This window comes from Crotalus tigris, unplaced genomic scaffold (genome assembly GCF_016545835.1).
Source record: "Crotalus tigris isolate CLP2741 ecotype Arizona unplaced genomic scaffold, ASM1654583v1 scf7180000017999.2816498, whole genome shotgun sequence".
NCBI lineage: Eukaryota > Metazoa > Chordata > Lepidosauria > Squamata > Viperidae > Crotalus > Crotalus tigris.
Window position 1 is genome coordinate 381,589 of NW_024096765.1, and position 144,179 is coordinate 525,767.

General features: G+C 41.4%; 2 protein-coding genes across 3 annotated transcripts; both read left to right on the forward strand.

Moving 5' to 3' along the window:
* The first annotated feature begins 20,421 nt into the window (after window positions 1–20,421).
* On the forward strand, window positions 20,422–78,819 carry CABLES2 (Cdk5 and Abl enzyme substrate 2). The gene is made up of 9 exons (XM_039346483.1): window positions 20,422–21,145; window positions 46,791–46,883; window positions 49,767–49,844; window positions 53,995–54,103; window positions 55,378–55,543; window positions 62,770–62,873; window positions 70,461–70,567; window positions 71,922–72,126; window positions 75,108–78,819. The coding sequence occupies exons 1-9, from the start codon at window positions 20,532–20,534 to the stop codon at window positions 75,246–75,248; spliced, it is 1,617 nt and encodes a 538-aa protein (XP_039202417.1). The 5' UTR covers window positions 20,422–20,531; the 3' UTR covers window positions 75,249–78,819.
* Window positions 78,820–83,469: 4,650 nt separating this feature from the next.
* Window positions 83,470–91,487, forward strand: RPS21 (ribosomal protein S21). 2 transcript variants are annotated; one of them, XM_039346484.1, is made up of 6 exons: window positions 83,470–83,600; window positions 85,184–85,277; window positions 88,096–88,159; window positions 88,925–88,996; window positions 90,662–90,717; window positions 91,428–91,487. In XM_039346484.1, exons 2-6 carry the CDS (start codon window positions 85,228–85,230, stop codon window positions 91,435–91,437), a joined length of 252 nt encoding a protein of 83 aa, XP_039202418.1. In that variant the 5' UTR covers window positions 83,470–83,600; window positions 85,184–85,227; the 3' UTR covers window positions 91,438–91,487. The 2 variants fall into 2 exon arrangements, with proteins under 2 accessions (XP_039202418.1, XP_039202419.1); XM_039346485.1 differs by lacking the exon at window positions 83,470–83,600 and adding an exon at window positions 84,105–84,201.
* The last annotated feature ends 52,692 nt before the right edge of the window (window positions 91,488–144,179 follow it).

Consider the following 144,179-nt stretch of genomic DNA (forward strand, 5'->3'; position numbering starts at 1 on the left):
TGTGTAACTTTCCAACCAGCAAAGTCAATGGGGAAGCCAGATTCATCTAACAACCACATGATTCACTTAACAACTGCAGTGATTCACTTAACAAGTGCGGCAGAAAGGTCATAAAATGGGGTGCAACTCACTTAACAACTGTCCTGCTTAGCAACAGAAATTTTGGGCTCAATATGATCCTAATTCGAGGACCACCTGTAGTCCTCGCTTAGAGACTATAATTGGGACCAGCAACTCCATCACTAAGTGCTGTGGTTTATAAAGCAGAAAAATACCTGACTGTGACAGGCTTAGGATCTCATTTCCCATTCAGTTGTTAAGTGAAACTTCACATAACTTCACTTCTCTCTTCTCTATTAACTTTGCTTGTTGTAAGCCAATTGGGAAGTGCCCAAATCACATGACTGCAGGACACTGTGACACTCACAAATGTTAGCATTGGTCATAAAGCTTTTTTTTTTTTACGCTGCTGTAACTTTGAATGGTTGCTAAATGAAACGGGGACTGCCGGGATACGGAAAAGCTTTGCATCAAAATACCTTTAGGTGCAACAGATCATGGCTGCCCCCATGTAGGGTTTTATCTTCACTTTATATAGGCAAATAATTTTGAAAACGAGTAACTGCTTTTCCTCAAAAATAGCCTGGGAATCTTGCAATAACAAAGATCTTTTGATCTTAGCAGACTTTCTTTTTTTTCAGAAACCTATTTTGTTCACGGCTATAACAGTGTGGGTTTTTTCATATTTTAGATCTTCATTGCCAAATATTTCTCAAATTCCCAGTGACAATATTCTCCTCCATGATCAGAGCTTAATTTCCTTGTTTTTTCAAGTTGAACCTGTTTTTACACAAGCACCCAACAGTTTGAATTCCTTAAATGTTTCAGAAGTATGTCCAAATATACTTTTGAGTGACAGCCTATGAATGGTACATAAATTTTCTCACCCTTAGTTTGACTGGCATGGGACTACAAATATTTGAAAGGGAAAAAAAAGTCCTGAATGACTGGGGAAGGTTTCCTTTTTCCTTTAAGCAACAAGTGTATTTTGATCCCTTTTGTTTCTAGCAGGGACAAAACTCAGTCATTTTAATGGCAGATTCATCTCTGTGACCAAATCTTCTGGCAATTTTGCAGGATTATTATTATCCATACTTCCTGTTACATGCATAAGGATTCATAAGTTCCTGCAAATTACAGTCATTCTGTTTTTCTAATGATGCCATTTTTAAGCCTAGTTTTACAGCTTGTTGCATGAGATAGCTGTCAGAGCATGCACAATCTTACTGCGCTGAGATAACCCAGGAGTAAAACACAGTAAACAGTGGTTTGTATTAAATGGTGGCTTATCTTACACTAACTACAATATCATACACCAGGAACAATATACATACACTTGCTAATACAGCAGGATCCAACAAACCACAGTTACAGCAGGAAACGGAAGAGAGAGAGAACACATCAGCAGAGCCTTCCCTTTATACAAAGGCTCTCAAAGAGATACAGACCCTGCTGAGTCATTCCCATCATTACTTTACATCTTACATTACATAAGCTGGTTAGCTGTTAAATCAATACTTTGACAATAGCAGAGACCTATATCATTAGGATCCAATTCAGCTACAAAATATTATTATTGTAATACAGGTAGTCCTCTACTTACATTCATTTAGTGACTGTTCGAAGTTACAACGGTACTGAAAAAAGTGACTTATGACCGTTTTTCACACTTATGACTTTTGCAACATCCCCATGGTCATGTGTTCAAAATTCAGACTGGCTCATATTTATGATGGTTGCTGTGTCCCAGGGTCATATGATCCCCTTTTGTAACCTTCTGACAAGCAAAGTGGATGGAGAGGCCAAATTCAATTAACAACAGGTTACTGACTTAACAACTGAAGTGATTCACATAACAACTGTAGCAAGAAAGGTCATAAAATGGGGCAAAACTCACTTAACAAATGTCTCATTTAACAACAGAAATTGTGGGCTCAATTTTGGCTGTAACTCGAGGACTACCTGTACTATATTTCTGCTTTCATAATGATTCACCAGGCATTTCAATTTAATACTGTTTTTCCACATAGATCTCTTTACATTTCATTTACTAAATCAATTTTTCCTTGATAAGATTCATCAAGGCATGTCCTTATTGCAGATACGTTAACCTGAAGCTATTTGTTTTTTTTCTTTCACAATCATGTCCAATTTCAAATAAGCAATTATTTAGTAACATAGATATTAGTCCTTGGTCTGCACCTTTGTTTTTGCAACTCCATCTCATTATCTTTCTTTGTTGTCTGTGATTTCAAGTCTGCTTTCTTTATGTAATAAAATGTGTCCTATTTTCTTTCCTCTATGTAATGAAATGTCCCATTTTATTGCAGATGTTACATTTCTTCTCTCATCTTCTGAAAAGTATTCCTTTCAGCTCCTCCATTCAAATCATGCTGATATGCATGATAGAGGTTTGGCAATTAAATTCCCAAGGGAAATACCATCACGAAGTTTAACTCTACTATATATTTATAGTTTTCTGCTTAACACATGTAATAACAGTTCCCTGATTAATCGTCAGAAAGGTTCGCACTGTTTTTGTTTCCTTATCTTCAATTAAACTTTTATTCCCTGATCATTTCAGATTTGCAAAAGTTTCTGAGCATTAAAATATTATCGCTCATTCCTGAGCATGCTTGCCTTATCACAGCTTGCTCTGATGTTCTTTCCTGAAGCACAGTTTGCGATCAAGTCACATTTCAAATTTATTTCAGGTAGTCCTTGATTTACAATTATTCGTTTAGCAACTGAAGTTATAACGGCACTGAAAAAAGTGACTTATAATCAGTCCTCGCATTTATGACTGTCACAGGATCTCCAAGGTCATCTGATCAAAATGTGGGTGAGTGCTTCACACACAACTTGTGTTTACGATGACTGCAGCATCCCAGGGTCATATGATCACCAACAAGCAGTTTTTCCAATTCTTCTGCCCTTCAAGATTGTTGGGGCATCCCTTCCCAGCATCCTTCGTCTAACATCCTAGTCCATGGGTCAACAACCCGCGGCTATGGAGCCGCATATGGCTCTTTGAGTCTTCTCCTGCGGCTCCCAGCCTCCTCTGCCATTTGAGAGAGAAAGGCAGAGGGAGAGGAGAGAGAGGGAGAAAGAGAGGGAGAGAAAGAGAGGGAGAGAGAGGAAAGAGAGAGAGAAAGAGAGAGGGAGAGGAAAGAGAAAAAGAGAAAGAGAGAGGAAAAAGAGAGAGAGAGGAAAGAGAAAGAAAGAGAGAGAGAGAACTCATGCACAGCAGCCTCTATTTCTTTTTAATTAAAATCTCCAACCAAGCTTCCCACCTCTCATGTGTACGGGCGCGTGTGCGCACAAGTTTTACAGCTCCCAGTGTTTTATTTTCTCTGGGAAAAGGGTCCAAGTGGCTCTTTGAGTGTTTAAGGTTGCAGACCCCTATCCTAGTCCAGCAGCAATAATTATATTTTACAAAAGAAAGGCACATGATTCTGCTTCCAAGGTCTCTTCTTCAGGCAAAATGGTAGGCATCTCAGAAAAAAGTCAGGTAGATAGTAGGGGAAATGTGGCTGAATCCTTCCAAAGCCTTCCAAGAGCTTTGGGGTCTTGTAGTAAAAAGGTTCTGACTACTTACCAGTTAATGGTGGTGTCTTTTGCCCCATGTCTCATTAGGTGGAGCAATCAGCTAGCCATGGCTAATCTCTAGAAAGCTAAGCAAAATCAAATCTGGTCAGTACTTGGATGGGAGACCACCAATAATAAATCCTATTATTCCATCCTAGAAGCAGACAGTGACAAACTGCTTCTGAACGGTTGCCAAGAAAACAGTATGACACATCCAAATTGTTACTGAACTCCAGGAATATATTACTGTTGTCCAGAATTCTTATTTTTGGACTCTTGTTTAATTCATCCGGTATAAAAGCCACCATAATCTCTGCTTGAGTTTGCCTTAAGGACATCTCCAGGGCAAAATCCATGGTGATTAATGCCATAAGAGAAAACCTAAGGCTCTGCTGATCCTCGACTGCCACCTACTGGACTTGGAGAAGATGTGCTTTCTCTATGTAGCTGTCCCGGGAAATTGATTAACAATCATTGCTTGGAAGAGGATCCTACTCAGTGTGGATTCATGGATGATCTCCAGAGGATCTGATTTTTCCCAAATCTCAAAACTCAGTTATGTGTTCTGGCTGATCCTTGGCATTTACCTGCTAACAAGAAATGGTCTGTTGGTTTTGATCTCCAATTCAGAAAGCAGAGTTTCCTCTTAGGCACCAGTGAGGACTATAAATTCCAGAGATTTGATGGTTATACCAAATGAAGAGAATATTTGTAACTCAGAGTTGAATGGCGGGGTCCTTGGTTCCATCTTTAGCTTGGTGGTTTTCTTGCAGACCTTTCATTACCCAACTAGGTTAATAATAATAATAATAATAATAATAATAATAATAATAATAATAATGGCATTGACAAATTCGCCATTAGTCGATTGCAAAAGGTGGCCTTACTAGGAATTGCTTCCATCCTGCAATGATATCTGTAATACCATCCACATCTGCCTATCCCAGATTCTTGGTAAGGACTTGATGGGTAGACAAAAATGCCAAATCCAGCCTGAACATCTGGCTGACTGTGCGATGATCAATAATAATAATAATAATAATAATAATAATAATAATGAGGAGGAGGAGGAGAAGAAGGAGAAGGAGGAGAAGGAGAAGAGGAAGGGGAGGAGGAGGAGGAGGAGGAGGAGGAGGAGGAGGAGGAGGAGGAAGAAGAAGAAGAAGAGGAGGAGGAGGAGGAGGAAGAGGGGGAGGGGGAGGGGGAGGGGGAGGGGGAGGGGGAGAGGGAGGAGAAGGAGAAGGAGAAGGAGAAGGAGAAGAGAGAAGAAGAAGAAGAAGAAGAAGAAGAAGAAGAAGAAGAAGAAGAAGAAGAAGAAGAAGAAGAAGAAGAAAGAAGAAGAAGAAGAAGAAGAAGAAGAAGAAGAAGAAGAAGAAGAAGAAGAAGAAGAAGAAGAAGAAGAAGAAGAAGAAGAAGAAGAAGAAGAAGAAGAAGAAGAAGAAGAAGAAGAAGAAGAAGAAGAAGAAGAAGCAGTCCTGCTCAGGCAGGAAACCCTATACCATTTCAGACAAATGGCTGTCCAGTCTCTTCTTAAAAACCTCCAGTGCTGGAGCATTCACCGCTTCTGGAAACAGGTTGTTCCACTGGTTAATTGTTCTAACTGTCAGGAGGTTTCTCCTTAGTTCTAGGTTGCTTCTCCCTTTAGTTAGTTTCCATCCATTGCTTCTTGTCCTGCCTTCAGATGCTTTGGAGAATAGCTTGACTCCCTCTTCTTTGTGGCAGCCCCTGAGATATTGGAACACTGCTATCATGTCACCCCTAGTCCTTCTCTTCATTAAACTAGATATACCCAATTCCTGCAACCATTCCTTATATGTTTTAGCCTCCAGTCCCCTAATCAGGTTGTAAGATGGGGCAAAACTCACTTAACAATTGTCTCACTTAACAACAGAAAGTTTGGGTTCAATTGTGGTCGTAAGTCGAGGACTACATGTAAATGCAAGTGTCCGTACCATTAAAGCAAATTAATGAACAGTGTTGATGCATGTAAGGACCCACCCCACTTTGCATCTTAAGAAGACAGAACTCTTGGAATAATTCTTCCAACAGGAATCCTTTATTAAGAGAAAATGGTCGCAGGCATGCTAGACAGGACTTGGGGTTCAAGCTCTCCCATTCAAGGTTTTAAGGGGTTCCCCAGTAGTCCCACCCAATCAACCCCCCTTCCAGTGATAGTTTCAAGTATCACAATTCCATCCCCTTTCTTCTTCCGTCTGGATGGAGACTTCAGATAACTACATGAAAGGCAATTACTCTTCTTTGATATGTTAACGCTTAGAGGCCACAATAAACATACATTCAGTCCTTTGAAGTGTGCTGAAGGAAGTGAGGGCCATAAAGCCCCTTTGCTCTCCCCCTTTTCTCCCTCTTATGGCAGAATCCAGAGAAGGCAGAATTGGGAGTTTCTATGTTTGATAATTAAAGATGAAATATAATTGGATTCTGACATCCGGCCCCTCTTAACAATAAGAGAGATCCACCTGAAAGAAAACACAAGTAAAAAATTTAGTTAGGCTTGTTAGGATACTCTGTGTGAAACTTCTTCAATAGCTTCGGGGCTCTGACGTGACGTTTATGGACCCACTCATTTTGTGAGGCAGGGAGGTGTTTCCAGGCAACTAGGTACTGAGTTGTTCCACGATATCTCCTAGAGTCAAGGATCTCTTTTATTTCGAAGTGTTGTTCCCCCTCCACCATGATTGGAGGTGGTGGGGGGGGGATTTTTGGCCGTAGAGGTGACTGATGCTCTCTTTTCAGCAAGCTGCAATGAAAAATTGGGTGTATTTGCCTGAGGTTTTTGGGTAATTCTAATTCTACTGTTACTGGATTTATGATCCTTTTAATTGGAAAAGGTCCTATATATTTTGGTCCAAGTTTTTTACAGGGCTGTAGGGACTTTAGGTATTTTGTAGATAAGTACACCATTTCTCCTATAATGAATGGTGTAGGCTCAACCCTTTTTTTATCGGCTTGTGCTTTGTATGCCCGCCTAGCTTCATCTAGTGATTTTCTGACTATTGGCCAGGTGTTTTGTAGGTTTTCCATCCATTCTTTCAGTGAAGGGATCGTTGGTTCTTTTGGGGTTAACTCTGGCATAGGGTTGAAACTTTGGCCGTTGGCTATTTGAAAAGGAGTGTAGCCTGTGCTGGAGTGGACTGCATTATTGTAGGCAACTTCTGCAAAAGGAAGTAAGTCCGTCCAATCACTCTGTTGGAAATTTAAAAAACATCTCAAATATTGCTCAAGTACCGACTGGCAGCGTTCCGCTTGTCCATCTCCTTGAGGGTGGTGGCTAGATGTCAATCCCTGAGTGGTCCCTAAGAGGGATAAAAATTCCTTCCAAAATGCAGACGTAAATTGCACTCCCCTATCAGAGATGATGCGTTGGGGTGCCCCGTGCAATCTGTAAATGTGCTGGATGAAAAGTTTTGCTAAGGCCTTTGCAGTGGGAATTTTTTGGCAAGGGATAAAGTGCACCTGTTTGGAAAATAGGTCCGTGACTGTCCAGATAACAGTATTCCCATTGCTTTCAGGCAATTCCACTATAAAATCCATGGCTATTTCCCTCCAGGGGGCTGAGGGACTTGCCACTGGTTGTAACAGCCCTGGCGATTTCCCTTGCAACCTCTTTGCTGATGCACAGGTTGGGCAGCTGGCAACATAACTTTCTATGTCCTTTTTTATTGATGGCCACCAAAATTGCCGTTTAATTAAGTGTAAAGTTTTTACAAATCCAAAATGCCCTGCTGATTTTGTGTCATGGCAAAGTTGCATGAAAGTTAGTCTTTGAGTTGTTGGTATATATAACTTTTCCCCTACCCAAGGCAATCCGTCTCTCATTGTGCACACATGTTTGTTTTTCTGGAACCAATCATCTGTTTCCAAACTTTTTCTGAATTCAATCCCAGTTTGGCTGTCCAGTTGTGGTTTTATTTTGGCTTGGGTTCTTGTGGTTACTGGCGCTGCCAGTTGTGATTCTGCCATTATTGGTCTAGAGTCTGTGGTTCGTGCGCTGTTATATTGGGGCATGCGAGATAGTGCATCTGCCAGGAAGTTCTTTCTTCCTGGTAAATGTTTGAGCTTAAATTGGAATTGATGAAAATGCTGGGACCAGCGGGCTTGTTTGGGATTGAGTTTCCTGGAAGTTTTCAGGGCTTCTAAATTTTTGTGATCAGTCCATACCTGGAAGGGGATTTTGTTGCCTTCCAGGAACTGTCGCCACGTGAGTAATGCCCAACGTATCCCATAAGCCTCCTTCTCCCATACGGGCCAGCGCTGTTCTGTTTCCGTGAGTTTCTTAGATGTATATGCACAGGGTTGCAATACTGCATCATCATTTTCTTGTAATAGCACAGCCCCCACTGCCACATCACTTGCATCTGCCTGTATTATGAAGGGTTTGTCCATGTCTGGGTGCCTTAGTACTGGTTCGGCAGAAAAAAGTCTCTTTAGTCTCTCAAACGCTGCTTGGCACTCCATTGTCCATGTTAGTGGCTGGCTAGGTTTTACTGAGGATGTTCCCTTCGTTTTTAGTAAGTTAGTGAGGGGCAAGGCTATCTGTGCAAATGAGGGGATGAATTGGCGGTAAAAATTTGCAAAGCCCAGGAAACTTTGTAGTTGCTTTCTTGTGCGGGGTGGTGCCCATTCTAATACTGCTCTGACCTTCTCTGGGTCCATTTCAATGCCCTGTGGGGATATGCGATAGCCTAGGTAGTCTATCCTTTCCTGGTGGAATTCGCATTTTGAGAGTTTGGCATATAGGTGAGCGGCTCGCAGCTTCTTTAAAACCGCTCTGACAAGTTTGACGTGTTCTTCTTTTGTTTCGGTAAAGATAAGAATGTCGTCCAAGTAAACAAGGACCCCCTTAAACAGGTGCTCCCTTAGAACGTCATTGATTAATTGCATAAAGACTGCAGGGCCCCCTTGTAATCCAAATGGCAAGACTTTGAATTGATAGCACCCCATGGGGCAGTTAAATGCAGTCTTCCATTCGTCCCCTTCCTTGATTCTTACTCGATAGTAAGCTTCCCTTAAGTCTAGTTTAGAAAAAATTTTCCCTTTCGATAGGTGTGACAGCATGTCTTTCATGAGGGGCAGCGGGTATAGGTTGCTTTCACTGATTGTATTCAGGGCCCTATAATCCACGCATAAACGTAAAGAGCCATCCTTCTTCTCTCTAAAAAGGACCGGGGCAGCCACTTTAGGCTTGGCTGGCTCAATGAAACCTCTCTCCAGGTTTTTTTTTATAAATCTTTCCATTTCCTCCTTCTCCTTTGGGCTCATGGAGTATAATCTGGGCTTCGGGAGTTTTGCCCCAGGCTTGAATTCAATGGTACAGTCTGTGGGTCGGTGGGGGGGAAGCTCATTCGCCCTCTCCTCACTGAAGACTTCAGCAAGGTCCCTATATTCCTCTGGTATTTCTGTTAATCTTTTTTCCTCTCCTATGGATGCTTTTTCTATTCTTGATTCTGGTAGCCTCCCTTGGGGTTTTAAGTCCATAGGGTCCCCCTTCGGGAATTTGATTTCTGTCGTCCTCCAATTTACCCAGGGGTTCCATTTTTTCAACCATTCCATCCCTAGAATCATTGGGCATTCCATACCTGGGGTCACCACAAACGTTAAGTCCTCTTCATGGTTGCCCAGGGAGAGGTGTATTGGCAGAGTGGCTAGGGTAGCTGGCACCCCCCCTGCTATGGATCCATCTAGCTGGCCAAATGAGATTGGTTGTTCCAGTCTCCTGGATGGGATGCCCAGATTCCCCACTAGTGTTGGGCTAATGAGGCAGCGGGTACAGCCAGAGTCTATTAAGGCTTTCACCTTCACAGCTTCGGGCATGGGGGGGATTAATATAGTCACTGTTTTGAAGATGGGTGTGATGCATCCACTTACCAGGGGTTCGCCCTCCGAGCTGTCATCTGAGGCATCCACCGGCCCTGTGGTGTAGGCTGGAGTCCTTTCCCCTTGGTGAGCAGAGGTGGGGGTTTCTGCAATTTCCATCATTCTCATGGCCGTTTCTTTTGGCTTAGCTGAATACTTTCCGGGTTTGTTGATTGGGGATCTGTCTGGGTTGTGCTGGGGGCCCTTTGAGCGGCATTCTACAGCTCGATGCCCTTCTCTTCCGCACTTGAAACATCTCATTTGCTTCTTGGCTGTATCCGATGATTTCACCGGTTGGTGTGTCAGCTCAGGCGGGGGGCGGCTCCATTGTTTTCCTCGGCGGTGCCTCTTCAATATGTCGATCTCTGCTTCCTCTGCCAAGACGTACCATTCCTCAAGTCGATGTGGGTCCCCTCGGGGCAGGCAAGCATCATATAGATCATAGTTTAGTCCGTCTTTGAAATGGCCAAGGAGGATGTCTTCTGGCCAATTCAGTTTGCTGGCAATGGCCCGGAATTCTTGTGTATACTCAGCCACTGGGCGTTTGCCCTGCCTCATCGTTGTTATTCTTTCACGGGCTTTGCGATCAGCCAGGGGGTCTTCAAATCGTCTTCTCAAAGAGGACATGAAACGGTTGAAGTTACTGAGTTCTGGGGCATTGGAGTCATGCAAGTTCACTACCCAATCCGCAGCTGGTCCATCCAGGGCAGATTGCACGATCCGGATGCGGGCTTTGTCGCTGGGAATATCCTGCCCATATTCCTCCATGTAGCTGAGGACTTGGGTTAGGAAAAACCCCAAGCGTGTTGGCTCCCCTTTGAATTTCACTTCCAACGGTGGACGTCTTGGAATGGATCGGTGCCTCTGTTGTGGGTGGTAGTGCCTTCCGTCCAGATTGCCATCTGTGGTCCGGTAGGGGGTGGGAGCTCCTGGATCAGTAGATGTCCCTGGGGTTGCAGGTTCCACGTCCCCCTCGGTGTCTCTCCCTTTGCGGCTCCAGGAACTGGGGCAGCCGTAGGGTTCAGTATTCTCCTCTCCTAGGGAGCTGAGAGTTCTCTTCATCAGGTCAATAGCTTTCTCTAGGATCCAGTCTGAGTACGGTGCCCAGCTTCCTCCCTCTTCACTTGCGTGCAGGGATTTCTCCATCTCCTGCTTCCATTCTGGTTGCTTGGTCCCCCGTCTCAGGGTCACCTTTCTTGATTCCTTTCCCCACTCACTTTTCTTTCCAACGCCCATTGACCAGCGAGGCTTGTGGTCCTGTGTCTCCACCACTTCTTCTCCTGAGGAATCTGGCCTCTCGGATCCCAACATCTGGCAAGGTTCCAACTGGGTCAGCGGCTCTCTTTCCAGGGAGTTTTCCCCCTCTCTTGCTCCATTGTCTGACATGGTAAATTTTTGCAAAATCCCCCGGCAAGGGTCTTCCTTCCAGGTGGATTAATTTTGCAAGTCCTGTCTAATGTAAGGACCCACCCCACTTTGCATCTTAAGAAGACAGAACTCTTGGAATAATTCTTCCAACAGGAATCCTTTATTAAGAGAAAATGGTTGCAGGCATGCTAGACAGGACTTGGGGTTCAAGCTCTCCCATTCAAGGTTTTAAGGGGTTCCCCAGTAGTCCCACCCAATCAACCCCCCTTCCAGTGATAGTTTCAAGTATCACAATTCCATCCCCTTTCTTCTTCCGTCTGGATGGAGACTTCAGATAACTACATGAAAGGCAATTACTCTTCTTTGATATGTTAAAGCTTAGAGGCCACAATAAACACACATTCAGTCCTTTGAAGTGTGCTGAAGGAAGTGAGGGCCATAAAGCCCCTTTGCTCTCCCCCTTTTCTCCCTCTTATGGCAGAATCCAGAGAAGGCAGAATTGGGAGTTTCTATGTTTGATAATTAAAGATGAAATATAATTGGATTCTGACAATGCAATTGTCTCCTGAGTATGTACAATAAGTATTTCCCACGCTTTCCTAATGAAAATGAGAGTTTAGCAACATTGGCTCAGCTAAACCTATCAGATGCACAAGATCACCATTATGTTATTTGGCAATGCTCTCCTCTTGGCATTCCTGAGAGGTTAGAAGCAAAAGACCTTGAATTTCTAAAGCTGGGTTTCCATACAGACTATGTATCCTCCCTTCTTCTTCTCCACTCCTGAAAGCTATAATAATTGGACCTTGTCCTTTTTTCTCCAAAACGTATCATCAGAGAATATTCTTCTTTCTGTCATTCGGTATGAATGTGTGCCCATTTTATTAGTTGAATGCATCATTGTTCCTGGTCTGCATGATTCAATCATTTGCAGATAGTCCTCGGCTTACGATATTCAACTAGTTAATATCAGAAGAAAACTGCAAGCCATTTTTGGAGGTAAGGATATTTGCAGTGTATGGTCATCCAAGTGAAATTGATGGCTGCAACCATGTGACTGAAAATCCACAGGTTTCAACACACATTAAATAACAGATGGACTTTCGATCACACCGCTGTGGGCACCACCTTGTTTTTACAACCTCCTGCACAAATCCTCATTGCCTGGCATCTTTATTTATTTATACTGTCATATAACCTCATTGGTGTGGGGCCTTACTCCCTAGACTCTAGGCAACTGACCGTGTAAGAAGTTAATTACAAAGCATCAATTAAAAAACATAAATTCAAAATCCCACACTGTTGTCAACCTAATTTAGATTTTCCACACCAAACCTTTAGAGGAGAGCTTTAACCTGGATGTTAACAGAGATGTCAGAAGAGTCGTGGTGGCGCAGTGGGGAGAATGCAATATTGCCGGCTAACTCTGCCCACAGCCAGGAGTTCGATCCTGACGGGCTCAGAGTTGACTCAGCCTTCCATCCTTCCGAAGTTGGTAAAATGAGGACCCCAATTGTTGGGGTCAATATGCTGATTCTGTAAACCATTTAGAGAGAACGGTAAAACACCAAGAAGCGGTATATAAGTCTAAGTGCTATTGCTAATCAGATGGGGGCCAATCTATTGCCAGCCGGCAAGCTGAAGGAGCTGCTTTCAAGAAGACTGGCTTCCAATTTCCAAATGCCATGGTTGTTAAGCGAATCCATTGTTCTCTAAGGACAGTTTTTACAGTCACAACTGCGGGGCCTTGTAAATGGCTGCAAAGGCAGCTCAGCACCTGATGTTTGGTCACATGACCACAGGGGGAGAAGCAGAACTCAGAACTTTGAAATTGGATCTTAAGTCCCATTTTTGCGGTCCGTTGTAACTTTGAATGGCTGCTAAGCAACTGGTCATAAGTTGAAGATTACCTATATAGATAACGATCTTGAATTGGGCCAAGAACCTGTCGGCTAACCAGTGCAGCTCCCACAACGTAGTTAGTCCAGTTAAGACCAGCTGGCAAAGAGGCAGTTATATTCTCTACCAGTTATATCTTCCAGGTCTTCTTTATGGACAGCCATGTGTAGGGTGAATTGCACAATCTAGTCTGGAGGTGACAAAGGTCTTGTGCATATTCTGACCCTGGAAGTCACAGCTGATCAAGCTTGCCAAAGGCTCTTCTCGTTGTGACCTTGTTACACACACTTCCATGTTTGGCTTATGGTCACTCACTAAAACACTCACGGCCTGTTTAGGCATGTGGATCTTGCTTTCTGTTTCTGTTTTTTTCAGATAGAGCTGACAAAACAAAGAATCATGGTTGGAAGGGGCTTTGGTGGTCTTCTACATCAATCCCCTGCTCCAGCAAGAGACCCTATAGCAGGGATCTTCAAACTTGGCAACTTTAAGACTTGTGGACTTCAACTCCCAGAATTCCACAATCAGCTGTCTCTCTCTCTCTCTCTCTCTCTCTCTCTCTCTCTCTCTCTCTCTCTCTCTCTCTCTCTCTCTCTCACACACACACACACACACACACACACACACACACACAGAGTCTCATCCATACATACCCACAATCTTTTCAATTAGGACCAGATGAAGGGACTAGCTGGAGGGGCCGAAGCTGTCATACTCAGTGGGATGACTGTACAATCAAAATCCAGTTTAACAACAAGATGTTAAAAGTGTCCCTTATTCCTAATCAGCAATTGAATTGGAGAGCATTTGTGGCAATTTTAGTTATAAGCAGGTGATACAAACAATGCCCTTTATGTGATGATGAAATTGCCAACGTCATCAAGTCTGCGTTGATGAAGTTTTATCGCATTGCCCCAAAATGTTGTGTTTTCATTTGGCATCAAATTTGCTTGACAGCAAAAAAGAAAGAAAGAAAAAAAGCAGCTGCACATTGGCTTAAGATTGCTACGGAGTTACGCACCATGACTCCAAATTCTGTGTTTTGATGAGTCACAGAGCTCATCTGCTAGATGAAAGGAGATCTGAACTTTTGATATTAGGATCAGCAATAGAACAAAAATCTCGTCAAAAGTTATCCTTGAGTCTGTGCCATTTTTTGGTAGGAGATGCAGAGATTGTGTTCACACAACAGGCCGGATTGGGCTAAAATGGAATTGGAGGGTTTGAATAGGTAGTCCTCGACTTCTAACGATTCGTTTATTGACTGTTTAAAGTTGCAATGGCGTTGAAAAAAATGGCTTGTGACCGTTTTTCACACAACCACTGCAGCATCCCTGTGGTCACATGATCAACATTCAGGTGCTTGGCAACTGGCACTAATAATAATGATGATGATAATAATAATGATAATAATAACAATAACAATAATGTTGGAAGGGACCTTGGAAGTCATCTAGTCCAACCCCCTGCTCAGGCAGGAAACCCTATACCATTTCAGACAAATGGCTGTCCAATCTCTCCTTAAAGACTTCAAGTGTTGGATCATTCACAGCTTCTGGAGGCAGGTTGTTCCACTGGTTAATTGTTAATTGTTCTCACTGTCAGGAAGTTTCTCCTTAGTTCTAGGTTGCTTCTCTCCTTGATCAGTTTCCATCCGTTGCTTCTTGTCCTGCCTTCAGGCGCCTTGGAGAATAGCTTGACTTTGTGGCAGCCCCTGAGATATTGGAACACTGCTATCATGTCCCCCCTCGTCCTTCTCTTATTTATGACGGTTGCAGTGTCCCGGGGGATCATGTGATCACCTTTTGCAACTTTCTGACAAGCAAAGTCAATTGGGGAAGCCAGATTCATTTACCAACCATGTTACTAACTTAACAACTGCAGTGATTCACTTAACAACTGTGGTAAGAAAGGCCGTAAAATGGGACAAAACTCACTTCACAAAACTCACTTCACATTAGCAATGAAAATGTTGGGCTCAGTTGTGGTCATAAGCTAAGGACTACCTATAATTTAACAGGTAGTGATAGAAAACTAGGCCAAGGTGCAAAGGCCTATAGCGAGACCAGGCCATTGTTTTAAACTTCACAACTTTAAGATGGGTGGACTTCAACTCCCAGAATTCTCTAGCCAGCCATCTTAAAGTTGCCAAGTTTGAAAAACACTGCTTTAAATCATAATGCAGTTCAGGCAGCACAACATGTCACATTTTATTTATTTATTACCCAAATTTAGAAACTGCTGCAGTCCCAAAGGTCTTTGGGCAATTCATAAAATAAAACACCTAGTAAAAATATACAAAAAAAAAAATACACAATAAAAGGCCTACAAAATAGATTTAAAAAAATAAAATGAAGTTAAATAAGAGAGCTGTTACCCTTTTTCCAGGGATTTTGGCATTATAATGGTTCTATACTTTAGACTGGCAATTTCCCCATTCTATTATTCTAAATTACTTAATTGCCTTATTCTAATTGCTTCACTATATTAATTTCCATGCTCCAAATTAAATTTACAATAGTACTTGTAATGTTACATGATTATATAGCTTGTTTTATTCTAGTCAATTTCTGTGCTGTATAGGCTGTATTGATATTCAACTAGTTCAATTAGACTCTTTTTCTTTCAAATATTTGTTTTGCCAGTCAAGGACAGACATAAAATGACTGGCTGACTGAATAAATAAGGAAACTAAGCTGTAATGCAAATCAGATGGAATCATGGTAGCACCCAGCTGACTTTGTAAGAACTTGAAAACCAAGCAGAGTTGGATCTCATTCATACATGGATGGGAGACCACCAAGAATAGATGCTAAACTAGGAATCTGCAATAAACTAAGAATCTATCTATCTCCTGGAAAAAGGCAGGGGCAAACATTGCTGTACTATTACCAAGAGGTTTATGGTATCTGTAAAGAAGTGTTTCTCAACTTCACAATGTGAAGAGTTGTGGACTTCAACTGCCAGAATTCCCCAGTCAGCATAGTTGCTTAAGGAATTCTGGGAGTTGAAGTCCACACATCTTAAAATAGTTGAGGTTGCAAAAAATTACTCTAACGTCACCAAGATTCAAGCTCAATTTAAAGAAAAATGTCCTTTTTAAACCTGAGTTTAAGGTTTAGTTTGTTGTGTGAACGAGTATGAAATAAAAAGAGAGTCCCTTTACAATAGCAAGGGCTACATGGAAATAGTCCCCCCCCCCCAGTGATTCTATGCTAATTTAACATCCAGGGTGAGATACCATAGGAAGCAAAATTCCTGTCTAGATTATCATGGCTAGTTACTAAAACCCTAAGAATGATAAGCAGCTGGGACTTGCAGATAGCATGTCCAGAAAAAACACCCTTTTTCACTAGCACATTTAATGCTCTCTGATTAGAAGGTCCAGCCATCAGCAAAGAAAAAAAAAAAACCATAATATTAAGTTTGCAATCCATGACTCCATCCAATTACACTCAAAGCAAAAGCAAAGACATTTCTTCAGATTTTGCAAATAACCTTCAATGCAGCTGCTCTTTTCTGCTGGGGCTGCTATCATTGTCTGCTGCAGCCTGGTTCAAATACCAGCACTAAATTTGCAGCAATGAAGCAGCATTCAGAAGAAGCATCAGAGCCTTCCTTAAATTCAGCCAAGGTTTGCACAATCTGATCTGCCAAATTTTGGGTCAGCTACTGGCTCCAATGTCAGCCTCGGCGTTGACTTGACCAGTATTGAGTCAAGTTAGAAAATAAGAAATTCAGTCCCCTTAAGGTTAAGTGTATTGTGTGAATGCCATCAAGGACTAACCCACGGCTGGAAATTCTACAAGCAAGATTTGAGATTTCCTGTTTTCAAGGAAAAACAAAGTCCAGCTATCTTTTGAATAAGCGCCTTTGGGACTAAGAATCTCCATAGACAAGTCAATGAACAATTTGCCTACTAGGGCTGTACCTCACAATTTTGGGGGGACAGAGATCCTGCAATGGCCTTAATAGTACTCTGCAAGAAAAAATCCAATAGATAGGCCTTTTTCCCAATGTGAAGGTGAAAAAAATAAGAAAGGAATTCCTATAGGCACATTGAAAAAACAAATGATGGTCTGCTATTTAGTAAATATTTGGTACTAGAGATTTTAATTTATTAGTCATTTAGTCTATGCTTTTTAAAATGTTTTCTATAATGTGGAACACAGGGTTCAGTCAGGAAACCTGCTTTAAATGCTTACTGTTTTGAAAATGAGGACTATATGTGTGCAAAATACTTCTTTTTTTATTCATTCATCCCTTTGTTTAATTGTTTAAACAATTGATATAGTTGCCTATTTCACCAAGGTGACCCGGAGTGGCACACAAAGATTAAAACCCAAAACCATTTCATAAATCGTAAAATCAATATTCAATTTTCTTTTCAAATCAGAAGCTTTAGAAGCCAGACATTCCCAATGGAGCAGGTGGGTTGAAGGATTTATTTGGAAATTAGCTTCTGGAAGCATCTAAAGAAAAATGAAACAGCAGGAAAAGCAAAGGCACCACAGCTTTTATTTTACTTTTTTATGTAGTTAAAAACCCCATTGTCTCAAAATATTCTTGAGCAGTGCAAAACATCAGATGAAATAAAATGACAGTAATAATAATTAAAAAGGGAATGCCATCATAATGAAACTACCCATGTCAAAGTATTGATAGCTTTGCATTGGTTAAAAAAAAAGATTTCTTAGATGACTATTTGGATGCTCAAGTTCTCATTTTAGCCTCTAGACTTGGTGGATCCAAATACTGTATGACATAATATTTAGGGTTAGGATTAAAAATTAACCAAGATAAATGTTCCAGTTCCAGCACCCATTGCAGGAATAAATATCAACAAAACTGTAACAATCTCTCAAGCATAGATCTTAACACCTAGTGACTTTATGGACATTACGTTGTCAGTTCGACAATAACACCAAAGTTATTTGCCATTTCTTATTTAGAATTCTGAAATGTCTCAAGTCACCCATCCAAGGATTTGCCAAAATCAGCTCTGTTAAGCTTTGAAAGACCCATCAGCTAAAGAAACTCAAGATGGAACCCCCATTATATCATAACAAGATGGTTGCAAACAGAATTTTCTATACCTCTCTGCTGCCATCCCGGAAACACTCTGACTTATATAGGTCTAATGATCTTCTGTCTTAAGCCAGTCATTCTCTTTCAGCCCTAAGAAGAAGGCAAGGGCAAAACAGGTTCAAAAATCTTGCAGGGACTAATCCAGGCAGTCTCCAGGAGACAACAAATTGCCACAAACTCACTCACTTGCTCTCTCTAAACCAGTATTTCTCAAATTTAGTAGCTTTAAGTGTTAATTTTAACTTGAAAATTCAGTTATTGGCATTAAACAAAAAGTTAGCACAACTTTGAACAGCTACGCAAGCAAATCCTGTGAGGTTTGCCATCAGATGTATCCTTTTTTAAAATATATTTTATTATTTTTTTTAACAAGCATAAGTCACTCAATAATTGGTAAACAGTGTGTTGTCTGAGTTACATTTGTGAAAACACTCCTTAACAATTGATTTCTATAATCTGTATTCCATCTATTAATTTTAATTGATTTCCTCTTTCCCCAGAACATCTTTTTTGGCAAACATTAATACCATTCTTATTGTTTTAATAAATAACAATTAATACCATTCTTATTGTTTTAATAAATGACAATATTCTTTTTCCAATATTCTTTAAAAATAATCATCATATTAGTATAATATTTCTTTTTTTTTCAGTCATTTGAGTTGCCTTATCATCAGTCCTGTTACTATCCTTATTTTAGTTTGTTTCTCCCACCAAATTCTAAATATTTTTACTAATAAAGGTTTTCTCAACAATTGGTTACATTTATATTGACAGATTTAATTCTGTTTTTCCCATATAAGCCATCTCACGTTTTTACATTTCTTAAGGAATAGATAAAAGAGTAAAAAGAGAGAAGAAAAAAAGAAAAACAAAGAAAAAATAAAAAGGAGAAAAAGCAAGAGCAACGAAACATAAGAAATAACATACTGCTTAGAATATATATCCCTCCTAGGTTAATAAGTATTTATTTCCTCAGATTTGTCCTATTATTAGAAACATCCTGGAAGCAAATTTTCTGAAAATCAGGTTATTCCTTCTTTCCTTCCAGGACTAGTATTACATATTTTATCTATTCTAGGGCTACTGAAGGTAACTTCAAAAAAAAAACAAAAAACCAGATAACAAGAGATGAATACTAGAGAATCTCCTTAAACCAGCTCTTTATTAGAAAATAAAAGTGTGGAACTCCAATCAATAAAGTTGGATTTCAAACCCTTTCATGTTTGCTAATTGACTCAATGGAAAGATAAGTCTGTTGAATTAACCTATAAGTCAGTCAATACTAGAAAAAAGAGGGCTAAATGTCAAACTACCCTGAACTTCCTTCACCTGGTCACGTATATGGTTTGAATAACATAATTCTATTAAAAAGTGAGATTTGCAAACCCTATATATAACCAGCTCCCCCAAGAAGACTATTGATATATTCACCAATGTTTTTCAAACTTGTCAACTTCAAGATGCATGGACCTCAACTCCCAGAATTCCCCATGCTGGCTGGGGGATTCTGGAAATTGAAGTCCACACAACTCAAAAATGCCAAGTTTGAAAAACACTGGGTGTGTTGTCCAAAGCTCTATTTGACTATAATCTGTTTCTTCTTTGCCTTTTCAAGTCAACGGCTGCTGGAATTGGGTATGTCTAGTTTAATGAAGAGAAGGACAAGGGGGGACATGATAGCAGTGTTCCAGTATCTCAGGGGCTGCCACAAAGAAGAGGGAGTCAAGTTATTCTCCAAGACGCCTGAAGGCAGGACAAGAAGCAACGGATGGAAACTAATCAAGGAGAGAAGCAACCTGGAACTAAGGAGAAACTTCCTGACAGTTAGAACAATTAACCAGTGGAACAACCTGCCTCCAGAAGTGGTGAATGCTCCAACACTGGAAGTTTTTAAGAAGAGACTGGACAGCCATTTGTCCGAAATGGTATAGGGTTTCCTGCCTGAGCAGTGGGTTGGACTAGATGACCTCCAAGGTCCCTTCCAACTTTATTATTATTATTATTATTATTATTATTATTATTATTATTATTATTATTGTTGTTGTTGTTGTTGTTATTATTATTTATTCAATTTGCATAGCTGCCCATCTCCATCTATGTAATGACTCTTAAGTAGACACACCAGCAACCCCCAAGTTTGAGAAATACTGCTCTAAAAGATGCTTTCCTTGCATTTCCGCCAAATGTCTTTAGAGATTCTCAGACATCCAGGTCGTGGTTGTTCCAAAGGTGGTTTTTCCAAAAGGCAACTGAACTTTTCTTGGGTTTTTTTCCCCCCCTCAGATAACGTTCCCGGCCTTTGAACCCGGCGGCCTTTAGGACCGCGTGAAGACGCGTAAAGAGAAAGGAAGAAGGAAAGAGCTCCAGGGTGGAGGGCTGGGGCGAGAAGGAGGAGGGGAAAATAGAGCGGCCAGTGACAATAGGACGGACGGCGCGCCAATGAGAGGCGGCGAAGGGCGACTGTATTTACATACCGCCGCGACGTGGCCAATAGCTGGCCAGGCGCACCTGAGCCACCTCCCCTAGCCGGGCCGAGCGGCCAAAGGGGGAAGCGCGAGTCCGCTCCACCCGCCCGACCTGGGGGCGGGCGGCCGGCGGGCCGACGGCTTCCCCGCCGCTGCGACTGGCGGTAGTGGCGGCTGGGGAGAATGGCTGCGACTGCGTGCGGCTCCCCGACTAGCCGGCCGCCCCAAGAGGAGCCTCCGGAGGCAGCGGCTGGGCTGGCGGCGGCGGCCGGGGCTCGCAAGCGGGGCGGCGACGCGCGGCGGAGGCAGGCCGCCCTCTTCTTCCTCAACAACATCTCCCTGGACGGGCGGCCGCCGTGCCCGGCGCCCGGCAAGCCGTCGCAGGGGCAGTCCGCCCTACTCGCCTCGACGGCCCCGGGGGAGCCTCAGCAGCCGCCCCCGCCGCCGCCCCCGCGGCCGGAGGAAGAGGCAGGGGGAGCGGCGTCGGCGGAGCCCGCGCCCCGCCTCCTGCTGCCGCCGCCCCCCCACGGGCCCCCGCCGGGGTTCCCGCTGCCCCTCAAGACTGAGCTGGACCCTTCCCGAGGGCTGGGCGCGGCCGCTGCCCTCCTCCCCCAGCTGCTGCTGGGCAGCCCGCTCTGCCCGGTGCCTGCCGCCGCCGTTAGCCCGGCCGCCCTGGCAGGGGTGTTGGTGGGGGCCCCCAGGACGGGCATCGCTCCCCCCGGACTGCTGAGCCCCAACCAGGGCGCCCCTGTTGGAGGAGGAGGAGGAGGACTACCTGTGGAGGTGCCGAGGCAAAGGTGAGGGTCTCTCTCTCTCTCTCCCCCTTGCTCCCGGGTCTCCTTTTTCCACGGGGGGGGGGGAAGAGCTTTGTGCCGTCTGTTTTTGATGGTCTGCAAGCTGATACCACTTTCTTATCCAGCCGATCTGCTGGTGGGCATTAGCCCCCTCCCTGCTGAGTCTTCTGGATTGGGGAAACGCCCCCCCCTTCTTTTCTCTCTCTGCCTCTCGTCTGAATGCCTTGTTTTCTGGCCAGCCGCGAGGAAGGGGTATTGGGGCACGTCCTTGTCTTTTGCAACTTTCCCCCCTGCCGAGTGCGTGGGGTTGCACCCCACTCACCGCTTTAGGATGGGCTGACTGTACTTGCCCAGTGGCCACCATCCCAGCGGAAGGAGGCTTGGGGCAAGGTAGCGTAATGTAAGGCAGGCGGGTGAGCCAAGATCACGTCTGTATGCGGTGCTCCGGGGACCTCTGGATTTAGGCTGAGCAAACTTTTGTGTCGGCTTGCAGCGCAAAAGGGTGCCCTCTCTCAAGGGAGCGTGCAAAGCTACGTCTGTATGCAATCAAAGGAAACCTACATAGCTTTATCCTGGATAGGAAGATCCAGGAAAGGAAAGTCAGCCCAAAGCCAGGGGTCTTCTCATTATTCCCTAAAGGAGAAGGAAAGTTGGGAAACGCCTCCCAAGATGTTTCCACCTGATGCCCTTGACCAGAAGTGCAAAAAAAAGGTAGCCCTGAGATTGCAGCTGGCTGGCCAATGTCCTTTTGTGACCCCCTCCCCAGACCCCATTCAGTGATTGGGCCCTACATTTTAAAGGGTATTCGTGTGTGTTGTTTGCATTTTCTGGATTTAGGACAGGGCTTTTCAACCTTTTCACCCATTGTACCACTTTTAGGATATGGCAATATCCGAGTACCACCAGTCGCCTAGCAAGGTGTCAAAAACTTGATGACCCAAAAAAAAAAAAAGAAAAGAAAAAAGTGATGAAGTACAGATAGTCCTCAACTTACAACAATTCGCTTAGTGACTGTTCGAAGTTACAATGGCACTGAAAAAAGTGCCCCCGAGCAGCCGAGCAAGACACCTGCCTGCCCACCTGGTGGCGCTCTTCCTCCTGTCTGAGGTTTCCATTGTTGTGAGCATTTCTGTTGAGGATTGGCAGCAGGGGTGGGGTGGGGGGATGTTTGGTTTTTATCCCCCCCCCCCTCCTGTCTGCTGGGTGGTTGCAGCAGGTTTTGGTCACTTCACATGACCCTGGGACACTGTGACCATCATAAATATGAATCAGTTGCCAAGCATCTGAATGTAAATCACAAGACCCTGGAGATGCTGCAACATTCCAGCTGATCGGCCGCTTCTTCTGGGCTCAGCAGATTTTTGCTGTTGTGAATAAGTGAATAGCGTTCTTAGGCTTAAGCTCAAAAAATAAGAACGCTTTCTTTGGAAAGTTTAAGAAAAAAATCCATCTCCATGCAAAATTCCTACCCCCACCATCATAGATTTGTGTGTGTGTGTGTGAGAGACCATCAAAGATTTTGTGTGTGTGTGTGTGTGTGTGTGTGTGACCTTTAGGGTGGGCACATTGATTAAGCCAACAGATAAGCTTTGACTGATCTTCAAAAGCTGAGCAGGCTGAGACCTATCTGGATGTGACATTGTTAAGAACGACTGCAAAGCAAACTGTAAATCAATCTGTAGACTAGATCAATATGTAGAATAGATTGAGAAATTGAAAAAAAATATATCTTGGAAGAAGTCAAAAGCAAACCGTTTCTGTAGTGTTGCCAAGAAAATATGTTCATATGTTCATTTCATGCTCTACTCTAAGGGAGACTTTTATGAGTTGTTCCATGTTTTTTACCGGGAATCTATGAATAAGCCTAAAATTGGCAGAGATGCTGTGAAGAAGGTAAACATAAAAGATTCACTGAGCACCTAGACTCTGGGCCAAGTGATTTTTCAGAAATGTGCTATTTTGGGCATTTGTTGCAATCTTCAAATCCGTAAAGCTAGTTGGCTGGTCTTGACCAAGTCATAGGACCCTGTTGCAGCATTCATATAACCTAGTTTTTGAATTAGACCATTTTCTAGGTTTGCATAATGCATGAGACCATAAGCAAGTTAAATATAATAAACTGAGCTACAAAATACCTAAGTTGATTATGTCACACAAGTACAGTTGTTGTCCCAAATGTGCTTTTTCCAAAAGGCAACTGGACTTTTTTGTGTTTTTTGTTTTTAACTTTGAAATATTTCACTTTTTCATCCAAGAGATTTCTTCAGTTCCGAACTGAAGTGAAGAAACTTCTTGGATGAGATGTGAAATATTTTCAAAGGAAAAAAAGACCAAAGGAAAAAAAGACCAAGGTTTCCTGCCTGAGTTGGGGATTGGACTAGATGACCTCCAAGGTCCCTTCTAACTTTATTATTATTATTATTATTATGGATCATCGCACAGTCAGCCAGATGTTCAGACTGGATTTGGCATTTTGTCTACCTATCGAGTCCTTACCCAGGACCTGGGATAGGCAGATGTGGCTGTTTGATGGTATTACAGATATCGTCGCAGGATGGAAGCAGTTCCTAATAAGGCCGCCTTTTGCAATTGACTAATAGCGAATTTGTCAATGCCAATTGTGTTCAAGTGGTGCTCCAGTTGTTTTGGGACTGCACCCAAGGAGCCTATGACTATTGGTACTACCCTTGCTTGCTTTTGCCACAGTCTGTCTATTTCTATTTGTAGGTCTTTGTATTTTGTTATCTTCTCCAGTTCTTTCTCTTCTATTCTGCTGTCTCCAGGCACTGCCACGTCCACTATCCAGACTTTTTTGTTTTTCTTATCGACAATTGTTAAGCTTGGGGTGTTATGTTGCAGGTGCTTGTCTGTTTGAATTCTGAAGTCCCAGCGCAGTTTAATTTTATCATTTTCTATGACTTTCTCTATTTTATGATCCCACTAGTTTTTGCTTACAGGCAAATGATATTTTTTGCAGATCTTCCAATGCACCATTGTTGCTATGATATTTTTTGCAGATCTTCACCATTGTTGCTTATTATTATTATTATTATTATTATTATTATTATTATTATTATGTCCAGTTGCCATTTGGAAAAAGCACCTTTGGGATAACCATGGCCTGGGTGATTGAGAATCTCCATAGACAAGTACAGTTGCTAGTTTTATTACTGATCTGGGACTGTGTTGTGTGGACACAAGCATTGTAGCTTGAAATAGTGTTTTAATTCCTCCTATTTGCAATTTGTACATACATTTCCTTCCAGGTCATAGTAAGAATATCTAGTATATTTTTCCACACATAGTTTATTTATTACATTTATATCCCTCCTTCAGTGCACCAATTCAACTAGATACTGCCTAAAGCTACCTTTTCTTAGACTGTGGAAATATTTCTGAGATAATTTAGAAAAGTGCTTCAAATGCATGAAAATATGAATATAGCTCCTTAAAAGAAGGGTATCTTTTCCTGATCCCACATGCTCAAAAGCAGTTTTAAATACATACATACATACATACATACATACATACATACATACATACATAATTTCTATACTACCCATCTGCCCTGAGTGATTTCTTTTTTAATTCTACTGTGTATTGCTCCAGTAAAATCCATCTTTTGACATAAGGAGCCACAAAGTGAAAAAAAATGGAATGAAAATGAAGTCAAAGAAATTATCTATAACTTGTGATCAAGTGACCTACAGCTTCATTTAATCTCAAAAAGGAGAAACCAAAATGAATTTCTCACTAAATAAATAACATGTATTTGGAAATAATACCCTCTCTCAGTTTCTGAAACTATAAAAACCTGAGGATGTTGCTAATTGTCTGTTGACATTTGCTATTACTGTGTCTGTGGCACGGGTGTGTCTATGGCTGAGGCACGGGTGTGTATTTAATTTTAAAGCAAATAATCCTAGTGGTTGACCCACTATTTATAAAGAATCTCCAGGTACTTGAGATTTAAGCTGATGGTAAAGTTGCAGCATGTTTAATCAGATTGAATGAAGATCTAAAACAGGTTTTCCCCACCTAGCCGACTTCTGTATGTGTGGACTTCAACTCCCAGAATTCCTCAGCTAATTCAATTCCAGAATTCTGGGATTGAAGCCGGCACTTCTGGAAGTTGACTACATTGGGAGACAGTGAGACAATTCATATGCATTTGCAAAATATGTTAAGCTTGGTTATTGTTAACTTTGGTTAAGGTGTTTTTTGAGGAGGTTGGTGTTGGTGTTTTGATAATATAACTTGTTATATGGACCCAACCCCATTTGGTTTATGATACAGTGCATTATATGAATACATTGAGTGAATTTAGTGATTAGGCAAATCATCTTGACAGGTACATTAAGTGTTGGAAGTCCACACATCTTCAAGTTGCCAAGATTTGAGTTTAAATCAAGAATGGATCTCTCTAAACTTGCTGGGCATTTTGGATTATTTCAAAAGTTGATGTTTTAAATCAATGTGATTCTTTCTTCATCTCTTGCTTTTTTAAAAAAAAACAGTGAGTATTTTAAATATTTGGGCAGTTTACCATACTTTTTTTCCCTTTTGGTTACTGTTCATAGTTCTCTATGTGGATGTTTATTCTTGTCAAATGCTAAGTCATGAATAGGGGTGTTTGCTTTCAAATTGGACTTAAGCATTCCTGGTAGATAAGTATCAAGGCCAAAACAGTTTACCGTAGATATTTTGCTTTTGTTCTAGTTGCTCTGTTCGGTTTGCCTTGGTCCGGCTAATAAATATTTTATGTGTGATGTAAAGGAGTTGTCCAGACAAAGAAAATCTTATTTTTCCCAGGGAAGAAAAATAATAATTCTTTTGCTGTATAGCAGTGATGGCGAACCTTTTAGAGATGAGTGCCCAAAAACTGGCCCCGCCCCCCCGCCCCACTCCCACTCTGGCCCCCATCCCCCGCCCCGCCTGCCCACAGGACCACTCACTGCCTCCAGGGCCCGCCACAGATCACTCAGACAGCCCAGCAGCACTATGGCGGCCACACCCTCTGCCCACGCCCTGCAGCATCAACTGCATGATGGGGCATGAGGGCAGAGTCTTGTCTACGCTGCCTGGCTGCCATGTCCTTGGCTGCGCTGCTCCGCGTGGGCCACACTCAAGGGCGAGTCTCCTTCAGGGGGGCTGCTGGAGAGGAGGGAGTCGCAGGGGGAGGCAAGGCTGGGGTAAAGGCATGTGTGCTCAGAGGGCTCCGAGTGCCGCTGATGGCACCCGTGCCATAGGTTCGCCACCACTGCTATATAGGATAACTCTGTGTGTGCATTAGAACAGGGGTCTCCAAATTTGGCAACTGTAAGACATGAGGACTTCAACTCCCAGAACTCCTCAGCCAGCTCTCTCTCTCTCTCTCTCTCTCTCTCTCTCTCTCTCTCTCTCTCTCTCTCTCTCTCCCTCCCTCCCTCCCTCCCTCTTTTTCCTTCCCCCTCTCCCTCTCTCTCTGGATTGTCCTCTGCCTGACCTCTTTAACATTCAGGCTTGTCTTTGTTGTTGAGACTTTTTTCTTATCTGTCAGGTACAATTTATTATTACCTGTGGAAGCTAGAAATTTATAAGACAGCTTTTGAAATCAGGTGCCTCTAACAGAGCATTGGACTTCCACTCCCATAATTAAGAGCCCTGCAGGGATTATGTGTTTTTCCTTGCTTTTTGCTGAACAAAGGTATCTGCTAGAGCTTTTCTTTCCCAAAGGATTTGAGAAAAAATAATAATACATTTCTGAAAGATTTTTCTTATCCTGTGTGATGTTTTGCTATCTCCGGCCAAGTGTGACAAACAGCCTTCCTGTTTTAATTCACACAAAGGAAGGCAAATATACGTGTGTGTCCCAGGATAATGTTGCAGGATCCAATAAGTGTCATTCACCGGGACCCAGAGGTTTAGTCTTCCAAGCTTTCAGATTAGTACTGGAGTACATCCTCAGGCACAATTTAATTTAATTAGAACCATTTAATTAAAAATTTAAAACAATTTAATTCGTTTTAATTCTCTCCAAATGGATTGGATCTTCTTTCAGAGTACTGAGAACCGGGGTGTCCAGCCTTGGTAACTTTTAAGACCTTGAATTATTTATAAAAAATAATAATAAATAAAGGTGGAATAAAAAAAAATTAAAAAGAAGTCGCATGGATGCATACAGAGAAGCACTTCCCTGTTGGAAAAGGGGCGTTCCCCCAAATCTTCAAATTTTAATTGTCCAAAAAATTTAGAAAGCTTTGCAGAGAGTTGATTTTAACCGTAGTTGGAATTTAGTGGAAAAATGGATCGTCTTTCTTCTGCCTTATTCTTCTAAGGATAAAGGATTCCACTTCACTTTCCTAAACAAGGCAGATTTGACAGTTGAGTGACTGTTTAGCCACCCTCTTTAGACTAAATCTTCTGTAACCTTGTCTAGCCCTAAAAGCTAAGTTTAATATAGCCTGCTTAATACTTGGATGGGACATCACCAGGGCTGTAGGGTAGACTGGGAATTAAAAAAAAAAAAAAAAAATCCAAACTAGGCGATGAACATCACTTCCCTATTGTTGCCAAAAAGCCTGCATGAACTTGTCAGCCAAATTCAAGTTGACTTTACTCTGTACCTGTGAGCTAAATTGGGCAAGTATCTGTTTTCTCCACCGTACCTTACAGAAGAAACTGGCTAACCTGTCAATCAAAGGAGCAGGAAAACAGAAGAATCAGAAACTGAACAGCCAAACTAAGCAGGATTTCCCCCTCTTAGGTAGTTTATTTTATTTAAGAAAATTTATATGGCCACCCAGCCCACTCTCAGTTACTCCGGTTGTCTTAAAAGGATAAAAGCCCAATACAAGAACAATAAAAAAAGCAATAACTCCCTACCTTCTTGGCGACAATAATCAAAGGCGCCACAATGGGCTCCGTATCTTTCTGAGGTTCCCCAGGCCCAATGGCAAAACTACATCTTCAGGGTTTGCAAAAGAGTGTCAAAGTGGGGACCAATCTTATCTTTGCAGGGATGATGTTCCACAGGGAGGGAGCCACCACAGAGAAGGCCCTTCTTCTTGGCCCTGCTGGATGGGGCTCCTTAGGAGAGGGGGTTTTAAAGAGGGAAGGGCTAGCTCTGTTTTGCTTTTGTCATCAGAGCAATTTTCATAGAAGTCAGGTGAAGAAAAGAAGCCTTTACCTATAGAAATCCAGGTTGGAGATCATGGAATTATACAGCAAGCTCAGCTTATGGATTTTATTTTAAGGGTGGTGAGCTATTCAATGGGACGTTGTTCTCTATGTCAGGGGGGTCTTCAAACTTGGCCCTTTTATGACTTGTGGACCTCAACTCCCAGATTCCTTAGCCAGGCATGCTGGCTGAGGAATTCTGGGAGTTGAAGTCCACAAGTCATAAAAGGGTCAAGTTTGAAGACCCCTACTCTATGTGTTACGAGAGATCCTTAGCCAAGGGAACAATTGGCTGAAATCAACCTCATCGGAAATAAATACTTCCTACTTCTTTGATCTTCTTTCTTCTTGAGCCTTTCAGCTCCCTTGGTTCCTTGACTTGATATACCTAACAAAACCTGAATTGTTAATGAATCAGGGAGGCTCATTCTCAAGAAAGGGCAATCTTAGAAAACGCATCCTTCCATTCATTGGCCTTCTCCTGAGTAGAGTAATAACAGACAGGACTTCCTCTGGAGTAAATTGTCCTTGGGCCAGCATTCTTGGGTCTGCTCTTTCCAGCAATCATGGGAAGAGTTGTAGTGGAGGGCTTATTGACACAAGGAGAGCCCAATCCACCACATCCTCACCACAAATGAGTCATAGTGGCGCAGTGGTTAGAATCAGGTATTGCATGCTAACTCTGCTCACCCTGTCAGGAATTCGATTCCTTCAGAGCTCACCAGCTCAAGATTGACTCAGCCTTCCATCCTTCTGAGGTCGGTAAAATGAGGACCCAGATTATTGGGGGCAAGGTGCTGACTGTAAACTGCTTAGAGAGGGCTGTAAAGCACTATGAAGTGCTATAACTGCTAACTGCTATTGCTGTCCTATGCAAGTTGTCTATTGTTGTTGTTGTTAATTGCGAAGTCGTGTCCGACCCGTCGCGACCCCATGGACAATGTTCCTCCAGGTCTTCCTGTCCTCTACCATCTCCTGGAGTCCATTTAAATTCACACCTACTGCTTCAAGTTGTCTATTACAAATTATGAATATTGTTTCTTCTTTTCCTTCAGCTAGTTGTCATTTATCTTCTTTGTCTTCTACTCCCTCTGCATTTGAATTTATTCCTGTTTCAGATAAGAGGTTCAACAATATGTAATTCCATCCTTCATATTATACCCTCTGCTCATCCTTCTTGCTCTTTTTTTACTTTCTGCTGTTTATTTCTGTTCTGTATCATCAGCTGATGAACTGTCCTTTAACCACTGTTGTCCTTCTAGATTCTCTTCTTCATCCTTCTTCATCCTTTGTTGAAGAAACCTTTCTTGGTTCCCAAGTGATTGGCTGATAGTTCCTCCATTCCTCAATGTTGTTTTGGTAGCCAAGTCCCATTGAAATCAGTTCTGGACTAGATGCCACTATTTGACTATCAGATATTGCCATCTAGGTTATGTTTCCTGGCATCATTGGCTGTGTACCTTATTAGGTCAAATCCTTCTTTTGCTTTGTTTTTGTTTTATTTTTTGCAAAATTACATGGCAGATTACTTCCTCAAGAATTTCTTCTTATAACAGGTGTCCACCAGGGACCAGTTCTGAGTTCTGTTTTATTACTTCTTTGAGTCATCATCTTGAGCCTCCCAATTTACAGACAAGGTTTCCAATATATAGGTAGCCCTCAGCTTACAACCACAATGGAGCCCAAAATTTATGTTGCTAAGTGAGTTGTTAAGTGAGGTTTGCCCCATTTTACTACCTTTCTTGCCACCGTTGTTAAGTGAATCACTGCAATTGTTAGTAACACTGTTGTTAAATAAATCTGGCTTCCCCATTGACTTTGCTTGTCAGAGAATTGCAAAAGGGGATCACATGGACTCCGGGACACTGCAGCCATCATAAATACGAGTCAGTTGCCAAGCATCTGAATTCTGATCACGTGACCCACGGGGATGCTGCAGCAGTCATAAGTGTTAAAAACGGTCATGTTGCTATTTTCAGTGCCATTGTAACTTTGAATGGTCACTAAATGAAATGTAAGTTGAGGATTACCTACAATTGCTATGCTGATGCGGTAATGTTCAAGGCTGTCGCCAAGTTGACTTTTGGGGCCTTGATAAGTCATTTTACAGTGACTTGTAGAATGTTTGACCATCTTTCCCTTTGGATATATTCACCTTAAATGCCTATGGAGAAGACCCAGATCCTTGTTTCAGCCCGATCGTTCTTCCCATCCTCCCCAGAGTCATCTTCCTATTCCTCTCCAGGGCTCTTGGATTACCTGTTGTCACCATCGCAGCCTCCGATGGCAGCCTTTATTGATCTATAGCTGACGTTGTGCTTTTTTTTCTGGAAGGAATCCAGGTTTGTTTTCATGATTGGCTACCTTCTGTGCAGCTTGAGGAAACCCTGCCTGGTTCTCTTCCCTCCCCCAAGATCATAGATCAGCTGAGAGGAGAAAAGAGACTACTGTTGAAATAGTGATACTGGCTAGTTGTAACAAATAGAATATATCTTTCCATCTCATCTGTGCCAGTGGCCAACATGTAGCTCACAAGTACTACTACTACTACTACTATTACTACTACTACTACTACTACTACTACTACTAATAATAATAATAATAATAATAAAGTTGGAAGGGACCTTGGAGGTCATCTAGTCCAACCCCCTGCTCAGGCAGGAAACCCTATACCATTTTGGACAAATGGCTGTCCAGTCTCTTCTTAAAAACTTCCAGTGTTGGAGCATTCACCGCTTCTGGAGGCAGGTTGTTCCACTGGTTAATTGTTCTAACTGTCAGGAAGTTTCTCTTTGGTTCTAGGTCAGTGATGGCAAACCTTTTAGAGACTGAGTGCCCAAACTGCAAGCCAAAACCCACTTATGCATCGTCGGGTGCCGGGTGGGTGTGGCCCATTGGCTGGGCGTGGCTATGGTGGTAACGGCAGACTGGGTGGGACTAAAAAGTTCAATCAATCAATTCCAAATTTGCAAGATCTTTTTTTTCCTACGAGAAGTTGAAATTGACTGATTGAACCTTTTTTTTTTTTGCACACGGCGGCGGAGGCCTAAAGCGAAAAGATTTTATAAAATCCAGCTGAAGGCCTAGGACTGGGGCGACGGCGCGAGTGCCCACAGAGAGGGCTCTGAGTGCCACCTCTGGCACCTGTGCCATAGGTTCGCCACCACTGTTCTACTGTAGGTTGCTTTTCTCCTTGATTAGTTTCCACCCATTGCTTCTTGTCCTGCCTTCAGGCGCTTTGGAAAATAGCTTGACTCCCTCTTCTTTGGGGCAGCCCCTGAGATATTGAAACACTGCTATCATGTCCCCCCTCGTCCTTCTCTTCATTAAACTAGACATACCCAATTCCAGCAACTGTTCCTTATATGCTTTAGCCTCCAGTCCCCTAATCATCTTTGTTACTCTTCTTTGTACTCTTTCTAGAGTCTCAACATCTTTTTTACATCACGGTGACCAAAACTGGATGCAGTATTCCAGTGTGGCCTTACCAAGGCATTGTAAAGTGATATTAACACTTCACTATCCCAGTCCTTGTTGGTAGAAAATTATACTGAGCTGTATGATTAAAAGAAAACGGCAGAGGTATAAGATAAGCATCCCAATCATCTTCTTAGGTTCTGGAGAACTGAATGGAAGGATAAATGTTGATGGTATTTTCCCAGCACGCTAGCTCTATTGTGGTTGTCTAAAACTGAGAAAATTAGTCATATGTAGTTAAGTAAGAACCGTTAACCATTGTCTGCAATGGTCCACTTTTGGTTAAGTAGCACTGACATCACACAGGCTTAGTAGCATGGATTCCTCTGGAAAGCTTTACTTAAGCAATCATTAGTCCTCCAGGAAAAAGTTACGGGAGGTAGGGATGACCACAAATCTCAGTTCGTTTCACTTTGTATGTTACTGCAGGCCATTTGTTCCGGCTTTTGTTGTGCGTAATAAATAGCTAAGCAGCAAATGCCAAGCTATTTCTTATTCTCCACGATCAGCAATGGAGTGCTGAGCTCCAGGGATGTGAATAGAAGATTTGTGCAGGTTAATTAGTATCTCATTAAGGAGGTGCTGATGGCAGGAGACTGGAAGTCAGTGCCTTCAAGCAAAGAGAGGTTACAGTTAAACTGAGATTTAACTTTCCTGTTAGAGACAAGGTGAAGCCAGCTAAATGTAGACTCTAAACATGTGATGTACAGTCAGTCTTCTCCATCTTGGTGCCTTGGAAGTCTACCTGTTTGGGGGGGGGCAGGGGGTGGAAAAGAGTGAAAACTTTGAGGAAAAAACCTAGAGCCAATTTAATCTAGTAGTTAAGGCATCAGGTTAGAAACTGGGAGACTGTGAGTTCTAGTCCCACCCTAGACATGAAAACCAGCTGGGTACTTTGGTCCAATCACCAGGAGACGGTGAGTTCTAGCCCTGCCTTAGGCATGAAAGCCAGCTGGCTGACTTTGGGCCAGTCACCAGGAGATGGTGAATTCTAGTCTTGCCTTACATATGAACGCCAACTTGGTTTTTTTGAACCAATCACTAGGAGATAGTGAGTTCTAGTCCTGCCTTAGGTATGAAAGCTGGCTGGGTGACTTTGGGCCAGTCACTTTCTTTCAGTCCACCTCACCTCGTGGTTATGGGGAAACGGGAAGGAATATTGGGCATATTCACCTCCTTAAGTTATTTATTAAAATAATAAAACCGGGAAATAAATAAATAATATAGCTTGTTCTAACTCAGTGGTTCTCAACCTGTGGGTCGGGACCCCATTTGGGGTCGAACGACCATTTCACGGGGGTCGCCAAACAAGGCTGTCCGCCATTTTTTCCCCCTTTTCTTTGGCCACGCCCCTGGCACCCGGTGATGTATAAGTGGTTGGGGGTCACCACAACATGGGGAACTGTATTATGGGGTCACGGCATTAGAAAGGTTGAGAACCACTGTTCTAACTAATAGTCTGCAGTGGATTTTTTTTTTTTTAATTATTTGTTGTGTGCTTTCAAGTCCACGTTGATTCCTGGTAACAGTCTGGATAAATCACCGCAGTTTTCTTGGCAGTGAAGAAGCAGGATGCAAAATAACTTAAAAGAGAGTATCATTTGTACATGAGTCCCTTTGGGAGAGAAGAGCATCAGCAAATATCTTCCTTCAACATCAGATGAGAAAAAGCACATTAAAGTCTCATCTCTGCAGAAGTAAGAATTAATCCCTGATAGGGCTCTTATGAAATTTGTTCAAGTTGTTTATTAAATAAGAGGCGAAGATAGATTTCTTTAATATGTGGAACGTAACACTTCAGCCTTTTGAGAATCTAAAAGACATGTTGACATTTTTAATAGAAGTACCCAATTATAAAAAGGTGCAATAAACTCATAATTTGGAGATAGGCTTCCTAAAGTGTTGGGAAAAAATCAGCCCTCCCAAAGAACAGCATATTAAAAGGGCTTGTTATCTTTGCTCTGAGAAATTGAAACAAGCCATCATATAACAGCATACTGAAAAAGATAATATTTCTGTTCCTTGAGATACAAGGCACTTTTATCTTCCTATAAAATTATTGTCTACTACATTTTCCCTGGAGGATAACAAGTAGGCAGATTGTAGCTAGGACTAGCATCTCTTGAAAATGCTAAAAGAGAGACACATATTTAACAAGTCTGGCTTGCAATATTGTGAGAGAACTGTGAAATGAGAATAACCTTTGACTGCTTTGCATATGAGCAGTTTGTACAGGCCTATGAACTATTTTATGTACATGTTTCGAAACGCAAAACTACGACAAGCTCATACACTCTGCCGGGTTTTTATGCCAAGGGGTATAAAGCAGCCTTTGGATTTCTATTGAGTAATCCCAGGATCCTCTCAGAAGAATAAATTATATTTGGGTTGCTGCAGAGAAGGAGTTTTCCACGTTCTGTAGTTGCTTAACCTCCAACTTTGGCACCTTTTAAGATTCCTTAATTTGGAAAATACTGAGCATGCCTATATTCTTGAATGTTATTTCTCTTGAGTTTATTTTTAATATTTGACAGGGGAAAGCTGTGTTTAGCTCTGCTTGGGGGCCTAATAGAATTAGGCATCAAATATATTCCATCTTGGAATTTTGGCACAAAATATAATAGGACATATGGACCCAACCATCAGCAGTTTAGACAATAATATATCAGCAGAAAATGCTTTTTTGCAGTTTTGGAGCATAGGGAATCTTAGTGAATTGGTGGCCCGTGTTTCTTCTTCTAAATAACGCATTGTCAATTCTGTCAACCCACATTTTTTTGTGCCTTATCCTGTGTGCTTTACAATTAGGTGGTATTTCTGAACAATATACAACAGTCGTGGGAAGCACATTTTGTACCTTCATGTGAGTAGGAGGGATTTTATAGACTCAAGGCATGAGTCTTGTCTCCTGATCAGCATGTAAAATATCAGCTCTGCTTATCTGGAACACTTAATGTGATTCCTTAAATGCAACTCTTTCTGTTAGGAAGAGGTTTTAGAAATAGCCTGGAGCCCTGAATTTTACACCATATTTTCAAGTTCTTCTGTGCGGAAATAAAGGAAGGATGCTTTCAAGGAAGTGATAATTTAAAGCAGTGCTTCTCAGCCTCAGCAATTTGAAGATGTGTAGAAATCAACTGCCAGAATTTTCTAGCCAACATGGGGGATTCTGGGAATTGATGTCCTCATATCTTCAAGTTGCTGAGATTGAGAAAAATGGATTTAAAATATACCTACCATACATTTATAAAATTGTAGATCCTAAAGTCTGCAGTGCCAAGGAGCAATTTTTCCCCCACACCCCTGCCAGATTTGATAAATATTTTTTTTCTCTAATAGTTCTTTGGTTATGAAATATCCTTTCCAAGCTGGTTCAGCTGCCAGTTCCTCAATTGCTGGCTTGCAAACTTTTATTATTATTTTTTGAGTGGTGATATAACATGCCTTGGAGCTGTTCTGAACAAGCAGGTGAGAGCAGGAGGAAAAACTGGGTGTAGCAGGACTTAAACCATATTTCACTCTGTTTCATTTAAGTGTAATTAACATTAAACACTCTTCAGTATAATCTATTTGATTACTCCCTATATATTAACATAAGGTTGTACACATTTTGAATATGATTTGGAAATAGTGGTTTGGACCCTGGGTGGGGACAGCACCTCTCTGACAATCATTAAACTCCCTGATGTATTTCAGGCTATTGTGGAAGCCTGAGTGAAAAAATAAATTTGATAAGCCAACTCACAGTGTGACTCTTAAAGCACATTCACCTTGGCTCACAGAAAAATCTGCAAAAAAGATTACTCTTTTTGCAAGCAACAGAGTGGTGTTTTGTTTTTTAAGCATTTTCTCCAAACCTCATTCATTCATTCATTCGCCACTCATCTCAGCCAAAGGATTCTTGATTGGTATTTAATGCATAGCCCTCATATTTAATCATGTCTCTCTTTTGCCATGTTAACCATTACAAACACTCTGATCTTTCAGGGGCTGCAGATCTTCTCTGGGGCATAGTTTACTTTATTCCTTTATTGTTTAGGAGATTTTTCTGTGGGTTTTGTTTTTTTAATAGCAGGTCCAATGCCTATTATTCTTAACTTTTTTAGATCAGGTTTCACTAACTTGGTGCATCAGTTTTGGGGTGCTGTAGATACTATAGAGCAGGGGTGTCAAACTGGCGGCCCATGGGCCAGATGTATCACGCGCAGGCCACGTCCACCATAGGTTCACCACCACTGGGATATCCTGTTGGGCAAAACTATTTTAGAAAGAGAGATGAATTACTTTGAATGTGAGACGAAGAATACTGTATATTCACAACTTTATTAAGACAAGTATCAGAATACAGAATTACAGAATTGGAAGGGACCTTGGAGATCTTCTAGAATCTAGTCCAACCCCCTGCTGAAGCAGGAGACCCACACCATTCCGAACAAATGGCTGTCCAGTCTCCTCTAAAAAACCTCTAGTGATGGAGCACCCACAACTTCTGGAGACAAGCCGTTCCACTGATTGATTGTTCCCATAGGTCTTCTGTTCCCCCCCCCCCATTTTTTAAATGGCTGTTCTAGGCTGCAGTAGGGTCCTAATTATCACCAGAATTACCTTGCCAATATATTCTGGGTGTAAAAAGGTGGTACTGGCAAAAGTAATAAAAAATAAGATTTGCATCTTGCCTTGAAAGAACCCCCAGGGTGTTCAAATTCAGCACTGCAGTTAGCTTACTCATACTGGTCTTTGAATTGTTTTCATAGTATCTAATAAGGCTGCACGTTGTGGGTGGTTTGAATGCTGGCAATATACTCAGGAGGGATAGATTTAAATAAAAGAGGAATGAAATCTGAGAGTCCTTGTTCGGCCAGGTATATAGTATATGATTATCAGAGGCTGCGTGTGTCTCCACCAACACAATTTTCTTCCTTAAATTCTTTTTAAAAACCTGATTTCAAGCACAGGGACTTGAAAATAAAATGCATGAGCTTGGTTTTCTGTGAACTCCTATGAACTGCTACTGCGCCTTGGTCTAAAAGGTTTTTTAAAAATTATTTTTAGTTTTTCCTCTATGTCCTCCCCAATTCACTGAAAAGAGTATCCTTAGGTGGTGCATCTTTTCATTCTTTTCTTTCTTGTCTCAAAAAGTAAGTCTAACAAAAGGTGTGAAGAAGTGAGGGCCGTATACTCTGCAGTGTAGCCAGTTTTAATTAATTTCTGCACCAAGGAAACGGGCAGGATTTACAAAATCAGTCCAGATGAAGGCTTAGAAAAAAGGGTTAGAAAACCTCCGAAATGTGAGAAAAGCATGGAAGTTTGCCCAAGTTTGTTTTGTTTGATCTTTGTGCCTGCAGCATCCAAGCTGCACCCTTGGGGAGGAAGAAGAGATACTAAGCCATGTTAATAAAACATCACACCACAGATCTGGTCTTCTGAGGTGAAATTTCCTCAGGCTGAGATGAAGGGACGCTGTTCCAAAGACATATAATTCCTATCTTGCTGGCACAATCAAACTTGCCCAGGCACGCTTCATTTTATTTATTCATATATTTATATTCCACTTTTATTATTTTTATAAACAACTCAAGGCAGTGAACATTATCTAATACTCTTTCCTCCTATTTTCCCCACAACAACAATCCTGTGAGGTAAGTTGGGCTGAGAGAGAGAGAGAGAGAGAGAGAGAGAGAGAGAGAGAGAGAGAGAGAGAGAGAGAGAGAGACTGGCCTTAAGGCACCCAACTGCTTTCATGCCTAAAGCGGGACTAGAATTCTCAGTCTCCTGGTGATAGGCCCAAAGTCACCCAGTTGGCTTTCATACGTAAGGCAGGTCTAGAATTCTCAGTCTCCTGGTGATTGGACCAAAGTCATCTGACCGGCTTTCATGCCTAAGGCAGAACACATAATCTCCCTATTTCTAGCCTGATGCCTTAACCACTAGACCAGGGGTAGGCAACCTTGGCTCTTTTATGACTCATGGACTTCAACTCCCAGAATTCCTGAGTCAGTGTAGCTGACTCAGGAATTCTGGGAGTTGAAGTCCATGAGTTATAAAAGCCGAGGTTGCCTACCCCTACACTAGACCAAACTGGCTCTCAGTTTTTCTCCCATAATCCACAGCCTAAAGAACTTTCCTCAGATGTATTTCAGAAGACTGGACTGGGCTAGGCTGGCAGGACTTTGAATCGTTGCCCAAATGTGTTCATCTCGAGCCACTCTAGGCTGTACAGCCTATGATGGAGAATACATGGAAAATCTGCCAGTGATTTCTTACGAGGCAAATCCTAGAGTAAAAATAACTTGTCTAATTAGGTGCTGACACAGTTTAAGTGACTCAGCTATCAAGGTAGTTTGGAGAAAAGAGATCTGCAGACTGTTTTCAGCTGTGCATGTTTACCCGCTCACAAGCATGGATTTAAAAAAATCTTTAGAGATGGGGAGGTTGACAGGACCCATCCAGTTCATATTACATTTGGGGAAAAATACTGGCTTTGCCTCTTTCTTCAAAGATGTATTGCAGTGAGACTTGAACCTGTGTATGGTAAACTTTGCCACGTGTTGCCTTCTTGGACCAAGCTTTTTACAGTAAGTGTAGGAAAAACTGATCACCCTAGTTAGCAGATCCCCTTGATTGATCCACCAAGTGACTTTCCGGTTGCTGGAATCTCTTTGAACAGTGCTTAACTGTGTGGGCCAAGAACTGCTTCACTATAGCCATTTTGTCAGGTACATCCTACTTGGCCTACCGGAATATCAGAATCATAGAGTCAGTAGAGGTCATCTAGTCCAACCACCTGCTTAGTGCAGGATCCATTAAATATCATTGATAGTGAACATCCAACCATCCAAATGTCCAGTAAAAAAAACTTGCTTGTTTATATGACAGCCAAGAAAATTTGGGGGATGTCTAACCTGAAGCTTATTCCTTGTAGTTTTAAACTACTATTTTACTCACTTTTCTGTCTGACACTCCTTCATATATTTGAAGATTATTGTCATGCTTCCCCTCAGTTGTTTTTTCTGTGGGCAAAACCAACCCAGATCCTTCAATGATTCCCCATAAGAGGTTGGGTTTCTAGATCCCTTGCCATCTTGATAGTTCTCCTCTGAACTTTGATTTGCTGTTGCCCTTTTTGAAATGTAGCCCTGTGCCTGACTTGGGCACAGGAATCCAACAACTGGGGTGTGATCAGGGCAGAATAGAGGAGAACAATTGCAGGTAGTCCTCAATTTACGACCTTCATTGAGCCCAGAACTATGGTCATAATTCATTGCAGTTGTTAAGTGGGTCACCATATCATTGTGCCCAATTTTACTACCTTATTTTGCAGGAGTCATTAAGTTAACCCTAACAGTCACAAAGTGAACAGTGCTATGTTTAAGTGAATCCATTTTATCCAATGGGCATTTTTTTGCCAAGAACTGCAAAACAGCTGTAAAAGTGAGCCAGTTGCCAAGCAGTTAAAGTGACTGTAGGGGTTGTGGTTATCAGAACTTTGAAACTGGCTTGTAAGGACTTCTGGGGGATGTTTTGACTTCAAATGGTTGCTAAATGATCAGTTATAAATCATCAGCTATTTGTAGTTGCTTTGGCTTGGATAGTTTTTGCCTTTGTTGCAGCTGCTGCATATATTGTATAAGTTGTGGCTCAATGTGTTTGGGGCAGCCAGGCTATTCTTTTACATGTTGCACAAATCAGACCTATGTAATGTGCTTTGTTTGAGCATACCTACTATATGAACAAACATCGTGGTTTGTTAACTTGTGCGAACAGGCCCACTCTGTATCAGTCAATAGGTCAATTTTTGCTGAAGCAAATGAGTGGACCACAAGTTGTGTGTTGACACCGGTCCCTTTGGGTTTACTGCTCTTTAGACCAGTGGTTCTCAACCTGTGGGTCGGGACCTCATTTGGGGTCGAACGACCATTTCACGGGGGTCGCCAAACAAGGCTGTCCGCCATTTTTTCCCCCTTTTCTTTAGCCACGCCCCTGGCACCTGGTGATGTATAAATGGTTGGGGGTCACCACAACATGGGGAACTGTATTATGGGGTTGCGGCATTAGAAAGGTTGAGAACCACTGCTTTAGACTAACACGGTCTTTCCTTGCCTGGTATTTCCTATGTATTTGTATGTATATACACACACATGTGCATGTTTATTTATTAAATGTATATGCTGCCTATCTCACTTATCAAGCAACTCTGGTCAGCTTACAATACCATCAATCAGCATAAACACTCCTGCCTCTCACAACATGAAAAGAGTATTGTTGTTTGTTTAAAAAAATGCTGTCGAGGGTTCTCTGCTATTGGTGACTGCTGGAACTGAATAAAAAAATTCCAGGGGTAAACTGAATTTTTAAATGCAAGAGAACATAATTATGTCTTCTTCTCTTTCAATTAAAAGGATAGAAAATTAAAACATTAGGCATTGAAAGTTAAAATATTAATTGAATAAAAAGAACCAATATGCATTGGAAGTATTTTCCAGTCATGTTCCTTGTAGATTCTGGGAGTTGTAATCTCAAGGCATCTGAAAGGCAATATTTTGGGCAGGGGTGTCCAACCTTGGCAATTTCAAGACTTGTGGTCTTCAACTCCCAGAATTCTGGGAGTTGAAGTCCACAGGTCTTCTGCTAAAGTTGTCAAGGCTGGATCCCCCTGATTTGGGAAAGAAGGGTAGACTTATTACAACAGAAGCTAGATTGCTCACTCAAAACCAAAACCAGTTGTGAGTTGTTGACATCTGATTTTGCTCCTATCAGAGAGATTAAGTGATTGCCTCCAAAATAAGCTGCAGAAGAATGACAGTGCAGGGATGGTGTCCTTGAGAAAGTACAGCTTGTTCCAGCTTTTGAAGTTAAAATCTCCTCTAGTTTTCTGTGGTTGTGTTGTCCCCGTGACCTCCAGCAATTTAGCCAGAAGGTTCCCACGACCTTGGCTGCTTCAGCTTCTACCATTTTTAATCCTCTGGGTAAAACGTTGGAAAGATAGAATGACTAAGCTGTCCAGAGCAAAGTCCTAGCTATTTTTTTCCTCCAAGTCTCTCTGACTAGCCATCAGATCGAGCCATCAGCAAAGGAATAGAGTTTGCCTTTTAAATCAGAAGCTGTTATCTAGAGCAAGAGTCCCCAACCCCCCCCCCCCCCCGGTCCAGGCCATGGCACGCCTGCAACCGGTCCGCACAAACAAGCAAAGCCCCATCCGCGAGATGCAGGCAGCACACAAACCCATGTACTCTCTGGTCTGCGGAAAACCTTTTCTCCACGGAACCAGTCCCTGGTACCCAAAAGGTTGGGGACCTCTGATCTAGGGTGCAATCAGCTAGCTACACGGACGTATTTAGGGGCATGCAAGGAAACACAGCAGAAAATTGGTGCTCTTGATGAGATTGTAACTGAGGACCTTGCAGTGTTTTTCAGACTGGAAGACAGTTTGAAAAACAGCACTGTTCCAATATTTGAGGGACTATCACAAAGATGAGGGGAGGGGTTCAACTTATTTTCCAAAGCACCAGAAGGCAAGACAAGAAGCAATGGATGGAAACTAATCAAGGAGAGAAGCAGCCTAGAACTAAAGAGAAATTCCCTAAGGGTGAGAACAATCAACCAGTGGAACAGTTTGCCTCCAGAGGTTGTGGGTGCTCCAACACTGGAGGGTTTCAAGAAGAGACTGGACAGCCATTTGTCTGAAATGGTATAGGGTCTCCCGCAGGGATTGGACTAGAAGACATGGAAGGTCCCTTCCAACTAACTCTGTTATTCTATGTTCTAATTTTAAGATGTGTGGACTTCAGCTTCCCCCAGCTGGGGAATTCTGAGAGTTGAAGTCCATCTTAAAATTGTCCAAGTTGAAAAATGCAGCTGTGCTGCATTCAAAACTGCGCAGTCCGTGGGCTGCCTGTGGGTTTCATGCAGCTTTCAGACCAATTCTCCAGAAATGGCACTGTGCGTTGCAATGTTTTACCATTTGGTAAAATATACAAATATTTTAAGTGGCAAAATACAAGTAGCCCTCAATGTATGATCACAATTTTCCTAAAAAGGTGAGCCAGCAAATCTTTTCTATTTCTGAGACTTATAGCCACCACAATAAAAAAAAAAAAGGAAGACTGTTTAGCTTTGAGTCTTGTATTTTCTCTGTGAACTTTAACACTTTAGCTACATACCTCATAGGATTTTTGCCCTCACTCTTTTCTGCTGGCCGTAATGAAGTGAAGGCTAACAAAGATCATTCATCTGTTACCATTCCTCTTAATAATCCCAGCTTAGGTTATAAATCTTATTTTAAAAAATATCTGAAGCTCTTATTTGATTATAGGAGCTGTTGGCCAGCTAACTCCTGCAGATATTCATCTTCTGCTGCTAAAGAATTATTTTTCATGAAGGCTGACATTTATACGGAATGCACAATATGCCATTAAATTTGATGAATGAAATCTTCCTTTACTGATACGGTTTTCCATGCCTTGACATATAATCCCAGTTTTTTTTTAAATGTTTCAGTTGCCAGAAGTGTTCAACCATGACCATGATTTATTGGTAACATTACCTGGGATTTAATTAATCTATATCTCTTCTTGCCAGTTCTTTTTTCTTTCTACCCCTGCCTTCTAAAGAGTATTCTTATAAAGACTGGATGGAACCTGTCATTGCTTCAACGATATATCAATGTGTGTGTATGTGTGTGTGTGTGTGTGTGTGTTCATGCACACACACACCAACTAGCAAACCTGCTTCTCGGACCTGGTATTTCTTAAGTTTACTACACAGAGAATCATAGTACAGGTAGTCCTTGACTTAACGACCAAAATTAAGCCCAAAATTTCTGTTGCTAAGCGAGACAGTTGTTAAGTGAGTCTTGCCCCATTTTAAGAACTTTCTTGCCACAGTTGTTAAGTGAATCACTGCAGTTGATTTTGATCACATAACCATGGGGATGCTGCAATGGCTATAAGTGTGAAAAACTGTCATGTTGCTTTTTTTTCAGTGTCACTGTAACTTTGAATAGTCACTAAACAAATGGGTGTAAGTAGGGCGGGGGTCTTCAAACTTGGCAACTTTAAGACTTGTGGACTTCAACTCCCAGAATTCCTCAGCCAGCCAAAGCTGAAGAAGCTTCTTGGATGAGAAGCAAAACGTCTTCAAAGAAAAACAAGACAGTCCAGTTGCCTCTTGAAAAAGCACCTTTGAGATTAAATGGGTTTGTCCTCTTGGTTGTGCATGATATTCTAGGAGTCTTTAACACCAGAGTTGAAAGACACCAATACTGTCCCTATCCTGCTTCTTCAAAGTAATATGTGTTTCTGGTTGAAGTCAGTCATGGTGATAATTTTGGGAAGGGTTTTGACAGATGCAATCAAGGATTTGGGGGATTGTTAATACTATCTGAGATAGATCATAATTCTATGATTTTGATTATATTTTAGTATTAAAATTGACAGTGCTTTTCTATCAGCCAAGCTTTTCCATGCACAGAAAATAGATAGTGCTTAGAAGCTAGTTCAAACTTTCATCTAGGTCAGGGGTAGGCAACCTTGACTCTTTTATGACTCATGGACTTCAACTCCCAGAATTCCTGAGCCAGCATGGCTCAGCTTGGAAACCTCTCCTTTTCCCCTCAGCATGGCTGGCTCAGGGATTCTGGGAGTTGAAGTCCACGAGTCATAAAAGAGCCAAGGTTGCCTACCCCTGGTCTAGGTAGCTGGTTTTGGTGGCTGTTGTTGTTTGTGGGAATTGTAGAGGGAGGGTGTTTTGAGTTTGGGGTACACCTTCTCTCCTCCATCTCCTCCAAATCTAGAATTGAGCAGGGTTATTTTAAATGTTGCCATTCTCAGGGGCATTCTTAATACTAGCTCTCCTGGGACAATCATTACTTTTTATTGAATATTATACCAAATACAAATAATAATAACAAATATAAATAAAACTTAATGCCATTCCAGATGACCCAGTAAAAAAAACAATAACTAAAAGAAATAAAGAAAAACAATACTTTAAAATGAAATAATATAGTATTAGCATACAATGTTGCTTTATTGATTGATTGCCTTTGAAGCAGTCCATCTCCCTTACATTCTAACAATTTTCTACTTTTCTATTATAGCAAAAAATAATACTGTACTACCTTTCTTATATAAATTGCCTACAGTAATTAGAATCGAGCATACAATTTTTCATGAGAACTGAATTTTAATTTCTTATTCAATACTGCCCAAAGGTGTCTAACATGTTATCTTGTTAGCAAACGGAATAATGCATAATGGTGTATCATTTCTACATATTTAAGTAAAAGATCTTTGATTAAGATCTTTAAAAGGCTATGATATAATCAGTATAAATTATCTCCAAATAATCTATTATTGTAGGAATTAAATGACTATGCTTCAAGTATTTCAAAATTTTGCCTAGTATTTCTTGTTCCCAACATCATCTGTATTTAACTGCAACTTTTATTCAGTTTCTACTCCCCACCTGCCTTGTGTATCATCCACTTGTCTTATTAAACATACCAAAATTAAATATTAGAGAAGAGAGGGACATTCTTGACATGTCCCACGTTTTGAGCGCCGAGGATATAATCCCATTAGACCAGTGTTTCTCAACCTTGACAATTTTAAGGCATGTGGACTTCAACTCCCAGAATTCCACAGCCAGCAATGCTGGCTGTGGAATTCTGGGAGTTGAAGTCCACATGTCTTAAAATTGTCAAGGTTGAGAAACACTGCATTAGACATTACCTGAGGAGACAGAATAGAATAATAATTTTATCTGACAAATTCTACTGCAAAATCACTTTTCTTCATAGTTTGCTCTATATCAAATCCCTTGAATGGGCATCTATCACTTATAGAAGATTGATTGATTGATTGATTTCCTGATTTTATTATTTTTAGAAATAACTTAAGGCGGCAAATGCTCTTCCTATTTTTTGCACAACAACAACCCTGTGAGGTGAGCTGGGCTGGGAGAAACTGACTGGACCAAGTCACCTAGCTGACTTTCATGGCTAAGACAGAACTTGAACACACGGTCCCTTTCTTTCTAGCCTGATGCCTTACCCACTAGACCAGGGGTAGGCAACCTTGGCTCTTTTATGACTTGTGGATTTCAACTCCCAGAATTCCTGAGCCAACCATGCTGAGGGGAAAGGGAGAGGTTTCCAAGCTGAGCCATACTGGCTCAGGAATTCTGGGAGTTGAAGTCCACGAGTCATAAAAGAGCCGAGGTGGCCTACCCCTGAAAACTGGGTTTAAAAAAAAATTCCATTTGCTCAATAAGTATACAAATACAGTAAGACTGTGTAATCTAATGAATTGTAATTAACTTATCCAGTCTGTTGGCCCCACTGCCATATTCTATTAGCAAAACAAAAGCAATCATCACTGTTAACCAGAAATCGAGATGATTATTGTCAATGTGCTCTGATATATTCTTAAACCAATTTTAAAACAAACTGTCAGGTCAATGGTTCTTTTTTTAAAAAGATCAATATATTTTTTGAGAAAATCAGTGTTGGGCCAGGAAGGATAACAGTTTTGTTTGCCAGCAGTATTGATAAGGCAAGAACATAGTCTTATTTACATTTTAGAACAATTGTACTTCCAACTACTTTCTAATACCCATTTATGATGAACTGATTGGAAATCCTTTGTCTTTGACTTACGCCTGGACTCCTAGCAACAACTTTTTTTAAAAAAATCAATAGTCTATAAATAATTTCCTTTCTTCTCTTCTGGCAAGTACTACTAACCATTGAAGCATGACCTTAAACACTGTTATTTCCACATGAAAAGCTAGGGCAAAGAAATGCTGTGGCTAATAGTGATTAAAAATATACAAACTTGATATCTGCATAAAGTCCCAGGAGGAGAAAAAAAAACAGAGAGATTTCCTAAACAGTTAAAGGCCACTCATAAATGGAAATGGAATAATAAGCTTTGTTCTTAACAGACTGTTCTCAATCAGTAGTTTTCATGCTGTGAGTCCTATTATGCTATTTAAAGAAAATTTGTGGGAAAATTCCTCAAAAGATTATTCTGTTTTTTATGAGGTATGTTGTTGAGTATATTGGATTCACTGTCTGTTCCCAAGAGGAGAACTCCGTGATCAATCTGCTCCCCAAAATATCTCCCACGATATAGTACTTTGTGGCTGCATCTGATTTTTAGAGTTTGTTGCAAGGGACTCCACAGGCTGTGGTACATAGGCTTCTCTGAAAGTCCAAAATTCTAGATTTCTTGTGGGAAAATTACCATACAGGTGGTCCTTGATTTACGGCCAAAATTGAACCCAAAATTTCCATTGCTAAGCAAGACAGATGGTAAACAAGTGTCAGTCCCTAAGCAAGTGGATTTTGCCCCATTTTACAACCTACTTTGCCACAGTTGTTAAGTGAATCACTGCAGTTGTTAAGTTAGTAACAAGGTTGAATCCGACTTCCCCATTGACTTGGCTTGCCGGAAGGTTGCAAAAAGGTGATCACGTGACCCCAGGACATAAATACGAGTCAGTGGCCAGATTTTGATCATGTGACCACAGGGCTGCTACAACGGCCGTTCATTGTGAAAAACGGCCCTAAGTCGCTTTTTTCAGTGCCATTGTAACTTCGAACGGTCCCTAAACGAGTGGTTGTAAGTCGAGGACTACCTGTATAGGGATGCTCTTAGCTTGAGCATTTGCAGTCCTTGGAGGCCATGAACTAATACGATTCGCTCTTCGTGCTGTTGTGCATATTTTTGCAGAAGGCGTTTTATCTCCCAGCGCTGCTCTCTAGAGTTTTTAGAAGACATAGTGGAATGTGCCAGTGCGCGCAGGTACTTGTCAAAAGCAGCATTAACCTTCCATTGCATGCTTTGCAAGTCCTTCTTCCCACCACCCTCATATCAAGCCAAAAAAATAAAAAAAACCCAACCTAAGCATGCATGCTCGATCCAGCTATGACATCTGCAGTTCTTTTGTTATCCCTGAGGGGTTTTTATTTATCACAGATATTTGCGCATTTTTTTCTCTCGAAATGTAGAACGAAGCACATATCCGGGTCTCCGCGACACAAAGGCTTGAAGAAAGTACATTTCATCAAGAATATGAGGCAATACGACACGCGGAACAGCAGGTGACCTTTTAACTTTCATCAAAACAAATCTCTGCGCAAAGCCGTGCAAATTTTGATTCACAGATTATTGGGGGAACAAAATGGCTGAAAGAGTGGGAGGGTAGTCCTTCTGGGTGCATCCTACTAGCTTTCTCTGACCATGGCTTTTATTTTATTAATTTAATTTAATTTAATTTTCTGCCTTTATTATTTAGAGAAATAACTCAAGGTGGTGAATGTATATCCACCTTCTTCCTCCTATTTTCTCCACAACAACAATCTTGTGAAGTGGGTTGGGCTGAGAGTACAAATGGCGAAAAGTTGCTCAGCCAGATTTCATGCCTTAGGTGGGACTAGAACTCACAGTCTCCTGATAATTGGCCCAAAATCATCTATCTGGCTTTCTTGCCTAAGGCAGGACTTGAACTTACAGTTCTCCTGATGATTGACTCAAAATCACCTCCAGGCTTTCATGCCTAAGGCGGGAGTAGAACTCACAGTCTCCTGTTTCTAGCCTGGTGCCTTAACCATTAGACCAGTGATGGCGAACCTTTTAGAGACTGAGTGTCCAAACACTGGCCCCGCACCACCCATCTCCCCGCCCGCCCCCATCCCGCCCGTCCCCTGCCCTGCCACTGACCGCCTCCATGGCCCACTGCAGCATATTACCCAGACGGCCCAGCAGCGCCATGGCGGCCATGCCCTCCACCCGTGCCCGCAGCATCAACTGCACATGATGGGGTGCAAGGGCGGAGTCTTGTCCCCACTGCCCGGCTGCCATGTCCTTGGCCAGTGGTGGTGAACCTATGGCACGGGTGCCAGAGGCAGCACTCAGAGCCCTCTCTGTGGGCATGTGCGCCGTCGCCCCAGTCCTAGGCCTTCAGCTGGATTTTATAAAACCTTTTCGCTTTAGGCCTCCGCCACCGTGTGCAAAAAAAAAAAAAAGGTTCAATCAGTCAATTTCAACTTCTCGCGGAGAAAAAAAAAGATCTTGCAAAGTTGGAATTGATTGATTGAACTTTTTTGTCCCACCCAGTCTGCTGTTACCACCGCAGCCACGCCCACCCAATGGGCCACACCCACCCAATAGGCCATATCCATCGATGCGTAAGTGAGTTTTGGATTGCAGTTTGGGCACTCGGTCTCTAAAAGGTTCGCCATCACTGTCCTTGGCTGTGCTGCTCTGCGCAGGCCCACTTGGGGGTGACTCTCCTCTGGGGGGGCTGCTGGTGATGAGGGGACTGCTGGAGAGGCAGGGCTGGGGCAATGGCGCGCGTGCCCACAGAGAGGGCTATGAGTGCTGCCTCTGGCACACGTGCCATAGGTTTGCCACCACTGCATTAGACCAAAATGGCTCTCAATTTGGACCCAATTGTCTTGCCAGAAGCTCCATCATTTTCTTGTAGAAAACATTTGAAATTAAACCGAAGGTCACGGATTGTACAGGATTGGAACCAGAAGCAATGTCTGTTCAATCTTAACCAAAGACTAATCTCCCTCCCCAACCCCATATTTCACTTGAAGTGTAAGCAGATGTCTTCTTAAAAATAAAGTAAGCTTTTTAAAATGAAGAGGTAGGCAGGATGTGACTCTAGGTTAGGTTACGGGGCTGCCGTTGAAGACTGTTCAGAAGCTTCAGCTCATCCAGCTTGAGGCCACCCAAGGGAATTGTCTGTCAGATTTCCCCAACCTTTTGGTCACCAGGGACCGATTCTGTGGAGAAAGGTTTTCCAATGGACCGGAGAGTGCGTGGTTTTGTGTGCTACCTCTATACACACACACACACAATACAGGTGTGCTCACAGAAATGTGACACATGTACCCATTTAGTAGGAAAGAGATCTCCAAGAATTTCTGGAGTAAGCTAAAGTTACAAACCTTGGTTGAAACAATGACTATTGCCCCATTTTTTTTTCTTCCTTGACAACTTTTTCTGGGAAGGGAGAATTGTCTTACTTTCCAGATTCTCTTCCAGTGGAGTGAATAAGGTATCTACAGTCCAGCCTTCTAGTAACTTCTGTAGCATGGAAAATTAGGAAATGAACATTAGAACAACATCATGCCAACTAAATGTTTCACCAACATTGTCTAAGTCAGTGGTGGCGAACCTATGGCATGGGTGCCAGAGGCAGCACTCAGAGCCCTCTCTGTGGGCACGTGCGTCATTGCCCCAGTCAGCTGGGTTTTATAAAACCTTTTAGCTTTAGACCTCCACCGCCATGTGCAAAAAAAAAAAAAAAAGATTCAATCAGTCAATTTCAACTTCTCACGGGAAAAAACTTCTTGCAAAGTTGGAATTGATTGATTGAACTTTTTAGTCCCACCCAGTCTGCCATTACCATGGCAGCCACGCCCACCCCATGAGCCACGCCCACCCAATGAGCCACACATCCCCGGCACTCGACGATGCATAAGTGAGTTTTGGGTTGCAGTCTCTAAAAGGTTTGCCATCACTGGTCTAAGTCTTCCTTGCTGAAGGCCATTCAGCAGAGCTAGACAGTTACAGATGACTTATACTGGGAACTGGAGAAGTTATTTTTCTAAACCTTGCACTGGGGAAAATGTGAAATAGCTTCATTTTTTAAAATTAAAACCTGAGCTTGTAATTGCTCACAGAAAGCTATTTAATAAACACCCATGTTAAAAGAGCTATCAATCGAAAGGGAGTTAAAGTGCATTATGGATTTGGTTTTTATATAGTTGGTTAATGTTATCTAGATTATGATTGTCATATTTGTAACCCTGTATTCAGCTCTGGGAAGTGTGGGAGGGGGAGGGGGGGTTGGGGTTGTTTTGTTGTAAATTTTTGTAAAAAATTTTAATAAAAAAAAGAGCTATCAATCCAGCTCATTTAGGAATAAAAATGCTACTATAATTCACAATATTCTTTCCCTGTCTTTTCAGGATAGTGTTAATTTGCGCAAAACGAACCCTTTGTGTGGCTTTTTCTATCCTACCTTACGGAGAGAGCTTAAGGATCAGGTGAGAAATTCCAAATTTTGTTACAAGTACCTTTAACTCTGGCAAGCTATCAAGTTGTCATCTTTCTAAGCTTATCTGAAGTCATTTCCCCCCCCCCTTTTTTTTTTAACTCTGTTGGATAAGATCATACTGTTCATCCTTGCCATAATATGGTTTTGCTTCAGATTGTATAAAATTGATGATTGTTTTAGAATGAGGCTGATTCTTTGTACATTATTTTCAGATTGATCGGGTCCAGGATTGGATAGGATAGGATAGGATGATAAGATAAGATAAGATAACCTTTATTGTCATTTTTACTGTGAGCACACTGGCCCACATTAAAAAAAGAAAGTATATATTTACCTATCCATATATATATACAGTATATAAGTGTCTTCCAGTGAAGACGGTCTATCAGAACACTTTAACTCTTTGTCGGCAAAATCTAAATTTAACACAAAAATAGTTTGTTGCAGTAGCATCTGCCTGTAAAAGTTCCTAGATTGGTGTTCAAAGGCAAAAAGCAATAATAGATTGCTTCGTCCCATATTTGGGTAGACCACGTGTTCTGATAGACCGGCTTCACCGGAAAACACTTAATTTCTCCTCCCTGGTACAGCTGACAAAAAGGGAGGAGAACCCGTGGTCTAGAGGTTAATACAGCTGCCTAACGTGTAGGTGGCCTGGATTCGAATCTCAGAAGGGTATGGCTAGCTGATGAGAGCTAAATAGTTTGAAATAGCTTTATTAGTCTCCCTTTAACTCTTTATCGGCAAAATTATCCATTTTGAATACTTTCTTAGCAGAGTTATAACATTTAAATGAAAGTTTGACTTGAATGTAAAGAGTTAGTCAAATACTGTTAATAGTTAACATACTAAAGTGAGACGGGGCAGAGAAAAAAGGTCTATTTTAGCTGGTATAGAAGGTGCAATTTCCCCAACTTGCAACCATTCACTCACAGCAGTGCTGAAAAAAGTGATTCATGACTGGTCCTTGCACTTATGACATCGCAGCACCTCTACAGCTATGTGATTTGTGATATTCCCAACCCTCTTCCGAAAAGCAACATTAACAGAGAAGGTCACAAATCACAAACATGCAATGTCTTGCTTAACAACGATGACAAAAATGGTTGTCAAAATTGGGTATGGTCCTAATTTTGGCCTCACTTAACCGCTCTGCTTAACAAGGAATTATCCAGTTCCACTGATCGTAAGTTGAGGACCACCTGCATAGTCAAAAGTTCCAATATATACAAGGCAAGTCTGTTCTTTTAAATCAGGATAACTGTACATCAGTAAATTTAGTATATTTCCTATGGTTAACTTTTTGCATTTTAGTTTACATAAAGCTGTATAGAAGTCTAGTTTTGAAACATTTAATAATGATGATGATGATGAGAAGAAGAAGGAGAAGGAGAAGAAGAAGTTGGAAGGGACCTTGGAAGTCATCTAGTCCAACCCCCTGCTCAGGCAGGAAACCCTATACTAGACATGTCAAACACAAGGCCCGGGGCCCGAATGCGGCCCGCGAAGTGGTTTCATGTGGCCCGTGAAGCCATCCTGGAAACAGTGAGGGAACAGCCCCCGCTGCCTTGGCCCTGGCCCAGGCCAGCCGGGAGCCAATGTACAATTTTGTGGTGGCCCTCTATGCTGAAACGCATTCAGTCTTAGCTCCACAAGGCTGTCTGGAAACAGCGAGGAACCAGACCCTGCTATGTTGGCCCCTCCCCCTGGGTGCATGCTGGGGAGGTGTCACCCTTTGTGAGGAATGAAGAAATGGACCATGCCTTGGCGCTTGCCCCGGTCTGCCAGAGACCTTCAGATCTGTCCCACTCCTGCCCAGGCCCCCATAGTCCCTCTTGATGGAACGATGTAGAGCTGGCCATGGCCACCCGGGCCACACCCACTCCATCCACGCCCACCCAGTAGGCCGCACCCACCCTGGCCACACACACCCGCCTCCCCGAGGGCAACCGCAATGCTGATGCGGCCTTCAATGAAATTGAGTTTGACACCCCTGCTCTATACCATTTCAGACAAATGGCTGTCCAGTCTCGTCTTAAAAACTTCCAGTGTTGGAGCATTCACCGCTTCTGGAGGCAGGTTGTTCCACTGGTTAATTGTTCTAACTGTCAGGAAGTTTCTCCTTAGTTCTAGGTTGCTTCTCTTCTTGCTTAGTTTCCATCCATTGCTTCTTGTCCTGCCTTCAGGCACTTTGGAGAATAGCTTGACTCTCTCTTCTTTGTGGTAGCCCCTGAGATATTGGAACACTGCTATCATATCCCCCCTTGTCCTTCTCTTTATTAAACTAGACATACCCAATTCCAGCAACCGTTCCTGGTTGTTCCAGTCTAACAGGACAGGTCAATGTTCAGATGCTCTTTTCCACTTATAAGATGATGGCCATTTGGGAATCATCCATCCAGCATGAATGCACATCAGTTCATTCAAGCACTGTTGATAATCTGCGTAACAATATTGCACTCCGTAAGTTATATTCCTGGCCCACACACTTCAGAATTTGAGAAGAAATGAATCACACATTAAAGATTAATTAAATGAAGGCTGATAAGCAGACTGTTCATTTAATAACCTTCCTCCAGAAATCCCACGACATATTTCGGGTTCTTGCTGGATGTATATCACATGTAATTAGCCTTGTCACAAAAATAAAACAACTCATCACTCGAGTTCCTGTGATTAGTGCCGTGAAGAAAGAAATGGATATTTTCATGACAGACGTCCCCGTGCTATAAATAACATATGGGAAACTTCTTTCTAGCTTGATGGGAAATAGTGAAACCATTCAAAAGTGCTTCATTTTAATGAAAGCCAAATGAATTATCTGGGGATGGGAAATATAGATTGAATACCCCAAATAATTTAGCTACTGATTAACAATTTAGGGGAAAGGCAGTAGAATAATGCAATTGCAAGCTTGTCTAATATGTTATGAGCTCATGGGTTATTAATTACAGTTGGTCCCTGACTTACAACCACTTGTTTAGCAATGGTTCAAAATTATGATGCCACTGAAAAAAAGTGACTTACAACTGTTCCTCATACTTATGACCAATACAGTATCCCCGCAGTCGCTAGGCAATTGGCGTGTATTTACAGTGGTTGCAGTGTCCTGGGGGGGTCTTGTGATTGCAATTTGTAGTCTTCTGTGCTCGCTTCTGACAAACAGAGTCATTGGAGAAAGGCAGCTTCAGTTAACAGCCATGTGATTCACTTAACAACTACGTAATTCGCTTAATAGCGGTGTTAAAAAAATGGTCATAAAATCAGCTCTGGTTATGGAATGATTTGCTGACTGACCACATCCCTTACCAACTGAAAATTCCAGTCCCAATTATGGTCATAAAACAAGGACTACCCGTATACACTCTTTAAGAGATAAAAAAGTAGTTTTGGTAATTGGTCAGTTCCGGGTTCCCAATTTTGGATTAATTTTTCAAGCTCGAAATTCTGATGTATAACAGCCTTCCCACATTTCCCATCTTTTTGCAAGGAATTCCGAGAGTTACAATCGCATCACATCCAAAGGACAGCTGGCTAGGGAAAGCTGGCAGAATGTTTTCTTTCTAAGCACTGTGTGACCATAATATCCCACTGGGCATAAATTTAAAGGAGTTAACAATTGCCAGGAAACTTCCTATTTATGTGTAGTTTTGAAAGGGGATGAGTACAAAGTAAAGTTCACAGATGTTATTTCTAGCAAAGAGGTTCCCATAGCCGGATCAGATCTTTGTGTATTTTATAGCTTTTCAAGCTTACGCCTTTTCCTATATTATGGTATATCCTCCAGTCATAGGCTGCAGTTCAAAGGCTGTATTGCGTTTTCAGTCTTTTTGAATCGTGGGAATAACTTTTAACTGTTGAGCCTTCTCTGCGGATACAACTACACGAAACTCTTCTAAAAATAGGATGACTTCCAACTAAGTCCTCTTGACTATTTACTGAACTATTTTTTTTCCTCTAATGTTTTTTAAAAAAAAAACACTTTCAGACAAGGGAATTGCCCTTTTAATTTTTCAATATGTACGGGTGTTTTATGTTTTTTTGCTTCTTGTTTTAACTGCTGACCGAGCTGCTTTGGGCGGGGATGAGAAGAAAGCAACTTTGAATTTTCTGTTTTGCTCTCCTTCTGCCTTGGATAGTGAGCTGAGAATAGAGGGCCAGAAGCAGAGGCATCCGTCAGGGGGAATTTCAGCCACTACAGAGATGGTGTTAGGAATGGAAGGCGTGGAACTAGGTGCAGATGGCAAGGTAAGACACACACACACACCTCATGAAATGAAACAAACCATTTGAGTTGTAATGTGGACGTTTGTAGAGGGGGGAGCGGGAGTCAGCTTCCATATCCCAAAGCTGCTTTTCCAAAAGGCAACTGGACTTTGTTTTTTTTCCTTGAAGTAATTCAGTCAGAACTGAAGCTTCTTGGATGAGAAGTGAAATATTTCAAGGAAAAAAGCAAGAAGGTCCAGTTGCCTTTTGGAAAAGCAGCTTTGGAACAACCAGGACCTGGATGGTTGAGAATCTCTGTAGACATCAGTTGGGAAGAAATATGTTTTCAGAAGTACTGAAACTATTTGTAATTAATTTGCTCTCAACTCCTTCCCTTTGAATCTTCTCCTTATGCAGTGTGCATGTCATGCTTGCTCTGTTAAATGTTGAAGGCGCTCGCTCGCTCCATGCAGAAACCACATGCCTAGCAAACCCCCTGTGGGTGGCTCGTTTGAACTTAAAACTGGTTAGTTCTGGATTCCCAGATTTGGATTAATTTTTCATGTGTTATGACCTTCCAACAATTTGAGCTTGTGTTTTCCAAATGGGGAGTTAAAGTTGAATAACAGAGTTGGAAGGGACCTTAGAGGTCTTCTAGTCCAACTCCCTGCTTAAACAGGAAACCCTATACCAGCATGGCTGGCTCAGAAATTCTGGGAGTTGAAGTCCACGAGTCATAAAAGGGCCAAGGTTGCCTACCCCTGCCCTATACCATTTCAGACAAATGGTTTTCCAATTTCTTCTTTAAAATCTTCAGTGTTGGAGCACCCACATCTTCTGGAGATAGGTTGTTCCACTGATTAAGTGCTCTGAGTGTCCAGAAATTTCTCCTTTGTTCTAGGTTAGTTCTCTCCTTGATTAGTTTCCATCCATTGCTTTTCGTTTTGCCTTGAGGTGCTTTGGAGAATAGGTTGACCCCTTCTTCTTTGTGGCAGTCTCTTAGATATTGGCACATTGCTATCATGTCACCCCTTGTCCTTCATCAAATTAGACATACCCAATTCCTGCAACCATTCTTCATATCGTTTAGCCTCCAGTCCCCTAATCATCTTTGTTGCTCTTCTCTGCACTCGTTCTAGAGTCTCAGCATCTTTTTTTATATCATGGCGACAAAAATTGGGAAATGAAATTCCGACTGGCAGGATTGTTCCCAGGGAATTCCAGTTCCAAGAAAAAACACTTCTTGGGAACCGAAGGTAGACCGTTGCTGAAATCATGGGGCGTCTGTTGCTGACGATTGTGGAACTCTCTTTCAGGTGGTGTCTTATGCAAACTTCTTGTACCCAACCAACGCTCTTGTGGGCCACAAAAGTGATGGCATCAGTGCTGTTTCCATATGTCGAGCGACTGCATCCCGAACAGTAGGAGGATCGAGGTACAAGCCTTCAGCAGCCAAAACCATCCCTTCCACAGCAGATCTGGGTAAGTCCTTGAACAAGCGTATTCCATCTTTCTGTATTTTTATTAACTTCTAAATAAAGAAAAAGCAAACAGTGGTTGCATTGCAATTAAGAGGATAGATGGAATATTGCCAGCAGTAGATTTAATGGAACAATTGGGTGAAAAGATAACATTTCATTTTCCAAAGCAGCGAATGGGGGAATTCTACATTTTGCAAAATATGATGCCTCTTGGTGTCGTTTGTACCCTGAGAATTAATTAGAAAAATTGCACTAATAGGACATTTTTGTACATAATAATTGGCACTGGAGCAAAGGATAGATGCTGTTCTATATTCAGCGTAATCTTGGGATGATTTTTTTTACCCCTGAGCTGCATTGAATAGAGTTCTAGAGAAGACTCTACAAATATGGGTGGGATGAGGTCAAATGTAAAAGAGAGCCAGTTTGGCCTAGTGCAGGGGTAGGCAATCTTGGCTCTTTTATGACTCGTGGACTTGAACTCCCAGCTCAGGAATTCTGGGAGTTGAAGTCCACGAGTCATAAAAGAGCCAAGGTTGCTTACCCCTAGCCTAGTGGTTAAGGTGCTGGCCTAGAAACCAGGAGACAGTGAGTTCTAGTCTCACTTTAGGCATAAAGGCCAGCTGGATGACTTTGGGACAATCACCAGGAGATGGTGAGTTCTAGTCCTGCCTTAGGGATGAAAGCCAGCTGGGTGGACTCTTACTCAGCCCATCTCTGCCAGGTTATTGTTTTGGCAGCGAAAATGGGAGGAAGAAGTATTAGGTAACTTCACCACCTTGAGTTACTTATAAAGTAATAAAGGAAGGATAAAAAAAATCTAAGAAATAAATAAATGCTGGTGTTTATTTCATGTATTTTATATATCAGCGTCATCTTTTCTTTTTTCAAAGAAAATACGATTATTCCCAGAGCGTTTAGCCTCAGTAGAGGGCAACCCCCCAATTGACTTTTATGGGATCAGAAATTGAGCAAAGTTGGGTTTGGCTCATAGAGGTCTGAGACCAGTAGGACATCTGTAAACAATCTGGAAGAATGCATTGTGAGGTTATCTCTATGTTTTGTCCAACAAAATTGCATGGACTATGTCTGCGAAGTCACTGAGAGCTACCCTTGACTTGAGCAGGCATTTATATTATTTTACATTAAAATTACACCTTTATTGTAAGTTTTGGAAGGGCTGAGCAGTTGGAACTCACTGGCTCTGTAGGCTCAGAACATGCAACCCTGGTTTTATCCTACTGAGTGAAAGAGCCCAACCTCCAATTTATGAGGTGCTCTGCCTGACTAGGCAAATTTGCCAGGCCATCCACTTATCTAATTTGCCTGAATGCTTCCAATCAATGTGTAAAAAACCACAACTGTAATTTGTAATCCAATTATTTCCTCCTAACCAGTTGCCTTCCACATTTGATAATAGACATCATTTCTTCTGAATTCTAGACCTCGCGTTTGGGAGTTTTAAAACTTTGCAAAGAATATAGAAACAGAGAAAAACAGGAAAAGTGGAAATACATTCATCCAAGCTTGCTTACATGCTGCAGTTCACTTCAGTTAAAAAAAACCATAAGTAGCAGTGTTTCTCAGCCTTGGCAACTTGAAGATGTGTGGACTTCAACTCCCAGGATTCTTCAGACATCACGACTGGTGAGGAATCTTGGGAGTTGAAGTCCATACTTCTTCAAGCTGCCAAGGCTGAGACTGATCTATGGAATATATAACTGTAAATATGAAACAAAGATCAGCCAAGAAACAGGCCATTTTTGAAGGTTACAATGGTCAGATCAAAGGAAGGTCAAGGCCAGGCTTCTATTGTCACAAAGGGTGCCACAGCTGTCCCATTCCAATCCCTAGCAACTGCTCAGCTGTGGAAATTGCACATATCCTGGTAATCCGTACTGTAGTTAATTTCCACCATGGTTTGTGGACAAACCATAAGACCTTGTTTATTCATAATGTTAAGACTGAAATCAGGAAAATCACTACGAACACTGGCTGGCAGTCAAACGCCACGATCCCAAATCCTACAAATCGACACCAAACAGCACCACAGTTCAATTGGAACAACACAAAAATCATTGGCCACACTAACACCCATCATGTTCATGAGTTCATCGAAGCCTGGCACTCCACAAGCAGACACATTGACCTTCAACCAGCTTACAAACCCCCCAGAATCCAAATCAATCGCACAACCAACCAGAGACAGCATCGATCCTCAACCAGTCCACACAATCCCCCTCCCGCCAGCAGTTCACCTCCCAATGACCCTGGCCTGATGTAACCTCCCCATCACAAGACCCATCACAAGCCTCTCACTGATGACTCACAGCTGACCCATCACAAGACCCTCATTTGACACACCCACACCTGAAGCCCTTATAAACAGAAGAGCACTGACACTGACATCCCTCCTAAACTTCGCTGAAGATGTTACCCAGCCTGGTAACGAAACGTTTGGAAACCAACCCATGAGCTCGCAGAACGAACCTTCACTCTCATTGAAATCATGGTTTACAAAGTACAGTGATTATGTTCACACATACACTAAGCCAAAATAAGTCACCTAATGGTTGTTTTGCGTCAACGTACGTAGAAGAAAATTTATAATAAAGCTTGGAAATGATAAAATCAAGCGCCGGGGAAATCAGGAGAGCTAGGCAATTCAAATGAGTATCAAGATTTATTGCAAGCTTAAGCTCTCTATAAGAATCTGACCAATTAATAGTCAAGGGAAATGAGCGGGAGATAAAAAGGCATTCAAGTGGGCTGGACTTAGATCTCTTGCGCAGGGACTCGTGACTTATGACGCATTTGACCTCTCCCTCGGGCTCAGCTTGATCATCTCCTGCATTGAATACAAGTGGTCCTCAGCTTACAACCATTTGTTTAGTGACAGTTTGAAGTTACAACAGCACTGAAAAAGTAAGAAATGACTGTTTTTTACACTTACGGGTATCCTGTTCAGCTAAAAGTAGCAGCCAGATATAAATTTGGTGCCGCATATAACTAAATCATGGCAGAGAGGTTTGAACAGATCCCCACAACCATCTTACTCTTTTGTGACCCTCAGCTCAAACCCAAATAAGTTTCTGTTGTTTATTTAATGTATTTCTATCTCCCCTTTACATCCAGAGAATTGGCATGAGACCTTGCAAGCTGTGAGTCTTGTAGAAAATAGGCTCTATCTGGATTCCAACTTCCACAGTTCAGCAATATGTTATTTTTTTAAAAGGCATTATTAAGTTTACAAAATGTTCTTTTAAAATCCCTCAATTTAATCAAATTTAATACTGGCTGTGTACTCCTAGATCGGTTTCTGCGGTTGCATCCAGAGATCTCAAACCAACTAAATATAGATTTTTTTTTAAAAAAAAAAAACTCATAAGCATGGTTACGCAAAAGGTACAAATGAGACATTTCCTGAAAGTCGAAGCAATGCCTTAAAAAGCCAAAAACGTAAATATATTCTTATAAAAATCTGGGCAAAGTACCAACGGCATTAAAATAGCAATTCTGAATATTTTACTGCTACGCTTGAGCGAAGGCTTCATCCATCCAACTTTGGCTTTGGGAAGCCAAGCTGTGATCACTCAATGAGTGCCATCTTTTAAATTTGAAAACAAGCCAGTTCTCCTTTTAGGTGATGAGATAAATAGGCGAAAAAGAAGCAAGACTTGCAACACAATATAGCAGGATAGATTGCTTCTGTTTAGAATGCCAGCCTGTTATAGGCTCTGTCTCCAATTTTCCACTTTCTCCCATCCCAAGACTCAGTCAATAATTTACTGCACCCACTTTTCAATTGAGTTATTTTTGGGGAGACATTGTCCACCCCTTGGGGCATTTTTTCCTTTTTTTTTGTTAGTTCTGCAGTAGTTGAAAAACTTCCTGTGGCTGATTGATTCTTCTCTCTTGTGCATTGACACTGCTGTTTCAATTATAAAAATGTCAACCAGGACTATGGCATCAAACAACTTCCAGGATTTTCAAACAGGGTGGCCAGTACAGGTAGTTCTCAACTTACAACCACAGTTGAGCCCACAATTTCTGTTGTTAAGTGAGACATTTGTTAAGTGAGTTTTGCCTCCATTTTATGACTTTTCTTGCCTCAGTTGTCAAGTGAATCACTGCAGTTAATAAGTTAGTAACTCAGTTGTTAAGTGAATCTGGCTTCCCCATTAATTTTGCTTGTCAGACGGTCACATGACCTTGGGACACAGCTATGGTCATAAATATGAATCAGTGGCCAAGCATCTGAATTTTGGTCACATGATCATGGGAGGCTGCAAAGATTGCAACTGAAAAACGGTCGGGTCACTTTTTTCAGTGCCATTGTAACTTTGAACGGTCACTAAATGAACTGTTGTAAGTTGAGGACTACCTGTACATCTAAAGGCAGCAAACACAATATTTCTCCTTTTCCTATTTTCCTCACAACAATCACCTCGTGAAACAAATTGGGGTGGGAATGACTGGCTCAAAGTCACCCAGATAACCGTAGCTTTCATTCCTGAGGCAGAACTAGAACTCACAGTCTCCTGTTGATTGGTTCGAAGTCACCCACCTGGCTTTCATGCTTAAGGCAGGACTAGAACTCACAGTCTCCTGGTGATTGGCCCAAAGTCACCTGGCCAGCTTTCATGCCTAAAGCATGACTAGAACTCCTGACTCCTAGCCTGGTGTCTTAACCTCTAGACCAGGAGTAGGCAACCTTGGCTCTTTTATGACTCATGGACTTCAACTCCCAGAATTCCTGAGCCAGCATGGCTCAGCTTGGAAACCTCTCCCTTTTCCCTCAGCATGGCTGGCTCAGGAATTCTGGGAGTTGAAGTCCACGAGTCATAAAAGGGCCAAGGTTGCCCACCCCTGCTCTAGACCAAACTGTCACTAGCTTTTTTTTTCTTCAGAATTTGAAATGCTGCATAAATGTGGATCAGAGGTCCTAAAGAAAGAATGTTAATTATTTTTCAAAGAAGAAACGAGCAGCAAACAGGAGGTTGGCTTTGAGAGGCCTGGCTAAAAGCCCATTTGGTCCTTCTAGCTCAGCGATCCATCAAGAGAGCATCTCCGGGTGCCCTAAGTGCTCCTAAAAGGAATTCATTTTGCCCTCTTCGTGCTGCTTTATCACCGAGCCGCCGCTGGTCACACACGGCTGGGCCTTTTTTGTCAAGATGATTTGACAAATCCTTTCAACCACCGCTGGGAGACCTTAAGAAAAATTTGGCTTGGCCATGTCCTGACTCAGCTCACCTCTGCAAAAAGCAGCAGGATGGAAGCTCAGAGCCAGGCACCTGCTGCTCAAGCCACGGCAAGAGCACCACTAATTGAGGGAGGCAACACCGCTGAGCTGTCAGATACGCATGCGGTAGCTTTGTGGGAGTAACAAAACATACAACAGCAGGAACCGCTGAGCTGCAGGGGGTCACTGGAGGAGGAAGAAAGGAAGGGGTCAGTGGAGAGATGATTTATGCACATTTGAAATGGACTCAGTACATCTTTTTTCCTGTCCTTTTTCCCAGACATTTGCATGACTTTTCTAGCTTTTAAAAATACATATATTAAAGCCAAATGAGAATAGTCCTATATATTTTATAGAAAAATTGATCTTCAGGAACTATTTGGTTTTTTTTTTAAAATGTGGTTTATTAGGAGAGAGAGAGAGGTCTGTGTGTGTGTGTGTGTGTGTGTGTATTTTACTCTACCTTTTTAATTTTTTATAAATAAGTCAAACTAGCAAGCATACCTAGCCTTCTTTCCTCCTATTTTCTCCACAACAATCTTCTGAGGTGGATTGGGCTGAGAAAAAGTGACTTGGACACAGTCACCAACTGGATTTCATACCTAAGACGGGACTAGAGCTCCCAGCCTCCTGGTGATTAGCCCAAAGTCACCAAGCAGTTTTTATGCTTAAATTGGGACTGGAACTCAGCCTCCTGGTGCCTTAACACTAGTCCAGGGGTAGGCAACCTTGGCTCTTTTATGACTCGTGGACTTCAACTCCCAGAATTCCTGAGCCAGCATGGCTCAGCTTGGAAACCTCTCCCTTTTCCCTCAGCATGGCTGGCTCAGGAATTCTGGGAGTTGAAGTCCATGAGTCATAAAAGAGCCAAGGTTGCCTGCCCCTGCACTAGACTAAACTAAACCAAACATATATAAACACGCCTTTGCTTGATCAAATTACGGGCCTATTTAGCTCCTTTCTGTTTTGTTTTGGGGGGTTTTTTGTTGTTGTTTTGCTATCTGTAGTTATCTTCTAAGGTTTTTGAAGATTTTGAGCTTCTGCACTGCAATCTCAAGCTGCTTTTCTCCCATGGGTAAACTGAAAATAAAGCCAGCTTAAAGTATTCTTTTCCAGATTTAACTCCTTGCATTGTTTTAGCGGCAACAGTAACGTGATGTTCTGTCCAGATTGTGTTGAATCTGATTGATTCTCTCCTGGCAGAAGGGAGGGAGGGAAGGAGGAAGAGAAGGAAGGAAGGAAGGAAGGAAGGAAGGAAGGAAAAAAGAAAGAAAGAAAGAAAGAAAGAAAGAAAGAAAGAAAGAAAGAAAGAAAGAAAGAAAGAAAGAAAGAAAGAAAGAAAGAAGGAGGCTTTTTTTATTGTGCCAGGGCTATAAGGGGAAAGTAGATTTCTTGTCAATTTCTACCAAGTTAAAAAAAAATTCAACAGATCCATGTTTCACTATTCCATTCATTAACCTTTAAAAATACTTTGGGCGGTAACCAGGGACCAGCTGAGAGTTTGCATTCCTCCCTGCTATGATACACAGTAAGCTGTTGAAGTGTATGAGCTTGCCAACCCAGAAAGGAAGCAGGCAAGTGAACCAAAACAGCAATATTTGACCTGGCCCAAATCAGAAAATGCACTTCTTTGGTCACGTAGCAGAAAATGGCCTTCCTGCCAGCTGTAGGCAGAGCACCACTGTTGTGTGTTCCCGCCTTGCAAAATGAGCAACCTGTGGACTGAGCCTTTCTTAGCCTCGTCTGGATTTGACAGCAAAGACCCTTCAGCAGTGTTTCTCAACCTTGACAATTTTAAGGCATGTGGACTTCAACTCCCAGAATTCCACAGCCAGTATTGCTGGCTGTGGAATTCTGAGAGTTGAAGTCCACATGCCTTAAAATTGTCAAGGTTGAGAAACACTGCCCTTCAGAAAGATTCAGGAGATGCTTTTCCTAAATTACCCTGGTGAGCTTTTAATCTTCAACTCCTTCTTTGCTTCCAGGAAATGAAGTGGGAGAGTTAGCAGAATACAATCCCAATTTGCTCGATGACCCACAGTGGCCGTGTGGGAAACACAAACGTGTCCTGATCTTTGCATCATACATGGTAAGATGATTTTGTGCAGATTCTTAACAATACAGTAATTAAGCACTAACGTTGGTAATGTATTTCCCTGTGTGTTTTATTTACATGCATGCAGTGAAGATTCTGTCCTCTTTCGCTTGACTAGTTAAAAATTACTGTGGGGGAATCAATGATTATTATGCCATTTTCTATGCAATGTAAGTCCTTGACTTACAAATATTCGTTTGGCAACCGTTCGAAACTATGACAACAGTGGAAAAAAGTGATCCTTGTAACCAGGATCACGTGATCATATAATAATAATAATGATGATGATGATGTTGGAAGGCATCTTGGAGGTCATCTAGTCCAGTGGTTCTTAACCTGGGCGATCTCGCCCCCCAGGGGGTGATTTCATTTTTCAGGGGGGCGATGGAATGAAAAGGGGGAATGCGGGGGCGAACAAAGGAAAAGGGGGCGATATGGGGGCGATGGAGCTAGAGATTTTGGGGACACTTTTGAGACTTTTTCGTACAGTGAATCGCTATATATCTGTCGTACAAAAACATCAGATCACTCGCTATTAGTGGATTGAATTGTAAATTGAGCGCGGTGATTTAAGAATGCGATTAACAAAAATGGTTCCAGACATCAAGAAATTGGCATCAGCTCACCAAGCATAGGATAGCCATTGATGTTCTTTTTTTTTTTGCTTTTTGTGTATATACATTTTTTTCGTTAATAATTGTCTGAGCTTTTATCGTTGTATTTGCTTGCATTGGATTTCACATTCCAGTTTGAGTTTTCGGCTTCGTTTTAGAATTTTTGTTGTACTCTGTAAAACATTTTGTGTGTCTCTTTGTATTGTACTTTTTTAGCGTGCACTCCAGTTCGATATTATGTTTTCTTTCTGTCTTTTTAATCCTTTTTACAGTGTGCGTGACTATATATACTTTCCTCAAATCTTAATTTAGTTTCAGAGTTTTTGTTTTGAAATTCTTAGTTCCTGTATTGCAGTTTGTTCTTATGCCCTTTTTATATTTCTTTTTGCGTCTTAAATTTCACTTATAATTCAATCATTACTGTTTTTCTTTTGGGGCATTTCACTTTCTTGCAATTGAATTTTGTTTTCAGTGGTCATTACATTTAAATGTCTTGAATAAATAAGATAATAATGAAATACATGTATCACGAAGTTTGGGAATAAAGTGACGGGTGGCACCAAAATTTTTCACACAGTTGAGATATGGGGAAAAGACTGGAAATAAATTATTTGCATCGATATGTCCAGATGACAATTTTAAAGAAAACAAAAAAAGTGTTTGCATAAATTGAAGAATTATTTCCTATGTTGTGATTGAGAGGTTATGTTGGAGGAGGGGGGCGATGACAACTTCCTCATTGGCTCAAGGGGTGATTCTTTCAAAAAGGTTAAGAACCACTTTCTAGTCCAACCCCCTGCTCAGGCAGGAAACCCTATACCATTTCGGACAAATGGCTGTCCGGTCTCTTCTTAAAAACTTCCAGTGTTGGAGCATTCACTGCTTCTGGAGGCAGGTTGTTCCACTGGTTAATTGTTCTAACTGTCAGGAAGTTTCTCCTTAGTTCTAGGTTGCTTCTCTCCTTGATTAGTTTCCATCCGTTGCTTCTTGTCCTGCCTTCTGGTGCTTTGGAGAATAGCTTGACTCCCTCTTCTTTGGGGCAGCCCCTGAGAGATTGGAGCACTGCTATCATGTCCCCCCTCGTCTTTCTCTTCGTTAAACTAGACATACCCAATTCCAGCAACTGTTCCTTGTATGTTTTAGCTTCCAGTCCCCTGATCATCTTTGTTGCTCTTCTCTGTACTCTTTCTAGAGTCTCAACATCTTTTTTACATCGTGGTGACCAAAACTTCACGTGATCTTGATTCTATCCCTCTGACCAATAAAATCAATGGGGAAGCCAAAATCACTTAACAACCATGTGATTCACTTAACACCTGCAGTGGTTTGCTTAACAAGTATGGCCAAAAGGTCATAAAATAAGGCATGACTCATTTAACAACTGCCTTCTTAGCAACAAGAATTGCGGTCGTAAGTTGAGCATTACCCGTGATTTTCGGTTCTTTTCACATCTCCGTAGCAACTTGGTGTTCCAGTTTTAGCATTCTGGGATCCAAGATCATATTGATTTTGAAACTAGATAGAATTGTGATATGCCCCACAGTCTTTTTTTTCCCCAGTGTCATTTTCCTGACTCAAGTTTTCCCCAACTCCAACATTTCTGTAAAATAAAAGAGAAAGTATCTTACTCAAATAAGTCCTTTTTTTTTTTCCTGCACCACCTCCCTTAGCAAACTGCAATTCAGTAACCATTGTTAACCAAAGGAGATTTGTTTCATTCTGAAATGGCACACAGTGGACTTTCACCTCCAGAGTTAATTACCCCTGTAGGGCTGCTGATTTAGATGCCTTTGAAAGCGAAAAGAATAGTTTAGGGCACAGGTCGGCAACCTGTGGCTCCAGAGCCGCATGCGGCTCTTTGAGCCTCCCCCTGTGGCTCCCAGCCTCCTCTGCCGTTGCAGAGAGAGACAGAGACAGAGAGAGGCAATTGCACTTCCCTGCTTCTCTCTCTGTGTGTGTGTCTGGGTGTGTGTGTGTGTGTGTGTGTGTAAAAGACAGTGCACTCACAGTGTTCTCCGAGGAGCTGAGAAGCTTAGTGGGTGGAGCTCCTCCCTTTGCTGCTCTCTGCAGGAAGCAGGAAGGGCAGGAGAGAGCTAGCTAGCCCAGCTAGGCTGACTCAGGAATTCTGGGAGTTGAAGTCCATGAGTCATAAAAGAGACGAGGTTGCCTACCCCGGAGGTTGTTGGACAACAGCTTGAAGCTTGCCAGGTGAGCAGCAGATAGGAGGGGGGGGGGAAAGAGAGAGAGAGAGAGAGAGAGAGAGAGAGAGAGAGAGAGAGAGTGGGGGAAGAGGAGTGGCAGACCAAGGGCAGATAGAGAGGGAGGGAGAGAGACCCTTTTGACATCTAAAATGAAGATAACACTGCATATATCCTTTTTTTACCTGTGTGTGTATGTAATTTTATTCTCTTAAAGCATTCTCTTGGTGATCATTGTTTTAATAGTATGGATATTCCCAAGAGTCATATTTTTACTTTTATTTTTAATGTGTATATGTGTGTGTCTCTCTCTCTCTGTGTGTGTGTGTGTGTGTGTGTGTATACACATATACACATACACATACACACACACACATACACATACACACACCTATAATAAAGGTAAAAAAGGATATATGCAGTGTTATCTTCATTTTAGATATCAAAAGGGTTTTGCGGCTCCCAGTGTTTTGTTTTTGGTGGGAAACGGGTTCAAGTGGCTCTTTGAGTGTTTTGGGTTGCCTACCCCTGGTTTAGGGAATCTCATTCCTGTGGAGGTCTTAGTAATAAAAAGCCTTTTTTTTTCCATTTGAAACTTCAGTGTTCTGTTTTCTGCTACTGGTTTTTCATCTGCTACGTGAATCATGCTTCTAATTCTAAGATCATTCCAGATCGCCAGGGGGAGATCAGGAGCTGATCTTGTGACTCGTGGGGAAAACTAATCCGACTATTGGATCAATTTTCCCCACAAGCCACCTAACAACTGTGCTCGTCCCGATGAAGAGGTGCTGTGGTCTACGTTTTAAATACAGGTAGTCTTGGACGTAGGACCATAGCTGAGCCCAACATTTCTGTTGCTAAGTAGTGCGCTGTGGCCCACTTTACAAACATTTTGGTAAGCACATCACTGCAATTGTTAAATGAAGCGTACAGTTGTGATGCAATTCTGATTTGCCCCATTGACTTTGCTTGTCAGAAGCCGGCTGGGAAGGTAGCAAATCACCTGACCCCGGGAATGTTGTGACTATTAGCAAAAGCCAAGCACCCGAATTTTGTTCACATGACTGTGGGGATGCTGCAGCAGTCGTAAGTGTGAGAACTGGTCATAAGTCCATTTCCCCGCCCCCAGTGCCGTTGTAACTTGGAACGGTTACTAAACAAATGATTATGCCAATCATGTTCCTTAGATATTTCCAAAAAACTGCCAGAACTGGAGGCTCAATAGGATCAGAGAAAACAACCTTCAATTACCCAAAGATTCCTGGGAACGCTGGGTTTTTCATATACTGGTAGTCCTCGACTTACAACTATTCGTTTAGCGACCGAGTCAAGTTACAACAGCATTGAAAAAAGTGACCTAGTGCCATTGTTCACAGTTACAAAGGTTGTAGTGGCCCAGGGTCATGTGATCACCTTTTTGTGACCCTCTGACAAGCAAAGTCAAATGGGGAAGTCAGATTCACTTAACAACCGCGTTACTAACTGGATAACTGCAATGATTCACTTAACAGCTGTGGCAAGAAAGGTCATAAAATGGGGCAAAACTCACTCATCTTGTTTGACAAGGGAAATCTTGGACTCAATAAGAAGTCGTAAATCGAGGACTATCTATGCCTACAGTATGTGCAACTCAAAACTGCAGAATCTCTCTCCTAAAGCAATACGTAGCTGAAAGCTTGTAGGGACTCTGTAACTCAGACATGTCAAACACAAGGCCCGGGGGCCGGATGTGGCACGCAAAGTGGTTTCATGTGGCCCGTGAAGCCATCCTGGAAACAGTGAGGGAACGACCCCCGGTACCTTGGCCCTGGCCCAGGCCGGTCGGGAGCCAATGTACAATTTTGTAGTGGCCATCTATGCTGAAACGCATTCAGTCTTAGCTCCACAAGGCCGTCTGGAAACAGCGAGGAACCAGCCCCTGCCGCGTCGGCCCCGCCTCCTGGGTGCATGCTGGGGAGGTGTCACCCTTTGTGAGGAATGAAGAAATGCACCATTGCTTGAAAGTGGCCAGCAAATGGCCCTCACCTACTACACATATCCGGCTTGATGGGCTCTGGGGGAGGGGTTTCGGCAGGCAGTGGGGTGCTCTCCTCACAGCACCAAGAGACTGAGCCGGGCGGCAGAAATCCAAAAAGAAACGTGAGGCCACCCAGCTCCCAGCCTATCCGGTTTCAGCAGGCAGCGGGATGCTTTCCTCACAGTGCCAAGAGCTGAGCTGGGTGGCGCGAATCTGATGAGAAGTACAATGCTGCCTAGCCCCCAGCCTGCCCAGTTTCAGCAGGCAGCAAGGTGCAAAGTTGGCGAGCTTTGCACCGCCAGCTCAACCTCTCGGCGCTGTGAGGAGAGCACCCCGCTGCCTGCCGAAACCACGCCCACCCAGTAGGCCACACCCATTCCATCCACGCCCACCCAGTAGGCCGCACCCACCCTGGCCATCCTCCCCCCAGGGCAACCACAATGCTGATGCGGCCCTCAATGAAATTGAGTTTGACACTCCTGCTGTAACTGAATAGTAAATCAGGCAGTTTGTTATTCAAATTGTATCTCAACCGGAGGCACCAAGTGGCCTAAGGCAAGCCTAGTTTCAGGCATTACACAAATAAATGGAGTTTATATAGACCTCCAGGGCAATGCAGATATTATCACAACTTACATTTTTTTCTCTTTGAAGCACACAGAAATGCAAAGAGTTTCAGCAGCTGTGCTCAAATACCAGATGATAAGCAATAATGTTTTTCTAATGATCTCTCCAGCAGGTTTGGCTTCCATTAGCAAGACCCAAATTCCTAGTGAGCTCAGATTCAGCTTCTGAATTTCAAATAGCCAAGCAAACAAGTATTTCCTAAAGGCTGGAGCAATTTCTCTGCACCTCCTGTTATTGCCCGTCTTGTATTTGCTGCTAAGGCTGCGCTTCGCAAAACCTTAAACTGGCACAAACTCACCACTCTGCATTACGTTTGAAGTGCCAAGTGTTGCAGGATTAAATGATTATTAAAGGGCTTTGGAAACCTCCTGTCCTAAAAGCGATTAGTCTTGTAAGCCTATTGACCTAGTTAGGGGAGGACTTGACTCTGTTCCCGGGACATGGTTAACATCACAAAGTTAGTACAACTTAATACCAGCTAAGGGTTATTAGGGTGCAAAGCTCAATTTAATGGGGTGCAGCTGAAACAAAGCATTGAATTCTACTGTGCTGTGTAGAATATGTAGGCCTTCTACATTTTTGATAGAATATTTGTAGCTCAGGGTAGTGTCCTTGGCGCCTTCTGAGCTTGGTGGTTTTCTTACAGACGTTTAATTACCCAACTAGGTAACATCATCAGTGCACCTAATTTGATATATATGAAACATCTGCAAGAAAACAACCAAGCTCAGAGATCACCAAGGACCCCACAGTTCTAAACTGCTGTCTAATGTTAGATTTATTTTTAAACATTTATTGATTCAGTAGATTTATATAGCTGCCTGTTTCACGTGCGCAATTCCAAGCAGCTACAAAATTAAGCACACAAAAAAAAAATCAACAAAATAGCCAAACACTAATGGAAAATAGGCTAAGGCAGTGTTTCTCGACTTTGGCAACTTTAAGATGCATGGGCTTCAAATCCCAGAGCAAAGCTGGCTGGGGAATTCTGGGAGTTGAAGTCCAGGCATCTTAAAGCTGCCAAGGTTGAACAGCACTGGGCTAGGGAGAAACTGAGCACAGTTTTAGCTGCAGCTAACACCTTTGCTCACATCCTACTAGACTTTCAATCTTCCTTTTGTCAGTTGTCATTTCAAAAGATTATCAAGCAACATAGGAATGTACCATCAAGCAGCCTTAGGAGTACACATTACAGGACTATATGATCCTTACTCATCTTAAGTAGCAACCAGCTACCAATTAGTTCCTGAATGCAATATAAAATGGTGTTGTTCTATAAAGCATTTTATTGCTTGGCACTTGCAAGACCCCTTATTCCAGGGGTCTTCAACCTTGGCAACTTTAAGACTTGTGGACTTCAACTCCCAGAATTCCTCAGCCAGCCAGGGTTGAAGACCCCTGCCTTATTCTGGTCTGAATCAGCCCAACTTGTTAGCTCATCTAGAGAGAAACTGTTCTTAGTATTGATAGAAACAAATATTTGTAGCTCAGGTGGGGTCCTTGATACTCTCTGAACTTGCAGGCATTTCAATACCAAACTAGGTAACATCATCCATGCAAACCCCGCTCCCTTCTAGCACTGATGATCTTACTAGTTTGGTATTGAAACGTCTGCAGCATGGGTGTCAAACTCGATCATGTCACATGACATATCACGACGGTTTTTTTCCCTTTGCGGAGCCGGGGTGGGCATGGCCTGTGTGTGACGCATCTGGCCTGCGGGCTGCCAGTTTGACACCCTCTGGTCTGCAAGAAAACAGCCAAGCTCAGAGAGCACCAAGGACCCTACTGTTCTTAGTATCCCACTTTTAGGAAACAAAGGAACATAATCCGAAGCAGTTTTCTGGTGTTGAACTGAATGCAGATAATATTTTCGATCCATGTCTGGTTTCTGAGTGATCATTTTCAAACAACGCCAATCAAGTCCACACAAACCAAATAGCATTGTAAGGAAAAGGGCTTATTTAGAGAAATAAATGATTAAATTAACATGATCACGCTGAATTTCTGAGGAAGAGATTAACCTGCCCTGTTAGATAGAATACTGCCGTCAAGTTATTTTTTGTGTCTCACATTCTCTTTTTCGGTACAGATTACTAAATAAATGCTTTTTTTTTTATTTTAGACCACCGTGATTGAATACGTAAAACCCTCAGATCTTAAAAAGGATATGAATGAAACGTTTAAAGAAAAATTTCCTCACATCAAGCTCACGCTAAGCAAAATCAGAAGGTAAAAAAAACTGTTTGGGAGATGTGAAAATCACTTTGTGTGTCAGTCCTGTCTTTGGAACAGGCTTCTTTCTATCCAGATTTATATCAGAGTGGCTTTATCTGTAAATATTGACAGCACAATCCTGCATACGTATTAATAAACATGAGGAAGTACATATAACATTGCAGATTTGACTATTAATGAGATATTTTATTTACAAGTTCTTGATTCAGTGCTCCGTCCCAAAATATAGTCTATGACAACATAGTCATAGGTAATAACTGTAGTAGTGTAACATGTCAGGAGGTGAGGAATTACTATTTTCTTGTTTTTTATGCTAATTATGGTAGGAATTGGGGCTTTTCATTCTGTTATGAATCTCTAGCTGCTAAATATGCTGTGATATACTCTAAACTGGGGATAGGCAACTTTGGCTCTTTTATGACTCGTGGACTTCAACTCCAAGAATTCCTGAGCCAGCATGAGTGACTCACTGGAGAAGAGCCTAATGCTGGGAAAGATGGAGGATAATAGAAGAAGGGGACGACAGAGAATGAGGTGGCTGGATGGAGTCACTGAAGCAGGAGGCGTGAGCTTCAGTGGACTCCAGAAGATGGTAGAGGACAGGAAGGCCTGGAGGAACGTTGTCCATGGGGTCGCGATGGGTCGGACACGACTTCGCAACTAACAACAACTTCTGATTCTACAAGAAATTGCACAATTCAGTTCTAATGTATAGGAAAGAAGTCAGATAATTGCTCCTTTTTCTGACTTTCTTCTGATTGAACGATTTTCTGTGGGGGTTACCCCTTAGCCATGTTCTTTTGATTGATCCCATAGTCTCTCTCCTGATATATACGGGGTTCAATTGCTACTTCCTGAAGCCCCAAAGATCAGAGAACTCTCCTTTCTCTGCCTCTTTATGAAAAGGACCGTTCTAAAACATATATGTGGGCGCGATGGCTCAGTGATCAAAGATGCTGAAGTTGTCAGCTGGGAAGCTGTCAGCCTGGGTTCAAGGCCCGAGCGCTGCACGACGGGGTGAGCTCTCATTTCTGGCCCAGCTTCTGCCCACCTAGCAGTTCAAAAGCATGCAAATGCGAGTAGATAAATAGGTACCACTTTGGTGCGAAGATAACAACGTTCTGTGCACCTCAGCGTATTGTCATGCTGGCCACACAACAGAAAATGCCTTTGGACAATATGTGCTCCCTCAGCCAAAAAACAGGAGATGAGCACCATCCCTAGAGTTGGACACGACTGGGCAGGGGAAGCCTTTACCTTTAAAACATACACATTTCACTTAGTTCTGAAGTTTCTCTTATCCACCTAGAAAAAATGAACTTTTTTTTCACTTTCTTCTCCCTTGCAGTTTAAAGAGAGAAATGCGAACCCTGAGTATGGAGTGCAACCTGGAGCCAATTACTGTGTCCATGGCTTATGTCTACTTTGAGAAGCTCGTCCTTCAAGGCAAGCTCAACAAACAGAACCGGAAACTGTGTGCCGGTGCTTGTGTGCTGCTCGCAGCCAAGATTAGCAGTGATCTCAGGAAACACGAAGTCAAACACCTAATTGATGTAAGTACAACTGGAAAATAGAATAGGAATAGGAATTAGAATAGAATAGAATAGAATAGAATAGAATAGAATAGAATAGAATAGAATAGAATAGAATAGAATAGAATAGAATAGAATAGAATAGAGCTGGAAGGGACCTTGGAGGTCTTCTAGTCCAGCCCCCGCTGGAGAACCTATACCATCTCAGACATCTCAGAGGAGGAGCAGGAGAACCTACACCATCTCAGACCATCTCAGTCTAGCCTCTTCTTAAAGATCTCCAGTGATGGAGCGCCCACAATTTCTGGAGGCAAGCTGTTCCACTGGTTAATTGTCCTCACTGTTAGGAAGTTTCTCCTTAATTTCAGGTTGCTTCTTCCAGGGTCTCCACTTCTTTGAAAACGCTAAAGTTCTCAAATATTTTTTTTCCCTACACTTCATACATAAATCTTTGCAGACTTGCAAATAACATCGAATGGAAATATATACATTTTTGACAGAGACTGGAAGTCCAAAGTTAGTTTTGTGGTAAGAATACCCTGCACCTGGATTGTCACTGTAAATGCATGAGAAAATTAGAAAGATGCAAGGTGGAAGTGTTGGGAGTGCTTTAAAGCTACCATTTGGATGTCAGGATTGTGATGAAAATAATAGTAATAATGTTGTCTCTGCAACACCAGCCCCAAATTGTCTACTTAAAGGATCATCAGCCAAATGATTGTGTTAGTTTGGAATGGGACATGATACCAAATTTGAATTGTACTGGGACTGGGTCTCCTTGGTTATTGCCAAAATAATTTGAATTTCCCTAAAGCAGATCCATTTGTTCATATGCATCAGTTTTTAATTTTCCTCCCTGTTATCTTGCTGATAATGGCACCAAGCAATTTCTTTTTCTATTCTGTCTGGCTCTGGATTAATATATGTATTTTTATGCATCCTAGTTCTATTCATGCCTTCTGATAATAAGCCCAGCTCCTTTCAGTAAGACTTAGTCTCAAATAAATGAGCAGGGATTGAAGCTATCTCTTTGTTGCCCCTCAATGTTGAGACTCTAGAAAGAGTGCAGAGAAGAGCAACAAAGATGATTAGGGGACTGGAGGCTAAAACATATAAGGAACGGCTGCTGGAATTGGGTATGTCTAGTTTAACAAAGAGAAGGACAAGGGGGGACATGATAGCAGTATTCCACTACCTCAGGGGCTGCCACAAAGAAGAGGGAGTCAAGCTATTTTCCAAGGTGCCTGAAGGCAGGACAAGAAGCAACGGATGGAAACTAAGCAAGGAGAGAAGCAACCTAGAACTAAGGAGAAACTTCCTGACAGTTAGAACAATTAACCAGTGGAATAACCTGCCTCCAGAAGCAGTGAATGCTCCAACACTGGAAGTTTTTAAGAAGAGACTGGACAGCCATTTGTCTGAAATGGTGTAGGGTTTCCTGCCTGAGCAAGGGATTGGACTAGATGACCTCCAAGGTCCCTTCCGACATTATTATTACTATTATTATTATTATTATTATTATTATTATTATTATTATTATTATTATTATTAATCATTGTTGATGGGCCAAGTACCTACAATTCTTAGGCAGTTTGATTCTTTACCAGAAAATAGCCGAGGTGGCACAGCAGTTAGAGTGCAGTACTGCAGGCCACTTTAGCTGACTGTGTTCAGCAGGTCAGCGGTTCAAATCTCACCGGCTCAAGGTTGACTCAGCCTTCCATCCTTCCGGGGTAGGTAAAATGAGGACCCAGATTGTTGGGGGCAATGTAAATATATATATATATATATATATATATATATATATATATATATATATATAGATATATATATATATATATATATACACACACACACATAAGCGGTATATAAGTCTCATAAATAAATAAATAAATAAATAAATAAATAAATAAATAAATAAATAATAGCACCAAGGTCTGTCATTCTCCTGAAGCCATGTAATTAGTTCTAGCTTTCCTTGCCACAGACATCAGCAATATATCGCAATTGCAAAACTGTTAAGTTCTGCAGAAGACCAAGTCATTGTCTGCTGTCAAATTATGTAACCATTTGGTGTGCCTCTCACTGAGATGCTAAATCTGTCTGGCCTTCAGGCTGTGGCTTTTCAGAATACTGCCCAAGTCAGAAATGGGAGTCCACAGACTACATGGAAATGGGTCCATTGAAATTCAGTGGCAAAATGTTAATCCTCACCCCTGGGTAAAGAGGAGATAAAGTGCTCCAATTTCCAACTTCATACATGCACACAAACGTGCACACACAAGAGAGGGGGGGAGAGAGGGAGGGAGAGAGAGAGAGAGAGAGAGAGAGAGAGAGAGAGAGAGAGAGAGAGAGAGAGAGAATAGCTGGCTGAGGAATTCTGGGAGTTGAAGTCCTCTGGTCTTAAATTTGCCAAGTTTGGAGATCCCTGTTCTAATGCACAGACAGAGTTATCCTATATAGCAGAAGAATTATTATTTTTCTTCCCTGGGAAAAATAAGATTTTATTTCTCTGGGAGAGGGAAAGAGAGTGAGAGTGAGTGAGTGAGAGAGAGAGAGAGAGAGAGAGAGACAGAGCGCACTCAGTAATGACTAGAAATCAGATCACCAAAATGTTTCTCCTTTTTCACTAAATGTTCATGATGTTATAATCACCAAAAGTAACAATAATCATGAGAGTAATAGTTAATCAGTAAATATTCAGCCTATTAAATTTATTAACCATTGATAAAAATTTTCCCATGTTTTAAAATATACTGAGTCTTCTTTCTCTTTAATCTCTAACGTTAGTCTATCCATTTCTGCACATTCTAAAATCTTCGTGATTATAATCTGGTCAGAGGGTAAGTTTTCATTTTTCCAAAACTGGGCAAATGCTATTCTCGCGGCTGTCAATGCAGGTAATATTAAGTATTCGTTTTCTTTTCCATAATTAAGTCCAAATATTCCTAGCAAGTACAATTCTGGTTTGTATTTATTTTCTTTATTTTCTGCCTTTACAGAAGTTGGAAGAAAGATTCCGATTCAACAGACGAGATCTCATTGGATTTGAATTTACTGTTCTCGTGGCTTTGGAGTTAGCCCTTTACCTTCCAGATAACCAGGTGTTACCTCACTTCCGTCGTCTCTCACAACAGTCCTAGTCAAAGCTATATTATAAAAAAAAAGCACCAATCCTTAGGTGGATTTGGGGACCGCCACCGGGCTTTTCCTAAGTGACAGGATTAAACTGTGTTAAGAATATTCCTGGCAAGGATTCGATGGTGGGATTTTCATGGAACTTCCAAAGTGGAAAAGACAATACAGAACTCACGTGTGAGAAGTGGCAGAAGTGGGGGGGTTTTGTTTGAGAAACTAAAGCACAAATAATTTGCGTCCACTTGCCACTAAAGTTGCTGATTAACTTTTTGGGGTTTTTTTTTTTTGGAAACAATCTCTTCTTCCTGCCTGGCTTTGCTCCTTTATCATTTCCTTACTCTCTTTTTTTCCCCTCTTCTTCAAACCTCAAAGAGCATCACTTCCATTCCTTTAATTAGTGTGTGTGAATATTCTCCTACATTTCGAACCATAAAAACTTGGGGAGGGGAAGAAGAAGGACGTGCCTAAGGCTGGGCTGGTACCAGTCTCTCTTTTTCTCTTTCTCGTTTTGAAAGTTCTGTTACTTAGTGGCAAATTCTGAACTTTATCCTTTTGCCTTTATTTACTTGTGCTGTAAGGGGGGGGGGGAAATATCCATCGTATCTGCACTATCATTTCTGGGAAGGTTGTCCATGTTGATTATTCAGTTTCGTTTTGTTTTTCACTGAAACATATTGTTGAAATATTGCACTTGTTGAACAAGGAGCCTGTAGCAAAACTGTCTTCATTTTAAAGTGTCCCTCAGAGTTTGAGTGAAACCATTGATTTCACGGCAGTAATTTTGACATGGCTTCCAGGACTTATCTCTTCCTGTTACTGCTTTCTGTAGCCTGAAAGTAATAACTGTTTTATTTATAACAAGGGGTTCATATATTGTCTTTCCTGTGCTACTGACATGTAAATGTCTCAGGCAGTACTGCTGTCATTACCTATATTAAGCCAATGAAACTCAGCATATCTAACTTCTGTAAAACATTTTCCTTAAAAAAAAAAAAAAAGAGGTTCTTCCAAGCTGTTCGTCACTGTGATGTTCTTCACGAACCTGATTTTTAACGGCACATTCAAACCGCCAAAATCTGATAAACGCCAATGTCTAAGTAATGTGCTGGGTAGATGCAGTTTTTATACACTTGGGACAATACATTGATTTAGATGCTAAAATATGAACTTTCTTCTTTCTACAAGAAGAGTCAGTGGCTGTCAGGTTTTATTTTTTTCCTAAGCAATATTGTGATATAAATCAAAGTGTTTGTGTAATATGTGTGACATTTGCCAGTGAACAAAATTACTATTTGGGTATTGTGATTAATGTCCACACTCATACTTTTTTTAGTGTAACTTTGGCCAGTTTTAGTGAGAGCAAAAAAAAAAAAGAGAGAGAGAAAGATCTTGCAAAATAAGAGGGCAGATAAAGGTGCATCAGTTTAGAATGTACTACTGCAGGTGTAAAATCACATTTTTAAGCACAGGTGCACTGCTATCATCATGACAACGTACAGTAAACAAAGCACACTTGGGAGAAGTTTAGAGAACAAATTTTCTCTGATAAGCTGTTTTATGATGGTGATTGCTGTTTAACAAAGGCACTTAAAAATACCACCACATGCCTGGTTGAATCTTAAATGATAGAATCAACTATTCTGGGCTGTAGAAACTGAGCCTCTCATTAAAATAGAGGGCTTTTAGTACCTAGATTGCCACAAATTTTAATTTGGGAATACATAGGCTTTGGGATGGAAAGTTGCAAAGGGGGTTAGAAACATCTGGAACGAAGGGAGAGAAGAATAGAAAAACCCAAGAACGCATTATTTAGCATGAAGAGTTTTGATTTATCCCTGACCTTCTTGCGCTTATGCATGAATGAACACTAGTTGGAAAAATATTTTTAATCCAAAGTCATCTTGTTATTGAAGTCTGAGCCAACCCAATTGAGAATGGCTTTCTAATCATGGCTTGGAAATTAATGCATCTCATTGTATTAATACCAGTCAAATCCTAATTGTAGCATTTCTTGATATAAGGTACAGTAGCTTAACACTTGCTCACAACCAAAAATGTGGCATGTTGCATTTCTTTATGGATTTTGACAGTGTAGGATGCCATCCCAGTTTTTCCCAGGAAACTTTAGAAATAATTGGGTGGGGGTGTTAAAAATCACCTGAACAGAAAGTGAGATTGTTTTTTACACTATTCTTCCAAACTTGTTAAACAGTACTAACTTAAGCACAGCTGACTTGACTAACTATAGTGTGTTCTGAAATATTTACCAACTTAGTTTTCCAAGTAAGGCAGGTGTTATCTTTTTTCAGGCAAATACAGTTGTCAGAAGGCTGCTTGAAAAGACTGTCATAATTAAACTCTGGAGAGAAAAAAATCCTTTGGAAAAACGTAAAGTTTAGTTAAAACGTTTACTGATACGCAGGCATTTGGACGAGTAAGTTTCTACTGCAGCTGGTTGCTGGTTTCCAGAGGCCGTTAATATAGCACAGGGTTCTTCCAACTTGGCTCTTTTATGATTTGTGGACTTCAACTCCCAGAATTCCTTAGCCAGCATGCCTGGCTAAGGAATTCTGGGAGTTGAAGTCCACAAGTCATAAAAGGGCCAAGTTGGAAGACCCCTGGTATAGCCTCTGAGAGTTGGGAAGCATATTTGGGTAGGAGAAGGCTATTCTCCTTGTAATACTTAAAAGCATGCTCACTCAAAACATCTTAAGGCATAAGGCAATGGTACGAGTTCACCTTTTCAAATAATAAAGTGGATTTATAATGACCAACGGTACAATTTTTAAAAGAAGTCTATTTTAGCACCAAGGGCCCACCTGTAAATCAGGGATTCTGATTTTCTCTCCCTCTTCCAATTATCTCTATACTTGCAAATTTGCAGTGGTCTATATATTGACAAAAGGCTTGTTCTGGTCTTTTATTAACATGGAAATATATTTTGGATGGAAGAGACTGAAAATCTTGCCTAATAGTCGAGACAGTGTTGCTTCAGGATTCAAAAGAATGAGGAATTGAGTATCATCATTTTTTTTAATTTTGACTTTGTACATTGAGTCACATAGAACCGTTCAACTATTGAATACTGTAGTGAATATGGAGAGTGTGATGTGTTTGTAATTTCATACCTTAATTTTTGGGGTTGATTCTCATTCACCTGAGACTCACTGTATTCCTTGTTCATGCAATATCTGCCACTGCGTGGTAACTATTATTATTACAACCAAACTTAGATCCAGTGTAAAATCCCAGTTTACTATCTTTGGAGTAAGATACTAATCTTTTGACAATTGAAGTTTAAATTATAGATTCTTATGTAAATAATGGTGCTTGTATACGTTCAGCCCAAGAAAACACTCCGAATTGGAGTTTGTATATTTTTCTGTTAGTAGATTTGTGTTGTCCTAAATTTAAATTTCTGCTTTGTATATTGTCTGACTTTGTTCTTCCAAATGAAATGAATGAATTTGTTAATAACGGAATGTTTGTGTAACTGAATGTTTTGATACCTATTTTATAACTTAGCACATCTGAATATATTTCAGGTTTGTGTCATAAATAACCCTTTAAAACATTGCGATGTGTCATTTTCTATTTCCTCCCTGCACAAAAGTCAGCCTGTGATTTTATGAACAACTGAATGTTAAATGCTAGAACAAATACTTTCTAGACATGCAGATTCCAAAGTTAGAATTTTATATATATGAGTCTGAATATTAAATAGACTGTGCATTAGTCATGTTTTACCAGTAAATATAATTATGCATCAAAACATAAGGGAAAAAGCAAGAGACAGATATTGCTAGTGATGTACATTATTTTATCTCTGTCTTTAAAGTATGTTTATATGTATATATATGTATATGTTTATATGTATATATAAACATACCTTAAAGACGGAAACAAAGTAATACATATTTATATTATACACACACACACACACACACACACACACACACGAAGAGGTTCAGGTTTAGCTTTACTTGAAATCTTTTATAGTTTTAGATTTTACCTCCTTATATTCTATAACTTTGTATTAGAATATTAAGCCATTAATATAAATACCATTTATATCATTAAGCTGATAAAGTACTATTAAGCTGATAAAACTGATTTCTTTGCTAGGATCTTTTGCAGTAAATAATGGGGTTTTAGAATAGGGCTACTGCTAATTTTTATCTGTCATACCGGTATTAAGTGTAATGTTGACTATGTAAGCAAAGTTTACTCAAGATTGCTGTTATAGTATTAGTTTGTTAGAACTGATTGTGTCAAAATCTTAAAACTACATATATTTCACAATACGTCTTTGATGTATAATATTAATAAGCTGGAAGAAAACATAGCTTATATGTAATAGTGACTTAGTTGTATATTCCTCTCTTGTAATCTGAACTGTCAGCAAGTTGACCCTTCTCATTAGTTGCACGAATAGGGGGAAAATCCATAAATAGCTGCTTACTACTGTTCCAATTATAACTATATACAGGTTACCTCTTTCAACAAATGCCCGTGTTTTAGTATCTGTTGATCAGTGATATATTAGACAATGAAAACCAGCCTTGGATAGTTATCAAAACAAAGTTGCAGAATCAATGAGCTTCAGTATAATCTCAAAGGGGTTGATCAAGATTTTTTTGTGGCATCTATATTTAGCTCATTTATTGACCTCTCTATCAGTGGCTACTTTTGCAGTAAAACTGGAACCTATTTGCAAGTAGATGGTAGGCTTCACACATCATAGTCTTCAGTGCATCTTATTGAAATTGTTCATAGATTATGACACAAAGAGTAACTGCAACAGTGCAGGCTGTTTTGGAACCTGCATACATTCAAGACGTGTTTCCAGAATTGAGAGCTTTGCCATAAAGACTAAAAAGCGGGAAACTACTGAACTATAATTCTCAGCACCCACAATTAAAATGGCGCATGCCACTGGATATTGGATTCTGTAGTTAAAATAGGAGAGACTTAAAAAATAGCCACGATTGGAGTAAAGGTGGTTACCATACAACTCAAATATGTACATTCTGGATACATTTCACCATATTTACCTGGTTTTAACTGAGAAATGTTAAATCACTGAATACCTATAGTTTGTGCTCACAGAGATGATAGGCCAATGAAGATTGCAGTAAGTCGGAATGGGTTGATTCTTGTTCAAATCATTCTAAGGGGGATGAGGATGAAAGTATGTTAGATCATCAAAAGGGGGAAGGATAACAAGAGCATAGTGCGGAGAGCTAGTCAGGGCTGTTTCATAAGATGAATTGCCATATAAGTCAAATAAATAAATTATAAAATGGAAGGATTCAGGTAAAGTTTCACTGTCCAGTTGTGTCTGACTCTACAACGTGGGGCTCATCTCCCATTTCTTGACGGAGGGAGCCAGCATTCTCTGAAGACATCTCCCTGGTTATGTGGCCAGCATGGCTATATGCCAAAGGCACATAGAATGCTGTTAACTTTCCACCAAACTGGTACCGATTAATCTACTTGCGTTTACATGCTTTCAGACTGCTAGGTGGGCTGGAGCTGAGGCAAGTAACAGGAGCTCACCCTGTCACGTGGCACTTGGGTCTTGAACCCAAGCTGTCAGCAAAAATTCAACAGGAAGGGCAAGGTATACTGAGTCTTGTATGCGTGACTCTTAAGTAGGTATAGTATCAAATTTCCAAAACCATCTCTAAGGATTACCTGATTTTAAAACTATCACTGGCGTTTATATTGATAGGGGTTATCTTGAGATGGGGGTGAATTGTGCATCTTCATCCTAGATTAAACTGAAAGCTGGATTGTAATGATCACAATTGTGTTTCCACCAAAACCAATATTGTTAATTGCAACTTTCTGAATTTTTCTCCAAATTAGAGAGGCCATCAAATGATACAAGATTAAAGGTTAGGCTGAATTTTTTCAGAAAGGACAATATTCTGTATAAAAGATATATTTACTAGCTCTAACATCAAGGCCTTTAACTTCCAGAGTACAAGGGCTTGAAATGTTTCTCCACAACTGTCCAGTGTAGTTTGCAGTGATATTCCATTTTGTTGTCTGGGGAAATGGCATATGCTGAATTCTTGCAATTTTGACTAGCTGTGTGTTGTTTTAACCATTTAGTCGTGTCCAACTCTGGGTGACTTTATAGGTAAGTGCTCTCCATGCTTCCCTGTCAAACACAGCTTCTTTCAATTGTTGCATGTTCAGGTTTGTATCCGATCAGCTATGTGTACCTAACCTAATTTAATTTGTCAAATCCGAAGAGCAAAGCATGCCCAGGAAGCAAATAGCAACAGCTTCAGCAAACCACAATGATGTCAAAATGACACATAGTAGCCTTTGTGTGATGTTATTTAAGCTTATTTTGTCATTTGCTCACCCCTTGCAAGTGCCAAGAAGGGCCTGGGGAATGAATTCAAGCAACTGTCATTTTCAGGTAGGTCAAGAGGAGAATGGGGCAGAGATGCAAAATAGCTTCTTGGTGTTGGTTGTTGGGCTTCACTTCCCATCAGCAAGACCTGAATTGGCAGGTTGAGTTCCCTTTCCATTTTGTGGTGCTGTGATCCATGCCAGACCCATCTGGCCCTAAGTAGTTCCATCACCATACAGCAGTGGAAGACCTGGCTGGCTTGGCAGTTCCTGGTGAAACCACTGCTTTACAAAGGAGCAATACCAACTGTCTTGTCAGGAAGCCAGATTTAGTGCTAAGGTGGAGGGCTGCCCAGAGTGAAGAGGAATCCTGTTGCTGTGCTACCTGATGCCCAACAGCCCAGGTGTCAAACTCGTCACATCACATGTCGTGTTGCAACATATTGCAATTTTTTTTACATTGCTGGAGCTGGGGTGGGCGCGGCCTCCGCATGATGCAACCGGCCTGCAGGCCTGCAGTTCAACACCCCTGCCCATCTTCTTTGCTGAGCTGGCAGAAGACACAAATACAAAATAACAGAGTTGAAAGGGAACTCTGAGGTCTTCTAGTCCAACCCCCTGCTCAAGCAGGAGACCCTAGACAAATGGTATAGGGTCCAGCCTCTTCTTAAAAAGCTCCAGTGATAGAGCACCCACAACTTCTGAAGGCAAGCCATTCCACTGGTTGATTGTTCTTGCTGTCAGGAAATTTCTCCTTAATTGTAGGTTGAATCTTTCTTTGATAGGTTTCCATCCGCTACTTCTTGTCCTGCCCTGAGGTGCTTTGGAGAATAGATGGATCCCCTCTTCTTTATGACAACCCCTCAAATACTGGAAGACAATCAACCCTAGTCCTTCTCTCCTTTATATTAGAGGTATCCATTTTGAAGTTTTGTGTGAATGGGAAAAGGAAGTAAATCCAACGATGTCTCGTAGTCTCTTATTCAAGACTTTCGACATGCTTCTTTTGATAAAATTTACCGTTGAACTCTTCATATCAGGCTTACAATAGCAAAAGAGGCCACAAATTATTAGATTCAGAATGTACTGTATAAGACAAGTTTCAAAATGAACAAGGAACTTGCGAATAGATTAGATTAACAGTGACAGAATTGGTCACAGATCTATCCACTGCATGGCTTGAATGACTACACAATAATCACAAAACTGCAAATAATAGCTTCCTGTGATGCTTTTGTTGCTACCTATATGCCATTATTATTTGAGATGGATGAAATAAGGAGCTGTAGTTTTGAGGTACTTCTTCATATATTTTAGTCTCCAGATCCCTAATCATCTTTGTGGTGCTCTTCCGCAGTTTCCAGGGTCTATCAGCATTTTTTTCTGTCGTGATGACCAAAATTGGATGCACTATTGCAGTGTGGTGAGCATCCGGGCTCAGCTGGCAGAATCCCAGAATAGTTTTCTGTTCTCCTAGGATGCCCTCCAACTGAAAGGCTGAGACTCCCCTCGTGCCCAATCATGGGCAGGGGGTTATGGGAGCTGAAGTTTTGAAGTCCAACCCAGTCTAGATGAGTGCTTTTTTCAAACTTGGCAACTTTAAGAATGGGTGGACTTCAAGTCCCAGAATTCCCTCAACCAGCATGAGGTCCTATGCTGTGCGCGCTTTTCTCTCCCCGCTGGGCGCTTCTGGATTCTCCTCAGGTCCACCAGCGCTCCCAAAAGCGCGCGCTCAGGTTGGGCATTCCCTCCCTGCAACAGGAGAAAGGCATGGGCGTGGCTAACGCCCCCTTCGCCCCGCCCTCAGGTAGCGCCCTTCCTTCTGTTCTCTGGGACGCCTTCCCGCCGCTTTCTCTCTCGCGTTCTGATGGCGTCATCTCCTACGCGCCGCTCCGTGACTTTCCTCCTCCCTTCGGCAGCGAGCTTTCGAGTCGCTTCGGAGTGACGCCCTCTTCCTTTTCCGGCTTGGGCTCGCGGCGTGTGTGGAGGTAAGGCGAGGCCTAGCCTGGTTCGCGGCGGCGCCTTTTTATTCTCGCTGCCTTCCCCGGGCCGGTCGGGCCACGGCGGGAAGGGGGTGGTGGTGCAGTGCGGGTGTTTCTAGGTTTACTGCAGTGCGGGGAAGGAAGAACGTGCCCGCGACCCTCCTCTCCCCAATGCTGCCTATGCAGAAAGCCAAGCCCCATTAGGAGGGTAGAGCCTAGGGTGGGAAGGGTCTCTTGAGATCATCGAGCCCAACCCCCTGCTAGTGCAGGGATTCCAAATTAAAGTATCCCAGACAGCTTCATTTGTTACATTTCTGTCCTGTTTTCCCCATCTAACGACTGCCTGGCCGTCCCGTCCACGCTTCCTGCGAAGGGGAGCCCATCACCTCCCTGAGTTCCTCTTTAGAAAGCAAATAAAGCTTGGCTTCTCGGGTATATTTTCTCCTCACGTTGATTCTACTTTCCTGTATCTTGAATCCATCCCTTTTGGTCTGCATTCAGACCTATAGAGAACAGATCCTGCCCTTTCCTATCAGATCCAGCCAGGTATCTATCTGATCGATGATGTGAGATATCTCCCATCTTTCCAGTTCAAGGCAAATGCGGGGTAGGGTGTTTTTTTTTAATGATAACTATGCATATGTTGTATATAGTATGTTTAGGTGCGTGTTGTGTATGTGTTCACTTTGAAAGTGGGCAACTAAATTTCATTTTTGGTGTGTGCCGTTGTGCCCACAGTAAAAATAACAATAAAGGTCATCCATCATCCTTAGGGGAAATCTTGAGCCAGCGTCTGTGATCAACAAGCCCATCCTATCTGCTTCACTTAATGCTCAAGGAGACGTGAGAATCTAGAAAATGGGATTGAACAATGGGAAAGCATAGTCTCCTGCTTGTCCGTGCATGTCATAGAACTGGAGCTTTTGAGAAAACCTTGATTTAAGAAAAGAGTTACGAGTTTTGTCTCCTAGAAGCAGATACAGCAGAGCAAATGAATGCAGCTACTCTATAGCCTGTTGTTTTCCACATATATGTATCTATAATTTCTGTAGTCTTCGGAGTGGCTGGTAATTGTGCTAGCCTAGGAGAATGAGGAAACGCTTGAGTGTATTCCTGCTTACACCTGTGAAAAGAGAAGGGGCTTTCTTTAATAAGGATGGGAAAGAGCCTGTATCCTGCTATTCATGTATCTCAAGTGTTATTAAATACAGGATTATCTTAATGGGGTAGTAATGACCAGCTGGGTACAATCTTTTTCCCAAAAGATGTATAAGCCAATATTAACAATTCCAGTTTCTATCCTGTAAAGTTATGTGCAAATGGGCAGCTACAGATAATATTTTCAAAGTTACAATGTCACAGAAAAAAGTGACAGGGCTGTTTTTCACACTCAAAACCCTTGCAATATCCCCATGGTCATGTGATCAAAATTCAGGCACTTAGCAATTGGAATATATTTATGACAGTTACATTGTCCTGGGGTCATGTGATCACCTTTTGTAACCTACCCAGCCAGCTTCTGACAAGCAGAGTCAATGGGGAAAGCCAGATTAGCTTAATAACTCCATGATTTGCAATAATCTTTTTAGAAATCTCCTGTTGCACCTGATTTGAGACAAATAAAAGAAGCATAATGCAGAACGACGCTGGGGAGTTTGTAGATCTCTACGTGCCTCGTAAATGGTAAGTATATCTGATCATCAGAAATTGTGTGTATTCCTTAGGTGGTTTGAAAATCGATATGGCTGTATTATTACTTATTTGATCTTACACAGGATTCCAACTCAGGACTCTTAAGTGTCTTACATTCCCTTCTAGTTCAATTAAAATAGTAAAATGGAATAACAAAACTAACAACCCCAAAAACAGTAGTATAGAAAAAATTATAAAGACTACAGCCCCCTGGAACAGTAAACAGCAAAACAAGTGTCAGGTTGTATGAATTGTCCATTGGGGTCTTTAAAAAAAGTCCAAAGTTTTATGGCTCTCTAAAGCTCAACACGGTAAATATAGTCTGGTAATCTGGTAAAATAATCTTAGCCAGGAAAGTGCCAGCTTCAGCCTCTTATGTGTAAGATACAGCTGGCAGAATAAGGATTGGGAGGGGCAGTTCAGGCCCTACTTTCCAGCTTCCATCTCAACACATCTGGTGAAGGGAAACCATCACTTTTCTGGGTGGTTGTTTCAAACTGCTGTAGGTACTGATAAAGGAGAATATTTGTAACTCGGGGTTGAAATGGGTCTTTGATGTCCTCTGCGCTTGATTATTTTGTTGCAGATGTTTCATTATCCAAACTAGTGCCAGTAGCAGTGATTATGTTTCCTAGTTTGAGTAATGAAACCTCTGCAAGAAAACAACCAAGCTCAGAAAGCATCAAAGACTTCTCACTGCTATAAGGCAAATTATTTGCAAGCTTAGCTCACCATCCTCTCAGTACTTGGGGAAATTAATCTGAGCCAATCACAGATGGCTTTGTGCTTTTTTTCCTCCCCCTCCTATCGTTTTTGCCAGAAGAAGGTATTGCAACATGTTCAGATGGCCCAACAAAGCAAAATTTGGGACAGTTTGGTTCAGTTATTCCATGAATGAAAGCCAACAGTATCACACCTAATATTTCCAACTAGGCCATTAGGCTCCTCTGTTTTGTGTGGTGAGAATCTTGCCTTGATGGCTACCTTCTCTCTCATATCTTTTCCACCGTAGCCACAAAGTACTTTTTATTTATGTAGATGTTTTTAGCCTACCCTCATTAGTTTTATAAATTATTCAAGGTGGCAAACTTACATAATACTCCTCCCTCCTCCTATTTTCCCCACAATAACTCTGAAAGGTGAATTGGACGGAGACTGAGCTAAAGTCAGCCAACTGGCTTTTCTTCCTAAGGTGGGACTAGAATTCACCGTCTCCTGGGGATTGGCCCAAAGTCACCCAGTTGACTTTCATGCTCAGGTGAGACTAGAACTCACAGTCTGCTAGTTTCTAGCCTGATGCCTTAACCACTAGACCAGGGGTACTACCTGTATATCTAAAGGCACCAAACATAATATTCCTTTTTTTCCTATTTTCCTCACAACAGTCACCTCATGAAACGAATTGGGGTGGGAGTGACTGGCTCAAAGATACCGTAGCTTTCATTCCTGAGACAAAACTAGAATTCACAGTCTCCTGTTGATTGGTTCAAAGTCACCCACCTGGCTTTCATGCTTAAGGCAGGACTAGAACTCACAGTCTCCTGGTGATAGGCCCAAAGTCACCTGGTCAGTTTCATACCCAGAATATGACTAGAACTCCTGACTTCTAGCCTGGTGTCTTAACCTCTAGACCAGTGGTTCTCAACCTGTGGGTTGGGACCCCATTTGGGGTCGAACGACCATTTCACGGGGGTCGCCAAACAACGCAGTCCGCCATTTTTTTCCCCTTTTCCTTAGCTGTGCTACTCCCTTTTATTCTATTGGCTTTTGAAAGCCAATAGAATAGACTCTCTTGAATAGAGTCTAATTCTATTGGCTTTCAAAAGCCAATAGGAATTGTCCAGGCTGTCTTTGCCCTGCTAAGCCCGCCAAAAGTCCCATTCTGCAAGCGGTGCTGCACCAATTGAATAGTCCTCGACTTACGACCGGTTGAGTAGTCTTCGACTTACGACCGGTTGGGGATCGCGGCATTAAAAAGATTGAGAACCACTGCTCTAGACCAAACTGGTTAGTTAAATTTAGTTAAGATGAGAGAAAATCATAAAATATTATTGAAAATACCTTGTTTATATCAGTTATAGCTAAGATTAGCAGTTTGTCCAATTTTAGATTATAAAATAAAACTGATTATTTTTTAAATGGAAGTAAGAGCTTTCAATATTATGTGGGCCCTCCAAAATAAAGAATTGCAAACTTAAAAAACATTGGAACATGGGTTAGCTTTATACCCAAATGAGCGCTTTGCTATAGATGAAAAATTGTTTTCTTCTCAGGAAAGATCTTTCACAAGAGTGATTTCTGATTCATGATTTTAACTCAAATTATAATTTAACCTTATTGTATCTTAATTGAGCATTATGTTTTATTCCGGTGGATTATACATACGCAGAGAGATTTGCTTTGTTATACTAGTAGATACTTCTATATGCATAATTTACAATTGTAAAGAAAGTAATTATAAGGAGGAATCTGACATAACCTTTTCTGATTAATATAGTTCATTAAAAGGCATAAAACACAACCTGCAGCTTATGAAAAATTATATGTATAAATTTGTTAGGAAAAAGGGTTCCTGATTTTATGTTACCGTAGATTAGCATAGTTGCCCTCCTACAATGTCTTAATAAGAGGGATTCTGGGTTTTGTTTTGTTTTTCTTGTGGGAACTTTTGCTAAAAGAGTGATAAGTTGGCATATTAAAAAATTGAATTAATGCTACATGATGCAAGTTATCTAGAAAGATAACAGCATTTTTTCTAGACCAGGGTCTGATTTTAAGTTCTTCTGTTTATATATTTCTTTCCCTTCAGCTCTGCTAGCAATCGGATAATTGGTGCTAAAGACCACGCTTCCATCCAAATCAATGTTGCAGAAGTAAGTAAAATATCAGTACTCCAAATTGAAAGCCATCTGTGTTTCAAATAAAATAAACAGCTTGTCGCAATTGCATTGTAAAAAAAATATTTTTACTTATTTGGGATAATAGGTCCCGGGTGTATGGGCATTAGGCATTAAGCTGTATTTTCTAACGCCGGCAAACAAAACCATAGCTTGATTGTTATGTAATAACAACTGTTAAATCAAAAGCTTTCCGAACACAATCAGAAACCTAGCAATGAAACAGGAGAGAAAATGAATATGATTAGAACAAAATATTGTATAACAGGTTGAAATCGTCATTTGTTGTAGGCTTCTTTTAAAGTTTAAACGAGGGGTCTTCAAACTTGGCCCTTTTATGATTTGTGGACTTCAACTCCCAGAATTCCTGAGCCAGGCAGGCATGCTGGCTGAGGAATTCTGGGAGTTGAAGTCCACAAGTCATAAAAGGGCCAAGTTTGAAGACCCCCTGGTTTAAAAATTACTTCAAACTTTGCTTTTTTTTTCCCTTTCATTTTGATGTGCTGTAGAATAGCCGTAACGAAAAATGATTCTTCTATAAATGGGACTTTTCAATATTCCAAGAAATGGATCTTTTCCTTTAAACCCGTTTGTTCGGGATGGGAATGGGCTTTGCCGAGTTGTCAAACTGGTTAGATATGTAGATCTGTAAAACATAAAATGAATATATTCTGTGCCTTTCAACTTTCAAGTATGATTGTGTAACCCTCTTAATTGAACCCTCTTTAACTCCAATGGCAGGTTGACAAAGCCACAGGCAGAGTGAATGGCCAGTTCAAAGCCTATGCTATTTGCGGAGCAATTCGTCGGATGGTAAGTCTAATGGTTTTTCAATGAGTCAAGAGTTTGCCCATTTCTGAACGGTTTATAAATACAGGATGGGTAGTTTCACTCGTTGTATTTATGCATATGTACATCCATTCCAGTTCTTCTTGTAGCGGCTCAATTAAAGTGAAGACTTTAGGTCCTGGAATGAATGTCTTCTGAATATGGAAACTATTAGAGCAATGGGTATATTACACTAGAAAGTAAATTTTCCATGTCTCTTTGGTATTACAGAAAGAACGCATGCAGGAGATTCTGAGTACATACATTAATATATCTCATAATGCTAGAGCAGTGGTTCTCAACCTTTTTAATGTTGCGACCCCCCAACCGGTCGTAAGTCGAGGACTACTCAACCGGTTGTAAGTCGAGGACTACTCAACTGGTGCAGCACCGTTTGCAGAATGGGACTTTTGGCGGGCTCAGCAGGGCAGAGACAGCCTGGACAATTCCTATTGGCTTTTGAAAGCCAATAGAATTAGACTCTATTCAGGAGAGTCTCTTCGATTGGCTTTCAAAAGCCAATAGAATAAAAGGGAGTAGCACAGCTAAGGAAAAGGGGGGGGAATGGCGGACTGCGTTGTTTGGCGACCCCCGTGAAATGGTTGTTCGACCCCAAATGGGGTTCCGACCCACAGGTTGAGAACCACTGTGCTAGAGCTAGTTTGGTCTAGTACAGGGGTCTTCAAGCTTGGTCCTTTTATGACTTGTGGACTTCAACTCCCAGAATTCCTCAGCCAGGCACGCTGGCTGAGGAATTCTGGGAGTTGAAGTCCACAAGTCATAAAAGGACCAAGTTTGAAGACTTCTGGTCTAGTAGTTAAGACATCAGGTTAGAAAGCGGGCGACTGTGAGTTCAAATCCCACTCTAGCCATGAAAGCCAACTGGGTGATTTTGGGCCAGTCCCTCTCAGGCCAACTTTGGGGTGTTGTTGTGGATACATTCACCGCCTTGAGTTATTTGTAAAAATAATAAAAGGCAGGACATACATACATAATAAAATAACATTGGGGTATAAAATGTTCCATCGTGGAATGTTGTAACCTCAAACAGACCGCCTTTCAAATTGTTCAAGAAACAAACAAACATTAGAATGGACTTGTTTCAAGGTCAAATCACTTTAGGACTATGTTTATGGAAATTCTCGGTCATCTAGGTCATGGTTGTCTCAGAGGTGCTTTTTCAAGAGGCAACTGGGCTTTCTGGATTCCCCACTATCCAGTCAGAGCTGAAGAAGCTTCTTGGATGAGAAGCGAAACGTCTTCAAAGAAAAACAAGAAAGTGCAGTTGCCTGGTGGAAAAGCACCTCTGAGATTTTAGGACTATCCATTTCAGTGTCAATGTGTTGCTGTGGAATGCATTACCTATCTTCACTGCACAAATACTAATTCTGTATTCTGGTTTTAGACTATTATAATTATAAATTCTTTAACTATAGGTTTTAAATCTTGGCCATTTTTCAGTCTTAAAAACTTAGCAAAGAAGTATACAATAGTACTTTATTCTTAAGGATGATACAAACTACTGCCCTTTTAGTTGCCGATGAATTTCCTTTGAACAATTTCCCAAATTCACCTAAGCATTTTCAGATTGAAATTCAGGGTATGAATTCAGTTTTCTTCATCTTACCTAACTGTAAAACTATTTTTCAGGGGGAGTCTGATGACTCAATTCTGCGACTGGCAAAAAATGATGGTATTGTTTCCAAGTAAGTCTGACATTTAAATCTGGAAACTGTGATAATGCATTTTTCGTTTCTGTTTTGCTTGATAGTGCATAATGGATATCATATAGTCTCAAAACATATGCCTTGGTGAAAACGCTTATTTATTTTATTAAGTTTATATAGCTGCTCGTCTCACAAAAAGTGATTCTTATAAAACTGAGGAAAAATTTCCTGACAGTGAGGACAATTAATCAGTGGAACAACCTGCCTCCAGAAGTTGTGGGTGCTCCAACACTGGAAGTTTTCAGGAAGAGATTAGACAACCATTTGCCTGAAATGGTATAAAACAGGAGTCTTCAAACTTGGTCCTTTTATGACTTGTAGACTTCAGCTCCCAGAATTCCTCAGCCAGGCACATGTGCCTGGCTGAGGAATTCTGGGAGCTGAAGTCTACAAGTCATAAAAGGACCAAGTTTGAAGACCCCTAGTATAGAGTTTCCTGCTTGTGCGGGAGTTTGGATCTCTAAGGTTCCTTTTCAGCTCTACTATTATATTATAAGAAGGCAATCTAAAAACATTTTCCCTATAGTTACTCTCTGGGCATATTTTCAGATGTAGCATATGCAGCCGAGCATTATTTTATTTAAGAAAGTCAAATAGGGCAGATTCCAGGGAGGAATTTCTGTGAGCCCGTATCCTTAATTTTTTGAAGGGAAGGTTAACCATGCTGTGTTTGGTTTTTGTCTTTGCAGGAATTTCTAACTGAAGAAACATAATATGGGATTTCTTAGAAAATAAACCATTGGAAAACATGTGTTGTGCAGTGTGTCATTTCAAGGCACATAAGAGGCGGAATACTTTACACGTGGATAATTTTTAAGTTCAAGGCATTATTGATGTGCATCGCTTTAAGAAGGCAATCCTATTCGTAATTAACTTTAAAATAAATTCCGTTGATTTCAGCCGCACGAAAGGCTGTGCAGCCTATCTTTTCAGGCGGTGCAGCTTTCTGTATATCACCTCTGCTGTGGGAAATAATTTCTTGAATGGGGAAAATGTGGACGGTTTATGTTGTGGAATAAACAGTAATTAATAAACGGGGCTTATTCAGAATAGCCATTTCTAAAGGTCCATTAATAGACTGTTAATGGGCAGGCCAAAACAATTCATCTCCACGTAAAGCCCAGAGATTCTGCACTGAGTTCATTGGAAAGAACCTGTAGTTACTCTGTCTGCCCTTTATTTTTCACTCCTAAGATTCTAGCTCGGGTAGGCAATCTTGGCTCTTTTATGACTCATGGCTGGCTTAGGAATTCTGGGAGTTGAAGTCCACGAGTCATAAAAGAGCCAAGGTTGCCTGCCCCTGTTCTAGCTAATATCCATCATGTTCCATTTTAGATCATGTAAAACAGTGGTTCTCAACCTTTCTAATGCCGCGACCCCATAATACAGTTCCCCATGTTGTGGTGACCCCCAACCACTTATACATCACCGGGTGCCAGGGGCGTGGCCAAAGAAAAGGGGGAAAAAATGGCGGACAGCCTTGTTTGGCGACCCCCGTGAAATGGTCGTTCAATCCCAAATGGGTTCCCGACCCACAGGTTGAGAACCACTGATGTAAAAGGTAACGGTTTCCCCTATCCAGTCAGGTCCGACTCAAGGGGATGGTGCTCATCTCCATTTCTTAGCCGAGGAAGCCAGTCTTGTCTGAGGGCATTTTGGCAGTGATGTGGCCAGCATGACATCACAAAGGGTGCAGTAAAACTGTTAGACCATGTATGTAATTATATTTGGCTTGGAAACACCATATTACAGGTAGTCTCTGAACTTACGAGCCATTTTCATTGCTCGGCAAGGCAGTTCAGTGAGTTATGCCTGATTTTATGATCTTTTTGGCCATGCTTGTTAAGCAAATCTCTGCAGTAAAATGAACCATGTGGTCATTAAACAATTCCAGCTGTGTTTACCTGTTGGGACCGAGCTGGGAAGGTCACAAATGGCAGTCATTATGATCTCATAATTCAACCATCATAAATACGTGCCAGTTGCCAAGCGCCTGCATTTTGATTGTGCGACTTGTGAGCAGGCTGCAATGGTTGCAAGTGCCAGGGGAGCAGGAAGAGAAGGGAGGCTGTGGTCCTTGGTGCTCTCTGAGCTTGGCTGTTTTCTTGGAAGACGTTTCATTACCCAACTAGGTAACATGATCAGTGCTAGAAGGGAGTGAGTTTTGCTCTATCTACATACAAGCAATCTACCCTGACAATATTGTAGGAGTATTTACTGTTTGTTTGTCTGAGTAGGTAGTTCCTTGATTGGGGAATTGTATCAAGCAGTAAACAGTGTTGTTTACTGCTTGATTTTTGGTCTGGTAGTAAGGGAAGGAGGTTTAGAAATATGAAATATAAATAAGTAAACTCTTGGTGTTAATCTCAATTTATCTGGCTGTCAATTCCTGCTTCCCACCCACCCCAATAGTAAAAAAAAAAACTGATGCAGACTATTTTTGGAAAGGGTTCCTTTTTTTCATTCATGCACGAGTAGGAGTAATCCAATTCCCCACCCAGCACCACAATAGTATTAATGCATTCAATGGGCTGCATAAAACCCTGTTCTCTGATCCATTAGAAATAAGGGTTTGTTTTTTTTTGCCAGCCTGGGCTGTTTTAGGGAACTTTTCCAGATGTATTTTAAGAATCCGCATGCAGTATAAAATGCTCTACTGTCCTCGGACAGAAATAGTTCAGATCTCAAAAGCGCCATGAAAGGGAATAAAGGGAGAGGAGGTTTGTGCAAGGGGTGCCCTCCTGCCCTTACATGGTTATTTTGAGCAACGTGAAATTCTTACCCATTAATTTTAGAAGGACGGATCCCAATTGTCGTAAGTCAAAGACTACCTGTAATGGGCCTCCAAAATCATCTATGATACACAGCTCCTACTGGAAGGGACCATTTCAGATTGCAGATTGGATGACTCACAGTTTTAGTTTTGGAACATCTTGGCTTCAGACGTTGTGGGTGCTCCAACACTAGAGGCTTTTAAGAAGGGACTGGGCAACCATTTATTTAAAACGGTATAGGGCAGGGGTCTTCAAACTTGGCCCTTTTATGACTTGTGGACTTCAACTCCCAGAATTCCTCAGTCAGGCATGCTGGCTGAGGAATTCTGGAAGCTGAAGTCCACAAGTCATAAAAGGACCAAGTTTGAAGACCCCTGGTATAGGGTCTCCTGCTTGAGCAGGGGGTTGGATTAGAAGATGTACAAGGTCCTTTCCAACTCTTATTCTAGTCTAATGCTCCCTGATGTCTGCCAATAAAACATGGATGAAAAAGAGAAGGCTTCAGCCGTCCACAAATATAACTTCCCCCTAGTGAAAAGTTTAGTGTCCCTTTCCTTAACCAGCAGTGTTTCTGTTGGCGCAGTGGTTAGAATGCAGTACTGCAGGCTAATTCTGCTGCCTGCCAGCTGCCTGCAGTTCAATCCTGACCGGCTCAAGGCTGACTCAGCCTTTCACCCTTCCAAGATCAGTAAAATGAGGACCCAGATTATTGGGAGCAATAGGCTGGCTGTAAACTGCTTAGAGAGGGCTGTAAAGCACAATGAAGTGGTATATAAGTCTAAGTGCTATTGCATTCTAGAAAAGAGCACACCAAACTTTTGAAGATAATAGATTAATGAGAGCTTTGGATCATTAAAAAAAAACTCAGCTCAGGATCTAATGGATGGATCACTCTCTCCCAAAACTGGAATGTTGTCCACGAAAGACCGGAGGAACACACTTTGCACCTTCTGCCAAAATTTATTTGAAGAAGGTACGCCAGGTACTTTCCCAGGTTGTCACTGTCCAGGTATATTGGACCAACAGCTGCAACTTGTATGAAAAAGTAGCAATACAGTCCCACCAAACTAGTAATCCTATCTAGTTTATCTTTTCTCTTGGCAACGTTGATTCTCATGTATGCCAAATCAAGGCATCATCCGTCAGCAATGTGCCACTTTCGTTTTGTAAATTGCAGAAACTGCAGGCAAAATATAATTTACGATGGAAATAGTAAATCTCTAACCGTTACCGACAAGATTTAAGTTGGAAGCAAACAAAGGAAGAGCATTTAATGCTACTTCCAAAGAGGAAGGTTGCTATTGTTCAAAATTAGAGAAAATCCCCGTTAAATGCACCCTTCTTGGAATTAGCTCTCCTGCTGCTGGATTAAGCCTAGGAAATTGGGGTGATATTACAATAGAAGACCTAAATTTTCTATGTTGAATTGGCAACCATGTACACAAAGTTTGAACGGCTCAAAACACTTTGAGGGAGTTTCAAGGAAGGCATGTATTCTGAAAAAAAGCAACAATACAATTACTTCAACAAGTCTCAAGGGAGTTGTTTGTGCATTTAGAATTCTGGCTGTCCCGCCCTTCCTTCCCTAGGAGAGCAGACGTATGCACAGCAATAAAAAAAAATGTCCTTGGCATTCATAAGAGCCTAAATACTGAGCTTTGATGCTGGGAAAGCTGGAAAGAAAAGGAAGAAGAGGGCAGCCATTAACAAGGTGAATGGACTCAGTTGCAGCAGCTGATGGAGTCATCATTGGAAGACCAGAAGGATCAGGTTAAGGACAGATCAAAATAACAGAGTAATAGAGTTGGAAGGAACCTTGGAGGTCATCTAGTCCAAGCCCCTGCTCAAGCAGGAAACCCTACCATTTCAAACAAACGGCTGTCCAATCTGTTCTTAAAAAACCCCCGTGTTGGAGCACCCAGAACTTCTGGAGGCAAGATCTTCCACTGATTGGTTGTTCTAACTGTCAGGAAATTTCTCTCTTCTGCTCTAGGTTGGATGTCTCCTTGATTAGTTTCCACCCATTGCTTCTTATCCTGCCTTCAGGTGATTTGGAGACTCGGTTGACCCCCCCTCTTCCTGGTTGCAGCCCCTCAAATATCAGAACACTGCTATCATGTCACCCCTAGTTTTTTTAAAAAAACCAGACTAGACATACCCAATTCCTGCAACTGTTCTTCGTATGTTTTACCTCATCTCCTAATCATCTTTGTTGCTCTTCTCTGCACTCTTTCTAGAGCAGTGGTTCTCAACCTGTGGGTCGGGACTCCATTTGGGGTCGAACGACCATTTCACGGGGGTCGCCAAACAACGCAGTCCGCCATTTTTTTCCCCTTTTCCTTAGCTGTGCTACTCCCTTTTATTCTATTGGCTTTTGAAAGCCAATAGAATAGACTCTCTTGAATAGAGTCTAATTCTATTGGCTTTCAAAAGCCAATAGGAATTGTCCAGGCTGTCTCTTCCCTGCTGAGCCCGCCAAAAGTCCCATTCTGCAAACGGTGCTGCACCAGTTGAGTAGTCCTCGATTTACGACCGGTTGGGGGTCGCAGCGTTAAAAAGGTTGAGAACCACCATTCTAGAGTCTCAACATTTTTTTTATATTGTGGTGACCCAAACTGGATACAGTATTCCAAATGTGGCCTTACCAAGGCATCATAAAGTGGTGATCACCTTGGAAAAAATCTATGTTGCTGTTAGTACAAATAGTCCTTGAGTTATGACTGTAAGGGAGCCTGTGATAAAATGGGTCATGGAGTATGATGAGCTTAGCGTTTTTTCCTTCTTCCCATTTCGTATTTCAATTAAGTAGCTTATGGGGTTGCACAGTTGCCCACAGCTGAGAGAAGGTAACTGATTCAAGGTGAATTTCACTACTGAGTGTTGATTTTGTCCGACTATGTCGGATAAGAAGTTAGATTCTTACCATCAACATTCATTTGAAAGATTTTCTCTGAATTTTGGATCAGCTCTCAGTTCCACGTGGTTTTCAAAGGCAGTCCTATCTGGAGGATATTGTGAATTATACTATAATACTGTGAGAATGATAAATGTAATAAAACAAGAAAAAGGAAGCCTCAAAATTCTGCCATTTAACTTTGTATTATTTTTTACAGCCACTGTGTGGTTCCAGAGAGCTGTGTTTGTTTCAGCTGGAAAATGACTGAAGTTGTGTAGACCTACAGTATGTTTCTCAACCGTGACAACCTGAAGATGCGTGGACCAAACTCCCAGAATTCTCCAGCCAGCAAAGTAAAATCCACGCATCTTCAAAGTTGTCAAGGTTGAGAAACATTGTTGTGGACAAACCTATATTTATAGTTTTTCTAGGAATCTGAACAGCCCACTCAAAATTCAAGAGGGCTGGAGTATTAGCTGAATTTTTGCTGCAGACGCTTGAATTCTTTTATGCTTCATTGGAATGAAAGTTAATGATTACGCACACATGCATGCTTTACTTTTCTGAATACTTTCATTTGCTCCTCAGAGATTTTTATATGACATGGAAAGGCATAATATATAGATGAAGGTGTGGGTGGATTTTTTATTAAACGCAGCAAACATTGCCAAGTCAAAAGCAATTAGACAAAAGAGTTATGGAATGAACTCTGTTCTTCGCAATGTTGATTCCTTGGTTATTAAATTCCTATTTGATTTATACCTCACTGTTTTCATATAAATCTTCCTAAATTTATCTCTTCACTAGACCATTTTAAGACCTGGCTCTTTCTTGAGCCCTGAGGCAGGATTAGTGAAGCAACCAGCTTGAATTTTACAGTTTTCAATTCCAATCACCAGGTTGTTGTTTTTTTTAATTAGTGGATTTATGTTTTTATTTCTTTGTCCTTTTGTATGCTGTTCAGAGTCACACGGTCTGAGTTGAACAGCCATATAGCTGTTTACATAAAATAAATAAATACAGATAGCCCTCAACTTATGACCAAATCTGGGAACAGAACTTATGTTTCAAAGCAAGGTGGTTGTTAAGTGGGAACACACAATTTTGCAACCTTTTTGCCTACCTCTGGTCTATGCCATTATGCATGAGGCTAAGGGTACCCATTGGAGAAAAATACACCACTTACAGGTAAATATTGACCGCTTAAATATTAACCAGGCAGGCTAAAAAACAGAAAATTACAAGCCCACTTTAAAACCAACTGCTCTGCTAGTTTTGCACCTAACATACAGAAAAAGGGAAATTCAAAAACCAGGCTGTTTTCTGGGTTGTTCCCTTCCTCCCCAGTTCAGCGGCCTTGCAAATGTAAATGGAAATGATAAGAGTTAAACCCTTCAAGATTTCCACCATCCACTGGCTTGGAAAAATACCATATCAAAAGCTTTCCCTCCAGTTAAGCTCTCCAGAAGCCCAGTAACTGATGGGAGATAAAATGTTTATCAGGGGATCCCCATAAATCTGAACACATTTTAAACAAAATGTCAACCAGCCTCTGCGTTTCCCTTGCTCTGGATGGATTTAACCAAGATATGCAGCTGCATCCGTGGGCTGGCCATGTAACATTTCCTGCATCGTCTTGCAGAGTCAATTGGTTGATGCGTTTCACATCCAGGCCATTTTTGAGAGCACTTTCAACAGAGGAAGTGTCCATCTGGATGACAGATAAGACCAAGGCATGGCCAACCCGTGTGTCCTTTCCCGCCATTGTAGACCACTTCTAAATAAAGAAATTTGCAAATTTGACTAAACGTTTTCCAAAAACATCTCTGGTCTCTCAAATTTTTATTAGTTTATCAAAATATAAAATACAAAGAAAAATGAGAATCGTATAAAAATGGGAAAAGAGAAGATGAGGAAACGTGGAAGGTAAAAAGAAAAGTGTCAATTTCTGATATTTTGGCACAGTAGAGTAAGGTAATAATATACAACCTCAACTGTTTACTTTTACACAATAATATATAGTAGGTATTTCTATAATTAACAAACCTGTCTAATCAGCAAAATCAACATTTCATTTTTTTCCCACCTCAAGCACAAAGCCCAGAAGCAGTTTCCAAGTAGAAACAAAATTAGCTGTATTCTTTTCTTTAATCAAAGCAGTCAAGTTAGCCATCTCTGCTAATTCCGTTAACGTTTGCAGCCATTCCTTCACTGTGGGAGTCCTTCCATTTTTTGTGCATAGAGTGTTCTTGCTGTTGTCAGCATAGGTAACATTAAAGTTCCATTTTTTCCCCAAGTTCTTTGTCTATTAAGCCCCAAAGAAAAGTCTCTGGTTTTATGTTTATATTCACTTTAAGAATCTTCTGTATTAAGATGTGAATCCTACTCCAATATTTCTTTGCTTTGTCACCATAAATGGTAAAAGGTTCCTTCTTTGCATTTGCATTTCCAACATACCGTTTGAAGTACCTTTAGACATATTGGACAATTTATCCAGGTATAAACCATCGCCTAAATTAACAGCTGCAGCTACATTTTGGGGCTGTCAAATGGTCTCAGTTACTGTTTCAAGAGGTCCTTCCCACTGTCCTTTTGAACATCTCAGTTGACTTCAGGCAGGCAGGTAGGCAGGAGGCTGGAAGCCGCATGAGAAGGCTCAAAGAGCCACATGCGGCTCCAGAGCAGCAGGCCGACCTGTGCCATAGACACTGAAAGGCATCTGATAAGGATCTGATTCAGATAAATAGATAAGTAGATCTCTGTAAAAATGAAGATCGTAGCAGCATAGCACCATGTGGATTATGGTGACCTAAGACCAAAGATGCACTGCAATTAACATGAGGATTGCTGTTCTGTATATTCCATATCGAGCTAGTTTAGTTTGGCGGTTAAAGCAACAAGCGAAACACCAGGAGACTGTGAGTTCTAGTCCCAGCTTAGACATGAAAACCAGTTTGGTAACTTTGGGGCAATCACCAGGAGACTGTGAGTTCTAATCTCAGTATAGGTATGAAAGTTAGCTTGGTGAGTTAGGGCCAATTCCCAGGTGACTGTGAGTTCTAATCTAGACATAAAAGATGGCTAGGTGACTTCAGCCAATCACCAGGAGAGTGGGATTTCTAGTCTCATTTTAAGCATAATACATAACTGGGAGACTTTGGGCTAGTTACTTTGTCTCAACACAACCCACCTCACTGAGTTGTTGTGGGGAAAATAGGGAAAGGAAGAGTTTTAGGTATGTTCTCTGCTTTGAGTTATTTATAAAAATAATGAAGACAAAAATAAATAATGCCCCGGTAGAGACTAGGGCTGTTTCAATATTGATTTAACTTGTACAAGCAGAGAAAATTGGAAGTAGATGCCTAAAGCACACAGCCCAATAGCAAAGTCTGCATGCTTTTCATGGCTAGTTTTTTTCTATGCAACTTCTTAAAGAGGCAAAAAAAAATGGAAAGCTACTAATAAATCTTCATGCCTGGCTGAGGAATTCTGGGAGTTGAAGTCCACAAGTCATAAAAGGGCCAAGTTTGAAGACCCCTGTGCTAAAAGAACATTGGGATGGTTGCCAAGCACTCATTTCTTAAGACAGCATTCCATAAATGAAGGGACTATTGGGAAATTACTGTGATTACATTCCAGTTTAATTTGTGCCCAGCAGCTTTCCAGTCAACCCAGATATCCAGATTAGACCTGCCATTCAGTTCTGCCAGTAAAAAGATAGCTTAATGTTTATTTATTAAACATCAGCAAACATCAAAAGAATTGAGGGGAAAAAAACAGGAACAAATGCAGACAAAAAAAACAACAGAGAAAGAATAAGACAGAAACAACAAGCAATAATTTCTGTTAATTCTCTTATCACAAGGGACAGAATTTTCCAAAGACATAACGTGGATAATTAGGGAGTGCCCTTTGATTGTTCAAGCTTCAACCCTTTTATGTAAACAGCAAGAGCAGATGGAAAGTAGGACAACAGGTGATCCCTCCTCTATTTTGCAGCATAAGTCACACAATTTGGTAGGCAGGGATGATGAATCCAATGAGGGCCACCAATGCCTCTCACAACCATTCTGGAGTTTTTGAGTAAGGAGCAGTGGTGGGATTCAAATATGTGAACAACCGGTTCTCTGTGTGGATGCCACTTCCGGAAGTCTGTCCTGGGCCTGGGCAACAAAAATTAGCTGCCGAAGTGGTGCGAACTGGCTGAATCCCACCACTGGTAAGGAGGCACTCAGAAATATTATTTGAAAGCATAGTACGGATGGATGAATCTGTCACTTTTCAGGACAGCTTTCTTTTTCATTGTTACATGTAAAAACTGGATCCATTACAAGTTCACAACAGGGGACAGTGCAAATGAAGTAAGTCCTGATTAGTGCTTGGAGAGGAGACTAGCAGGAATTGTCACTGCTCTCAGCTAACCAGGAATATTTGATCTAGTAGTTAAGGCGCCAGTCTAGAAAGATGAAGGCTGTGGATTATGGGAAGAGAAATTGAGAGCCAGTTTGGTCTAGTGCAGAGGTAGGCAACCTTGGCTCTTTTACGACTCGTGGACTTCAACTCCCAGAATTCCTGAGCCAGCATGGGGGAACTATGGCCCCTTCATGACTTGTGGACTGCAACTCCCAGAATTCCTGAGCCAGCATGGCTCAGCTTGGAAACCTCTCCCTTTCCCCCCAGCATGGCTGGCTCAGGAATTCTGGGAGTTGAAGTCCACCAGTCATAAAAGAGCCAAGGTTGCCTACCCCTGGTCTAGGTAGCTGGTTTTGGTGGCTGTTGTTGTTTGTGGGAATTGTAGAGGGAGGGTGTTTTGAGTTTGGGGTACCACCTTCTCTCCTCCATCTCCTCCAAATCTAGAATTGAGCAGGGGTTATTTTAAATGTTGCCATTCTCAGGGGCATTCTTAATACTAGCTCTCCTGGGACAATCATTATTTTTTATTGACTATTATACCAAATACAAATAATAATAACAAATATAAATAAAACTTAATGCCATTTCAGATGACCCAGTAAAAAAACAATAACTAAAAGAAATAAAGAAAAACAATACTTTAAAATGAAATAATACAGTATTAGCATACAATGTTGCTTTATTGATTGATTGCCTTTGAAGCAGTCCATCTCCCTTACATTCTAACAATTTTCTACTTTTCTATTATAGCAAAAAATAATACTGTACTACCTTTCTTATATAAATTGCCTACAGTAATTAGAATCGAGAATAGTCATAAAAAGTCCACGAGTCATAAAAGAGCCAAGGTTGCCTATCTCTGGTCTAGTGATTAAGGTATCAGGCTAGAAACTGAGAGACTGGAAGTTCTAGTCCCACTTTAGGCATGAAAAGTTTGGATGACTTTGGCCCAATCAGTAGGAGACTGATTTTCTAGTCTTGCCTTAGGCATGGGTGACTGGGCCAATTATCAGGAGACTGTGAGTTCTAGTCCCACCTTAGGCCTGAAAGCCAGCTGGGGGACCTTGGGCCAATCACTCTCTCTCAGCTGAACCCACCTCACAGGGTGGTTGTTCTGAGGAAAATAAGAGGAGGAAAGTCAGTTGGATATGTTTGCCATCTTGAGTTATATTTGTAAAAATAAGAAAGGCAGGATACAAACAAATAAATATTTTTAAAATCCAGAAAAAAAACCCCACAGCTGAATACAATCAAAAGCAGTATCTTTCACAAACTTGAGAATCGGATGGTTCTGTCTAATCTTCTTCTGACCAAAATGCAACCTGCATTAGATTCCCATCGGCACAATTCTTAATTTTCTTTGCTTTTTTATCAAGATACGGAATATCTCACTACAATTCCACATCGCCCTAACCCAGGACACAAATCTGCAGTGGCCTATCCTGAATTATTAGAACACCCATCCAGCGAATGTATCCATTTCTCATCAGCCAAATCCAGGATGCCTTGAAGAAAAAGAAAAGAAAAGAAGAAAGAAAAACAGCTTGCTGCGTTCTGGCCAGCCGCCAAGAAGCCTCCAGCTAAATCTGAATGAACCTGCCTCAGAGTTTTCAAGCAAGATGCTGCTTTCTCGGCTTCTTGAGGGAGAATTATTCATAGCAATTGTGCAAAAGCCCCATGAATATTGCAGCGAGAGACCGCGACAAATGAATTGAAAGGGCGAGGGCTGCACGTTCCAATCCAGAGAGAAATCCCACATGGCAACCTAGAGATTTATTATTTTATTTTATTATTACTATTATTTTATTATATTATTATTTTATTATATTATTTTAATTATATTATTTTATTTTATTATTATTTTATTATATTATTTTAATTATATTATTTTATTTTATTATTTTATATTATTTTATTTTATTATTTTATTTTTTACTTTATTTTTTATTTTATTTTATTATTTTATTTTATTATTATTTTATTATATTATATTATTTTAATTTTACTTTATTACATTATATTATTTTATTTTATTTTATTTTTATTTAATTTTATTTTATTATTTTATTTTTTACTTTATTTTATTTATTTATTTTATTTTATTTTATTATTTTATTTATTTTTTAAAGAAAATTTTATTGATTTTCTAATTTTACATTTAAATATTTAAAAAGCAACATGGCGGCTGAGTTAATCGATAGTTCAATAACATACAAATATATTTAGTACAGGATTCAAATTACTACATTAAATATTTCCTCTCTTTTCCCCTTAGTATTTACTGTCTTGTATTTAAACTAATGCAATTCTTATTATATTGATTAAATAAAAATAACTTTCTTACATTTATCAATAATGCTTAGTTTATACATATCCTAGTTATTTTAACATTCAATCTTTATAGACAATCAATGTCCTAATTAGTTTTTCCCAATTTTAAGTTTCCCATTATTATTTAAATTTAACATTTAATATTTATAATTTCCAAGTTTTAAATAACTACAGTTCCCTTTATCACAATTCATCGCAAAATCTAATGTTCAGGATACACGTCTTATCTATTTGAATATGTTCTATTTCTCACCATCTTACATCAACTAATTAATAATACAGTATAACATTCTTATGTCTTAATAACCAAAATTTCTCATATTTCAACATTATTGTCTTTTTCTCTTGATGTCTACTATCTTATATTTAAGCTAATCGTTTTTATTATAACAGCTAAGTAAAAACATATTTATTACATTCATCAGTAGATTTTAGCTTGTATATATCTTAATTACTTTTACATTCAATCTTTTTAAGCAAATCAATATTCAAATTTAACTATTAATATTTATACCTTCCAAGTTTTAAATGACCAAAGTTTTCTTTATCTCATCTCATAACAAAATCTACTATTCAAAATATTTCATTATTTTAAAAAAAACAGATTTAAAGCAGACAATCCGTTTCCTCATTGACTGGATCTGAATAACACAAGGGAATAAAATATAAGTACTGTACAAGTAGTCTTTGACTTATGACCACAATTGAGCCCGAAAGTTCTGTTGTTAAGTGAGTTTTGCCCCATTTTATGACTTTTCTTGTCGGAGTTATTAAGTGAATCACTGCCGTTGCTGAGTTAGTAACACAGTTGTTCGCTGAGGTTGACTGCCCCAGTGACTGTTGCTTGTCAGAAGGTCGCAAAAGGGGATCCCATGACCCCGGGACACTGCAATCGTCATAAATATGAGTCAGTTGCCAAGCGTCTGAATTTTGATCACGTGACCACGGAGATACTATCAAGGTCGTAAGTGTGAATAATGGTCATAAGTCATTTTTTCAGTGTCATTGTAACTTCAAACAGTCACTCACTAAATGAACTGTTGTAAGTCGAGGACTTACCTCTACAGGTACCTACGGTATGTTCAGACAGACTGGGTTTGCATAAAACATTAAAACAAGCAAGTTGGGAAATGGGGTGGAGCTTCAGTTACAAAACTGTGGCTGCCATCTTGACTTTTTTGACACCCCCCCCCCTTCCTAGTGGCATCTCTAGAAGCATTTATCAATTGACTTGTGCTCACTGTTTTCCTTTACAGCCAACCACAATTATCCAGGTAGATGTCTTGTACCAAGAAGAACAAACAAGATTAAACCTGGTGTATAAATACAGTCCTGGTTTATGGAGTTAATTTAATTAACAGGTAAGCAGATGTGATATGGGACAGGTAAGCAGGGTGATATGGGACAAATTCAAGCCAATATTACTTCCAGCCTTAGCTATTTCTGAAACTGACTCCTGACCGGAATAAAAAAATGAAAGAAACATATCCAAAAGTGCAGAAAGAAAAAAAAAATTCAGAGAAACAACTTTCTTTTACCACAGATATAACTTTATACTAAGCTTTATTCTAAATTTGCACCATAACTTTTATTTTTTCTAATATCTAAGTTTTTTAGTCCTCAAATCCACATATTATTATTTCACTGTTTTTTTCTATTTCACACAAAAAGATCCAGAAGAGCTACTAATCAGCATTAAAATTAATCCATGTCTTTTTTTTCTAATCAAAGCTGTCAATTTTGCCATCTCAGCCCTCCATTTTTCCATTGTGGATAACGTCATATCTTTCCACCGTTGTGCCTATAAAAGTCTCACGCTGTTATCATACAGTATGTAAAAACAAAATTCCATCATTCCCCCCTCCCAACTGTTTATCCATCAGTCTTAACGGGAACCTCACTGGCTTCAATTGTATATTAGTCTTTAAGATCTTCTGAATTAATTTACAGTATATATTTGATTCCAAACATTTTAGCTTTTTACCTTTTACCAAACTCATAACAAAGATTTATGATGCCAAAGTCCTAGCCTTGATTTATTTATCCCTTGCTTTGTTGTCTGGCAGAAGTGTATTCCTATACATGTGTGTATCTATATGGTTTTCCTTTATTAAATATATTATTTGCCTCATCACTTGCCTGTATGAACCTCACCAATGGTTAACATAGTTTTCACCCTGACTAGTTGGCTGTCTGAATTGAAGCTCTTTTGACAGCTTCCTGCTTAATCTCTACCCATCCTTAAAAATCCACAGACTCTAATCTTCACACATGCCTCCCAGGCAGCTAATCAGATCAGTTGTTAAATGGATCAAAGTCTGTTTGCTCAGGGAAAAGAGCCCAAAGCATTTCCTTCTCAAGATTACAAGATCTCCCTTCCCCCGGTCTCTTCCCCCAAGGCACATTCAGAGATCTAGTTTGATTGTTGGGTTCTCAGAAGGTCTAATCTCCAGCGGAGGTTCATCCTATTATTTATTTATACTTTGAAGTCTGGCGGGATTTGGTGGCCCTTACAAAATCCTTGGCTGATCACCGATGCAATCACTGAAGCTGTAGAATGGTGATCTCACAAAGCAGTTTTCTAATATTTGAGGGGCTGCCACACACAAAAAAGAGGGGGTCAACCTATTTTTCCAAAGCACCAGAAGGCAAGCCAAGAAGCAATGGATGGAAACTAGTCAAGGAAAGAAGCAACCTAGAATTAAGGAGAAACTTCCTAACAGCGAGAACAATCAACCAGTGGAACAGCTTGCCTCCAGAAGTTGTGGAGTTGTGCTTCAACACTGGAGGTTTTCAAGAAGAGATTGGGCAGGCATTTGTCTGAAATGGCATAGGGTCTCCGGCTTGAGCAGTGGGTTGGACTAGAAGACCTCCAAGATCCCTTCCAGCTCTATTCTGATTCAGAACCTCCTAATTGAATCAATATCAAAGTTGACAAAAAGAAGCTCTCAAAATGTGTACGCGAAGAAGCCAGTAAAGTCGATTTTTCACCAAGTTTCCGACATCCAATTTTATCATGCTGGTTTAATGCAGCAAAAAGAAAGTTTTGCAAAAAAAAAAAAAAAAAAAGCTTCTTGCAATCCATAAACTACATTTCAGCTTTCTTCCTTTTGTGTACCTAATGCTTTCCTCCTCTATTTTAATTTAAAAGGCGAAAGACAGAAGGCTTTCAATAAAGCAGGCCCAGGAGCAATGAATTCCGCCGATACTTACTTCCCCCACAGGAACTGCCTGCCTCCTTCTCATCTGACGTTTCACCTTCCCATTTTAGAAACCAACAAAGAGGTTGGTACAGGAGCCCAGATCTGAAATTTACAACTTTGTGCCTTCTGAATCACTCAGCGTATTAGCAAATTGAGTTTCTATGGGGCACATAAGGGAAAAAAAACCCCTTCTCTGTCTGTCTGTCTCTCTGTCTGTCTGTCTTTCTCTTTCTCTCTTTCATTCTCTCTCTCTCTCTCTCTCTCTCTCTCTCTCTCTCTCTCTCTCTCTCTGTGTGTGTGTGTGTGTGTGTGTGTGTGTGTGAATAAGTGAGTGAATCATGGCAGAGCAGGAGCCCTGGGGGGGGGGGAATGAATCCACAGCAGAAATATGTACCTGAGCCTCCAAGGCAAAGAATTTGCCATTCCTCAAAAGATATGTCATTTATCCAACCATGACCACTTCCTAATGTTATATGGCTCACGTTTAGAAAGGGAAGCAGTGAAGAGAGGAAGTATGTCCACTTGACAATAAATTTTAAAAACTACATAACATTACATTGATCCACTGTTCCTCGACTCTAAATTGCACCATCCAGCATAAATTAAACAAAAGTGAAATTTCCTTGTGGTCTCCTATCCCAGGAAAGAGAATGAATGCTGTTAGCAAATCGTGGCATCATCAGTTGACAAGATGCAACAGCCTAAATCAGTTTTTCTCAACCTTGCTGGCTGTTGAATTCTGGGAGTTGGAGTCCACACATTATAAATTTGCCAAATTTGAAAAACACTGATTTTGTATGCTACCTAGTTCAGGGGTAGGCAACCTTGGCTCTTTTATGACTTGTGGACTTCAACTCCCAAAATTCCTGAGGGCTTGGGGCTACTCTTGAAAAGTATTCGGAGACTACAGTTGGTCCAGAATGCAGCCGCGCGAGTGATAGTGGGTGCTCCTCGATACACCCACGTTACACCTATCCTCCGTGAGCTGCACTGGTTGCCTATTGGTCTCCGGGTCCAATTCAAGGTGTTGGTCATTACCTTTAAAGCCCTATATGGCTCAGGGCCAGGCTATTTGCGAGACCGCCTACTACCTCATAATTCCCTACGTCCGGTTAGATCCCACAGGCTGGGCCTCCTTCAGGTCCCGTCGGCCAAGCAGTGCCATTTGGCGGGGGCGCGGAGGAGGACCTCTGTGATGGCGCCCATGCTTTGGAACCAGTTCCCCACGGAGATTAGGACCGCTCCCACCCTGTTGGTCTTCCGTAAGCTACTTAAGACCTGGCTTTTCCGGCAGGCCTGGGGTTTATAAAACCTGACCCCTGGATGATTGTCTTTGTACTGTTGTCCTGTTATGTTTTATGTGTTTTTTATTGTTAGCCGCCCAGAGTCCTTCGGGAGTGGGGCGGCTTATAAATTTTAAAAATAAATAAATAAAATAATAAGTAAGTCCACAAGTCATAAAAGAACCAAGGTTGCCTACCCCTGACCTAATTCATTGGATTCAGAGTAATTTGCATAACTAAACCATTAAAAGCCTACAAATAATAACATTCTTAGCACACAGAAGTATCTACAGGGTATAATTTTTATTTTTTATTTTTTTAATTTTTATTTTACTGTACTTTTTGGTTTTTATTTTACTTCCTTTCATTTTTATTATTTTTTAATATACTTTTACTTTTTATTTTTATTTTTAAATTTTATTTATTTTACTTTATTTTGGGTTTTTTATTTTACTTCTTTTTGTTTTGTTTTGTTTTACTTTATTTCATTTTATTTTTTATTTTGTTTTTAAATTTTTTATTTCTTATTTTACTTTTTACATTTTCTAGTTTATTTCATTGTTTTCATTTTAATATTTCATTTTGTTTTGTTTTTGTGTTACTTTGTTTTACATTTTCTTTTATTATTTTGCTTTATTTTTTTATTTCATTCTAATTAATTCGACCACGCCTGCATTCTCTCCTTCCCTACCTAGCAGTTTGTGACAGTGATGGCTGGGCATGAAACCCTCACCAATCCCCACCTAGTTCAGCCAGAATACTCTTCCCTGTTCAAAAAGGTCAGAGATCAGATTTGGCAACCTAGATGTGATTTTGTGATAAAGAACTTATTCAGATTTGGCTGGAAGGCTTTCCGGTGAGTGAAGATAAGCAGAGAATTTGCATGAAAATTTCACAGGACCCCCCCCCCCCCAATTCCTAAGCCCTGGTTATAAATATGATGGATGGAATGTAAACGCTATAAAGATTAACGCAATCCAAAGAGTATGGAAAAACAGGGGTCCTCTTTCCAAACTAAAGGGCTTTTCTGCATTCCTGAAGAACTGTTCTCTTGGTCCTCCTGGATTTAATCTTTCTGGCAGGGTTGCAATCCCAGTTAAAAATACTGGTTTAACAAAAGCCATCTTCTATATATGAAACCATTCTCTCTTGTCTCCTTTCCAGCACTATATATTTCTGAGCTATTTATGGAAAAGTCTTAATGCAAGATCTTTTGACCAGAATGGTCTCTGCATTTGGGCATATCTTGGTTTGCTTATTTATTGTAATCATCTCAGTACTTTTCTAACCTGGCAACTTTAAGATGAGTGGACTTCAATTCCCAGAATTCCCTAGCTAGCATACCCTTTAGAGCAGGGCTCTTCAAACTTGGCTGCTTTAAGACTTGTGGACTTCAATTCCCAGAATTCCTCAGCCAGCCATAAAAAGATAAAAAGAATGCTTGCTGGAGATGACCATCTATTGGAAGAGGCAATGGAAGTGAGTTCAAAAGCAGACTTCTCTGGAACGAGTTGCCTCCAGAAGTTGTGTATGCTCTAATCAAGGAGGGAACCAACCTAGAACTAAGGCGAAATTTCCTGAGAGGACAATTAACCAGTGGAATGTCTTTCCTCCGGAAGTTGTGGGTTCTCCAACATTGGAGATTTTAAAGAAGAGATTGGACAATTTGTCTGAAATGATATAAGGCAGTGGTTCTCAACCTTTTTAATGCCGCGACCCCCAACCGGTCGTAAGTCAAGGACTACTCAGCCAGTTGTAAGTCGAGGACTACTCAACTGGTGCAGCACCATTTGCAGAATGGGACCTTTGGCGGGCTCAGCAGGGCAGAGACAGCCTGGACAATTCCTATTGGCTTTTGAAAGCCAATAGAATTAGACTCTATTCAAGAGAGTCTATTCTATTGGCTTTCAAAAGCCAATAGAATAAAAGGGAGTAGCACAGCTAAGGAAAAGGGGGGAAAATGGCGGACTGCGTTGTTTGGCGACGCCCGTGAAATGGTCGTTTGACTCCAAATGGGGTCCCGACCCACAGGTTGAGAACCACTGGTATAAGGTTTCCTGCATGAGCAGGGGGTTGGACTAGAAGACCCCCAAGGTCCCTTCCAGTTCTGTTATTCTGTTATTTTAAGAAGCTTGCACGTCAGGAGAAGGTCTTGTTCTTATGACCATCTGTAAGTATGTACAGTATATTCTTGTCTGTTCTGGAAGATACTGTATTTAGAATGAGTTCCCAGATCCAGAAATGGCATAGTTATGATTGGGTAGGTTGGTAGGTAGGAAGGTGGTTAGGTAGGTAGGTAGGTAGGCAGGCAAGTAGATAGATAGGAGAATAACAGAGTTGGAAGGGACCTTGGTGATCTTCTAGTCCAGAGATCCCCAACCTTTTGGACACCAGGGACCGGTTCTGTGGAGAGAGGTTTTTCCGCGGACCTAAGGGGGCATGGCTTTGTGTGCTGCCTGCATCCCACAGATGGGACTTTGCTTGTTTGTGGGGACTGGTTCCTGGCATGCCACGGCCCGGTACTGGTCCACGGACCAGGGGTTGGGGACCCCTGTTCTAGTCCAATCCTCTGCTCAGGCAGGAAACCATATACCAGTGGTGGCGAACCTATGGCACGCATACCAGAGGTGGCACTCAGAGCCCTCTCTGTGGGCACACCTGCTGTTGCCCCAGCCTCGTCTCCCCCCGCGACTCCCTCCTCACCAGCAGCCCCCCTGGAGGAGAGTCACCCCTGAGCATGGCCCACACAGAACAGCACAGCCAAGGACATGGCAGCCAGGCAGCGTGGACAAGACTCTGCCCTCACACCCCATCGCGCACAGTTGATGCTGCAGGGTGCGAGCAGAGGGCATGGCTGCCATGGCGTTGCTGGGCTGCCTGGGCGATCTGCAGCGGGCCCTGGAGGCAGTGAGTGACCCTGCGGGCAGGCAGGGCGGGGGACTGGGTGTGGGCAAAGCGGGGGCAGGGCCAGTTTTTGGGCACTCGGTCTCTAAAAGGTTCGCCATCACTGCCCCATACCATTTCAGACAAGTGGCTGTCCAGTTTCTTCTTAAAAACCTCCAGTGTTGGAGCACCCACAACTTCTGGAGGCAAGTCGTTCCATCGGTCAATGGTTCAGGAAATTTTTCCTTAGTTCTATGTTGGATCCCTCCTTGATTAGTTTCCATCCATTGCAAGTAGGTATTTAGGAAGCTAGATAAATAGGTAGGTAAGGTAGGTAGAATGAATATTGAGGCAGGTTAAATGTCAAGTTAACCAATAAACACAACCACTGTGATTGAGAAGTCAAATCCTAAGGCCACACAGATCATAAGTCGGCTTGATTGTTTCTCCCATGTCTTGCTAATGTAGCCCTTGTGGTAATCTTATCACAAGACCACTCAAGACCTTCTCTTCCTATCTGAGCTCTCCCACTGAGAATGTAAACTGTACATCCCAATTCCTATAGAAACAGGCTGATTTATAAGGGAATTTGCATCTGGGGAATGTTTCAAAATCTCCTAAAGCCATTCTCTTCTCCCAGAGGAACCAAAATGTTAGTATTCTGGAAAAATGCAGCATAGTCATGGTTAGCGGCATCTTCATAACTTGCCAGATGTTCACACTTTAAATTAGCAATAATCTTATTTTCTGGTTCAACACAAAGGAAGCATGGGAAATCAACCCTGGTGTAGTCAAAACCTGAACTTTTTAAGATAATCTTAATTCGTTGTAGATTCCACGGTAGGTGGAAACTGGTAAATACAGTAAGTATGGAGGGGTTACAATCAGAAATTGAACTGGGTATTCAAAATTGTAACTATATGTAAAACAGAAAAACAGCACCTTCTGTGTGATTTTGCTAGAAAATGATATTTTATAACCAAAGGTGTCTAAATTAGCTATTATAACTTCAGAGCACCCCTGTATATAGTATATACCAATGGTGGCGAATCTATGGCACGGGTGCCGGAGGTGGCACTCAGAGCCCTCTCTGTGGGCACGTGTGCCGTTGCCCCAGTCCTAGGCCTTCAGCTGGTTTTATAAAACCTTTTCGCTTTAGGCCTCTGCCGCCATGTGCAAAAAAACCCAAAAAGGTTCAATCAATCAGTCAATTTCAACTTCTCGCGGGGAAAAAAAAAGATCTCGCGAAGTTGGAATTGATTGATTGAACTTTTTAGTCCCACCCAGTCTGCCGTTACCATTGCAGCCACGCCCAGCCAATGGGCCACACCTCCCAAATTGGCCACACCCAGCCAATGGGCCACACCCACTCGGCACCCAACAATGTATAAGTGGGTTTGGGGTTGCAGTTTGAGCACTCGGTCTCTAAAAGGTTCGCCATCACTGGTATATACAGATACATATTTGCAATCCATCTATGGCAGTGGTTCTCAACCTGTGGATCGGGACCCCATTTGGGGTCGAACGACCATTTCACGGGGGTCACTAAACAACGCAGTCCGCCATTTTTTTCCCCTTTTCCTTAGCTGTGCTACTCCCTTTTATTCTACTGGCTTTTGAAAGCCAATAGAATAGACTCTCTTGAATAGAGTCTAATTCTATTGGCTTTCAAAAGCCAATAGGAATTGTCCAGGCTGTCTCTGCCCTGCTGAGCCCGCCAAAAGTCCCATTCTGCAAACGGTGCTGCACCAGTTGAGTATCCTCAACTTACGACCGGTTGAGTAGTCCTCGACTTATGACCGGTTGGGGGTCGCGGCATTAAAAAGGTTGAGAACCACTGATCTATGGAGATTCTCAATCACTGAGATCATGGTTGTCCCAAAGGTGCTTTTTGGACTTTCTTATTTTGTTTTTGTTTTTTCTTTCAAAACATTTTGCTTCTCATCCAAGACAGAAGAAGCTTTTTGGATGATAAACAAAATATATTTGAGAGAAAAAAATACCAAGAAGATCCAGTTGCTTTTTGGAAAAAGCATCCTTGGGACATATTTCCAACACAGGGAAACTGAAGCTGGGAAGTAATGGCAATGCAAGTTTAAATCCATCTACAGTTCAGGAGGTGGCTTTGAGCCAATCCTTCTCTTTTAGACAAAAGGTAGGGTGGTACAGTGGATAAAGCACTGTTTCTCAAACTTGAGAAGATGTGTAAATTTGGACTTTTCCTCAGCTACCTGAAAATTCTGGGAGTTAAAGTCCACACAGCTTAAACCTGTCAAGACTGAGAAATACTGGGTTAAAATGTTGGACTAAAAGCAGGGGAATAATAGAATAACAGAGTTGGAAGGGGCCTTGGAGGTCTTCTAGTCCAACCCCTGCTTAAGCAGGAGTATCGGAAATACGATACAGGTAGTCCTTGACTTACATCCACAATTAAGGCCAAAATTTATGTTGTTAAGTGATATATTTGTTAAGTGACTTTTGGGCCATTTTACGACCTTTCTTGCCGCAGTTGTTCACAACTTAGTGACATGATTGTTAAGTGAATCTGACTTCTCATTGACTATGTTTGTCAGAAGGTCACAAAAGAGGATAATATGACCCCAGGACACTTCAACTGACATAAATATGAGCCGGCTGCCAAATGTCCACGTTTTGATCACCTGACCATAAGAATGCAGCAACCGTCGTATGAAAAACAGTCACAAGTCACTTTTTTTTTCAGTGCCGTTGTAACTTTAAACAGTCAGTAAACAAATTTTTGTAAATCAAGGACTATCTGCATGGCTGACCATGATTTTTTAAAGGACCACATATTGAGACTACACCATGCAGAATGCATAACCAGCATTGCAGACAACTGGTGGATATTCTGATGTCCAAAATGAGAACAGGTAGAGGTGACAGAATTATCTTGTTGGAGTTAACAGGGTCTTGCCGCGTTTTGATTGCTACAGTGCAATCCTGGTGGGACTGCTCTCAAAGATCGTTGTAGCTGGTGACAATTGTTTTTCTCCTTAGAACAGGGGTCCCAACCACTACAGGACCATGGCCTATTTGCAACGGGGGCATGTGAGCAGCGGGATGCATGAATGCATGCGCAACGGGGCCACGTCAGCAGCGGGATGCATGAATGCGTGCACACGCAGCTCAACTTGCAGAAGATAAGATAAGATAATCTTTATTGTCCTTTTTTTACCGTGGACATCAAAAAATGAAATTCAGTTGCCCACTCTCAAAGTGAACACATACATGACACACACCTAAACATACTATATACAACATATGTATAGACCAGTGATGGCGAACCTTTTAGAGACCGAGTGCCCAAACTGCAACCCAAAACCCACTTATTTATCGCCGGGTGCTGGGTGGGCGTGGCTGTGGTGGTCATGGCAGACTGGGTGGGTGTGGCCAAGGTGGGCGTGGTCACCTTGATGTTGCTCACAGGGAGGGACACGTGTGGGGGCCAGGCAGGGTTGGGGGAGATCCAGGGGGTCTCTGGCAGGTAGGGCGGTGGGCAGGAGGCTCGTCCTGCAGGGTGAGGCGAGATGAGGCAGGGGGCAGGGTGGCTGCTGCCTGACACCATCGGCTCCTGCACACAGAAGCCAGCAAGCACATGGGGCCGTCCGTCAGCAGGCATAGCCTGCCGGCCCCTTGACCGGCGCACTCTGGGACTCCGCAGCCCACCGCCAGGAGTTCAGAGAAGCTGCCTCTGAACTGGACAGCTGGCCGACAGCTGAGGAGGCGATGAACTGGGTCGTGCCCAGGAAAAGGAGAGCATGCGAGGCCAGGAGGGATGGGATGGGGGGGGAGGGAAACCAGCCATGCTGGGATGCATCCGGCCACGTGGAACCTTGGCGAGTTAGCAGACAGCTGGTTGAAGAGGGACGATTGCCATCTCCAGGGCATGAGGCGTGTGCCCACAGAGAGGGCTCTGAGTGCTGCCTCTGGCACGCATGCCATAGGTTCACCACCACTGGTATAGACCCACACCCCTAGATATATGTAATAAATAAATATTAAATACTGTCCATCTTGAATGTATAATGGAAGGAGGAAGCTTGAGAGTTCACAAAGTTAATGCTGTATGGAATGAAACTATGGCTGAATCCGGATGTTCTGCTACGGATAACACAGAGCCCCCTCCTCCCAGAAGGTAACAAGGAAAACAGGTCATGAAGAGGACGTGTAGTGTCCCAGACAATCTTACGGACCCTGCTCAAGCAACGCTTCTGTGCTATGTCCTGGATGGGAGGGAGGGAACGGCCAATGATCTTTTCAGCCATCCTCACCACTCTTTGCACCGCCTTCCTGTCTAAAGCAGGGATGCTTCCAAACCAGACTGTGACGCTGTATGACAGGATGTTCTCAATCGTCCCCCTGTAGAAAGTGGTCAGGATAGGAGAAGGGAGATGTGCTTTTCTCATGCAACGCAGAAAATGCAGGCGCTGCTGTGCCCGCTTCACTAGAGTCTCGCTTTTGAGTGACCAAGAAGTTGAGCTACAAGCGTGTGTGTGTCCACACTGGCCCGCCACTGGTGCGAGTCGAGCTGTATGTGCACATGTGCATGCCGGCCTGCCACTCATGTGCCTGCCAGTTCCCCTCTCTCCTCCCCCCAGCCGGACCACCAAGCCACAAAGGTTGGGGACGGCTGCCTTGGAATGTAGATGCCTTGAACATTCCTGGTCCAATTCAAAGAGCCAATGATGTCTACAGCCCAAGAATTTTCATTTTAAAGGTGATCTTTTATTTACTATTTAGATTTTTTTTACACCTTTGTTATTTTTATAAATGCAGGTTGTCCTCCACTTACAACCGTTCACTTAGTGACTGTTTAAAGTTACAACGGCATTGAAAAAAAGGGATGTATGACTGTTTTTCACACTTATGATCATTGCAGCATCCCCACGACCAAGAGATCAAAATTCAGATTCTTGGAAACTGACTCATTTTTATGACGGTTGCCATGTCCCAGGGTCATGTGATCCCATTTTGAAACCTTCCGACAGGCAAAGTCAATGGCGGATTCACTTAACAGCCACGTTGGTAACTTAAAACCATTGCAGTGGTTTTAACTTAACAACTGTGGCCAGCAAGGTCATAAAATGGGCCAATACTCACTTAACAAACGTCTCACTTAGCAACGGTAATGTTGAACTCAATTAAGTCGAGGACTACTTGTAATTCAAGATGGCAAATATAGCTCATATGCTTTCTTCCTTCTGTCTTTTATCCCAATAACAAACCTGGGAGGTGGAACTGAAACAAAGTGATTAGCCCAAAGTCACCCAGCTGGCTTTCATGCCTAAGGCAGGATTAGAACTCACAGTCTCCTGGTGATTGGCAAAAGTCTGCCAGCTGGCTTTCATGCTTAAGGTGGGACTAGAACTCACTGTCTCCTGGTGATTGGTCCAAAGTCACCCAGCTGGCTTTCATGCCTAAGGTGGGACTAGAATTCACAGTCGCCTGGTGATTGGTCCAAAGTCACCCAGCTGGCTTTCATGCCTAAGGTGGGACTAGAATTCACAGTCGCCTGGTGATTGGTCCAAAGTCACCCAGCTGACTTTCATGCCTAAGGTGGGACTAGAATTCACAGTTGCCTGGTGATTGGTCCAAAGTCATCCAGCTGGCTTTCATACCTAAGGTGGGACTAGAATTCACAGTTGCCTGGTGATTGGTCCAAAGTCATCCAGCTGGCTTTCATACCTAAGGTAGGACTAGAACTAAGAGTCTCCTGATTTTTAACCTGGTGCCTTCACCACCAGACCGAACTGGTTCTTTTGCGGCTCCTACCTTGGTTACTGTGCTGTGTGCAAATCTTCCTGTGCACATACAATAGTCTCATTACATGAAAGAAAAGAAAAAGACAACGATGCAACCAAATCATCGAAGCCCATCTATCTGGCCGGAGAAAGATTTTTAGACTTGCCTAAAGTTACGCCTGTTTATCACTTTGATTTTTTTGCTATGAGAGAAAGAAAGAAAGCACAAAACACAATAAAATGAAATGAGCCACATGAAACAAGCACACCACATTTTGGAATAATATTTGCAGAGCAGAAACTGATCTTTCCTTAATGGCCTTTCCAGAACAACAATAAAATTGTCTTATATGCTAGTGCTCTGTGTGGCTTCTACAGTTTATTTTGTGGTGGCTTCATTTTTATGAGCAACTTGTTTTTGATGTTTTATGTCCGATGACCATTTTAAACTAATCTGTTATGTTTGGGTACATTGTTTGCACATAGGGAAAAAAGGAACAGCTTTGAAGTGGCACACTCCCAGAGAACCCACAGTACTCACGAAAAATGTGGTTTTCAGTGAATGTCACACTCCAAATCCCTTAGAATGCTTTGCCTTGGCTTGGTAGTAATTTGTCTGTGTGGGGGGGAGTGGATGGGTAAGTTAGCATTGTGTTGTTAATTGCGAAGTCGTGTCCGACCCATCGCAACCCTATGGACAACGTTCCTCCAGGCCTTCCTGTCCTCTACCATCTTCTGGAGTCCATTTAAGCTCACGCCTACAGTGACTCCATCCAGCCACCTCATTCTCATTCACTTTACAACCATGGAAAAAAGGTCTTAAAATGGGGTAAAATTACTTACTTGCTTAACAGTGGGAATTTTGGGTTTAATTGTGGTCGTAAGTTGAGAACTAATTACTGCATATGCCATTCCCACTGCATCCAACATTCATGGATGTCCTTATTTGTGGTTTTTACTTGTGTGTAGTGTGCACTATGGATAGCACTTAATTTTGTTGTGAGTTACAGAATGACAATAAAGATATTCTATTCTATTCTTCATTCCTATATCATTCTATTCTATTCTGTTCTGTTCTGTTCTATTCTTCATTCCTATATCATTCTATTCTATTCTATTCTATTCTTCATTCCTATATCATTCTATTCTATTCTATTCTATTCTATTCTTCATTCCTATATCATTCTATTCTATTCTATTCTATTCTATTCTTCATTCCTATATCATTCTATTCTATTCTGTTCTGTTCTGTTCTGTTCTGTTCTGTTCTATTCTATTCTATTCTTCACTCCTATATCATTCTATTCTATTCTATTCTATTCTATTCTATTCTATTCTATTCTATTCTATTCTATTCTATTCTATTCTTCATTCCTATATCATTCTATTCTGTTCTGTTCTGTTCTGTTCTATTCTATTCTTCATTCCTATATCATTCTATTCTATTCTATTCTATTCTATTCTATTCTATTCTATTCTATTCTATTCTATTTCATTTCACCCAGAAGAAGATAAGGGAGGATTTTTATTAACCTCTACAGCAGAAAAGAGCAATTGTTGCTGGTCTGAGAACCATACTTTCCTTTTGAGTGACATGGTAGAAACTGGACTCTAAAAAGTGTGGATGGGAGCAAGAGACAAATCACAGATTGTTGGCAGCTCCCTCCCTTCCATCCAGGACATGGCAGTTAAGCGTTGCTTGAGCAGGGTCTGCAAGATTGTCTGGGACACGACACACCCTCTTCACAACCTGCTTTCCTTGTTACCTTCTGGGAAGAGGGGGCTTCGGGGTATCTGAAGCAGAACATCCAGATTCAGCCATAGTTTTGTTCTATTACAGTATCAATCTTGTGAATGTTCAAGCTTCCTCTTTCAGCTATGTATTCAAGATGGACAGTGATTAATATTGCTATGTATTTATATGTAAGGGTGTATATATATATATATATATATATATATATATATATATATATATATATATATATATATATATGTTTTCTGAGGTTTTCGCGGGTATTTGTATGTAGGTCTTTGGTTGTTCGGGTTTTCTCCCGCATAAAATTGGAAGTGTCTTGGCGACGTTTCGACGAAGTCCCATTCATCATCTTGAGGCTAGTGTTTTCAGCTTCATGCTTTGAGCAGCAAAGCACGAAGCTGAAAACACCAGCCTGAAGATGACGAATGGGACTTCGTCAAAACGTCGCCAAGACACTTCCAATTTTACGCGGAGAAAACCCGAACAACCAAAGACCTACATATATATATATATTTGTTTTCTGAGGTTTTCGCGGGTATTTGTATGTAGGTCTTTGGTTGTTCGGGTTTTCTCCCACGTAAAATTGGAAGTGTCTTGGCGACGTTTCGATGAAGTCCCATTCGTCATCTTCAGGCTGATGTTTTTGGCTTCGTGCTTTGCTGCTCAATCCCACGTGGGAGAAAACCCAAACAACCAAAGACCTACAAACATACATACATATATGTATGTATTTCTCCCACGTGGGATTGGAGGTGTCTTGGCGACGTTTCGACGAAGTCCCATTCCAATCCATACATGAAGCAAACTGACAGCCACCATGAAGATGAGGCACGACCATGAACGCGAAGCCAAACAACAGCAACGCAGCTTACCCATCCAATCAGAGCATAGCCAAACCCCTAACCAATCAGAACACACCTCCACCCAATCAGAACACAGCCAAGCTCCCACCCAATCAGTTCATACCCCCACTGGCAGTTAAAAGGAAGAAACAGCTAAGACCACACATTGCTGCTCGAAGCACGAAGCTGAAAACATCAGCCTGAAGATGACGAATGGGACTTCGTCGAAACGTCGCCAAGACACTTCCAATTTTACGCGGGAGAAAACCCGAACAACCAAAGACATATATATATATATATATATATATATATATATATATATATATATATATATATGTAGGTCTTTGGTTGTATATATAAAATGAGCACCAAGGTAATTAAAACTATAAAAGTTTAATTTAAAAACGCCAAGCTTTCGCCGTCACCTGCCGGCATCATCAGGGCTTAAAACGCCAGAGAGTGGGAGAGTCTCTTATAAGCAAGCCAGAGTCTGCGCCCGGCTCCTTGATCTCGTTACCGGACCTAATTGGATAGATTGTACCCCAGTGATGGCGAAAGCTTGGCGTTTTTAAATTAAACTTTTATAGTTTTAATTACCTTGGTGCTCATTTTATTTTAACATGAATATACCCAGGGTTCATATTTTTAATATTGTATATAGCATGTTTATATGTGTTACACTTTTGAGAGCAGGCAACAGAATTTCATTTTTAATGTATGCCAGTGTCCCATAGTAAAAAATGACAATAAAAGTTATCTTATCTTATGCCACTTGGCTTCATTTACATTTAAAATTACTCGAAATGAAATGCATATAATATCATTCCATTATTTGTCACATTACAAACCATAAATTATGTGGAACTTTTTAGAAATCTCTGTGGATCACTGGGCAGCCAGATCGATGAGTTTGGGTCTTGTCCTTTTCTGCCCATTGTTACATGGCTGCAATTCATTTCTAAAGGATTACAACAGAGTTTCTCAACCTCAGCAATTTTAAAAAGCGTGAAGTTCAACTCCCAGAATTCCCCAGCCAGCATGCTGAATTGAGTTGAAGTCCATACTTCTTAAAATTGCTGGCACTAAGAAACACTGGGTTAGAAACCAGTAGATTTAACATATATTAGATTCAAATTTCATTTAGAGCAGTTTATTTTTTTTAATGAGTATTATAATGGAGGGGAGAGAGGAAAAATGACCTTTTCCCCAAAAAGACATTCATTTATATCCAGTATTTTTTAAAAAAAAACTTTACCACATATGGATGCTGTTCCTCTTGTTAGAAATTTAAAGCTAGTTTTGCAGATGGAGACAGACATATCTCTGCTCTAGGAACAGTTAGAAGTGATGAGAGCCTACATGTTCTCCATACCTTGACAGGCGTTTATCAGAATGTAAACTGTCATTGAAAGTGATAGCAAAAGGACATTCAAAATAGCTTTTCCCTGAGTTGACCTTTAGGTAAGGAGAGTGAGTCCAGACAACATATCTTTCATGGAAGATAGACATTCTCAAATGCTTCTTCCTTAAATGCTAAATGAATATGTGTCCTTTCTCTGAATAAAACCAATGCTTTCATTGGGGTTAGGGCTGGACAAGGAAGAAACATACAATGCACTTTTAATAATTACATTTTAATCTGCACATCAAAAAAAACACCAGCTTTTTGTTTCTTGTCTCTGGATTTCATCTTTTTTGAGATTTTTAGACCTATGATTTTAATTGCAAATCATCCAGAATCTCTTTGCAGAGTGAGATGGGCGGCATATAAATCTGACAAATCAATCAATCAATCAATCAATCAGACCTTACCACTGCTCAATTAAATAATCTGACACAATGTTGGTTCAGAATGCAATTAAGGAAAACAGTTGTCTTTGCATTACAGATAGTCCTCGACTTACGATCACAATTGACCCCAAAATTTCTGTTGCTAAGCTAGGCAGTTGTTAAATGAGTTGTGTCTCGTTTTATAACCATTTTGTCATAGTTGTTAAATGAATCATTGCAGTGGTTAAATAAATGCCAGTTTATAGTAGAAATTTTGACTGGGCGGGACTGCAGAGCTCTGTAAACAAGGGTCAGTTGTTGAATTCCAGAAAATTCAGGGACAGGTTGTAGATAATGGAACTTTGAATTCCAGACCCTTTTTGAGGTCCATTGTAACTTTGAATAGTTGCTAAGTCATCAATTCTAACTTGTTTATTACCTGTATCTACACTGCGCTTCTGCAAACAAATAAATGTTTTTCTTACATCTGTTTTCAGTGGTGGGATTTAAATATGTGAACAACCAGTTTTCTGTTTGGATGCCACTTCTGGAAGTCCGTTCTGGGCCTGGACACAAAAAATTAGCTACCGGTTCTGCCAACCTGGTGCGAACTGGCTGAATCCCACCACTGTCTGTTTCTGTAAAAAAATAAAAGAGAAGTTTGTGAGTGTGGAAATTGCCGCAGGAAATCATTGTAATGATTGCCATGGTTTAAAATGTAAGATGTAATGCAGATACAGTGTGTACAGGTAGTCCTTGACTTATAACCATTCATTTAGTGACTGTTCAAAGGTAAATTTGGACCCTTAGCGACGGGTTCCTATTTATGACAGTTGCAGCGTCCCAGGGATAAGTGATCCCTTTTTGCTACTGTGGTAAGAATGCACCCCCCAATCCTTTTTACTATGCCCCCCAAATCACAAGAATAAAACCCACGAAAAGAAATACAGAAACAATGTTTCACTCATGAAGCCCCTGGCTATTGTGAAAAGCAGAAACATTGAAAAAAGCCTGTAGATTTACAAAGAGAGCTTGCTAAACGTAACAGTCAAACTGAAGACAAGGGAATAAAATTAATTATATCAATTTTGACAGGATTAAAACTCAAGGAAGCCAGCATTTTAGACCCATTGTTACCCTTTGACAGGATTAAAATCCAAGGAAGCCGGCATTTTAGATCCATTACTAGCCTTTGCGAAAGAGACTAAATAAATCTAATAACAAAAGCACACAAAGCAAGCCACCAATTATGAAATGCCGTAAAACTGTATAAAAATCGAAACCAATCTGTCAGCTGTCCCAGAACTGCATGCTGTTGTTGGTTCTGCTCATCAATAAACAGATCTTCTTTCCAAAGCAGCCTCCGTTTTATTCCCGGTTTGGAAGAGGACCTGATTTTTCTTTCAACACCACCTTCTGACCAGCAAAGTCACTGAGGAAGCCAGATTCACTTAACAACCATGTTGCTAACTTAACAACTGCAGTGATTCACTTCACAACTATGGCGAAAAAGATCATAACATGGGGCAAAATTCATTTTACAATTGTCTTGCATAGCAAGAGAAATTTGGGGCTCTATTATGGTTGTAAGTTGAGGACTACCTATATAGTAGATTAACTCTGGATCAAACTGAGTTTGGATAAATTTGCACAGGATGAACCTGACAGCAATGAGATGACGCTCCTCAAAAGGCAAATTTAGCACTTTTAGGCTGCATCAAGAGAAATTAAATTTCCAAAACATGGGAAGTCCCCATTTCAATGTATTCTGCCTTGACTGGATTCCACTTCAAGCTATGTCTTCAGTTGTTGGCACCTTATTCTAACGAAAAGTCAGAGAAAATACAACAGGTGCAGAGAACGACAGCCAGGATGATCAGGGATTGGAAATTGAACTCTATATTTATATTTTCATTGTCACTTGAGGCAAGGTATCTGTGGTTAAGGGCAGAGTTACTCCTATCCTAAGTGGTACATTTAATTGAGATTTCCTGCACTCTAAAGTCCCAGGATAATTTCTTCTTTTGTTCTTCATTCTGACTCTTTTTTATCTCTAGCCAGCTTTATGGCAATGTTAGCCATTTTTTGAACTGTTAAAAAAAAATCCTGCTTGGCTTTTGTAGACGAGAGCCAAGAGCCTCATGCTTTTTGATGATGTGACGGCCATCGGCTTGCTCCACCTGTTACTGTAGCTAGTGTGGTTTAACAAAGCAAAGAAAACCTTGTCAGATGCAGTTTTGCACTCTTTCCTTGATGTCGGCATTCAGCTGCCGTTCTGGCTGTTCTCTCCCACTTCTGTACCAACGTGAGTGGGAAATTTGGAATGGCAAATATTTGCCTGAATGCCTGAGAAACTTGGGAGATAAAAGCCCTAGCAAATTGGCCAAGTCTGCAAAGACACGTTTTCATTCAGCTTAAAAAGTTTCTCAGTGGGTTGATTTGGTGGGACTTTCAAATACGTTTCTACAGAACTCGACGGAAGGAACAGGAATCTCATAAAGCCGAAGTGCAAAATAAGTATAGGTAGTCCTCGATTCACGACCATAATTGAGCTCCGAATTTCTGTTGCTAAGCGAGGCAGTCGTTAAGTGAATTTTTCCCCATGTTACGACCTTTCTCACCACAGTTGTGAAGTGAAGCACTGCAGTTGTTAAGTTAGCAACATGGTTGTTAAGTGAATCTGGCTTCCCCATCGAGTTTGCTGTCAGAAGGTCGCAAAAGGGAATCGCACGTCCCCGAGACACTGCAACCATCATAAATATGAACCGGTTGACAAGCGTCCGAATGTAAATCACATAACTATAGGAATGCTATAAGTGTAAAAAAAAAATGTCACATCACTTTTTTCAGTGCCGTTGCAACTTCGAACAGTCACTAAATGAACTGTTGTAAGTCAAGGACGACCTGTATTTCCCAAATCTGTTTCTTTTTTCTTCTCCAGACTAAGCAGAAGCAAGAAAAAAAAAAAGCAATTTTGCTTACATAATGCAAGCGTTGTTTCCACATTGTATTTTTACAGCAAACAATTCAGAGCATCAACAATCCTATGGAAAGAGATATATGACTTGTATTTTCATTTTGCAGATGAAAACCTAAGAATGCATAAAGTCTCCTGAAGAATCAGTAATAAACGTTTTGCTTCTCCACAATCAAAACTTTGTTCTGTCACATTTATCTTCTTTTAGATAATTGTGTACAGTAGATTGGCCAATTATTATGCACAATGCCTAACAAATTCTTTTGTTTCCCATTGCTTGTGTGTTCAGTGATGGAGCACTCATAACTTCTGGTGGCAAGCTGTTCCACTGAGTAATTGTTCTCGCTCTCAGAAAAATTATCCTGAGTTCTAGGTTGCCTCTCTCTTTGATTAGTTTCCATCCGTTGCTTCTTGTCCTGCCTTCAGGTGCTTTGGAGAATAGCTTGACTCCCTCTTCTTTGTGGCCGCCCCTGAGATATTGGAACACTGCTATCATGTCCCCCCTTGTCCTTCTCTTCATTAAACTAGACATACCCAATTCCAGCAATCGTTCCTTATATGTCCAAGCCTCCAGGCCCCTAATCATCTTTGTTGCTCTTCTTTGTACTCTTTCTAGAGTCTCAACATCTTTTTTATCTTGTGGTGACCAAAACTGGATGCAATATTCCAAGTGTGGTCTTACCAAGGCATTATAGATTAACTTCCAGGATTTACCAAGCATTCACGTGCTTAACTTTTCCTAATCAGATGTTTCTGCCTTCAGATGGGTGAGATTACAGATGCAATCGTACACATCCTGGTATTTGGAGAAAGCTGTATTAAATCTTTTCCCCTTCGTCTTCAAAGATCCTGGAGAATTCCTTATATTTTGAATGTTCTTTTTTTAAAAAAAAAAGTTGGCTGGAATGATAACATAGGAAGGATCAACATCACCAAGTTGATGCATGATATTATTATGTTGATGATTTCCTTGCATTTTTGTGGGAATTAGTGGGGAATTTATTGGCTTCTGTTTCTCTTCTATTCAATTATGGGTAACTATTTACCAAAAACTTTACTGTCTGGATTTCGCTGGGTGGTCTGGAGAAACTCCATTATCTGTATAACAGCCTCACCACCCACCACAATTAATTCCAGTATGATCATTATCTTAGCCCCTACTACATTCTCATATACACAGCATTCTCATAGATACCAGCCCTGCTTTGCTTTAATTTATTGTGCCTTCCAAACCTAGTCTACAGGTGTGATTATGGTTATGAAGGGTGGCTTAATCTTGATCTGCAGCTACCTTAACTTTGTCAATCTGACCCAGATACATGACTAATCCATGCTTAAGCTACAATAGTGGCCACAATTGTGGAAATCTTTTGGGGAAAGTTTATTTTTGAGGTTTGATAGCTAATAACACCACTTTTTTTGGAGTAGTACAATAATAATAATAATAATAATAATAACAACAACAACAACCACCACCACCACCACCAAGCCTTAAGGACAAATGCATATAAAGTAAAAATTGAGAAGACAGCAACAGACAGTAAGTGCTGCCTATGCAAAGAAGCTGAAGAAACAGTGGACCACCTGGTAAGCTGTTGCAAGAAGATTGCATAGACTGACTACAAGCAGCAGCATGTCAAAGTAGCAACAATGGTGCATTGGAAGATCTGCAAAAAATATCATTTGTCTGTAAGCAAAAACTGGTGGGATTATAAAATAGAGAAAGTCATAGAAAATGATAAAATTAAACTGCTCTGGGACTTCAGAATTCAAACAGACAAGCACCTGCAACATAACACCCCAGACTTAACAATTGTCGATAAAAAAGACAAAAAAAGTCTGGATAGTGGACGTGGCAGTGCCTGGAGACAGCAGAACAGAAGAGAAAGAACTGGAGAAGATAACAAAATACAAAGACCTACAAATAGAAATAGAAAGACTGTGGCAAAAGCAAGCAAGGGTAGTACCAATAGTCATAGGCTCCTTGGGTGCAATCCCAAAACAACTGGAGCACCACTTGAACACCATTGGCATTGACAAATTTGCTATTAGTCAATTGCAAAAGGCGGCCTTATTAGGAACTGCTTCCATCCTGCGACGATATCTGTAATACCATCAAACATCCACATCTGCCTATCCCAGGTCCTGGGTAAGGACACGATAGGTAGACAAAATGCCAAATCCAGTCTGAACATCTGGCTGACTGTGCGATGATCGATAATAATAATAATAATAATAATAATAATAATAATAATATTTGAACATCTGGCTGACTGTGCGATGATTGATAATAATAATAATAATAATAATAATAATAGTAATAATAAAGTTGGAAGGGACTTTGGAAGTCATCTAGTCCAACCCCCTGCTCAGGCAGGAAACCCTACACCATTTCAGACAAATGGCTGTCCAGTCTCTTCTTAAAAACTTCCAGTGTTGGAGCATTCACCGCTTCTGAGGGCAGGTTGTTCCACTGGTTAATTGTTCTAACTGTCAGGAAGTTTCTCCTTAGTTCTAGGTTGCTTGTCTCCTTGATTAGTTCCCATCTGTTGCTTCTTGTCCTGCCTTCAGGTGCTTTGGAGAATAGCTTGACTCCCTCTTCTTTGTGGCAGCCCCTGAGATACTGGAATACTGCTATCATATCCCCCGTGTCCTTCTCTTCATTAAACTAGATATACCCAATTCCAGCAACCTTTCCTTATATACTTTAGCCTCCAGTCCCCTAATCATATTTGTTGTTCTTCTCTGTACTCTTTCTAGAGTCTCAACATCTTTTTTACATCGTGGTGACCAAAACTGCATGCAGTATTCCAAGTGTGGCCTTACCAAGGCATTGTAAAGTGGTATTAATACTTCACGTGATCTTGATTCTAACCCTCTGTTAATGCAGCCTAGCACTGTGTTGGCCTTTTTGGCAGCTGCAGCACAATGCTGGCTCATATTTAAGTGATTGTCCACTAGGACTCCCTCTCACAGTTACTACTATTGAGCAAGGTACCCCCTATACTATACCTGAACATTTGGTTTTTCTTGCCTAAATGTAGAACCTTACTTTTTTCACCACTGAATTTCATTTTGTTGGATAGTGCCCAGTGTTCAAGTCTGTCCAGATCCTCCTGTATCAGCCTGTCTTCTGGAATGTTGGCTATTCCTGCCAGCTTGGTGTCGTCAGCAAATTTGATTATTTCCCCATCAATCCCTTCGTCCAAATCATTGATGAAGATGTTGAAGACCACTGGGCCCAGAACAGAGTCCTGGGGCACCCCACTACACACTTTCCTCCATGTAGATGCGGTTCCATTGAGGACCACATGCTGAGTACGGCCAGTCAGCCAGCTACGGATCCATCTGGTGGTGATGTCTAATCCACATTTTTCTATCTTATTAAGTAGTAAGTTGTTATCTACTTTATCAAATGTCTTACTGAAGTCCAAGTAAATTATGTCCACAGCATTCCTCTGATCCACTAATTTTGTCACTTGGTCAAAGAATGCAATAAGATTTGTATGGCATGATCTGTTTTGAGAAACCCATGTTGGCTATTAGTAATGACTTTGTTTGCCTCTAGGTGTTCGCTGATTCGTTGTTTGATTATCTTTTCCAGAATTTTCCCAGGTATTGAGGTCAGGCTGATAGGTCTGTAATTTCCTGGGTCCATTTTTTTTCCTTTTTTGAAGATGGGAACTACATCAGCTCTTTTCCAGTCCTCTGGTAGTTCCCCAGTGCTCCAGGATCTTTGAAAAATATAGTTCAATGGTTCTGAGATCACATCTGCCAGTTCCTTGAGAACTTTAGGGTGTAATCCATCTGGTCCTGGTGATTTGAACTTGTCTAGTCTGGACAGGTGCTCACTTACTGTTTTCTTGCCTATCTTAACTTGCGTTTCTATTCTGTTTTTTGTGGCACTGTTTTTAGTAGGTTGGTCTGTTTTATCTCTTTGTGTAAAGACAGATGCAAAAAACGAGTTAAATAGTTCTGCTTTCTTCCTGTTGCTTGTCAACTCCTTGCCACTTTCACCCACTCGTGGACCAATCATTTCCTTCACTTTTTTCTTGTTTTTTACATGTTGAAAGAAGCTTTTTTTGTTATTTTTGACTTTGGTTGCAAGCCTTAGTTCATTTTGCGCCTTAGCTTTCCTCATTTCGTCTTTGCAGGCTCAGGCTATTTGCTAATATTCTGACTTAGTTAAGTGCCCCTCTTTACACTTTCTATACTTGTCCTTTTTATCTTTCAATTTATCAGAAAGTTCTTTATGCAGCCATGCTGGTTTCTTTTGAGAGCTATTATTTTTCCTCTTTGTTGGTATTGTGCTAGACTGGGCTTTTATTATCTCATTTTTCAAAATTTCCCAAGCTTCTTGAGTTGTTTTCCCCTTGAGGATTCTCATCCATGGAATCCTTCCCAAGCCCTCTCTAAGTTTATTGAAATTAGCTCTCTTAAAGTCCAAGACTCTAGTTTGACTATGTTCTATTGCTTGTGCTTCTATAATGTTGAAATTATATATCAATGGAAAGATAATTTAATCAAGAATGTAATGCAACAAAGTTTGTTCAATTATCTGTACTGTATTCTATGAAAGATTATAGCCAAATAACCAGAAAAAGGAAGCACAACTTGCTTAGGTTGATATCAGGTAGCTTGCCTTCATCTGATTGTAGCCAATGAGCAGGAGTGTTTAGAGAGCCAATCAGGTGTCATCTTGTTTTGGCAATGAGACAGTCAGATCACAGTAGGATTCAGTTATTGATGTCATGTATTGAAGCTGAGAGGAGGACATTTGTCAGTGTGTTATGTGATCGCTATCAAGTTGGTTGGGGTTTTTTTTGTGTTCTTTCATTCAGTGAGCTTGTAAAACATAGTAACATTAAAGAAATGGTGCAAAGAGCTGACTGCTTGCCCAGGAAGCGATGTAAAATGGTATTATTAAGTGAACAAGGTTACAGTTATAAAGAAATTAGAAGAAAAATTGGTGGAAACTTAACCAAAGGTGGCATTGCTACTGTACACTCTTCCCAAAAGGTTTCCAAAATTTTGGCCACTGCTGTATGTTTATGTGGCTGCTTTGGGATGTTCCTTCGAAATAAAATTGAATGAGATGCTTTGCTTTGAAATATGAGTAGTCCTTGACTTACAAATACAACTAAGCCCAAAATTTCTATTGCTAAGGGAGACAGTTAAGTCTCATTTTACCATCTTTCTGCCCACAGTTGTTAAGTGAATCTCTGCAGTTAGTTAAGTTAGGGACTCTAGCTTCCCCATTGACTTTGCTTGTCAGAGGATCGCAAAAGGTGATCACATGACTCTGGGACATTGCAACAGTCATAAGTACATGCCAGTTGCCAAGAGTCCAAATTTTGATCACACGACTATGGGAATGCTACAATGGTCGTAAGTGTGAAAAACTATCATAGGTCACTTTTTTCAGTGCTGTTGTAACTTTGAACGGTCACTAAATGAATGGTTGTAAGTTGAGGACTACCTGAATGGCTATATTTCTACATGCTGTTTTTAAGAGAAAAGGAGCCGCTGATCAACCAGTTTAAAGATGGATATTAACATAGATCAAGTACAGAGTACAGAGAAGAGCAACAAAGATGATTAGGGGATTGGAGGCTAAAACATATAAGGAACGGTTGCTGGAATTGGATATGTCTAGTTCGGTGGTTCTCAATCTTTCTAATGCTGTGACCCCATAATACAGTTCCCCATGTTGTGGTGACCCCCAAGTGGGTGTGGCCACCAATAAGAGAGAGTAGGACAGCTAGGGAAAAGGGAAAAAATGGCGGACAGCGTGGTTTGGCGATCCCCGTGAAATGGTCGTTTGACCCCAAATGGGGTCCCGACCCACAGGTTGAGAACCACTGGTCTAGTTTAATGAAGAGAAGGACCAGGGGGGACATGATAGCAGTGTTCCAATATCTCAGGGGCTGCCCCAAAGAAGAGGGAGTCAAGCTATTCTCCAAAACACTAGAAGGCAGGACAAGAAGCAACGGATGGAAACTGATCAAGGAGAGAAGCAACCTAGAACTAAGGAGAAATTTCCTGACAGTTAGAACAATTAACCAGTGGAACAACCTGCCTCCAGAAGCTGTGAATGCTCCAATACTGGAAGTTTTTAAGAAGAGACTGGACAGTCATTTGTCTGAAATGGTATAGGGCCGTGGTGGCGAACCTATGGCACACGTGCCACAGGTGGCATGCAGAGCCTCTCTGTGGGCACGTGCGCCATCACCCCAGTCCATATGCTTGTAGTTGATCCATTACTTTAAGCATATAGGGAACCCAGGGATTTAGGCACACACATGCACACACAAATGACTCCACAATAACAGTCCTGACTGGAACATTTTACTAAAACCCACCACATTCCATTATTATGTCAGTACTAGTTATATTTACTGGAAATTATTTAAAAAGTGTCTCCAGTGTAAATGTACAGAGGAACAATTATGTTTTGTTACCTTCTGAGAAATTCTGTAATACAAAATAATATAGAGTATGCCAAATCATAGCTGCCTTCGTAATCCATCTCTAAAATTACAACTTCCTTCCAAAACACATCTTATTAATGCTTCCAAGAAATGAGATGAATGCATTGTCTTGATATCAAGAAGAATTGCACCTAATGACTTCCTGTCATTAGTTTATAATGTTATTATAATGTTATTAGTTTATAATGAAATGTTTATAAAACATTTTCGCTTTAGGCCTCTGCTGCCATGTGCAAAAAAAAATATGTTTAATCAATCAATCAATTTCAACTTCTCAGCAGGGAGGGAAGATCTCGCAAAGTTGGAATTGACTGATTGAACTTTTAGTCCCACCCAGTCTGCCATTACCACTGCAGCCACACACACTCAATGGGCCACGCCCACCAATGGGTTTTGGGTTGCAGTTTGGGCACTGGTCTCTAAAAGGTTTGCCATCAGTAGTATAGGGTTTCCTGCCTGAGCAGGGGGTTGGACTTGATGACTTCCAAGGTCCCTTCCAATTATTATTATTATTATTATTATCCTCAATCATCGCACAGTCAGCCAGATGTTCAGACTGGATTTGGCATTTTGTCTACCTATCGAGTACTTACCCAGGACCTGGGATAGGCAGATGTAGATGTTTGATGGTATTACAGGTATCGTCGCAGGATGGAAGCAGTTCCTAATAAGGCCGCCTTTTGCAATTGACTAATAGCGAATTTGTCAATGCCAATGGTGTTCAAGTGGTGCTCCAGTTGTTTTGGGATTGCACCCAAGGAGCCTATGACTATTGGTACTACCCTTGCTTGCTTTTGCCACAGTCTTTCTATTTCTATTTGTAGGTCTTTGTATTTTGTTATCTTCTCCAGTTCTTTCTCTTCTATTCTGCTGTCTCCAGGCACTGCCACGTCCACTATCCAGACTTTTTTGTCTTTCTTATCGACAATTGTTAAGTCTGGGGTGTTATGTTGCAGGTGCTTGTCTGTTTGAATTCTGAAGTCCCAGAGCAGTTTAATTTTATCATTTTCTATGACTTTCTCTATTTTATGATCCCACCAGTTTTTGCTTACAGGCAAATGATATTTTTTGCAGATCTTCCAATGCACCATTGTTGCTACTTTGTCATGCCGCTGCTTGTAATCAGTCTGTGCAATCTTCTTGCAACAGCTTACCAAGTGGTCCACTGTTTCTTCAGCTTCTTTGCATAGGCGGCACTTACTGTCTGTTGCTGTCTTCTCAATTTTGACTTTGTATGCATTTGTCCTTAAGGCTTGGTCTTGTGCAGCCAGAATTAGTCCCTCGGTCTCTTTCTTCAATTTTCCTGCTCTTAGCCATTGCCAGGTTTTATTATTATCTGCTTTCCCAGCTATTTTTTTTCATGTATTGGCCATGTAGTGCTTTGTCTTCCCATGCCTCTATTCTGTTCTTCATTTGGTCTTTCTTGTAGGCCAGTTTGGTCTCTCCAGTAGTTAGTAAGCCTTCCTGATATACTAATTTCAGTGCATCTTCATCATTGTTCTTCAGATATTCTTCCAAAGCCATTTTTTCTTCTTCAACCATCTGATGTACTTGTAGCATTCCACGCCCACCTATTTGCCTTGGTAGATAAAGTCTATCAATGTCACTGCGTGGATGAAGGGCATGATTCATTGTCATTATTTTTCTGGTCTGCCTATCCATTGCTTTTAGTTCTGCTTGAGTCCAGTCCACTATTCCAGCTGTGTACCTAATGACTGGGATTGCCCAGGTGTTGATTGCCTTTATGGTATTTCCTCCATTGAGTTTGGACTTTAAGATCTTCTTCACTCTCTTGATGTATTCACCTCTAATCTTTTTCTTGACTTCAGTGTGCTTGATGTTGTCAGCTTGAAGGATACCCAAGTATTTGTAGTACTCTTCCTCATCCAGACTCTTAATGTTATTTTCGTGGGGCATCTTGATTCCTTCAGTTTTCACTATTTTTCCTTGTTTGATAGTAAGTGTGGCACATTTGTCCAAGCCAAACTCCATTACAATATCTTGGCTATATATACGGACAGTGTTGAGCAGCGATTCTATTTCAGATGATGTTTTTCCATACAGCTTCAGATCATCCATGTAAAGGAGGTGGGATAGTCTGGCAGATGTTTTTGATGTTTGATAGCCATGTCCTGAGTTATTCAGTATTGTTGACAGAGGAAACAGTGCAATAACAAATAGTAATGGTGATAATGAATCTCCTTGAAATATTCCTCTCTTGATATTAACCTCTCCCAGCCTCTCACCATTGATCTGCAACTGTGTCTTCCATTGTGCCATCGATCTTTGCACAAATTTTCTGATGTTTCTACTGACTCCTGTTATTTCTAGGCACTTTATTATCCAATCATGTGGCAGAGAGTCAAATGCCTTTTTGTAGTCAATCCATGCCACATTCAGGTTGGTCTTCCTTCTCTTGCAGTTTTCCAAGATCATTTTGTCTATTAGGAGTTGATCTTTTGTTCCTCTGCTATTGGGGCGGTTTCCTTTCTGCTCAGGTGGAAAGAGATTGTTTTCAACTAGATGCTGTTGTACTGCATCAGCTACCACACCAGTTAGTAATTTGAAAGTTGTTGGTAAGCAGGTAATTGGCCTGTAGTTACCTGGTGTTGCCCCTTTTGCTGGATTTTTCATTATTAGGTAGGTTTTCCCAGTTGTTAGCCACTTTTCAATTTCTCCTCCTTGTAGTATATTGTTGAACTGCTTGGCAATGAGTGGGTGTATAACAGTTAGATGTTTCAACCAAAACCCATGCAGTTCATCTTCACCTGGTGCTGACCAATTTTTGATTTTCTTTGCTCTTTTTTCTACCATTTTTGTTGTTATTACTAGTTCTTTCATTTCAACTTCTGTTTTATTTGCATCCACCTCTTTTAACCAAGCCGCATCCTTGTTGTATTTCTTTGGGTTATCCCATATCTGCTTCCAGAACTGCACTGTTTCTTCCTTGTCAGGTACTGACTGATTCCTTGCAGTTTCTCCATTGATGGATTGGTAGAAACGTTTCTGATTGGATTGAAATTGGAGGTTCTGCCTATAGTTTGCAATTCGAGCTTCATATCTACTGATTTTCCTGGCTATAGCTGTTATTTGTTGCTTTATTATTTCCAGTGCTTCCTTGATCTTCCTTGTTTCTAAGTGGTATTTCTTGATTAGGTATTCTTTGGTCTTCTTGTTCTTCAGCTTCTTTTCTTTCATCTGTTCTAGCTTGCTTGCATGTGATCTTAACTTGCTGATCTTATTTTCTAGTCTAACCTTCCATTTTTGTGGTGCACTGTTTGTTTGTTTTTCTTTTTTGTTGATTTTACATCCCAGGTATTCTGTTATAACTGCAGCTGTGCTGTACATTAGTTGGTTTGTTTCTTGCAGTGAATTGGTGCTTATACTTGCTATTGCAGTATTTGCATCTTTTAATGCTTGTGCTAGCTGTTTCTTTGGAACAAGCTTCAATGCAGGCAGCCTTATTCTGTTGTTTTTGTGCTGTTCTAGATGCTCAATTATTCTTTGTTTCAATTCTTTTATTTCTTTAGTTAGAGGGTTTTGTTCTTCCTGAGGAAGAGGTGCCTGGTTTCCAAATGAGAACAGTTGTATATCTCTACTGGATTCTTTTTCACTGCCAACTCCCCCTGGTTTGCCTCTACATTCTGAATTACTTCTTGTAAGGCTTTGATTTCTTTGCCCTGGGTAAACCTTTGCAGTTCGTCCAATTCTGTTTCTGTAAATACTTTATTTCGTGTTATAAATCGGCGTTGATCTGCTAGTCTCTGTTCTGTTATTTCTGATTCTGGATGTTGTTCTTTCCAGAATTGGTGCATTCGTTTTAGATATCCTCGTCTTGTTGGACTTGATCTATAGTAACAGATCATTATTTCTTTGTTTTCCATCACTGTGTATCTGCGACGGGTAAACACCTTTTCTTCCAGTAGTTCTGCAGCTGCTGGCCCTGGTTGCTCAGCCAACAGTCCTGAGTCCTGTAACCCATTTTTCACCAGATATCCAGGAACTCCAATATCTAGTGCGGACCTTGTTAACCCGGGCGACGTCCGAGCCGGTATGGCATTCTGAAATTTACGTCTCACCATATTTTTTATGGGAGAGACACTCTTTGTCTGACTCCTCTGATGAGACCTGTCCAGTATGGTTGAACCTCTGGCATAGCTCTCATCTTCCTCAGAGTACACAAGCCCCACAACCACGTCAAGGTAGTGCCTCACTGGGGGATGATTATTATTATTATTATTATTATGATGATGATGATGCTATCTAAACCTGCTATACTAAGAGTGAACATGGCCTTAGCACATAATTATCAATCAATGTTGATGTTATATCAATTAGAGCAGTCAGTTTAACTGAGTACAAAGACAAATAATTTTTTGATAAGGACTTTTCTCCAGAGGCTTCTATCTTGTTATTTTTTTAAATGCATGCTTGCTCTCCCAGAGTTACCATCTCATCCCTGGGGACTTAACCCTAAATATTCCAAGATGCCAAATGTTTTTTTTTTCCCCTCCATAGAACTCAAGAGCATGTTTCCCAAGGTCAAAAGATTTCCATTTTGGATTTAAAAGCCCCATGCTTCTTCTTCTTCTTCTTTTTTCTTGTTTCTTTTCAGTTTTTACTGGAATTGCTCAAATTCCTTTGAAACAAATGAATCTCATGCCCTTGGGCCATTTTTTTTTTAAAAAAATATTGGTTGAGTTGGTCTAGAGGGATTTTTATATTTTGTTTTTGCAATCAGTGCTATTCCTGTTTTCTCCTCCATTCCAAAAATGGAGCAAAAAAAAAAAAAATCTGTCCTATTTTTCAGCCTCTTGAATGTTGTTGTAATACTGTCCTCATGAGAACTGATGAAGGGAGCAAATGTTTGGGATACAGATGGCTCTAGATCAGACATGTCAAACACAAGGCCCGGGGGCCGGATGCGGCCCGCAAAGTGGTTTCATGTGGCCCGCGAAGCCATCCTGGAAACAGTGAGGGAACGGCCCCCACTGCCTTGGCCCTGGCCCAGGCCGGACGGGAGCCAATGTACAATTTTGTAGTGGCCATCTATACTGAAACACATTCAGTCTTAGCTCCACAAGATCGTCTGGAAACAGCAAAGAACCGGCCCCTGCCACATCGGTCCTGCATGGGTGCATGCTGGGGAGGTGTCACCCTTTGTGAGGAATGAAGAAATGCACCATCGCCTGGAAGTGGCCAGCAAATGGTCCTCACCTACTTCACCTATCCGGCTTGATGGGCTCCGGGGGAGGGGTTTCAGCAGGCAATGAGGCTCCTCCAGTGGACCATGCCTTGGCACTTGCCCCAGTCCCACCCCCTTCTGCCAGAGACCCTCAGATCTCTCCCACTCCTGCCCAGGCCCCCACAGGCACTCTTGACACGAACGATGTAGAGCTGGCCATGCCCACCCAGTAGGCCACACCCACTCCATCCACGCCCACCCAGTAAACTGCACCCACCCTGGCCACACCCATCCACTCCCCCCCCCGAGGGCAACCGCAATGCTGATGCGGCCCTCAATGAAATTGAGTTTGACACCACTGCTCTAGATTGAATTCCTGGGGTTTTCAGAGAAAAGGATGAGGTACAGCAGGCTTAGAGCTTCCCTATAGTCTTAGCCATGAAAGTCAGCTAGATGACTTTGGGCCAATCACCAGGAGACAGTGAGTTCTAGTTCTAGCTTAGGCATGAAAGCTGCTGAGTGGCTTTGGACCCATCCCCAGGTAAACGTGTGTTCTAGTTCCACCTCAGCGTGAAAGCTGGCTGGGTGACTTTAGAACTATCTTTTCTGGAGAGTAAAAGGAAAAGAAGAGAGAAATCCTTTCAGATTTGCAACATTAATGCAATGCTTCCCAAACTGTGTAAAAGTGCTTTTTTGGGGGGGGATAATGACACACGAACCATCCCTCCCAGCAAAAGACGGACTTTTAAAGACTTGAGGTATTTTACTTACAAAGGGGTGCGGCACGATGGCTCAGTAGTTAAAGACACTGAGCTTGTCAGCTGGATAGCTGACAGCCTCGATTTGAGACCCGGTGCTATGCAACGGGTGAGCTCCCATTATTTGCTCCCATTATCCTGCCAATCTAGCAGTTTGAAAGCACGCAAATGTGAGTAGATTAATAGGTACAACTTTGGTGGGAAGGTAACAGCATTCTGTGCACCTTTGACGTATAGCCATGCTGGCTACATGACCACAGAAAATTTCTTCGGACAATGATGGCTCCCTTGGCCAAGAAACAAGAGATAAACACCATGCCCTAGAGCAGGGGTAGGCAACCTTGGCTCTTTTATGACTCGTGGACTTCAACTCCCAGAATTCCTGAGCCAGCATGGCTCAGCTTGGAAACCTCTCCCTTTCCCCTCAGCATGGCTGGCTCAGGAATTCTGGGAGTTGAAGTCCACAAGTCATGAAAGAGCCAAGGTTGCCTACCCCTGCCCTAGAGTCACACCTGACTGGACACGGAAACCTTTACCTTTATTGTACCTACACTAGGGAAAAAGCAACTTTCTGATAAGTGGTTTTGGGCAATGAGGGAAAAAGTTTAGAAGCACTGGGTTAATATAACCTTACAATGAAATTAGAACTGGTTCTCCTGTTTGTGATTCTTGTGAGGACTACCTCACAAGGGTAACAGATCCACAATAAAAAAGATTCTTAAATTCCTGATGGAATGGACTGAAATTCAGTTCTGTCTGTGTGCAAGTAAATTCTGATGCACTCCACCAGCCCCTTTACTTTCTACAATATCTATCCTAAAAATACAAGCTATAAACATAAATTAAAATATATAAATGGGAGGAAGAAGAAGTGCTAGAAATATTCATTGTCTTGAGTTGTTTCTAAAAGTAGTAATGGAGGGTATAAATAAAAGAAAATAAAAAAGATGGGCCAAGCAATACTTTAGACCAGTTTTATTTAACCTACTGTCCTTCAAATATACTGTCATCCACCTCCATAACTTGGTCTGCCTGCCTGTCTGCCTGCCTAACTTGGTCTGCCTGCCTGCCTGCCTGCCTGCCTGCCTGCCTGCCTGCCTATCTATCTATCTATCTATCTATCTATCTATCTATCTATCTATCTATCTATCTATCTATCTATCTATGATTGTGGGTGACCTGCAACAAAGCTAAAACCAGTAAATAAGTATGTAAATCCCCATTAAAATGGCCAACAAATCTGTTCATCCTTCTGGTATGGAGTTAAGGGGGTTGTTTAAGTCAAACCACCAAGCCAGACCACAATTTTCATTTTCATTATGAAAAACTTACTTAGATTCTAAATAGTTCATTACAATCTTGGGAGTTTGGGAGAAATCCTTCCATTCATGTTACCAGATTTCTATCCGACTGATTTTAAAAGTTATTTCCAAAGTGATTTTACAGGTTTTGTACCATACTAGCGTTCTCACCCGTTATTAACTACTAATCCATTTCCTGTTTTTAATTTCACGTCCAGGCTTAATTGCTTATCATAAGTGACAAGCTGTGTAATAGACTCTATGGGAATTCAGTATGTATCGTGCATTACGCAGAACTGGCAGGCAGCAAGCAAGCACACGGCATGGATGGATACTGTCCCAGGTGGCTCAATGCATTTTGTCTGAGACAAAGAACAAAATGGTGTTCTGTTTGTGCAAATGTGCAAATCTGTTTGGATTGGCAGTTATTAGATTGGCAGTTTTCCTCCAGACTCCAGTGAGCCTTGTGCCAGCAGGCAAAATTAACAAGAGGCACAAATGTAAACTGCCTTCATGCTGTGTGTATAGCCTCAGGCCTCAAGTGGTTCATATAGTCTAAAATAAATCAGTGTTTCTCAACTTTGGCATCTTATAAGACATGTGGACTACAACTCCCAGACTTCCTCAGTCAGCAACTCTGGGTGTTGAAGTTCACATGTCTTCAGGTTGCAAGGGTTGAGAAACGCTGGTCTAATAATAGAGCCAGCCCTGCGAACAGATTGTCCTTCACTTATGACCACAGCTGGGATCTAAATTTCCATTGCTAAGCAAGATGGTTGTTAAGTGAGCTGCACTCAATTTTACTATCTTTTCCCACAGTTGTTAAGTGAATCATTGCAGTGATTAAGTGAGTCAGGCGGTCATTAAATAAATCCGGCTTGTCCCCTTGACTTTGCCTGTCGGAAGCTGACTAGGAAAGTTGCAAGTGGTGATCCCATGACCCCAGAGACTGCAAACTTCGTAAACACTTGCTGGTTGCCAAGTGCTCAAATTTTGATCACATGACTGGGAGGAGGATGCTGCGATGGTTGTAAGTGTGAGGACTGGTTATAAGTCACTTTTTCAGTGCCATTGTAACTTCAAATGATTACTAGATGAATGACTGTAGATCAGGGGTCCCCAACCCCCAGTCCATGGACCAGTACTGGGCTGTGGCATGCCAGCAACCGATCCGTACAAACAAGCAAAGCCCCATCTGCGAGATGCAGGCAGCACACAAAACCACACACCCTCCGGTCCGCAGAAAAACCTCTCTCCAAATGTGGATCAGTTTATTATGAAACTTGGGATAAATTTTACCGCTGGAGGAATTTGAAGAGGACGGTTGGGATTAAAGATGAATGTTAAGATAGAAATATATGTTATTTTGGAATAAATGTTGTATATAAAACTTAGATGTATATGTAGAGTTGAAGAATTGATTGTAAAAAGTGGAATAATCTGATAAGAATGTATATACTGGAATGTCACGTTAAATCCAATGTTTGTTTCTTTTTAATTGTATTATAAATAAAATTTGAAAAAAAGAAAAGAAAAGAAAAACCTCTCTCCACATAACCAGTCCCTGTCGCCCAAAAGGTTGGGGACCTCTGCTATAGATTGAGCAATATCTGTGGTTATGAATTAGGTTTGACTCATTTTCCATATATTGTTTGACATTCACAATCTGAATGTGATCTTTGATGGGCCAGTCCATGTTTTAACCCTCTTATGACAAAATTCCCCCCAAACAGAAAGATAGATTCTGGCTTCTTGCAGGATCACTGCTAGTTCTGCACTTGTGCTATGTTGTACACTAATTCCTTTATCCATGTTTTGTAGATCAATCACCATGCTAAATATCTAGACTCTAGGGCAGGGGTAGGCAACCTTGGCTCTTTTATGACTCGTGGACTTCAACTTCCAGAATTCCTGAGCCAGCCATGGCAAGGGCAAGGGAGAGATGCTGGCTCAGGAATTCTGGGAGTTGAAGTCCACGAGTCATAAAAGAACCAAGATTGCCTACCCCTGCTCTAGGGGATTCTCAGCCATCCAAGTCATGCTTGTCCCAAAGGTGATTTTTTTCAGACGGCAACTGGACTTTCTTGTTTTGTTTTTTGTTTTGCTTTCAAGTCCAGTTGCCTCTGAAAAAGCCCCTTTGGGACAACCATAACCTGGATGACTGAGAATCTCCATTGACATATAGCTATGCGCTTTGGGATGAACACCCTTCGAACATTGCGGGAGTGTGAACGGATTTCCAGAAAACATTGCAGACTGCAGGAACCATTTGCACTTCAGTATGAGATGCGACAACACAGACTCATCCCCAACAGCCCATGCCTGTCTTCAGCGGTGAAGGGACCCAGGGCAGAAAAACATCCTGCAGCCAGGAAGGCTCCACACCCATTTGCACTGCTCAGGTGACCCTGTGGAGACAGGTAAACCTGCAAGTGGCCTCAACGACTCTCTAAAAGAATGCAAATGACCAGCCGTCTGCAAGGAGTATAAATCCTTCCATTCCCCACCATCCAGTCAGAGCTGAAGAAGCTTCTGGGATAAGAAGCGAAACGTCTTCAAACAAAACCAAGAAAGTCCAGTTGCCTTCAGAAAAAGCACCTTTGGGACAATCTCCACGCTGGATCCCAAACCATGATTTGACAGCTACTATGGCTGGATTCAAACGCCAAGCTATTCCAAACCAAGCCAACCGCATTATAAAGTGCTCTGGGGGCTGCACGTCCTTGCTGTGTTTTGCGTTTGCAATTCCTGCCCAGGCTTGTCAAATGAAATAGGATGGTTGCCAGATTTATGAATTAAAGAAGTCAAGAATTGAAGTTCTATTCTTGTCCTACGCCAGAGGCCTCCAAACTTTTACGACTTTTGGACTTCAACTCTCCAGAATGGCTGGCTGGGGAATTCTGGAAGTTAAGTCCACAAGTCTTAACTTTGCCAAGTTGGAGACCCCTGTCCTACGCAGTAGAGTTTGCTTGTTTTTAATTACTAAGGGGGTCTTGGAAGCTTCCATAGGGAAGGGGGAAGAGTAATGAGGAACTAATTATAATTTCCTTGCCTGCATTTGTGGTCCATTTGTGGTGCAGGGAGGGAGGGGGCGGAAGGGAGCTATGGTGGTGCAGTGGATAGAATGCAGTACAGCAGGCTAACTCTGCCCACAGCCAGGAGTTTGATTCTCACCAGCTGAAGGTTGACTGAGCCTTCCGTCCTTCCAAGATTAATAAAAAGGACTCAGCACGTTGGGGGCAATATGCTGGCTCTGTAAACCGCTTAGAGAGGGCTGTAAAGCAGCATATAAGTCTAAGTGCTATTGCTATTCAGATTTGCACCCTCTTTTAAACTGCTGTCTCATTTGCCAAAGGGGAAGGATTTCCTTTTATATTTTCTCCCAGCAGAAGAAAAACCAGTCCGGGGTGTGTGTGTGTGTGTGTGTGTGTGTGTGTGTTTTCAACGAGAGAAGGGTAGGAAGAAGGAGGAAAGGATTAAATCTTTTTCCCAATCACTCTTCTCTTCCTGCTGATTCTTATCCGTTTTTTTTAACATAAAGTTTTTTTAAAAAGTATTCTTTGCTGTATGTAATCTGACACCAAAGGGCTCTTTACGAATTGCTAGGGGAAAAATAAATCCTTAAACAGCAAAGATTTCCCAGGTTTGCATTTGCCTTGAATAACCACTGCCTCTGTGCAACGCCCTATGGATTTTTTTTTTTTTTAACAACTATTCTGAACTGTGGTGGGGACCACTTCCATACTGAATAAGGGGACAAACAAAGCTGGAAACAGCACTTTGCAAAACAGGAAACCAGTTTTTCTCCATAGAGAAAAGAAATCAAACAATCTCAAACGAATTTCCGTGTGCAGACACAAAATGACTTGCAGACTATCAAAACCACATTCAGACATGCTCTTCCAAGCCAGGAATCTTCAAGTGGAAAACCCAGCCCGTGCAGGTAGTCCTTGACTTACAACCACAGCTAAGTTCAAAATTTCTGTGGCTAGGTTAAGTGAGCTTTGCCCCATTTTATGACCTGTCTTGCCACGCTTGTTAAGTGAATCACTGCAGTGGTTTAATTAGTAACACAGTTGTTAAGTGAAACTGGCTTCCCTATTGAGTTTGCTTGTCAGAAGTTTGCAAAAGGGACCCCAGGATACTGCAACCGTCATAAATATGAGTCAGTTGCCAAGCGTCTGAATTTTGTTCATGTGATCATGGGGATGCTGCAATGGCTGTTAAGTGTGAATAATGGTTATTAAGTCACTTTTTTCAGTGCCATTGTAACTCTGAACGGTCACTAAACAAAAGGTTATAATTGGAGGATGACCTGTCCTCTGTTCCTATAATTTCCACAAAGGCCAGGAAAAACCTTCAAGCGGAAAACCCAACCAAAACAAGAGAATTTGCATTGCTCAAGGAAATATAGATCCATCATTCTTCTCTCCAGGTGGCTGTTTTAATGCAGAAATTAGGGTTTTTTTTTAGCAGAACCAAGGATTTAGTCAGGTGAAAAAAAGATCTCTGGCTTGGTGAGAAGCTGGCACTAAAAACAGGGCCTGCTTTTAAAATTCCCAAGCTTAGCAAGCTATTCAAAGCAAGCGTTTTAAATGTGGCGTTGAAAACTCTCCAGGAAGTCATTCCTAATTGAATGGAGCTCGGTTGCCGTGCTTCAATGCTCCTTTGCAAAAGGGGGCCAAGGCACCTTGGGTTACACGAAAAATTGCGCTGGGAAGTTGTGACATCATGTCAATACCATCTCCAGCAGCCCTGTGCCAAGACTGAAGCAGCTGGAGGGGGAAACAGCTTAAGCTTGCCATAGCGCGCCCGTTGAACGTTTCCCGCAACTGTCCAATTCACACAAGAAACTTTTGCTGACACCGCAGTGGTTCCTACCCTCTGCGGCAATAAAAGAATTGGCCCTTTGTTTCTTAGAACGGCAGCTAGTTATTCAATGGCCCTAGGCAGCGTCTCACTCAGTGGCAAAAATAAAACCCCTCCAGAAGACAACAGGAGATTCATTCCACAGAAGAAAAACACTGGCGCCCAACGGTTCAAAAATCCAGCCTCAAAATGGTCACGACAAAAAATAAGACCAGAAAGGTTGTGCAAACAGAAAAGTGTGGTGAGACACACTAGAAGAGACTATGCTTCTTTCCAGCTGGAAACATCCCCTGCCACTTATTTTGCTTTGAGTGGCATGGAGAACCAGGGCAAAAGGTCTCTTAACAAAGGAACGAAATAAACCAGTGTTTCCCAAACTTGACAATTTTAAGGCATGTGGACTTCAACTCCCATTGCTGGCTGTGGAATTCTGGGAGTTGAAGTCCACATGCCTTAAAACTGTCAAGTTTGGGAAACACTGAAATAAACCATTTATAAAATAAATATCCGGGCTTTTATTGGCAAAATCCAATATTTTGAACCAGAAGGATCATTCTGATATTTTATTTTCTTGCAGGGGTCTAAAAACATCACGTGTCATCCATCCACTTAAATATAATAAATCTCATACTTCTTGATCTCCTGTAATGAGGAATATTACAGGCAGTCCTTGATTTACAACCATAATTAAACCCCCAAATTTCCATTGCTAAGCAAGCCGGTTTGCCAAATGTCTGGATTTTGATCAGTTGACCATCGGGATGCTACAAAGGTAGTTAAGTGTGAAAACCCGTCATAAGTCACCTTTTTTTTCAGTGCTGCCCTAACTTTGAATTGTCACTAAATGGACGATTGGGACTACCTGTATTCGTTGGGAGACACAAAGACCCAGAGAAATTAGGAAGGTATTGGATTCAATGACCTTAATATACTCTTCAAATTTATATTTCAGGAGGTACAGTGATAATAATGGTGACTGAAGGAATTGACCTTGTTTTAGCCTTGAGAAAAGACGCCTCACAGACAGGATAACAACTTCAAATCCTTGATATGGCAGCTTTCTCAGTCCTGAAAAGAACGTCATGCAAACCTGTTCAAAATTGCAGAGTATAGGACAGTGATGGCAAACCTTTTAGAGACCGAGTGCCCAAACTGCAACCCAAAACCCACTTATGTATCATCGGGTGCCGGGTGGGTGTGGCCCATTGGGTGGGCCTGGCTGCGGTGGTAACAGCAGACTGGGTGGGACTAAAAAGTTCAATCAATTCCAACTTTGCGAGATCTTTTTTCCCACAAGAAGTTGAAATTGATTGATTGATTGAACCTTTTTTTTTTTGCACACGGCGGCAGAGGCTTAAAGCGAAAAGGTTTTATAAAACCCAGCTGAAGGCCTAGGAGTGGGGCGATGGCACGCGTGCCCACAGAGAAGGCTCTGCGTGCCACCTGTGGCACCCGTGCCATAGGTTTGCCATCATGGGTATAGGATGTAAAGTCATCTTTTCAAGTTACAGGAAGGAAATGTCTGAATTCCACATAATAAAACTACAGGTTATCCTCAACCTACGACCACAACTGAGCTCAACATTTCCATTGCGAAGACAATTGTTAAGTGAGTCTGTCCCATTTTACGACCTTTCTTGCCACAGTTCTTAAGTGAATCACTACAGCTGCTCAGTTAGTAACACGGTTGTTAAGTGAATCGGGCTTCCCCACTGACTTTGCTTGTCAGCTCATAAAAGAGGAATCACATGACCCTGGGACACTGCAACCGTCATAAATATGAGTCAGTTACCAAGCGCCTGGATTTTGATCATGTGACCTTGAGGTGATAAGTGTGAAAAACGGTCATAAGTCACTTTTTCCAGTGCTGTCATAACTATGAATTGTCACTAAATGAATGATTGTGGTGGCGCAGTGGTTAGAATGCAGTTCTGCAGGCTACTTCTG

Bases quoted from the DNA above. Each gene is read 5' to 3' on its own strand.
- CABLES2 (XM_039346483.1), top strand. From the start codon at position 20,532: ATGGCTGCGACTGCGTGCGGCTCCCCGACTAGCCGGCCGCCCCAAGAG. The intron at 21,146-46,790 runs GTGAGGGTCTCT...CTCGAAATGTAG, and splicing joins GTGGAGGTGCCGAGGCAAAG to AACGAAGCACATATCCGGGT. The intron at 54,104-55,377 runs GTAAGACACACA...ACTCTCTTTCAG, and splicing joins AACTAGGTGCAGATGGCAAG to GTGGTGTCTTATGCAAACTT.
- RPS21 (XM_039346484.1), top strand. From the start codon at position 85,228: ATGCAGAACGACGCTGGGGAGTTTGTAGATCTCTACGTGCCTCGTAAA. The intron at 88,160-88,924 runs GTAAGTAAAATA...CTCCAATGGCAG, and splicing joins TCCAAATCAATGTTGCAGAA to GTTGACAAAGCCACAGGCAG. The intron at 88,997-90,661 runs GTAAGTCTAATG...ACTATTTTTCAG, and splicing joins GCGGAGCAATTCGTCGGATG to GGGGAGTCTGATGACTCAAT.